Genomic DNA, 144,179 nt, shown 5'->3' with positions numbered 1-144,179 from the left:
TTGTTACTTAAAATCGTATACAAAAGTATTACAATTATAATATGTCTTTGAGAAATAATTTAGTATCTATTTCACAAATCTAGATCAGCTTACCTTTGGAGCTCTCACTGGATATCTCACTCTTCCTTCATCCTTGAGATATAGACAGAATGTTTCCTTCAACTTACCATGAATCTGTTTGCGCCCACTATTCTTCCTTAGTGGTGAGCATGGCTCCAGTTATTTCTGGCAGCATGACATCAAAAACTCTTGTAACTCCATACAGGCAATTTCTGACGGCTTCTCTATTAGTGCACAGTTAATTTAATTTTCTTTATGACTTGTCAAAAGACTACATAAGAAAGGATCTCAAATATTCAAAGTAGATTCATAATGTCACTGTGTCTCCTTCCCACTAGTTTTGCTACAATCAGAAGTTGATTTTATAGATGCATTACTACCTCATTGTAAGGTAATCTTTTACAGCAAAGAGGACTAATTTATAGATTGTATTCAATTAATTTTAAAATGTTTACTTGTTACCAATTTCTTTGAAATCCATCTAATTGTTAATTTCATTTAGGCACAGCTTCCTGCTAATCAATGGCTTCCTTTTTATGTTCCTTTTCAAGAACAAATCTTGGAGAAAAAAACTGAAAAGAACTAAGTAGGATTTAAGACCTCAAGTCTGCAGTAAGATAGTTTCTATATTTATAGGGTTGGGTAGTTGCAAGAACCTCTAAGACATTCTGACTTTGTGTCAAAGTCTGACATTGTGTGAAAGCTCCTCATATTATAAACACAAATGGAATATGCTGCATGTTACATTTTCTGAACCACACTAAAGACTAAACTAATGTTAACTACAACCTATGTTCTACAAATTGTGTTAAGTTTGTTTACATGCTTTATACTTACTTTTAATTCTTATCAACTAACAGGTAGATATTTGTTTTCTAATTTTACAGATGAAGAAACATGGACCTGATGTCATTAAATATTTGTTGAAGGATTACATAGGTAAGAAATGGGGAGAACAGATTTTGAAGCCAAATCTGCTCACTCCAACTGATTCACATGCTGCCTTGAAAGTAGAACTTTCCAACAGTTGGACCTGCTTAGTAGTATAAGATTCTGCCTCAGGATGTAATAATTCCTATGTTCCAGATTCACTAGAAACACAAAACAAAACAAAACAAAATAGAATAAACCAAAAATATATATATAATAAGGACTCTTGTGGTCTTCTGCTGGAGATATCATGACGCTATACAATGTAAGAGAATGAAATTTAAAAATTTTTGCTAATGCACTGGGATATTTACTTTTCTTTTTCATCCTATTTATTTCTATTTTATTCTGGTCTAGGCTATCTAATTTTTAAAAATTCTGGTCACAATTCATTAAATGTGTTTCAAAAATCACTAATGGGTGAAAAGTTTGAAAATCATGCAATTAAGTGATATTTCCCTCTGAGAACCTTTGATTTTTGTGACACACACATGGACACACATACACACATTTTTTGTACTTTTGGACTGGGAACACTGATGCTCACCTGGTAATTCATTAGCCAGTGTTGCATGTTTGCTATTGTGTCTCCTTATTTCTACATCTTAATTCAAAATGGTCTGGGATGATGAGGTTAGAACTGTTTCCCTGGTATGCAAGCTCCCTTTCATGGGCATGGGGGATTCCAAGGTCTAACTAGGGTCTTCAGAAGCATATGATGGGGGAACTGAATTCAGTTTCTCTCATTTCCTGTCTTATACATAGTTAATTCATTCATTCATTAAATATTCATTGAACACTTAGTACGTGCAAGGTGCTGTGTTAGGCACTGAAATTTCATCAGGAAATTAATGCAGACATGAACTCTTCTCTCACTGAGATTATAATCTAGGTTTATAATCTTTCACACATAATCACACAAAGATACAGAATTGCAACTTTTTGTGACATATTTCAAAGAGATTCTCTTGCTTAGAAAATCCCTCTTCCTATTGCTTTACCCCCCTCCCCCTCCTTCCCCAGTAAATATAGGGAATAAAACAATGTTTAGTAGGTAAATCTAGAAATGTCACCAAAAATAGCTCTCTGAAAAAAATGTGCCCTACCCCCTGCCTCGGCCCTGTCACATACAAATAGCATATTATACTGTCATTGGGGGAGGGGGGTGAAGGAGGAAAGAAAGAAGGAAAGGTAACTGCCTGTCTCAATTCCTGACAATTGATTTCCAAATGCAGATTTGGAATACAGTTCATTTGAATTTGAAGGCTTCCTGCAAAGCAGTTTTGCAAAGCGTAATAACAGCGACCAAATTTTCAGCAAATTTGATTTATTTCATACATTGATTTTGTCATAAAAAGCCAGACATCTGCAGCTTTACTTTTCCTGAGGCAGGTAGAGTGATGTAGATTCACAGGACAAAACAGATTTGCTACTTTTGTTCTTTTCTTTGAACTGATTATTCCCTATTAAAATAGATTCTCCTCTGAGTTTCAGTCAACCTTCCAGTCAGGGATGGTTTTCCTGAACAGTATTGGCAGGAAGCTCTGACTCTGATTTGGATTTTGAGAGTTAGTGTCAGGTTGAGTTAAGGAGTTGATTAAATTATTTCATTTCATTTCTAAGGTACCATTTTTAAATGTCAAATCATTGTTAGATGCTAAACCTTTCATTGTATTTTAAAAGTGTACTTCAGCTTACTTTTAAAGAAAAAAATACTCCCCAAAATATTGGATCAATAGAGCCTAAATGACAGACATTTATGCAGTTACATTCAGTTGTCTGAAAAATGAAACCTACATTATAGCTGTTGTTTGAAATCTTCCAACCTTCATATGTGGTTACTAGTATCCTTCTCAGTGAGTGCCATACATAGCCCTCTAGTGATTCTGATTTCCACTGGTAAATTCTCAGAAAGAATCCTTATAATGAACAACGCATTTAGTCTTGGAGGCATAGATATTTTTTAAGTTAAAAATTAGCCAAACAATCACATTTAATAAATTACTCTCTATATAACACCTTGCCTAAACTTACATATAATTTAATGTAAACTTTATGTTATGTTAATGTATTTCTAATTGGGCAATAGTTTGGTTACATGGTTTCTTTTTTATTGCATCAAATGTCTTCCAAATGATAGATTGCAAAATAGAAGACTGAGTAAGGGCTAAAGCAAGATGTTTGATTAAACATTTGCATAAGAATAATATAGAAGCACCAATGGCAAACAGATGAAGCATTATATTGGACTGTTATAACAAGAGTATATAATATTAAACTATGTATCAGTTCTTCTTCTCTTAGTGTTAATCTTATATGAACATAATATAGGGTAAGGTTTTAGAGCTAAAAGCTTAGGCTTTGGGGATAACCAGACTCTGTTTTCTCACATTAGTTACATGCCCTTGGGCACATTATTCAACTTCTCTAAGCCCAGCTTTCTCCGCTTACAAAATCTAGATAATATGGCAAGAATTGAAAATGGCACTAAATTAAATAATTTATTTAGGGTGCCATGTAGTAACCAACAAATAGTGGTTCTTTTCCACGCTCCTTTAGATCATTCATAATTCACTTCTCAATTTAATCCAAATATAGAGGGCCTGGAAAAGCATTTTCAGTAATACTAATTATCACTGCCCATCCTTCAAGTTCTATGAGTTGTGAAAATAGAATCCTTTTCCAATTTTTATTTTTGCTAGTGCTTGTACCCAAAGGGCTCTAAATATCTAATAGGTGTCTTATTCTTGAAGCCACCTCCATCTCCCCAGTGTCCAGTGCTACCCAGCACCCTCCAGGAATGATGTATTGCTTGAGCTTGTATTTCAGCAAGTTCTTATAACATTTTTCTGACTGCCCTGCTTCCTTTGGCTTCAGCTTGCTCTCCAAATCTTGTTAGGTATTCTTCTGTCATCAATTTTCTTCATAAATCTAGCTCAGTGGACCTATTTTATATCAAGTAATGTTTAAACACTAATAGAGTGATTGTGTTATAAGATTCATTAATCTTACCATTTGATATTAATAAATGCCTCTAGGGTATTAGTTTTTGTTTGGTAGGTTTTTTTTTTCCCTCGGAAGAGTTAGCACCATCCTGGATTTGGGTATCTATAGAGTCTAGCTTGACTATCCAGTGGTGGTGAAGAAAGAAAATTGGACACTAAAGATTTTGGTTCATTGGATGCACTGTTTATTGAAAATTCTTTAAAAATCTAAGTGACATTCCCGGTAGGTCAAACACCTAATTAGCAAAGAGAATTGATTGATGCCACTTTTGTAAAGTGTTAGTTTGGCACAGAGAATAAGAGCTCATTGACCCTCATCATATTTGCAATATCTAAGTTACTTGCTTGTCTTCCTGATTTTCTTCATCCAACAGGGCCTCATTCAGATTTCCTGCTGAGATTGCAAAATTTGTTTACTGTATTTACTCCCTTACTATTTAAAAAATGTCAAATTGTGGAGGGTTTTATTATATGTTCTTTTCAACAATTACGCTAGGGATCACAATAACCTCCATGTATGTAATTACATTTTTTAAGGCAAAGTAAACTATTCTACAATTATAGACATGAAAGACACAGTAAATGTTTTAAATTTCAGAAATATTCATGAACCAAAATCCAGTAATCTAATTTCTGAAATTTTTATTTTAGGGAATCACTAAAAATTAATAAATATTTCACTCAAAATTTATTGCAGCATTATTTTTACTGATGACAAGTTGAAACCAATCAAGATGACGCATGCATATAAAACTGGAGAAAATAATAGAAAATTTTTAAAAGTCTGATTTTTCTGTGTGGTTATATTTTCTTTTTCGTTCTCTATTATATTTGATATTATCCAATTTTTTTTAAGGTAAAGCTTGTGTGTGTGTGTTTGTGTGTGTGTTTGTGTGTGTGTGTGTGCCAGAGAGAGAGAGGCTCTTACATCAATTTTTCTGGAAATCAATACTTACTTCCAACACAAATTCAACAGTGCCATCATTTATATATATGGTAACTAAAATTTAGTTCTAAAAATAAGCCCTGGTATTTAAGTGTTTATCTTTGTTAAGTTTTATTTTAAAATACCAGACATCTCTGAAAATAGTGAAGGTTAGAACTGACCAAAATGATTAAGCAAGTTTAAATTTATCCTCATGGTAGAATTCAGCAAATATACCCTCAAAGTAATGGAATACACTTGACTCTCCTCAGGACTGATTACGTCTTCATCATGTAGCTACACAATGTAAACATTATGGAGACTGTAATGATATAAAATGTCCAAGCATTCCACAACAATAACAAAGCAACTGATATGTTACTTTTCTATAAAATCTTAAATTGCCATAACAATATTAATACCTATGAAATTTGAATAGAAAGGTAAAATTTACTGAAATTGCAGTTGTCTCCTTTTACCAGCAGATCATTACTATCTACTACTACTATTACTATAGTAAAGTAATAACTTTCGTTAAAAAATACATTTTATTTTCCTTGGCTGTTGTTTGAAATAAGTCTTACTGAAATTCTGTGCAATTATATTCCTTGCCACATTGAGGCATATACATTTTTGAGGCAGTTAGCAACATTGAGAAATTGAACCCAAGGTTTTGCATTTTCACTACTTAATGGGAAAATTTTGTCATTTTTGAACTCAGTTGGATATAAACAAATCCAACTCCTTATTTGTACCACTGATACTCTTACAAAATAAATATCATTACAGTAAAATTAAAAGAAAAAACACAATCTTGTGCTCACTGGGCATTTGCTGTTTATGAATATTACTTTAAATGAGTGGGCCATTATCTGCAACATTAATTATTTTAATGCTGAGATTTTCTTCATAAATTATATGTTTGTAATAGAATATCACTGACAGAACATCAATCTTTCTATTTTTCCTTTTGTACAAATGAAAACCATAATCTGTACAGAGACCAGATTCTACCCAAAGCGCAAAATCCCACTTTACATTCAGAACATATAATTGAGATGAAATGGTATCTGGATTAGTATTAGCAATGGATAGCGAAGTCCATAAGTTAGCAATAATTATGTTTCCTTTGGATGATTTTAAGGCATGGTTTGATAATGCAAAGTTAGAAAAGATAATCTCATTCAACTAACTATAAGCTCTTTTCTAAACTCAGAGAGCCAAAATTTTGAAAATTGCCCTAGAATGCCCTATTTTTCTTACCAATTTAATGGATAAATCAGTATATTACCTAAATCATTGAGAACTTCATATTTGCTGATTGCTTTATATATATATATATATCGCCTAACCTTCCCAATAATAATATGGGTGGTCACTATAACCTCAGCTGACATATAAGGAACTGAAGCTTTAAGGCAATACATAACATATGCAAGATCACTCTGTTAATAAATGATAGCACCAGTCAGATTGGATTCCAGTTATATCTGACTCCAGAACTGATGCTTTGTGTGATTATGTTGTTGTACAGCAGAACAATATATATCTAGGAGTCTAAACATGCAAAATAGCTCAATAGAATAATTCAGAAGCTGAGTTTTAAATGGCTAATCAATATTTTAAAAAACATACCATTGTAATGTACAAATAATAAATAGTGTATCATGAAAGCATGACACACATGATGCAGATCAAGGAGATGGTGGTGTTGAACAAGTACAAGCCACAAGATGGAGAAGACAAGGGTTGCACTGCAAATGGCAGATTAAAATACATTTACTGGTTGTTATTTTGAGTTGTGAAAAATCTCAAATATAATGGAAGGAATTAATAACATGAAGGATATTTACTACTGAGCAGAAAACACTGTGGATTTGCAGACTGAGGGGACAATTTGCAAGGGAACGACATCACAAGGCACTCAAATGACTCCAGTGGACAGTTTCAGAAGAGCTTTGACATCTTTATTTTCTCATAATAAGTCACTTTAATATACTCCTATCTGCTGGTCAAAAAGATTCTCAGACATTAAAAATGACTCACTTTTTTATGATTATAAAGCCTTTTCTGACATTTTTAAGGAGATGAGAGTGAGTTGCAAACTGCTTTTCTGTGATAGAATCCACAAGTAAAGTGTGCTGATTAAATTTAAATAATATATAAGTTTAAAAACTTATATTTTCCTATTTCCTATTTTGATTGATATAATATGCTTTCTGAAGTCATCAAGTATCTTATAAAATATTTAGAGACTTTTAAATATTTTATACATTATATATTTACATTAAATGTATATTTCATATTTAGTTTAAATCAAATGTGTTTAGTTTTTTACCATACCTAATGGCCCAGTATGCTAAAATGCCTTTTCCTTTTTGGTAGTACAATATTCAAACATAAATATTATTAATCCAGAACAGGTCAGTGCCTAGCCAATCCAGAGACGTGATCTATTGTGCATCTTTCTGCCATCAGTCAGTGATGGTTATTTGTATAAAAGTGTTCTGTTTTCTAGCCGTTTTTGCCTACCTGAGACAAAGTGTGCAGCAGAGGGCTTCACATAAACCAGGTTAAATCAGAAGCGTTTGATTCATTCAGTTTCCCTACTGATCAGCTTTACACTTACGTGACTAGGTAAGAAGACCACATCCATTCAAAGAAGGCTGTCTCTTGGTGATGGTGGTAGTCAACCTAACATTGGAAGACAATAAGCAGGAGATGAAAACAAGTTTTGTTTTTTTAGGGTGGAGATTACAGGTAACATACTTTTTTCTTGTCATAATGTTTTCTTTAATATTAGTATTACATTGTTTTTGTAATTCAGATTTAATGTACTCTGCACCCCTGCCATCACGCTGCCAGATCCCCTACAAGCTCCCAGCATCTGTTTTATTCTGAATGCATTGCTAACCCTGAAACTCAAGATCTCTGCAAGCAGGGCTCTTTTATGCCAATGACCACTCACTCTACATTGCTCATATTTGAAAAGCACCAGTAAGATTTGACTGACCAAGAATATCTCTTCCAGCTCTTTCAAATTTCTAAGGCTGATTCAAATAGTATTTCCTGGGAGAATTACACATCAATCAACACATATTTAGTATACATTCTAAGCAAGACCTATGTAAATATTGTAACTCATTAACAGTATCACAGGCCATAAATTAGGCAGCTATCGCAAGATAAGGGCAAGGCCAGGAGGTAATGGGGCATAGGACATTAATCAGAAATATGAGCCCTACATGAGAATAGGACAGGCCAAGTTGTTCATGATGGAGTGGAGTTCTGGGTAATGTGGATAACAGTTGGACAACTGTGGAGGAAAACAAAGAAAAGTTTGCCTGTGATACTATGTTGACAATAATAATAGCTGCATTACATGGAGTTTTGGCTATAAGCTGAATCTGCTTCTGCCAGACACATTATTTTATAAACATTATTTTTAATTTTCACAAGTAAGGATACATATCTTCATTTTATAGATGAGGACACCAAGATGTATAGACTGTTTTCACAAGTAAGGATACATATCTTCATTTTATAGACGAGGACACCAAGATGTATAGACTGTAAGTGTTCCTTAAAACCACACAGCTAATAAATGGTTCAGCCAGGATATGTCTGAGTGCCCCCTACTTGTTGGTACTTATTATTCATTTGTTCATTACCGTAAGTTGAAATTTTCATGGAGATTTTCTTTGTAGGTGATTTTTTATTCCTTTAGGTAATATTTAGGTCAAGCCTCTATCTACGGGCCCTAGTGCTTCCAACTCTGGAAAATCAGTTAAGCTCTGAAGTCATAATTCCTATGATAAAGAATTTCATTGCTCATCACTTACTCATTATTTTTCCATTATATCCAAGAGGGAAATTCAACTAACAAATATGATCCAAATTACTGAAACCCCATGTCCTGAATATATGCCTTTACTCTTTTATTGTGAAGTTGAGATAATTCATTTTCTAATTCCATCCTTTCCATGTTCCATTTCTCACATCCATGCATTCCTTATGATATTTTTAAAGTATAAGGAGAATAAAGAGAATGAAACATTGGAGGGAAAAAAAGTAGGCTGCTATTCCTCCTTAGTATGTATTGTCCTTTATTCTTTCCTTTCTCTTGTCTCATATGAATGGCTTTATTGGGAAAATCTCAACACATACTTTCCCTTCTTCCTTTCATTTTATCATGTTTCTTTCTCCAAAATCCCATATAATTTAAACACTACCTAACTTTCTCACTTAGCTTTCCAGAAGTTTACAAGCCCGAAGGCCCAAGAAGAAGTCCCATGTGAGATCATGAAAATATATTTACATGTGAAAACATATGTGATTTACAAATCATTAATAGATATGAGTTTAGTAGTAAGAATTCTTACTAATACAGATATCTGGGGAACACAGGACCTCTAGTTGCTGCATAGCTATTTCCCAATAGATTTTATGTAGAATAGGAATTCCTCCTTGCCCTGTCAGGTCATATCACCTACACAGACTACTTGGCAGTGAATGGTATGTGAGCTTGGCTGTGTTAATGGGAGAAGAACATTCCTGGTTCTCATTCAAGATCATAGAGTTATGCCATTAAAAAATACTATCTTCCCTCTCTGTCTCTGTAATACCAAAAAGCAGAGTATGGTCACATTTTAAGAAAAATATTCAAAAAATTAAGAAACTCCCACTTTCATAGAATTTAAGACTGAATGATTATTCAAAATACCACACTTCAGTATTTTGTAAATAAGGACACTCACCAAGTAAAATCTATTTGACAAATTTTTCTTAGGAGGTAAATATAATCCCTTCATGATTATTAAAACCATGGCGTTGTTAATGTTTTTGATAGCACAGACCTAAATGAACACATAGATGAATCCATTATTTTAAATGGCAATATTTTCAATTCTTAAGCAATTAACAGTAGTTCATTTAAAAAGAATGCCTTTAGGAACAATATTTTTAAGCATCTCCCTTTTCTTTTTTTCTTTCTTTTGAAAAAGAGATGCACTTTGATAAGCTGTTTAAACATATTATGCATTATTAAAACTTAACATTATATGCTTGACAGATAGCATATAGTTTTCTCTAGGGCTTTATTGCAGTCTGTGAAACTCATTAGTTGTGATTTCATTGCCAGTGGCAAAACACAGAATGTTCTATAAATTAAAACATTTGGCTATGGCTATGGGAAATTCTCCATGATAAACAGGGGTTGGGGATGGGAGTGGGAATCAAACCTCACTGTTTTCATCCAAAAAAGAAAAAAATTCAGTGTGTGCTGAATTTGTGCTCCAGGTCTGTTTATCTCAGAGATTGAACATTCTAAACAATGTGGGAATTGCAGTAATTTTAGAACCAGTGTAGATAAATTTACAAGTTAAATCACAATGTTTACAAAAGAATATATAGAGCAGTACACCTTACTTGTACCAGATGCTGGTAATCTGGACAGTGGGCTATCAATTAAAGTGGACAATATCTTGGCCATTCTTCATGTTGACTCCATTTAGCCAGATTATTTTTTTTTAGGTTAATGTTTTTTAATAGCATGCTATTTCCTGTCATCACCAACTTTTACTATCTCTTCAGTTTCCATTCTATATTTAATTCAATTATTTTATTGGAATTGACAAATATATATTCCACCATTGACCCATGTAGATCCAGCCAACAATGTGTCCTGAAGTAAATACTTTTCTGCCCATAATAGTATAGGTGGTTGATTTCATACTCATTTGTATGACATTAATATAAAATTCAACTTAGGTACACATTTCTATGACTTTAAACATATATAGATACCATTAATGTAACTCACAACTTTACATAGGGTAAAATGATCAAGATTATGTAAGTGCAAACAAATTACTACCAACGCATAAATAACGGGGACACTTTCAAATGAATTACTGACACTTAATTAGTTAAACATGTCAAATAATTACAGAATAATCACAGCTCTCATCAGCAACTGTGATAAACTGATAAAATTTGATTTAATAGAACATGTATAAATTTGCACTTGGTTGAAACATCTGCAAACTGGCAAACAGTTTTAGCGCATTGGGCTAGAGGCATTTCTGCAATCACTGTGACTGTATTCCTTGCTCCTCCACAACCTGCAACCTTCTTCTTTTTGTTTATCCCCTTCCTCTTTCCTGCCTTTTCTCTTCTTTTTGTTTCTTTACTATCCCCCACCTCGTCTTTATTACAGTTTTAAATAGTGTATGTATAATCCATGTTACTCTACCATTAAACTGTGTGAGTCTAGAGCACTTACATATTTGAATGTATTTTTTGTAAGCCTAGAAATGTATATGCACCTAATTTGTTTACCAAATTCTATATTAAACACACATAGTGCATAGTTTTGATAAAATAGTTGACAATGGATTGCCTTTAATTACATTATTCGTTTTTTCAGATTGTAAAAAATTCAAAGTGTTTGCTGGTTTCCTTACTTGCTATAGAGTTAGTCCTCATGCAGTTCACATCCTCTGTGATCTCTTTCCAAACTAAAGCCATAAATATGCCTTCCTTGGTCTGAATTCACTCGCCAGAAACTATTTTAAAATCATAGTGTCTTATATGTTGGAAAATATATACACCTACATATTCACTCCAGCCAATCTTAAGCTTATCTCTAGATATAGGAGGGGTGAAAACTAAAACAAAAGAAATTTGGGTAATTCAGTAATTTGGTTTTGTTCATACATTGAGTTGCATTGTTTGAAATTGTGGGGGTAGGTATGATAAAAATTTTCAGTTTATGTGATGCTTGCTGTTTATAAAGAGCTTGAAAATATATTTACCTCACTAGACTGGAAAAATGAAGGCAGAAAATATGTCTACTTATTTTTTACTCATGTATTGCTAAATAATATTCTTTGCATAAAGCTTTTCTAACACACATCAGTTGTACAAAAGGATCATCAATTGTAAAAATAATTTTATTTTATCAGAAGTATTGTGCTTTGGGAGAATCAGTAGATTCCTAATAAATCTATAAGAGTAAAAATATTGGAATAAATAAAGGAAAAATGAGGAGCAAAGTATAAGAGCATGGAAGAAACACCATGTGAAGAGACAGTAGTTTCTGTTACTCTCAATTCGTATTTTGATTGCACATTAAATTGTTTGTTTGTAGATGATATTAAAGTTCATTAGTTCTAGCTTCCTAATGTTAACAGATGAGACAACTAAACCTCAGAGAGGTTAAATATTTTCTTCCTTTTAACTAGCTGTCTATGACCTATTTAACTAGTTTTTAAGCTAGTTGTGAGGGTCATGCCCAGAGGATTTCATACAAACCACCTCAGTGGGCTTTCTACTGAAAGCTGCTATCAGTCAGAGTGTATACAGAAGGACTATAGTAAAGTGGAATCAACAATGAATTTAAATTGAAGACCTTAGACTAACACTACCTTCTTAGCCATTTACTAGCAAGTAACTCAGTTCTGCTAAGCTTCAGTTTCTACATCTATAAAATTAGAATTGTTCTATCTATTCCAGAATGTTAGAGCAGATACAGTCATCAAATTATATCCTTCTAACCTCTCTACAGTGGTCTGTGGGGTCATAGGTGATCTAGGTGCTATCCAGTTCTCCAGTTTCATATTATACTACCTGAATTCAGCTTAACTGGCTCCCTTTATATTGCTTACACATATCCAATTATTTTCTATCTAAGCACCTATAAACTTACATTTTTCTCGGCTTGAATCTTGTTTTATTCTCGGTGCATAGCTGACTTCACGTCTGGGGTTAATTTCTTAGCTCTGTGCTTAAATTTTCTCTCCTCAGAGGACCCTTCCTTTTCCACACTGCATGTGGCCATGCTTCATCTTTCAACAAATATTGAGTGCCTGCTATGGACCGAATGTTTGTATCTCCTGAAAAATTCATTTGTAGAAGTCTTTAAGAGGTAATTAGGTCATGAGGATGGCGCCCCCATGATGGGATTAGTGGTTTTATTTTAAAAAACTGAAGAAAAAGAAAGAAAGAAAAGAGAGCTAGTTCTCTCTCTCTCAGCCACCTGAGCATATAGTGAGAAGGTGGCTGTATACAAACCTAATAGCAGGTCCTCATCAGAGCCAGGATGTGCTGGCATCTTGATTTCAAAACTTTCCGGCCTCCAGGACTGTGAGAGATAAATATTTGTTGTATTTTGTTATAGCAACTCAAGCTGACTAATACAGTGCCCATGAACCTAGTCCTGGACAGTTACTCTATATCACATCACTAAGCTATTTTTCCATAGTACTTAGGATAATTTTTATTTATTTATTTATTTATCCTGTCAATCTGCAAGGTTTTAACCTTCAAGGATTTTTTTGCTCTTATTCATAGAAATGTCCACAGGGCTAAACCTCATGTCTGGCATATTATAAATGCTCAAGATATATATTGAATGAATAAATGATTTCACAAATACTTTTTGAGAAACATTTGTGTCAGTCATTGATAATTGCTAGGCACACATTTCTTGTCATCAAGATTGAAAGGAAACAAATATGTAAGAATTTATTCATTCAACAAATACTTTTTAAACATCAAACAAGTGTGTATGCTAGATGGCAGGAATACAGTTGTGAATAAACATAACTCCAGGCACACGGAACTGACATAAAGGAGGAAATAATTAAAAGTTATGCAAGTATACACTTAAAAATGGATAAGATGATAAATTACATTTGATAAGTTTGAACCACAATTAAAAATAAAATAATAAAAATGTTATAAGGTTAAATAATTCTATTTGAGATATGTTCCGTGAAGGAAAAGCACAGGGGTATATGAAAATGCATAACGGAAGGACTTGATCTGCTGTTGGGAAGAGGAAAGGTCAAGGAGAGTCTATTGAAGAGTAACTGTTGAATTGAGAACTAAAGAATACACAGTGATTGTCTAACTGAAGAGACGCATGAAAGTCCTAGGCACATGTCATAACTTAAGTTGTTGAAATGAGGGCTGAGCAAAGGCCAAAGGAGCAGTAGCAGAGATGGGAAGGTGAAGAGCAGCGTGAGTCGAGTGTGAAGGTGTCATTGGTGATGGTGTCCTATAGTGCTGCCATGGAGGAAACCCTGGGTCTCCCTGGAACTACGCAAAGGCAGTGAATTCAATTTTGGGGGCAGGACAATTTTCTGAAGGAAGACTTATCATGGTGAAACAAAGTAAGCAGAGTTCAGCAGCATGAGTATGATGGTAGATGCAGAGATGGGGGAGCAGTGTGAGGCTCTTTGAGCTTGTGCAAAGCTAGAGATACTTCTATTATTAATAATGGACCCCTTTGGAAAGTCTAATGTGTACACCCTGCTTCTCTCTTTCATCATATGTTGGCGTATCCAGTCCAAATAGTTTCCCTTCTTTCCCATTCTAATAACAGAATTATTCCAACAAGTAGAAGAGGAGTTTGTTTGGTTTCTCTTTAATTTTTTTTAAATCTTTTTTTCTCTGAGAAAGACCTCTGTACATTGGTAACATATTTTTGAATGTCAAGGCATTACTACAAAGACTTTCATAAAGGCACTAAGACGCTAGAGAATTTATCTCAAACAATCCCTGACAGGCTTTCCTCTTCCTTATTATTTGTAGAAAAACAGAAATGCCTTTCGTGAGAAAAAGCTTTGAAGGATGAATAAGAGATAAATTGGAGGAAAGAATAGGGAAAGGAATTATTTGGCAGAGGAAGTCAAATGAGCAAGTAGTGGGCTTGTTTAGAAAATTACTAGTAGATATTTTCTTTTTATACTTGAATGAAAATTGCAAGGGAAAGCATGATGGACATGAAATCATCAAACATGAGTATGTCTATTAGCTTTCTAGAGCTGCTGAACAAGGTACCACAACCTGGGTGCCTTAAACAACAGAAATTTATTGTCTCACAGTTCTGGAGGCTAGAAGTCCAATATCAAGGTATTGGCAGGGTTGGTTTCTTCTGAGGGCTATGAGAGAAAGATATGTTACAGACCTCTGTCCTTGACTTGTAGAGGGCTTTTCCTTATGTCTCTTTATATCATCTTCTCTCTGTCTGAACATCGGTGTCCAAATTTTCCATTTTTATAAAGATGCCAGTCATACTGAATTAAGGCCCACCTTAATGATCTCATTTTACCTTGATTACTTCTGTAAAGACACTAGCTCCAAATAAGATTATCCTCTGAGGTACTGTGGGTTAGTACTTAATCACACAAATTTAAGGGGAACACAATTCAACCCATAATAGTATGTCAAAGTGTTTTAGTAAACTGTAAAGTATTGAAAATAAGCATTCACATTATTACATATTTAATTGGATGGTGGCAGGGACCAAAAGGGATTATATATGAATACATGATTTCTAGAAAAAATCGTATATTTAGACACTCATATGGACAATTCTTTCAGTGGTACAGAATGGAATTGTTAAGAAGATGTTTTTATGAGCCATTGATTGATTGGGTAGAAAGGAGCCTTTGGAGTTCACACCTACATTTCAAACAAAAAGAATGAATAAACAATATAATAAAAAGAGATAGAAAAAGGAAGATTCATATGTGAGTACTATGCATAAGAGGAGTTGGGGTGAAAAATAAGGGACACTATTATCAGAGGTAAAAAATGGAAACGTGTCTATTGTGGACATTATTATGTTAGATTTTAGTATGTACTAAAATGATTTATACTTTGTTACATCATCCCATGTTTTGACTGAGCCAAATAATGCTTAAAATCACATTTTTTTTGTTATGGTTGAATTTTGGAGTGTAGGTGAAGGTACAAAATAGCTGAAAAGTATTATAAGGATGTTCAATTGTTATAAAGTAAAAAGTGATGGCCCTAACTATGGACCATGGAGTTATGGTTAAAAATCAAAATATCTTCTCATTTCTTTTGAAATCATTCTCTTACAATGGTACATCGACTAAGAATTATCATTGACACCTTTTGTGTTACCATTTTTTGGATAGATTATGCTACATTTCAGTATATTGTAAAATCATGGTCAAATAGTTTTGTAAATTAAAACTCTATGCTTTGGGTTTTTGTTTTGAAGACATTGCTGCCACGTCAATTCATTGAGTTTAGTCTTTGCCTAAAATTTCTTTCAGCCCTTCATCCCTTTTTTCTACTTTCTTAACTCCCTAATGCAGACCTCTGTCCACTTAAACTATTGCTCTTGTTTTTCAGCTTCGACTCTGCCTGTGTTCTCTTCAAAAACAATTCATCTCATTATTATTTTCTTATTATGAGAAACTATATTCATTTTGTAGCATGTTTATATAAGTAATTCACATTGCTTTTAAAATGTATGGCAGGGCTCTTAATAAAAATTGACATTTCCTAGAGAAAAAAGAAATTTTAAACATTTGTCTTTCAACAAATATGTGTCCATTCCCTAGAGACAATAGCTTTTAATTGTTAATATTTTAATTCATCTAAGTTAAGATTTTATAGAGCTATTTTTAAATGTAACAACTTTATATTTTAATCAGTTGGCACCCTGATAGGATAAATGAAGATTTAATTTATTTTTCCAAATCCCCTTTCTTTTCCTACTCCTTCCAATATAGTTTTAGCACTTTTTTCATCTCTCAGTTGGGAAATATTGTAATTTAAATAATATATATATAAATAGTCATTTCATATTTCTTCAACCACAAACTTTATCTTTCGATTCTCAACTTTGGAGCATGAAGGTAATACTATCTATATCCCTCATTGCTAAAGCAATGAAATGTAACCATATTTGCATTTACTTTTATATTTTCAATATTTGTTTTGTCACTATAATTACTTTTATGCTCAGTCTGTAGGTTCTTCAAATAGATGGAAATAAACAAATATGTTTGCATTATTATGACTATTTAATATTTCAAAGCCAAGAATTTCCATTCATTTCCTTTAACATCTTTGTTTTTTCATTTTCCTGGGATTCTAATTGCCTTCTATTTTGGGATTCTCATTTCTGGAATATTTTCGGGATCTTTCCTTTATCATTTTCTATTCTATGAGAAGTACGAATTGCAAATTTGATTTGGATAGACCTAACACTAGTAACAAGGAGAACAGTTAAGAGGCTGCTGCTTTGTAAAAGCTGAAATATAAAGGGAGCTTAAATGACAAAGGTGGCAGTAGGATCAGTTCAAATCCATCATTATTATGAGTAAAACAGCTGGAAGCACATGCTCTCCATATAGTATGTCAGTGGCATCATTTTGCATAGAAAGTATTGCACAATATTGTTATATTTTCTATCACACAAGTCCCAAGATTAGAGATCATAAAGCCACTCTAGGTCATAGAGATTTCAGAATTGATAAATGTGGTAAACACATACACACTACTTTAAGAGCTATGTGTAGAGGTATATCACACTTTTATCATATTCTTAATAGCTGCAGTAAATTTTTATTAGTTTTTTTAAAATTAAGTCATAGGGATAAAAAAATCTGTGAGTTATAATGAAATAGTTTTAATAATATGTATCCTTAATAGACAATAATTAATTGGGATATGTATGTGTTGGAGGGGGTTTAGTGGTTAGTATTAGTAAAGGATGACCTTGCTGTGGTTTGTGAGGCCTCCAAAGCAATTACTGTAGAAACCAAGATGGAAAACAATGGCATAAAGCAGATAGAACTGCTTGACTTAGTCCAAATCACAGACCTTGCTCAGCAGCATTAGATGACAGTTAACTTTTAATGAGGGATGACAAGGGGTAATTAAATCTTGACATACAATTATGAAAGAAAATATCAGGTAACAATCTTGCTATGCAATATAAAAGAAGAAAAGACATTTTCTGAAAACTTGCCTGATGCTCTGTCATCTGAAACTATTCTTTATGAGTGCAGGGTGAAGGTCAAAGAGGTATCTCAACTCCATCAATCCTTTGGACAGTTACAAATGACCTTTCGCTTTCCATAAGACATTCAATATTCTGAATTGGAGGGATACATTTTTCTGTGTTTAGAAAATGGCAAAATTGAAACCTTTCCTATTGCAGGAGGCTCACTTTTGTTGACTCTCTTGGACAGCCTGTTCATTCCCCAAAGCTTGTTCAAGCTATGATCTCATTTGCATTAACTACCTAATCTAGAGAAAAACGTCAATTTGATATTGTGTGTCTGAAAGTTTTCTACTTGCTGAATAACTTTTGCTCAAGCTTTAAAAACCCAACATTGGCCTATTAGAGAATGATAATACTTCCTTTAAAATACTTGAGCGATTTTTAACTTCAGAGAAGTAATCCAAGAGTTTTGCATTTACATTAGAAAGCTAATAAGGGGAATGGAAGCAAGATTTTAATTCTTGAACTTTTCCCCTCTCTGATAGTCTTAAAAAATAGTTACTTTTTAGTAACATTTTAAATACTCCAAAAAGTTCCAGTTCAGAAATAAGACTCTTCTTGCTCTAATGAATTCAGATTTTTATAATACTCAATTTTTCTTATTTTTCCATATAAAAGGTCACAGTAATCAAGCTGTCATCAACTTATGTAATATATAACAGTACAGCTACTGGCTAAAATTACATGTATAAGTACCTTAAGATAACACAAGACTTATACTATGCTTATGAATAAGTGCTTTGTGACATGTAGTTACAAAGTTATAAGCATTAAAAGTGCATGTGACACAAGTTCAAAGAGTAAGGTATTTTATTTTTTACTTATTTACTTCATTATTCCTTTAATATAGAAGAATTGGGTCTCTCCTACAAGTTAGAGACTCTTCTAGGCAATGAGGATACAGCCAGTGTACAAGACAAACAGTATCTCAGTCCTTGTGGAGGTTCCATTGTGAAGAGAGGAAGAAGTATATAAGCAAATACATAAAAAAAATCATTCCAAATACTGTGAAATCCACTGGAAAAAACAAACCAAAGTAATGGATAGACAAATGGAAACTGGAGCAGAGTACTTTTTACACTGTGTGGTCAGGAAAACTTTGAATAAAGTGTATATTCTTGCCTGCCAGGCTATTAAAATTGTGAAACAAATATATGTAATTTAATGAGTAACTGACTGAGGTTTTGGTCACTGATTGCATTCTTCCCAAAGCCATTTCTCCAGCTGAACCATTCATACTGATTTTAACCTATATTCATTATTTATTCTTCTAAAAGGGAAAGGTAGTTTTTGATCATTGACTAATCTTACGGAAGATTACAGAAATGCTTACTTCCTTAAATTGTTGTATTTTCTGCAATACAACTGTAACAAAATTAATATTTTTTTGTGAGATAATTTTCTAAGTTTAATTATGGAAGAAGTTAATATAACAGCTGGTTGCTTTTGTTTTCTAAATGTTGTCTTTATGTTTTTTGTAAATTATAGAATTTGGAAAATAATTATACAATTATTCAAAATTCCATCATATAGTGTACAAAAGAGTATGCATTGTTCTAAAATGGTCTTTTTTGACAGTTACATGATAATTATGTCCTCTACTCTTGGATTTCTATATAATATTAAAGGTTTACTTCTGAGAGGCAGAGAATAATTTTTTTTTGGTCAATAAACAGATACAGACAACTAAAGATAACCCAAAAAGAATTAACAAAGCAAAAATAAAAATAAAACTGGATAAATTATTTATGATGGTTGATATTCTTAATACATTTAAAAATAGTTTTGAAATTTAATTCAAGGGAAGTAACTTTACTCTCTGAGTTGTGATTCGTTCCACTCAGAATTTAGTTGGTTTCATGTTAGTTGATGCAAAGATTTTGTAGAAATATGGATGCAGTTCTGTTACTTGTCTCACCTGAGAGCAAACATTTAAGTTTCAGTGGCAAACCTATCAAGAGTTAAGAAAAATAATAAACTTCAGATTTAAAACTTAGTTGTAGCAAGATCTATTTTCAGCAGGAAAAAAAGTAACTCACCTTTTTATACTTCAGAATTCCACTTATAAAATTGACTTCTAACCTACAAATAATTGTTTTAATTTTTGCACTTTATAAAATGAGATACAAAATACTTTATTCCCAACTCAGACTCACGTGAATCAGATCTTTGCTAGTATCTGACTTTTCTAATTGGTTCAAGGATAAAAATTATAGGGTGCAAGCAAAACAGGAAGAGGTCTGGGATCTCCAGTGCCTCTCCCCATGTTCTACCTGCTGTGTTAGAACGCACTCCAACCAGGATAACCTGTGAGATCTTTAATAATATGTACAGGCACATCATTAACACAGAAGGAGTGATTTTGGTCATGAAATATCTTCATCTTATACTTAGTTACATAGATTACATAACATTCTGCATGGAACCCTAAGGATTCATGCCAGGTGAATTTGCAGATTCCAGATTTGGTTACCATCAACAATCTTAGCCATGTTGGTAGGTCCTGTATATTCATAGATAGGGATTCTCCTGTTAGCAAATACCAACTTTTCTTTCACCAAGAGGTCTATCATTCGTCTGTTTAGAAGATTTGACTGTGTCAAATTCTTTCTATCCCTGGGACATCAACCCTCTTCACTCAGAAGAAAATGTAAAACACAGCTTCTGTTTAACCATTTACTTCCCATGAGCAAACGAGTATACTTATTTCAAATTATTCATTTCAGGTTCACAAACATTGGTAGAGGAGCCACTTTTAATCTGTGTTTATAAGGAGTATTTCCACCAGCAAACATCAATGAGAAGATGAAAGACACTTTGCATACCCTACTACACTCCTCCTGCTAAACAAGAAGAAACCCTAGCTCCATCTGCAAATAACAAGGATAATAGCCAATGGATCATTGCAATGAAATCATTGATACAAATCATAGAAAGTAGTTTCATTACTGCTTCTCTATACACAATTTGAAATTAATGAAAAATAAAATAAAGAAAATAATTTCATCCAGTTACATTTCTCTGTAGTTGAATAAAACCTGAGAGAGAGTGCATATTGGTTAGGGATCCAACTCTGCAGTCACAGTGCCTGGATTAAAATCTGGAAATTTATTCAATCTCTGATTGCCTTCATTCCCTCAACTATAAGATAAGGAATATAATTGTACTTTATTTATAGTGTTATTGTAAGAATTAAATAATATATGTAAGGCCTTTAAAAGCAGGTATTCTCAGAAACAATACCAGCTAAACCATCATTTCCATCATCCAAGTTGTGATTGTGCTGTAAGACTTGCTTTATTCAGTTTTTCTATTTTAATAGACAATTATCAAGATGCAATTATACTCAGTTAACTTACTCTCACATTATTTGCATGCTACTGTTATGTTTCTTAAATTTGTTTTTTATGTTACTATTGTACTAAAATTTAGTTCTCATTAACTGTAATGGGTTAATGGCTCTAATGTCATTAATTAAAACATAATGATAAAATGTTAAGATAAACATCTAACTTAAAATAATATTGCAAGCTTAAATAAGAACAGACTTCAGTAAAACTATGGATTGTGGATTTCTGTTACGACTTTGCAATGAGCATAGGCTATAATTATCTTCCACAAGTAGCTGAAAAAGAAACAAAGCACAAATTAATAAATACAAAATTAGTATCAAAATACTAGTATCTTATCAAACTAATAAGCTGTTTACACCATGTCCAGTGTGTTTTTGCCTTAAAATCTTAATGAGTTGCATCTTCATTTTCAAAGTATAGTTTCTAGTAATATGATGGAGACACCCCAGAATACTTCCAAAATGCTTTCCTATATTAAATGAATGTTGTCCAAAAAGGTAAAGAAGAGACCAAAACTACAGCAGCATTTTTCAAAGTTGCATTTTCTGTAACAAAAGAAGAATGATACAGTATTTCTGAGAACTTCATAAAGCTAGTGCAAAGTAAATGACAAACGTGGCCAGTGAAGAAGGTCTATTGGTTATCTGCAAAATCCCTTTGCCAAGTAGCACTGTGGTACAGGGTGTAATACCAAAGGCATATATAACAGGAGAGGACAGCATGGAGTGGATGCAGATATTTCTCTTTACAGGTGGATGACTCCATCAAGAAAAAGAGTATGAACTTCTCTTAGCAATTTGCCATAATATATGGAGAAAAACAATATGTGACAGAATGATATTTTTTTCTTTTATAACTGGAAAGTCATGTTCAAAGAGAGGTTTGCTTTTTTTAAAAATTTGGTAGAAGTATGGATAATTATTAATACTTTTATTTTGGAGTCATTATGCTGACTGAGAAATGTACTTGTAATCAGTTCTAATGAAGCAGCAATCACTGAAAAAGAGTCTGCTCTAAACGAAATTTCCAAGTGGTCCTCCAAACAGAATATTTGGAAGGTGCCAACAGGGCTTTTTACTATGATTTTAATATTAAAAGAAATAGTAAAATTAGTGTATTAGAAATGGACTAAGTTCCAGTCACAGCTAACTAGAGAACATTTTTCTGCTTTCAGAGAGTTCAAGATTTTACTTTTCCATTCTGAAACATGCATCTTGTGAAAAATCTTTGTGCTGTTTTGTAAAATGGATAAAACAAACATTTCTTTGTGACATTAATACTGTTAGAAAGTTCTATTTCCATGATAGTACATCCAAGTGACATAACTCAGTGATAAATGCATCAACTTAAAATGCCTTAATTTATCAACCTAGGGTCAAAAAATTTATTATGTTTTTAATGTTGACAATTACATTTTGGCATTTTAAGGAGATAAGCAAATAACTTGATCAATGACAATGTAACTCTTCCAAAAATTCTATTTTTCTATTTCTGGAGTAAAAAAATAAAAATATACACACACACACATACACACACACATATATATGTATATATTAGTTATCAATTGCTAATAACAAATTACTACACACCTAGCCCTTTAAAATTTCACATACTTATCTCAGTTTTCACAGATCAAGAGTTCAGGCAAAGCTTAACTGGGTTCTCTGCTTAGAATCTCAGAAGGCTGCAATCAAAGGGCCAGCCAGGCTGTGTTCTTATTTGGAGGCTTGACCTGGGAAAAATCTGATTTAAACTTACTCAGGGTGTTGGGAGGATTTATTTTCTGGTGGCTGAATGATTGAAGTCCTGGTTTTCTTGCCAGCTGTCAGCCAGGGACTACTCTCGGTTCCTAGAGACCATCTTCAGGTCCTTGGCTTGTGGTCCCCTCCATAAGCCATCTCACAACATAGGAGCTCACTTCTTCAAGGCTAGCAGGACAATCTCTCTTTTGATTAACTTAAAGTCAACTATTAGGGACCTTTATTATGTATGTTAAATAACTTCACTTTGCTGTATAATATAACCCAATCAGAAGAGTTAAACTTGGTCACTTTTTCAATATTCTATTAGTTTGAAACAAGTCACAGCCCAGATTCAATGGGAAGAGATTGCACAAGATGTAGAGATGAGAGCATGGTAATCATCTTAGAATTCTACCTATCAATATATTACGGGATGTATTAAAAACTGCACCCTTTAATATTTCAAAGTCATGAATTCAGCATACATTGTTCCCAGTTGGATATTACTCCATAATTTCTGGATAAGTTTTCCTCTTCAATATCTTTAACTCTCTGAAAGACTTAACCATGGTTTATTGCTGTTAACTATTGTGACCTAAAATTGTGAATTGGGATTCTCTAACTCTAATAACAGAGTATATAGCTACCACTAAACAATTTTGAGTAAGTTAGTCCCAGAAACTGTCAAATATCTGAGCTTAGGTAGCTTTATAAACATCAAAAATTTAGAAAGGCTTGGAATAGAAAGTAATACAAATATTTGCAGGGAGAACTATGAGAATAAACAATTATGAAGACATAAGTGGCTGTTTTTCCAATTACATTTTCTCTGTAAACAAATAATGTGTGTTTATGCTCTTACCCTTTTTAAAAAATACGTTGTTAATTTTTTCTTATTTAATTGTAATGAATCTATACCTATGGAGTAGTAGTTCATCTTTTATTTTCTACTTTTCATTTTGATTTACTTTTAAATTCAATTTTTATTAGGTCAAATATAGAGATATATGTACATAATATGTATTATAGTAACAGATAATATTAACAGAAAATATTAATGAAATAAAAGTGATGATCCTGATACAGTTCTCACATATCAGCTTTAATAAATGGAAAGAGAAGGTAAGAAACCAGTAGAGATAAAATATACTTTTCAATAACAGCTGATAGGAGAATTAGCTGTTTGGAAAATAAAATAAAAATCAAGGGGCTTTTCCATTATATTCCATAAAACAAATTTATTTTAAAGGAAAAGAGTTAAATATATATAAAGCACTAAAAAAATCTAGGAAAAAATAAGATTATTTATCTGAAAGAAGTTTTTCTAAGCACATAAATGATGAAAATAAGCAAATAAATGATCAAACAATTTGGGCAAAAAAAATTTAAAACTTCTTGAGTTAAAAAATGTTATACCCAGAATTAAAATAACAGTGGAGAAAATAAAAACAAACTAATTGCCTTAACAGGTCTAGATTTCTTGTAATTCAATAAGGAAAATTCTAACAATACCAGTGAACAATAATAAAGATCACAAACAGCGTTATGTTTTTCCATGAGTTTAAATTGTCATAATATTTAAATTATTTTTTCATGCAAGTCATATGTATTACTATTTCTTCCTAATATTTATATATCATTTTGTCCATTTATTTAATTGCACCAGCTAACATAAAAATACTAAATAAATGGAGTTGGTAAGAGAAATATTAAATAGTAATTCTTCATTATACTTTTTCATTTTTTCCATGTGCTTCAGATAATTTAAGTTTTCAACTCTTTCTGGTCTATTTGAGTAATACATAAACTCTTCCACTTTCTGTTATTTTCATATTTATTAGCACTGTGTTATACAAATAATTCTCTTTTAATTCATTTAATCTCCTCTGTAACTGATGTTCTTTTTCAATTGGTGTTTTTAGGTTTTTTTTTTTTAATGTACCAACAAACAAATTTTGTTCTTATAGTAGTACTATATATTTCCTGAATTTTTCCCAAGAACCCAATATTGAAACACATTTATCAAATTTATTGTTTCTCTGATTTTTAATTATAACGTTCTGCCTTTTTCCTCTCATTTTATTTAGCTATTTTCTAATTTCTTGAGTTGAATGTTATATTTATTTTCAGTGTTTAAAGGCTAAGTATAACACAGCTCCAGATGACATTTTTTTTTTTTAAGAATTTATACTTTTCCAACAGTTTCAGATTCACAGAAAAATTGAGAGGAAGGTACAGAGATTTCCCATATACCTCCTGCCCCACATAAATAGCCTCCCCCATTATCAGCATTCCCCACCAGAGTAGTACATTTGTTGCAAATGATGAACCTACCTTGACATTTTATAATCACCCAAAGTCAACAGTTTACATTGGAGTTCAGTCTTGGTGTTATAAATTCAATGAGTTTGGACAAATGTACAATGATATGCATTCATCATTATAGTATCATACAGAGTATTTTTACTCTCCTAAAAATCCTCTGTGCTCTGCCTATTCATCACTCTTTTCCTCTTACCCAACCCCTGGCAACCTCTGATGTTCTCTTACTGTCTGTATTGTTTTTCCTTTTTAAAAATGAAACACTACATACCATGAAATGGTATGAAATGAAAGGCTACATACCATATAGCCTTTTCAGATTGACTTATTTCACTTAGTAATATGCATTTAAGGTTTCTCTATGTCTTTTCAGGGCTTGATAATACATTTCTTCTTAGCACTGGATAATATTCCATTGTCTGAATGTACCACAGTTTATTTAACCATTTATCTGCTGAAGTGTATCTTGGTTGCTTCCAAGTTTTGGCAATTATTAATAAAACTGCAATAAACATCTTTGTGCAGGATTCAGGATTGCTGGATTATATGGTAAGAGTATGTTTAGTTTTTCAAGAAAACTCTTCCAAAACGGCTGTACCATTGCATTCCCACCAGCAATGGATGAAAGTTCCTGTTGCTCTACATGCTCACCAACATTTAATGTTGTCAGTGTTCCAGATTTTGGACAGATGTGGAGCATCTTTTCACATGGTAATTTGCCATCTGTATATCTTTGGTAAGGTGTCTGAAAAGAAAGTATAAATTCTTTAAAAGAACTTTACAGACACCTCTAATAAGATTTTTTCCTTATTGTTGAGTTTTAAGAGTTCTTTATATATTTTGGGTAACAGTGTTTTGTGTGTTTTTTTAAAATCAGAGATGTCTTTTGTAAATATTTTGTCCTCATTCATGACTTCTCATTCTCTTGAGATAACTTTCACAGAAAATAAGGTTTTCATTTTAATGAAGTCCAGCTTATCTATTATTTCTTTCATGGATCATGCATTTGATGTTGTATCAAAAAAGACATCAACTTTCTCAAGGATATCTAGGTTTTGTCCTATGTTATCTTCTAGGATTTTTTTAGTTTTGCATTTTACGTTTAGATTTTTCACCTACTTTGAGTTAATTTTTTGGGAAGTGTGTAAGGTATGCGTCAAAAGTCATTATTTGCATGTGAATGTCCAGTTGTTCAAGCATCATTTGTTGAAGACTATCTTCGCTCCATTGTATTGCCTTTGCTCCTTTGTCAAAGACCAGTTTTCTGTATTTATAAGGGTTTATTTCTGGGCTCTCTCTTCTGATTCATTGATGTGTTTGCCTTTTCTTTCACCAGTACCACACTGTCTTGATTACTGTAGCTTTATTGTGAGTCTTAAAGTTGGGTCAGTCCACCATCTTTGTTCTTCTCTTTCAATAATGTATTGGCTATTCTGGTTCTTTTGCCTGTCCATATAAGCTTTAGAATCAATTTGTTGATGTCTACAAAATGATTCACTGAGATTTTGATTGAGATTGCATTTAACCTATAGATCAAGTTGGGAAGAACTGACATCTTGACAATATCAATACCTTCCAATCTAAGAACATGGACTATACTTCATTTATTTAGTTCTTCTTTGATTTTTTCACCATATTTTTAAAGTTTTCCTCATATAGATCTTGTTCATATTTTGTTAGATTCACAGCTAAGTATTCCATTTTGGGAGGTATTAATGTAAAAGATATTGTGTTTTTAATTTCACATTCCACTTTTTCTTTTCTCATTTATAGGAAAGTGTTTGACTTTTATATGTTGACCTTGTATTTTCCAATTCTTCCATAGTCACTTCTTATTTCCAGAAGAATATTTTTTGTAAATTCTTTCAGATTTTCTACATAAACTATCATGTCATATGTGACCAAAAAAAATTTTTTTTTCTTCCCAATCTAAACACTTTTTCTCTTCTTGTCTTGTCTTATTGCATTAACTAGTACTTCCAGTACAATATCAAAATTAACTGGTGAGGGAGGGGAATTCTTGCCTTGTATCTTGGCATGAATATTATAAGCACTTAATTGATTGTCTAGTCATTCAGATTACTGTGCCCTGTGTCCAAGAAGGTGCTGGAGTCTGATGACAAATTGTTGTTTTACTAGTCTATTCAGATCAGAATTTCATTATGATAATATTGTCTTGGGCACATTACAAATTGATTGCATTTTATAATTCTCTCTCCTTGATTGAAATTGTGAAGCATCCCAGTTCTTCAATTGAAGCTCAAGTTATATTTTAATAATACTTAGGAAAAACCCTAGGTCTTATTGAAAATAAGTTTGTAAATTAGCTCTTGAGATAATTACTACTACAGGGTTCAGTCAGTTATTTTACACAGACTTCTAGTATTGTGGTGGCACCCATCTTCAATAATGCCTATCACATTATTGACTCATGAGAACATTTCACATTTTCTAAAATGTGCTATAGGTAATAAAAGCTCAAGATTCTTAGAGGAGGGAGAAGTTTTATTAGTCAAATAAATTTGGAAAATGTTATTCTATATCTCCCTCTTGGAAATTTACAGTGCACATTAACCTTTTGAAGCTCAGGGAAATACTGCTAGGAGTAAACAAAATTTAACTTTTTACTCATTTTTTTTCCAAATAGAAGACACCATATCTCAGTGATATCCAACAGATTTATTTTTATCTTACCCACATAATTATTTTTATCCAGATAACTTAAAATGGCAAATGGCACAATATTTTTGCTAAAGTTATAACCTAATTTTGTTCTGAATATGGATCACTTTATTTTACAAGTCTCAATGTTTCCTCATTCTCAGTATTGCACCCCATGGATTCTTCTTCCTTACAATTAAGAAAGTGCTTATTTTAAAACTCAGACTCAAATGTGATCATGTCACTCTCATTCTGAAGAATGTCAAAAATGTCAACCATTTTGAATACGATGATGTCGAAAATTGTTAGCATGACATATGTGAACTTTAATGAACCTATGTAATTTTTATCTCTACAAACTTTATTCTTCTTCTGTTTCCCACACAGTGGGTATTAATGGTCAGCTTTCTTCTTTATTCCCCCTTTTCCCTTCCTGAGTAGTCAAATACATTTCTAGGGATATGGGATCTATCTCTCTTCCCTCTTCTTTGTGCCTTTGTACATATATTCCTGAATTCCTCTAAATGTTGATATATTACAAGCTTCTGGGCCAGAACTTCTAAAATAAGTTACCTACATTCAGAGTACGAATGAGATACTGTTCAAAGTAATTATTTTATTCAAAATATCTCAGCCACTCACTGATATAAAGTCTCTGGATGTGTTTAGTTTATATTCAGGATGATATTTAATATCCATGATAGTCTAACTTAAAATTTCATTACTTCATTCCCTATGAAATGTATGGAGTTGTTGATAGACATAAAGCTAGACTCAATAATAATAATAGAGTATACCTAGCATTTTTGCACTCATTTGCAGAGGACAATTATGTGTATGTACAGAATATTTGCAATACATAGAAAACAATGAATTTATGTATTGTCTAATATATAATTGTAAACATAAAGTTGTTTATTTTAGTAGCACCCTTTCTGCATACTCTAATTCATGTATCATTGAAAAGAATCATGTCTTACAAGGAAGTAAAAGTAAATTCTGGGGGAAATAAAAATTATTTTGCAAAGTAATCTCCAGCTAAATCTAATATTAACAAAAATTTTGTGCTCCCTTATTTTCTACATATTCTCCTTTGTATACTCAATGCCTGAGAGAATACCTATTGCATAGTAGACAGTAAATAGATATGCATTGAATTAATAAATAAATGAATAATGAGTAATTCAAGTTTTGAAAAACAGTGTCTTAAGATGACCTGTTCTTTCGAGGCTTTTTTTCTTCATATCCTCAAAGACAAAGTTTTTAGTGATACTCAACAAATTTTGCTCTAAGTCTTCACTGATTTATTGATAGTTTCTGTTGATTGTAGTACCTATATCTGAACTGTTGCATTCAAATAAACTGGACCTATTTATTATGAAGAAGATTTATATTACAAGTTGTCAACTGAGTCTTTACAAAGACAGTGGATGTCATGCTCCCTGTTTCAAATTTCTTTTAGAATGAATAATAATATCAGATTTGGTTAGACTAAGAGACATCATTAGTGAATAAGTGGGCGTTTTTTCTATGCATCGCTGTGGTTTTTGTATATGTCAGACAATGTGTTACTTATTGTGTGTTCTTTAAATTCATACAACAACCATAAGAAGAAGAAAATATCTCTTCATGACTGTGGAAACTGAAGCTTGGAGTTGTTAAATAAATAATATAAAGGTATCAACTAAGGGGTAGCAAACTTAGAATTTGAAACCAGAAAATCTCTCTCTAGAAGCTGTGTCTTAAAGTAAATACTACACTATATTTCCTGCCTCAGGGAAAGTCCTTCATATTCTTTCTCAAAGTAAATATGGTATCTGGCACAGAGTAGGTGCTCAAATAATTTGTTGGAAAAAAATGCTTAATCTAATGTAAAGTCTGCTATAACTAAGCAAATACTGGGAATACAAACTCATTTTTTATAATAGGAAGGATGTAGAAATTCTGTACTAAAATGACTTCAGATATTCTTTTTAGCTCTTTATGGATGTATAAGATTTATATAATTGGCAGAAAAATGGAATGAACTTATTATCATGAAACTTTTTTAATCCAATGCCACCTAGATGGATATGTAAGATATTCAAGTTTAAATATTTGAACAGTATTTTAAAAATATATACTGCAATTATATGGGAAAGTAATACAGAGCTTTCACCCTACAAATTGTTTTCAAAGTTCTTTTTAATATTGAAATATTTACCACTGCATATTTTACATAATCTATTCAAAATTTACAGGATTCAAATTCTACACATCCTCTCCTAAATTTGTACCAATCATTGACACCATTTAAAGAAAACAAGAGTCTTACAGGTAATCTAAACCTTTTAAGGCTCATTTCTATTTACTTTATTTAACAAATTCAATATGCATATTTATACCATAACAATCTTAAATTATACACTTTTCCATCCAAAAATTGTCCCTGCTTTCCCATACAGTCTTCATTTTTATATTCTATCGATACCGTACTAGCACTTTTTCACAAACATGTGAAGCTCTTACAGTTTTTATTTCACCCCCTTTCCACAGGTCCATTTCAAATTCAGTTAGTACAATTAAATGTTTTATTTATAATGTTCTTACTCCTTATGTAAAATATGCCTATAAAGATTTTGAACTAACAGAGGGAATTCACTCACTCTTCCCATAATTCCTTCCAGGAGCTGGAATACCAATCTTCTTTAGTCATCATAACCCCTTTAAGTATATTTCATAAACTTAATTTTTTTCAATCTATAAATATTTATATATTTATAAAATAAATCCAACCCTTTTGAGATCTGCAAAGCTGCTTCAGATCTGTACATGTTTCAAATATTTGTCCTGGTAACACTATATATTCTTTCAGATCACACAATTATTTTGTATGAGGGGCTGAAGACACTCAACTTTTAAATAAAAAGGAACAGATTAGACTTTGCTATTGAAGGTATAAATAACAACCAGTCCATAAAAGACACAATCAACAACTAAGAAATACAATTAATCTTGGAAGGCATTCATAAAAATAATTATTTAAAAAGAAATTTAAAGCAAGCAACCACTCTCCTCCACTTCCTGCTTTATAACATTCTTTTACTTGATTTAAATTTTTCTTTCTTTGTTCTGATAATATTTCCTATGCTTATTTTTTAAAGTTATGTGAAATATGTTTTATCTGTCTTAGGTCAATAGTTCTAACAGAAAATAACCCAAGAGGTAAAAAAAAAAAAAAAAAATTACACATATCTCTACACAACTATGTCTGGAAACAAAGTATTTAAATCATGTTAAAAACCATAGGCACAAATGAAAATGAATAAAATACGGATACACATTTCAACATGCATGAAACTAATAAACATTATGCTGAGTGAAAGAAGCCAGTCATGAAAGAACACATATTATATGATTCCATTCATGTGAAATATCCAGAAAAGGCAAATCTACAGAGACTAAATAGGTATTGTTTGCCCAGTACTGAGTGTAGGAATGAGATGTGGCTGCAAATGAGCACAAAGTTTCCTTTTAGGATGATGGGTATGTTCTAAAATTAGACTGTGGTATAGTTGTACAATTTTATAAGTATACTAAAATTCAATGAACGGTACATTTGAAATAGATCAATTTTATGATATGTAAGTTATATCTCAATAAAAGGCGTATCATCTTCCAACCCAGAAAGTCGTATATGAAGAAAGGCATTAGCGCTCCAGTGACTGTGGAAAAAACTGTTGATCTAGAAGTAGAATGCAAAAAAAACCTAGTATTTGAATGTAAATTTCTCTAACTTAAGGTTTCTCCTTGATTCATGCTTGATCATATTCTCAGCTGGAAATGGTGACATTGAAATTATAGATGAACACCTTGAAGCTATTGAGTAGAGATTGAATCTCAAAGGTTTTAAGGTGAAACTCAATATTTAATATGAAAAGTTAACCACCTGATGTTCTTAGAGGGTAAAAAAGCTATTTTTAAATTATCACACTTTTTCCCTTTTTTTATCAGTGAAATAAAAACTTTTAAAACTTTCATTGTTGCAAGAGGGAAGAGATATGGGAACATATGTATATGTATAACTGATTCACTTTGTTATAAAGCAGAATCTAACACACCACTGTAAAGCAATTATACTCCAATAAAGATGTTAAAAAAAAAACTTTTATTGTCCTTAGCATCAATATTATAGTTGTATTTTCTTATCTGTTGTCTGCAGAGAGCTCAGAATATAAGGAAAAATAGATGTGCTGATACTGCGTGATACTGTGTAAGGACTGCATTCCACTACTTAGTTTGTGAAAACTCATATCCTAGTTTGTTCTGGCAGGTAAGCTAGTATAAACTTAGGGAATGGATGAATAGATGATGGAGTGGACTAGGGGCTAATGTGGCAGATAGTTGTGGAGGTAGCTGAAATAATGTTTTTGAAATACCTTTAATTTCTCAAACCAGGTGTCCCATGGATATAAGGTACTGGATCTGATTGTACAGTAATTTAACTCTATAGTGAGAAAATTGCTCACCAAAATGGGGTGAATTATCTCTTCCCGAAATACGAAGGTTCCAGTGCACTAATGTACTGGAAGTGATTATTTACCAAACGTCATTCTGATCCTTTGAAGTTAATCCAATTCACATGGTTAAAATGTGTATATCTAGTGACTATTTACATTGGCTAATACCATCTTTTCATGTTTAAATTTATATTTAAAATATTTGTGTCAGTGGATTTGTGTAGCTGCTGTTTTACAACCACTGGACACATGCATAGTAAAAAAAATGAAAAATGTTAATAATCAGGTAGGTTTTTTTCTCTTTATACTTTTGAAATGAAGTTTTGCACCAGACTTTAAAAGTTAACAATTGCTACATTGGCAGAAATTAAAGAAATTAAAAAGCATAAAAAGTGAAAAAAGATCTTCCATAGAAAATATCTGGTTACTTGTTTCTCCATAAAATTTGCTAGCTGGGAGTGTCAATTGTGTTAATGGAGAGAGCAATTTGAAGCTGTAATCAGGATTAAGCCTCCATAAGACTCTTCATTTTTCTTTTCCATTTGATGACAATTTTCTGTAATTAATATCAGTCCTTTTTTACATCAACCAACTGCCTTGATATTACAAATAGAACATTGTGCTGTGGCTTTAGGTAAGGAGTAAATTAAGAACAGATGAATTCTTAATAACAGTCTTCTCTCACAAAATGGTCAAGATTATAAAACAATATGAGGAAATAATCACTGAAGATGTGAAAATATATATGGAAAAATTTACCTTAAAAATGGTGATTTTTCTGAAATTCTATTAATTTAAGTTCATCTGGACCTTTATATTTACATGGGCATGCCAAGGGATCTAGAAAATGCATTGCAATATATAAGGATCAGGTTCATGTACATTTATAGATGAATATACATCTATTTTAATACTAGAAATAAGATTAAAAATGGACATGGTAAATCAATTGAATTTTAAACTTTTAAATGAGGTTATTAGTCATGAACATGTAAAATTAACTCTAGTTTGTACAAGTACAATAAACTCATAAGAAATTTCTAGTTTTTTGTTTTTGTTTTTGTAGGAAACAAAAGAATGAAAACTTATACATTAAATTATTGCCAATGGTTATGTCCCATCAGACTATAGGGAAAAAAATCATGTTTATGCATATTTCTTTTCTTTTCACTCATTAATAGCTTATTCTTTATTTCTGTATGATACATATATTTCTCTGTTGTTTTTAAAGTAAATAAATGTATTCAAAATAAAACTGCTGTGATCATTCTTATTTGGAGAACTTAGAGGCACAAAACTATAGAAATATGAGTTTTAAATTAAACAATTCTTTTTTTTTTTTCTTTTATCGAAAATCAAATAGTTAATGATTCTAAATCAGATAGTTATGCTTTGAATGGATCTAAGTGGTTCTTCATTCTGGGAAATGTAAGTCTACCCTTTAGTGCATAAATGGAATTAAAGTTATTAACAAATCAACTATAACTAAAATAAAATAGAATGATGCAAAGTGATCAAATTGTAGTGATACAAATATGAAAAATAACATTTAATTCTTATTAACAGCCAGAATATGAATATCCTGTCTCTCAGTTTTCTTTCAGTGAAATGGGAATATTAACCCTGACCACTGACCCAGTCAATATCATACACATTAACAAAAAAGTTAAAAATTAGGGTAATAACGCTGCAATTCAAACAAGTACCTCCTGGAACCACAGAATGGAGTAACGAAATACATAATGGAGTGGTGTTCTCCCTGGAAAATTCAATTTTTCCTATTGTGGCAAAATAAAGATATCTCTTTTAAAAAAGAAAAAAAAAATCACTCAAAACTAAAAGCCTTCCTTTAAAAACAAACTCTCTCCCCTCCATACAGACAGAAACTTCCCCACTTAAAATTTAATAATCCTTAAAATATGGCCTTTTATTATGTTCATTAAATAAGAATGATCAACATAAGAAAAAAGATATGACTGGGTTATTTCATAATAGTTCCCAAATAAATTTTACCTTGCATGGTAGCAAATCTTTAGAAAATTAACATTCACATAAGCACAGTAAATCTTTTGTTATCTGAAGTTATACGACCCTTTCGGAAGTGACAATGATGATTCGTTAACTAAAACTGTTTTTTTTACATTGTTTAATGCTGTCATCTGGTCTTGAGCAAAATTTGCAGACACTATATTTTAAATTTTTGTTTTACCAACATTATGAAAGCCCTGCCAAGCTTTTTGTTTAAAGTATAAAGTGATTGTAAGTTTCGGGTTTTGAGAATTCCTGAGTGGTAACGAAAGGAAAAAAATTCTGAACTTTTCAGGCTTATAAAAAGTTGAAAGTTATGCGGTACTTATATTTAGAGTAGACTCAGTTGAACAGTTTCAGGTTACTGCATGAGCTTAGTAGAATAACAAAATATTGCTACTGCAGAAATAAGTTACTCTGTCACTAGGAACTGCCAGAAGAATCTACTTACATTTGAAAGAATATCAAAGAAACAAAACTCAGAGTTGAAGCAAAAACTGGCCAAAAAAAAAAAAAAAAAAAAAAAATACGTTGCTTCATGCAAAAGGTGAGAGGAAATAATTTAACCACCATGTTTTAATTTTTTATTATAAATACATACATAAAATAAAATATTTGTATAAAGTTTATAAATTCTTTTTTCAGTTCAAATAAAGGCTATTTTAGGTGGAAAAAACCATAGTGTGGAATGAGCTAAATATTGGAACTGAATCCCAACACACTTTTTTCAATTTAAGTGGTATTTAGTAAGCTTTTTAAAGCATCATGTATACTCTTATTATATGCAAAGCTTTGTTGAATAAATGTTAAATCTACTGTATAAATCAAGCATGAATAAAATAGTTGTACATTCAGTTATACATTACCCTTTAAAAATAATTTCAAAGACCAACATTTAAAATTTAAGCCTTTACTTTTAAAGTTTTGATACAGAGTCAAAAATCATAAAGGTCACATGTCCAACTTATTAACTTTTCAGTTTTTTTTACACTCAAAGTGCATTTCCAGTGACCACAAGCTTTATTACTGAGTAAATGCTGTTTCAGTTTTGTGTACTGATATACTCATGTTTTGTGAAAGAAATATTTACATTCTATGTTTATGTACTTATGGAGGAAGATTTCTGAGTTAGGGGGAAACATTTCAAAGGAAATTGGAGTTGATAAAGACAATTGATCTATCATTCACATGCACACATGCATATTTTGTCTTATTGTCTTTCAAGATAACATTTTGATATTTGCATTCTATTTTGTAACCTTATTCACAATCGTTTAAAGAGTATTTCCATGTTTAACTGGTTTTAGTATTCATAATTAGTCCTTTTATATGATGGATTTTCCATTCATTAGTACTTTACTTTTTTTACTATCTCAATTGAGTAAATGTATTATTAGTTTGCCAGGATTGCTCTCACAAAGTACCACAGACTAGGTGTCTTAAACAACAGTAATGTATTGTCTTACATTTCTGGAGGCTAGGAGTTTGAGATCAAGATATTGGCAGGGTTGGTTCCTTCTAAGAACTATGAAGGATCTGTTTTATGTCTCTATCCCACCTGGCAGTCTGGTGTTCCTGGGCTCCTGCTGTTATTACTCCAATCTCTGCCCTCAACTTCACATGATGCTCTTCCCGTGTGTGTGTGTGTGTGTGTGTGTGTATCCAAACGTCCCCTTTTTATAAAGACACCATTCATATTGGATTAGGAGCCTACACCACCCAGTATGACCTCATCTTAACTAACTACATGGGTAACGATCCCATTTTCCTAAACATTCTGAGGCACTGCGGTTTAGGACTTCAACATATGAATTTTGAGAGTGACACAAATCATATTCACATAACAGTAAGTATATTTATAATTAAAAAACTTGGTGGAATAATGTGAGTAATATGTTTTCTAGTCCTTTCATAAATGAGAATGTTTTCTAGTTTCCTTCATATACAAACAACAATTTCACTGGTTATAGAATGTTTGAATCACCCTTTGGACAAAACGACTTGGAGAATATACCCCATAATCATCTGGTTTTGAAGCCAGACCTATTGTGTTTTCTTTGTGGACATTTCTTCTTCTTGCCCATCTATCTGAAGGCATTTTTTTTTCTTTATCATAGATATAATTTGTAAATAATTTACCTGCCACATAGTAAACCAATTTAATTTACAAAATCTGATAGTATTATTTAGGATGTGGGTTTTGCCATTGAAACAGACGGTCATAGTTCACAAGAGATTAACTCTTATGAAAGATTACATCTCATTTAATTCTCTTTCTTGTAAAAGATCCTCTATGCTCAAGGCTTTCCCCCATAAAGTCATCAGGGGCCCAGGCTTGGTCTACCTTGATGCTAGTCACCCTCAATACCTAGCTTTCATCTTCTGGTTTGAAATGCTTATTCCAGTTGCTGCCATTTTATCCCCATTCCAGCTACAGAAGGAAGAAATATAAAGACATGGTTATTTGTGTTAAGGGTACTGACTAGAAATTGTACATGTAACTTTTGCTCCTATGCTATGGAACAGAATTAGACACATGACCACGCTCAGCTGCAGGTAATCTGGAGAAATGTAGTCTTTCCATGGGGAGCCAAGTGCTCAACTAAAAATTCTATTAATATAGAGGAAAAAATATATTAGGGGACATATAGTAGACACTGCTATAGTCTACACTTTTCTTCTCTTAAATATCCATTTGTAACCTCCTTCTCATGCATCTGAATGTACTTGCCTTTTTTCAGGGAATCAACCTCAATATCCCATCCAGTTACTGTATCCTACTCAAAGTCTAGGATCTCTGGAAAATGTGCAGTCCTACTGATTAGGTCTGAATTTGGCTTATCATGGCCCAGCATCCTCTAAACTAAAAGACAAATTATCTGTCTTTCTCTTGCCAACACTTCCATAGCCAACACACATATCCAATATGTATATATAATAAGAACATATCAACAACAAATCTTACAAGAGCTGTAGCAAAAAGATGCCAGCTACTCCAGGCCACCCAGGGAGGCTGCCCCATTGCAAGTGTAGTTTTTTCAGGGGGTAGGCAGTGGGTCAGTGACAAAAGGTGATGGTTTCCATGCTAAAGAAGGAGACGTGATGTTGGTCTTGCTGTCTACCCCATGGCCAGAGCTTCAAGGAGTCATCAAAGGTGATCTCTTCAGACATCTGCCTGCCCCATGCAGATTCTGGCTGACTCCAACATCGCCCCCTCTGCATAGGAGTGAGTGGAATCATTCTCAGTGTGAGGGTTTCTGGAGAGAAGCTCCTCAACCACATTTTGATAGTCTTCCAGCCTGATGCATCATTCCCTGTCTGAGTCATACAAGCAGAACAAAACTCTTAGCTTCTTTTCAGTGCACCTGTACCTGCTCCTCCTCCATGGGTTGGAAGTAAGACATGGTAATCAGGAAGCTCTCGAATTAATCTCCTGGGCCAGGCCACTGAGCCCCTTGCACATGTTCATATTGTCAAAGAAGGCAGATGGCTATTTGGATCATATTTGGTTGAGTTCCAGGCCTGGGACTTTGTTGATGTTCTCCTTAGGAATGGTGGGCTGATCTCCACTCAGCTTCTTAAACCTCCACTGGAGCTGCTGGATCTAGTCTGCTGAGAAGCCTGTCTTGTCCATAAGTTCCCACACATCCTCAGATTGGAAGTGGGAAGTGCCCATGGTGCTCCTGGCAGGGGCTGTGGGAAATGGCTTTCTCACAGGGCCGGGACTGGCATTGGCTCTGCAGCATGTGGTTAGGCCTTGGGTCCAACATGGGTGAGGATGCCAGGGATGGGTCTGAGCCACAGGTCAAGCAGCTTAGGCAAAGAAAACAATATTCATCTAAATAGGAAAGAAAGAAGTAAAACTGTCACTATTTGCAGATGACATAATATTATGTATTGAAAACCCTGAAGATTCTACCAAAAATCTGTTAGAACTAATAAACAAATTGAGTAAAGTTGTAGGATACAAAATCAACATAAAAAAGCTGTTGTGTTTCTACATAATAACAACAAGACAATCAGAAAGAGAAATTAATAAAACAATCTCATTTACAACTCTACCAAAAAAAAATAATAACAAACTAGGTATATAGTTATTGGAGGAAGTGATAGACCTGCACAATGAAAATTATAAGATATTGATGAAAGAAACTGGAGAATTATTATTGTTAAAATGACCATACTACTCAATGCACAAAAGACTCCAAAAGCCAAAGCAATCTTGAGAAAGAACAAAGCTAGAGGCATCACACTTCCTGATTTCAAACTATATTACAAAGCTATAGTAATCAAAACATTACGGCATTAGCATAAAAACAGACACATAGATTAACGGAAAACAAGAGGAGCCTAGAAATAAATCCACTCATATATGGTCAAATAATTTATAGCAATGGAGCCAAGAACGTGCAATGGTGAAAAAAAAAGTCTCTTCAATAAAAGGTGTTGGGAAAACTGGACAGCCACACACAAAAGAATAAAACACAACCCCTATTTTACATTATGTATACAAATTACCTGAAAATGGATTAAAGACTTGAACATAAAACCTGAAACCATAAACCTTCTAGAAGAAAACATAGGTGGTAAGTTCCTTGACATTAGTCTTGATAATGACTTTTTTTTTTTGAAATTGACACCAAAAGCAAAGGAAACAAAAGCAAAAATAAACAAGTGAATAAGCAAGTGGGACTATATTAAATGAGATAGCTTCTGCACAGCAAAGGAAACCATCAAAAAGAAAAGCAATCTACCAAATGGGAGAAAATATTTACAAATCATCTATCTGATAAGAGATTAATATTCAAAATACATGAAAAACTCATACAACTTAATATCAAAAGAAAAACAAAACACCAAAAAACAATCTGATTAAAAAATAGGCAGAGGATCTGAATAAACATTTTTCCAATAAGACATACAGATATATGGCTAATAGGTACATGAAAATGTGCTCAGTATCACTAATTATCAGGGAAATACAAATCAAAACCACATTGAGATACACCTCACACCTGTTAGGCTGACTATTATCAAAAAGACAAGAAATAACAAGTGTTGGCAAGAATGTGGAGAAAAGGAAACCGTTGTGCACTGCTGGAGAAAATGTAAATTGTTTCAGTCAGTATGGAGGTTCTTAAAAATTTAAAAATAAAAGTATCTTATGATCCAACAATTCCACTTCTGGTACTTATGTGAAGGAAACAAAAACACTAATTCAAAAAGATGCATGCACCCCAGTATTCATAGCAGGGTTATTCACAATGACCAAGACATGGAAATAACCTAGGTGTCCATCAACGGATGAATAGATAAAGAAAGTGTGGTATATATATATATATATATATATATATATATATATATATATATATATATATATATATACATATATATATATATATATGTGTGTGTGTGTGTGTGTGTGTGTGTGTGTATAATTCAGTAATAAAAGAGAGAAGGAAATCTCACCATTTGTGACAATGTGGATGGACCTTGAGAGCATTATGCTAAGTAAATTTAGTCAGAGAAAGACAAATACCATACGACCTCACTTACAAATGAAATCTGAAACAAACATACCAAAATAAAAAATAAAACTGAACTCACAGATATAGAGAACATATTGGTGGTTACCAGAGGTAGAGGGTGGGGAGTAAGCAAAATTGTTGAAAGTGGTCAAAAGGTACAAACTTCCAGTTATAAAATCAGTAAGTCCTGTGGATATAATGTACAGCATAGTGACAATAGCTAATATACTGTACTGTATATTTGAAAGTTCCTAAGAGAGTTGTTCTCATCACAAGAAACAATTCTGTACCTATGTAAAGTGATGGATTTCAACTAGACTTAATGTGACGATCATTTCACAATATGTGCAAATATCAAATTATTATTTGTACACTTGAAACTAATAAAATACATCAATTATATCTCAATACAAAATTTGGGGGATTGTGTAATGGGGCAACAAACAAACCCCCAAATTTCAGTAGCTTATCACAACACAAATTTATTTCTGTCATGGAAAGTCCAATGGAGATGATCCTTGCCTAAAGCTTTCCTTCAAGCAGAGACGGAGACTTGGAGATTTGGGCTCATTTAATTTTGGGGGGCTGCCATCTTCAACAGATGGTCCTTGAGGTCACTATAGATCAAAAACAAACAAGCAAAGAAACAAACCAAATGCCAAAAATAAACAAATAAAAACTTTCCCATGCAGAATACTGAAGAACAGAATATGAAGAACATAACAGTCTCTTTTTCAGATTATGTTTAAGTCATTATCTCTGCTAAGTATTTCAGAGATCAAAGCCATAAATTATTTGAATGCAGAGATATATGATAGCTATTCAATATAGGTAAGTTCACCATTTTCCCTTGAAATATTAACATGAAAGATGCGACACTAAACCAATCTCAATGATGTCCCATTTGTCAGGTTAACTAAATTCAGTTGACAGTTGTCAGCTAATAAACTAAATCAGGATCCCAAATTTTTTGACACAACACAGATTTTATGAAGGTTAAAAGTTAAAGAAGCAGCTTATAGCCACAAATATTGACCAGAAGGTTACTTGATAATTTCTGTAATAATATATTTTACATAAAAATAAGAAATAGAAGCAGACTACAAATGAAGTAGAAAAATAGTCCTATATTGAAACTTTGGAATAATTCACCCTTAAAAGGAAAATCTAAAAAACAGTATTTTGGAATTAGATTTTTATAAATTTTTATTTATATATACTGTTCTCCCTAAGAATTGAGACCTCCATACCTTTGTGTTAATAAATCATTTTGCATCCACTATCCTTTTAATATTTTAATATTTTATGGCAGCATGGTTAGGCCCCATCTCCTAAGAGAAGCAAAATAGTGTAGAATCTTAGAGCACTGATTCTCCAACTAGACCATCTCTTTCACATCTAGGCTCTACAGTGTCATATCTTTGCAAATTTAGACATGTTATTTAGTCTCCCCTTGGATTGGGATGGAGTAACTACACAGCCCCAAACAATCCATTAACAATTATTCTCAGACCCGATAATTGGTACTGAACGACTCTTAGATGGGCGAACTAGGCATGGGATATGTTTCTTTTCTATCTGTGCGTGAAAGGACTGATAATCTTATAACAGCTTCAAGCAAACCCACAGCCATCAGAGTCCAGAGGCTGACTTCAGGGGACATGGATTTGGGAAATCCCAGGAGGGAATTTCTGGGGATTTTCTAGTGGAGAAGGAGGGAGGTCTCAGACTCTAGTTCCTCTCTCTTGTCCTCTTCCTCCTTGGGCTCAGTAGAAGCATTGGAGACCTGCCAGCTTCCTGAGCTCTGCCTGAAGATGGCCACTCAGCACTGGTTGGGGACAAGGGCTAAACAGTGGTCACCAGCCACACCTAGGAGCCAGGGCCCAAAAGCCAGGCAAGCTCTGGTCACAGGGGCCACTTCTTACCCTCCCAGCTTGCAGGGGGGCCACTGTTTCCTCTAATCTGTCAGTGCAGTACCTGTGCTCCTGGAGGTGGAAAGGTGAGTCCTCCACACATTCCTGGCTGGGGCCCTCCAGCCTGCTTTTTCTCCACTGGTCCACCGCTCTCTGCACCTTTTCTTATTCTGGTGAATCCCCCTTCCTCGAATTAAAGTCTTTTCTTGCCCCTTTGGGGCTGCATGAAAAAAAAAAAAAAAAACTAAAAAGATAATTACTCAAATTTCACAAATTATTACCTACACTTTAAAAAACTACACTTGTTTCCCTTAGGATTGTACACACTTACATAAGAGGGGTAAATGTACTTTTTTAAACTCAAGCAATATTCAACTATCTGTTCAACTCCTAATCTTTGTGTATCAGGTGACATATTTTTTCTATCTAAGACCATCTGTTGACAAAAATTATTTTAATTAATTTAGTCATTTGTTAACTTTAGAATGCCATTTATTTTCAAGTAATCTTGATATATTCTTTATGTCCTATACATTTTTCAAAAGTTTAAGACCATAATTTGATACTGAGGTAAAATCATGCATACAAGTTGCAGGGTTTTTTTTTACATTTTCTCTTACAGAAAAAACATATGTTGACAGAAAACTTCATTCATTTACTTGTGAATTTGTATTGATCTTTTGTGTTTTATATATAATAGGTAACATTTATTGAGGGCTTGCTATTTGTTATAAATGTTTTCAGCACTTTAAAGGGCTACTTCATTTTATTTTATGACAATTTTATCTGGTAAAATATCATTCCCCTTTACTTGGGAAGTGAGGCCCAAGGTCATATAGTTATAAAACAGACCACACTCCCTCAGATGTTTCAGCCATGAATTATCTATGCTTACTGTAAGTCAGGAAGAACTAGGTAACTATTCCCTGCCCCATAGTACAGAAGAAAGTGGCAGAGGTTTAGAGTGTGGCATTGTAGTGCCTTACAGTTTAATTTTCTAACACAACTCTTTCTCCAAAGAGTTGTCCAGCTGCATAAAATTCCCACTTGAACTTTCCTCAGGGAAGCTAATATGAGTGCTATGTCTACATGGCTGTTTGTAGACATGTAGGTATGGCCCTGAGCTTTCTTGTACATCAGACATTTAGGAACAGATGAAAAAATCAGGAGACAACTGGGATCCTTTGATAGGTGCTGATGATGAGAGAACCACTGCTAGAAGAGACCATTACTCTTCACAGCAGCCCTACTGGGAACTGCAGAAGGCCTCTAGGAGTGAATACCAACAAGACTTAAGGCCAGAAATAACTGCCACATATGTAAGTGGGATGTACTATGGTTCTGATAATGTAAGGAGCAGACTTTATTTCTTCAGTCTCTTCTGTTTCCAAACTGTAGGAATGGATCTGATATTAGATGTTGAGAACTTAGCTTTAATAAATGTAGTCTTTTAATGTGTTCTCATTTAAATACTTTTTCACTCCATGATGGTGTATGCTGGGAGAGGGAACATGCTGGATGAGTAGAAAAATGGGAGTGGCAAATCAGCAAACTGGAAAATCTGTTTTTGCTTTTTTTTAAATTGTCTAACCCCAAAGTGAGGCCAGTCCTACTACTATATCTCCTCCTTTGAAATTAATATATGATATTGATACAATGTTATAATATATCAGGTGCAATTTATGAAAAGATGATAGAATGTCTTCTTTAGACTAGTCATGTCATTTTATTTATTTATTTCATATGACATTCTTCATGTTTCACCTTATTAGATAAACTTTAATCTAGTAGGTAATGAAAGACATTCCCTTCCATGGAAATTTGATCCGATATGTTGGGAAGAACATTGAATATTGATTGGGAGATTAGTCATAGTAATTTGAATCTTAAAGTAGTGTAAAATCTTTTTACATTATATTCATTTATTCATAAACTATACATTTATTGAGCACTTACTCTGTACCAGGCATTTTGGTAGATGATAACCAAAAGAAGAAATGTTTATGCCCTCAAAGAGCTTGCAGTTTATTAGAAAAAACATGTTTAAACAGTTTCAGAATAATAAAGTTAATATTAAAATAGAAATACTGTATGTACTAGACAGGTACCTAAATGAGAGAACACTCAATTCTTCCCTGGAGAAGAAAGGCTCAGAAAAATAGTGCAGGGATGATGCAATACAACATATGATTTAAAATGTCAACTTTAAAAATTAGTTTATTTATGTGGGTTTGTCCTTTAAAATATGAGAGATGTAAAGAAAATAGATCTATAAACCAAATATGATTAAAAATATCCAAATTTCTTCTTGTGAGAGTATCTAAATCATGGTACTGAATTTAATTAAATAAGAAAATATGTTCAATTTGAAGGGCTAATCTGTGCAACTTCATAAGGTTTAAAAGATTTTAGGCATGATGGAAAGCTGTTTCATAATGGAGGAAAGAGGGAAAAAACTTTATTGATATTATTCCATTGGCTTTTGATCTTCCATCGATTTTGTTAACATATAAGCATTTAGTCCTATTTTTGCTCCTTTAATTATTTTCTTTTAGTTGTTTAAAAATGTTTTTCTATTTGATTTATTTACAGAATTTTGAGTATGTTAAACTTAATACTATTTTCTGTATTTATCCTGTTTTAATTTTATCGAGATTCTTGACTATGTAGGCTAACATCACAGTTTTTGCAAGTTCTTAACAATTATTTCTTGCCATAAAATTTCTGTTCTTTTTGTTTCTCTTTTCCTTCTAGGATTCCATTTACATGTATGTTTAACATTTTCACTGGTTCCCTTATTTAATTTTTTTAATCCCATTTTCCATCTTTTTGGCTCTCTGTGCTTCAGTCAACAATTTTCTTAGTATTTTCCAGTGCATTATTTTCTAGTTAACTAATCTTTTCTCCAGCTGTGTCTAATATGTTTTGAAACCCATGTATGGAATTGAGTGTGATGCTCCTTTCAGCTTCTAAACATGTGTTGAAATCTCTTTGCCCACTGATAATATAGATCTTGTTCTCTTTATGTATGTTTTATTTAAATAAAATTTTATTAAAATTTAAGTTCTATGATGACTCTTTTCCTTATGAAAAAGTATCCATTCATCACTAAAATAAATAGTAGTATGTATCTAAGGCTTTAGAATTATATTTTCATAGGTGACTTTGGGGACTGTGTTCAATAATACAGACAGCATCTCTGCATTCATTTGCATTTCTAAACTTTCCATTGTCTTTATTTCAATAATCAGAAGTTTTATTTAACATCAAAAGTTACATTCGAAATTGCTGAATAAATTTTAAAATCCTTTGTATTCTGTTTTATATTGTTGGTACCTAATAGGGAAAATATTCTTAATAAATTTTAGTGTTAACTGGTAGTATAATGTTGGGAAGTACTACTTTATGTATGAAATTATGAAGTCTAATAATGTATATAAACAACACTCAATAGGTTTTAAATAATAACTTGAATAGATATGTCCCATTTACCTTTAGGATTTCTTTCTTTACATTTGGATATATATGTATTGCATATATGCATAGCCAATACATATATAATGGATAGATAGATAGATAAACAGATAGATAGATAGTTGGATATAGATATACAGACATAGATATATAGAGAGATATAGTGTTGATGGATAATGGGACCCCTGGAAAAACTTTTTACTTTCTATTCTCTTAGTAAGGAGAATTTGCTATCATTGACTTATGCACTATTGTTCTGATTCAACCAAACTCTTTCCCACAATTTTATCCTATGAATTTATTTCAACTGGTCTCCAATTTGAAGAGTGCATTTGAAATAACAGGGTAAAAAGAAAATAAAATGTATTAATTAAAATAAAATGTATAACTTTGCATTCCAATTCCCATTCTAATTCCATATAGTGATAGTAAAATAAAACCCAATTAAGATTGAAATCACATTCTCCCTCTCCACTTACCACATTTGGGTAAAAATTGTACTGATTAGTCTGTTGTATTTACTCTACATTGCTCCAGAACTCCAAGGAATTCTCTCTGGAAGGTGATTCAGAACTGAACATGCTTCTAATTAAAAAAAAAAATCTAAGAAGTTTTTTTTTTTTTTTTTTTTTTTTTTTTTTGTGCCTCACTAATTTTTAGGTGCTATAGAAAAATATGTCACTCCTCTTCCCACCACAAAGACCTTACAATATAATTATGGAAATAAGACTAAGAATGACAACAAAGTCAGGTAACTAATTCCAATAGAATTAGGTTCTAATCATTTTCATTGTGTTTTAATTGCCTCGATATCAGAAGAGAAAAAGAGTAATACCAAGTCATATATTACAAATATTAAATAAGTCTGTGAAGAGGTTGTGGGATTTAAACTTCGACCTTGCATTTCAAAAAACAGTGAAAATGATGCTCTTCAGCAGGGTACAGTTGGGGATATTGTACTTCTCAAAGCTTTACCTGTCCTACAAACAAAGCATGTGAGACATGAATTGGCTGAGATCATTTTCAAAGTTGGAAAAGTCATGGATCTAGTGACCGTAAAACCCAGCACAGGAACTACCTTTTCAGAGAGTCCAGTCAGTTTGGAAACCACTCACATAACCAAAAATCAGGAAGAACTAGGTATCTCTTCAACATAGTGAAGGAGGATTGGAAGACAGAGCCAAAGGAAAAGAGTTATAAGTTTGCTTTATGGAAAAATTTTTCTAAATTTCATCACAAACTGTCCAATTTATCTTCTGGTATTTATGAGATAGCTAAAAATAAATGAAGTAAAGTTCTTGCTAAAATTTTTCATAAAAAAAGACGGTGAAGAATTTTATAACCTCTGACTGTGTAGGAATGATATAAACCATAAAAGTAAGACTGGAAGAGGACAGAAACTGGAAGATACAATAATTAGTCCAGTTTTCTCATATTTTATAATAAGTAATCATTTTATGATCAAGTATCATATCAAAGTGTTAAAAGTATTAATACAAGAATGACTATATATTTAAAGATATTAAGTAGACTTAGTAAATAACACAATATAGTTGAAATCATGTAGTAGGTATTACAAGCACTTACTCATATCTTGCTCACTTCTCCTTCTTGGTACCAGCAGGAGTACTGTCTCCTTCTTAAGATTTAGTTTATGGCAAGAAGCATATCAACAGAAATGACTGCTGTCACTTCTGGGCTGACACATTGAATTCCTGCTGCAGACTCCTCCATGTTCCCCTCCCCTGCAGAGTGGACCGGAAGCATTATGTTGAGAAGTGAGTGCCACAAGATTGAAGCAGCCTGAGATTCTGAGCTGCCACATAGAGAACAGCTGCTTTGGAGAGATGCCCAGACTGTAGGGTACTTTTTGCAAGACATAAACTTTGTTGTGATAAGTCACTGAAATGTTGTGTTCTTTTTACTGCAGTATAACCTAGTCTTTTCTGATTTACACAAAATAAGCAGTGGTTGGGACATAGTAGAAGAGGAAGTAAATAGAGCTTGTCTAAAGATTTAGATAACTAAGAATATGGCTAAAAGTAATACCTATAAAGAAAACCTCTAGAAAATGTATAAACATTCCAAATTATCAGGAAAAAAAACCCACAAACATGCATAAAAGAAAACAAGCACTGTTTACATAGTGAAATATTTTAAAAAGGAGTGGGAGAAAATAATGACATAATTAACCAAACATATATATCATTTAAATAAATGTAAATAGGCTTAACTCAACCGTTTAAAGTAAATAATTTTATTAGAACCAAGAACAAAACCTAGTAATATATTGTATACAAAAATATACAAGTTGCAAAATAACCCAAAAAAGCCAAATATGGAAAAGGTCGATCTAGCCAGCCAAAGAAAATGCAAATAAACCAAAATCCAAAAGTGAGATTAGCAATATTAAATCAGAAAAAAAACAAAATTCAGGGCAAGAAATAATTAAATGAAGAAAAATTTTAAAATAATACAATTTACAACAAAGATCAAAGAAAATATTCATTCATTAAATAAAACTGTAAGAGCCAAATCATCAGGAAATCCAGAGAAAAAGACAGAAACACATTTGTAACAGGAAACTAATTTTTCTTTTCCATTTTAGGATAAATTAAATTTAAAACAAAAATAAACATGTAAACAGTATAAATAATATTATTAATATATACTTATAATTTTTAAGTTCTGTACTTTGATATAGAAAATATTCTTTTAAAAATGCTATTAACTTTGAAATTTGGTCATGTATAATGTCACGAAGCATTTCAATCAACTTTGGAAAGTCAAATTTGTATATACTATACCCTCTGATTTAGTTTAAGAGAGCACAAAGTTATATGGGAAAATATAAAAAGTATAATGTCCTAAGCTTAAAAACTATATGTATATGTGTGTATGTATGTAAACATATATTTAACAACTTTATTAAGATGTATTTTAAATAGCACAAAACTAATGTATTTCAAGTGTACAAATCAATGATTTTTTATTAACTTTATTGGCAGCTTCAATAATCACCATAAATCAGCCTTAGAGCATTTCACATCTCCCAAAAGGATTCCTCATGCTCATTTACAGTTCAGCCCTGTTTCCACCCAGATTCCCACTTCTAGTCCCCAGCACCCACTAATCTACTTTCTGTCTCTATAAAATTGTCTTCAGGACTGGACCTTCAATATGGCGGAGGAGTAAGACATGGAGATCACCTTCCTCCCCACAAATACATCAGAAATACATCTATGTGTGGAGCAACTCCTACAGAACACCTACTGAACTCTGGCAGAAGACCTCAGACTTCCCAAAAGGCAAGAAATTCCCCACGTACCTGGGTAGGGCAAAAGAAAAAAAAAAACACAGAGACAAAAGAATAGGGACGGGACCTGCACCTCAGGGAGGGAGCTGTGAAGGAGGAAAATTTCCACACACTGGGAAGCCCCTTCCCTGGCAGAGACGGGGGTCGGGGTTGCAGGGGGGAAGCATCGGAGCCACGGAGGAGAGCACAGCAATAGGGGTACAGAGGGCAAAGTGAAGAGATTCCTGCACAGAGGATCAGTGCCAACCAGCAGTCACCAGCCAGAGGGGCTTGTCTTCTAACCCGCCGGGTCGGGTGGGGGCTGGGAGCTGGGGCTCAGGCTTCGGAGGAGGTCAGATCCCAGGGAGAGGACTGGGGTTGGCTGTATGAACACAGCCTGAAAGTGGCTAGTACGCCACAGATAGCTGGGAGGGAGTCCAGGAAAAACTCTGGAACTGCCGAAGAGGCAAGAGACCATTGTTTCGGGGTGCGCGAGGAGAGGGGATTGATTCAGAGCACCGCCTAAATGAGCTCCAGAGACGGGCGTCCGTGGACACCAGAGACAGAGACGGGCATGAAATTCTAAGACTCCTGCTGCAGCCACCAAGAAGCCTGTGTGCAAGCACAGGTCACTATCCACACCTCCACTCCCAGGAGACTGTGCAGCCCACCACTGCCTGGGTCCCGTGATCTAGGGACAACTTCCCAGGAGAACACACAGCACACCATAGGTTGTTGTAATGCCATGCTGGCCTCTGCCGCCTCAGGCTTGGCCCACATTCCATATCCCTCCCTCCCCCTGCCCCCTGACCTGAGTGAGCCAGAGCCCCCCCTACACGCAGAGGTGGGGCAAAATCTAAAGTTGAACCCCAGGAGCTGTGCGAACAAAGAAGAGAAAGGGAAATCTCCTCCAGCAGCCTCAGGAGCAGCGGATTAAATCCCTACAATCAACTTGATGTAGCCTGCATCTGTGGAATACCTGAATAGACAAGGAATCATACCAAAATTGAGACGGTGGACTTTGGGAGCAACTGTAGACCTGGGGTTTGCTTTCTGCATCTAATTGGTTTCTGGTTTTATGTATATCTTAGAGTAATATGTAGAGTTTATTATCATTGGTAGATTTGTTTATTGATTTGGTTGCTCTCTTCCTTTTTAAAAAATAATTATATATATATAAATACATACTTTATTCCTTTCTCTCTTTTTGCGAGTGCGTATGTGTATACTTCTTTATGTGATTTTGTCTGTATAGCTTTGCTTTTACCATTTGTCCTAGCATTCTGTCTGTCCATATTTTTTTCTTTTTTAAATTACATTTATTTTTTAATTTTTAATAATTTATGTTTTATTTTAATATCTTTAATTTAATTTTATTTATTTTTTTCTTTCTTTCTTTCTTTTACTCTCCCTTTTCTTCTGAGCCGTGTACTGAGAGGGTCTTGGTGCTCTGGCCTGGTGTCAGGCCTGTGTCTCTGAGGTGGGAGAACCGAGTTCAGGCCATTGGTCCACTGGAGACCTCATGGCTCCACGTAATATCAAATGGCAAAAGTTCTCCCAGAGATCTCCATCTCAGCACTAAGACCCAGCTCCACTCAATGACCAGCAAGCTCCAGTGGTGGACACCCTATGCCAAACAATTAACAAGACAGGAACAAAACCCCACCTATCAGCAGAGAGGCTGCCTAAAATCATAATAAGGTCATAGACACCCCAAAACACACCATCGGATGCAGTCCAGCCCATCAGAAAGACAAGATCCAGGCTCATCCACCAGAACACAGGCACAATTCCCCTCCACCAGGAAGCCTACATAACCCACTGAAACAACCTTACCCACTGTGAGCAGACAACAAAAACAATGGGAACTACGAACCTGCAGCCTGCAAAAAGGAGACCCCAAACACAGTAAGTTAAGCAAAATTAGAAGACAGAGAAACACACAGCAGATGAAGGAGCAAGGTAAAAACCCACCAGACCAAACAAATGAAGAGGAAATAGACAGTCTACCTGAAAAAGAATTCAGAGTAATGATAGTAAAGATATCCAAAATACTGGAAATAGATTGGAGAAAATACAAGAAACGTTTAACAAGGACATAGAAGAACTAAAGAGCAAACAAACAATGATGAACAACACAAGAAATGGAATTAAAAATTCTCTAGAAGGGATCAATAGCAGAATAACTGAGGCAGAAGAATGGATAAGTGACCTGGAAGATAAAATAGTGGAAATAACTACTGCAGAGCAGAATAAAGAAAAAGCAATGAAAAGAATTGAAGAGAGTCTCAGAGACCTCTGGGACAGCATTAAATGCACCAGCATTCGAATTATAGCAGTCCCAGAAGAAGAAGAGAAAAAGAAAGAGACTGAGAAAATATTTGAAGAGATTTTAGGTGAAAACTTCCCTAATATGGGAAAGGAAATTGTAAAGTCCAGGAAGCACAGAGAGTCCCACTAAAGATAAATCCAAGGAAAAACACTCCAAGACACATATTAATCAAACTATCAACAGTTAAATACAAAGAAAAAATATTAAAAACAGCTAAGAAACAAAACAAATAACATACAAGGGAATCCCCATGAGGTTAAGAGCTGATCTTTCAGCACAAACTCTGCAAGCCAGAAGGGAGTAGCAGGACATATTTAAAGTGATGAAAGGGAAGAACCTACAACCAAGATTGGTCTACGCAGCAAGGATCTCATTCAGATTTGACAGAGAAATTAAAAGCTTTACAGACAAACAAAAGCTAAGAGAACTCAGCACCACCAAACCAGCATTACAACAAATGCTAAAGGAACTTCTCTAGGAAGGAAGCACAAAAGAAGGAAAAGGCCTACAATAACAAATCCAAAACAATTAAGAAAATGGTAATAAGAACCTACATATCGATAACTACCTTAAATGTAAATGGATTAAATGCTCCAACCAAAAGACATAGACTGGCTGAATGGATACAAAAAGAAGACCTGTACATATGCTGTCTGCAAGTGACCCACTTCAGACCTAGGGACACATACAGACTGAAAGTGAGGGGATGGAAAAAGACATTCCTTGCAAAAGGAAATCAAAACAAAGCTGGAGTAGCAATTCTCATATCAGACAAAATAGACTTTAAAATAAAGAGTATTACAAGAGACACTACATAATGATCAAGGGGCCAATCCTAGAAAAAGATATAGCAATTGTAAATATATATGCACCCAACATAGCAACACCTCAATATATAAGGAAAAGGGTAACAGCCATAAAAGGGGAAAACAACAGTAACACAATCATAGTAAGGGACTTTAACACCCCACTTTCACCAAAGGACAGATCATTCAAAATGAAAATAAATTAGGAAACACAAGCTTTAAATGACACATTAAACAAGATGGACTTAATTGATATTTATAGGACATTCCATCCAAAATCAACAGAATACACTTTCTTCTGAAGTGCTCATGGAAAATTCTCCAGGATAGATCATATCTTGGGTCACAAATCAAGCCTTGGTAAATTTAAGAAAACTGAAGTTTTATCAAGCATCTTTTCTGACCACAACGCTATGAGACTAGATATCAATTACAGGAAAAAATCTATAAAAAATACAAACACATAGAGACTAAAAAATACACTACTAAATAACCAAGAGATCACTGAAGAAATCAAAGAGGAAATCAGAAAATACCTAGAAACCAATGGCAATGAAAACACGATGACACAAAACCTATGGGATGGAGCAAAAGCAGTTTTAAGAGGGAAGTTTATAGCAATACAATCCTACCTCAAGAAACAAGAAACATCTCAAATAAATAACCTAACCTTACACCTAAAGCAGTTAGAAAAAGAAGAACAAAAAATCCCCAAATTTAGCTGAAGGAAAGAAATCATAAAGATCAGATCAGAAATAAATGAAAAAGAAATGAAGGAAAGGATAGCAAAGATCAATAAAACTAAAAGCTGGTTCTTTGAGAAGATAAACAAAATTGATAAACCGTTAGTCAGACTCATCAGGAAAAAAAGGGATAAGACTCAAATCAATAGAATTAGAAATGAAAAAGGAGATGTAACAAGTGACAATGCAGAAATGCAAAGGATCATGAGAGATTACTACAAGCAACTATATGCCAATAAAATGGACAACCTGGAAGAAATGGACAAACTCTTAGAAAACACAACTTTCTGAGACTGAACCAGGAAGAAATAGAAAATATAAACAGACCAATCACAAGAACTGAAATTCAGACTGTGTTTAAAAATCTTCCAACAAACAAAAGCCCAGGACCAGACGGCTTCACAGGCGAATTCTATCAAACATTTAGAGAAGAAGTAACACCCATCCTTCTCAAACTCTTCCAAAATATAGCAGAGGGAGGAACAGTCCCAAACTCATTCTACGAGGCCACCATCACCCTGATACCACAACCAGAAAAAGATGTCACAAAGAAAGAAAACTACAGACCAACATCACTGATGAACATAGATGCAAAAATCCTCAACAAAATACTGGCTAACAGAATCCAGTAGCACATTAAAAGGATCATACACCATGATCAAGTGAGGTTTAGCACAGGAATGCAAGGATTCTTCAATATACGCAAATCAGTCAATGTGATACACTATATTAACAAATTGAAGGGGAAAAACCATACGATCATCTCAATAGATGCAGAAAAACGTTTGACAAAATTCAACACTGATTTATGATAAAAAAGCCTCCAGAAAGTAAGAATGGAGGGAACTTACCTGAACTTAATAAAGGTCGTATATGACAAACCCACAGCCAACATTGTTCTCAATGGTGAAAAACTGAAACCATTTCCTCTAAGATCAGGAACAAGACAATGTTGTCCACTCCCACCACTATTATTCAACATAGTTTTGGAAGTTTTAGCCACAGCAATCAGAGAAGAAAAGAGAAACTAAAGGAATCCAAATTGGAAAAGAAGTAAAGCTGTCACTGTTTTCAGATGACATGATACTATATATAGAGAATCCTAAAGAAGCTACCAGAAAACTAGTAGAGCTAATCAATGAATTTGGTAAAGTAGCAGGATACAAAATTAATGCACAGAAATCTCTTGCCTTCTTATACACTAATGATGCAAAATCTGAAAGAGAAATTAAGGAAACACTCCCATTTACCATTGCAACAAAAAAAAACAAAATACCTAGGTATAAACCTACTTAAGGAGACAAAAGACCTGTATGCAGAAAACTATAAGACTGATGAAAGAAATTAAAGATGATACAAACAGATGGAGAGACAGATATACCATGTTCTTGGATTGGAAGAATCAACATTGTGAAGATGACTATACTACCCAAAGCAATCTACAGATTCAATGCAATCTCTATCAAACTACCAATGGCATTTTTCACAGAATTAGAACAAAAACTTTCACAATTTGAATGGAAACACAAAAGACCCTAAAGAGCCAAAGCAATCTTGAGAAAGAAAAACCGAGCAGGAGGAATCAGGCTCCCGGAATTTAGACTATACTACAAAGCTACAGTATGGTACTGGCACAGAAACAGAAATATAGATCAATGAAATAGGAGAGAAAGCCCAGAGATATACCCACGCACATATGGTCACCTTGTTTTTGATAAGGCGGCAAGAATATACAATGGAGAAAAGACAGCTGCTTCAATAAGTGGTGCTGGGAAAACTGGACAGCTACATGTGAAAGAATGAAATTAGAGCATTCCTTAACACCATACACCAAAATAAACTCAAAATGGATTAAAGGCCTACATGTAAGCCAGATACTATAAAACTCTTAGAGGAAAGCATAGGCAGAACACTCTATGACACAAATCACAGCAAGGTCCTTTTTGACCCACCTCCTAGAGAAATGGAAATAAAAACAAAAATAAACAAATGGGACCTAAAGAAACTTAAAATCTTTTGGACAGCAAAGGAAACCATAAACAAGACAAAAAGACAACCCTCAGAATGGGAGAAAATATTTGCAAATGAAGCAAGTGACAAAGGACTAATCTCCAAAATTTACAAGCAGCTTATGCAGCTCAACATCAAAAAAACAAACAACCCAAACCAAAAATGGGCAGAAGACCTAAACAGACATTTCTCCAAAGAAGATATACAGATTGCCAACAAACACATGAAAGGATGCTCAATATCACTAATCATTAGAGAAATACAAATCAAAACTACAATGAGATATCACCTCTCACTGGTCAGAATGGCCAACATTAAAATCTACCAACAATAAATGCTGGAGAGGGTATGGAGAAAAGGGAATCCTCTTGCACTGTTGGTGGGAATGTAAATTGATACAGCCACTATGGAGAACTGTATGGAGGTTCCTTAGAAAACTAAAAATAAAACTACCATACGACCCAGCAATCCCACTACTGGGCATATACCCTGAGAAAACCATAATTCAAAGAGTCATGTACCACAATGTTCATAGCAGCACTATTTACAATAGCCAGAACATGGAAGCAACCTAAGTGACCACCAACAGACAAATGGATAAAGAAGATGTGGCATATATATACAATGGAATATTACTCAGCCATAAAAAGAAACGAAATTGAGTTATTTGTAGTGAGGTAGATGGACCTAGATTCTGTCATACAGAGTGAAGTAAGACAGAAAGAGAAAAACAAATACCATATGCTAACCTATATATATGGAATCTGAAAAAAAAAAAAAAAAAAAAAAACAATAGCTCTGAAGAACCTAGGGGCAGGACAGGAATAAAGACCCAGATGTAGAGAATGGACTTGAGGGCATAGGGAGTGGGAATGGTAAGCTGGGACAAAGTGAGAGAGTGGCCTAGACATATATACACTACCAAATGTAAAATAGATAGCTAGTGGGAAGCAGCCACATAGCACAGGGAGATTAGCTGGATGCTTTGTGACCACCCAGAAGGGTGGGATAGGGAGGGTGAGATGGAGGATATATGGGGATATATGTATATGTATAGCTGATTCCCTTTGTTATACAGCAGAAACTAACATACCATTGTAAGGCCATTATACTCCAATAAAGATGTTAAATAAAAAATTGCCTTAGTTGGAAATTTTATGTATCTGTAACCATATGACATGTTGTCTCTTGTGTCTAGCTTCTTAAACTTAGAATAATGTTTTCTGAAGTTAATCCAGGACATAGCCTGGCCAGGAATTCCTTCCTTTTTATTACTGAGTAGTATTCTATTGTATGGATATACAACACTTTTTCTATTCACTTATCAATTGATGGACATTTAGGTTGTTTCCACTTTTTGGCTATTGTGAATAATGCTGCTATGGACATTCACGTGCAAGTCTTTGTGTGGACATGCATTTTCATATAACCTGGGTATAGATCTACAAGTGTTGGGTTCTATGGTATTTTATGTTTAACTTTTTGAGAAACTTCTAAACTGTTTTCCAAAGTAGCTGTACCATCTCACATTCTCCCAGAAATGTATGATATTTTTCCACATTGTACACATTGTCACCACTGTTTGTTTTTGTTAGTCTTATTTTGGATAGCTGATCTAGTGGATATGAAATTGTATCTTGTAGTTTTAATTTATATTTCTCTAATTATGAACTTGTTATGTACTTATTAGCTCTGATGTTTATTTTTATTTTTTTCAAGGCCACCAAGGTATTAGCTCAATCCTGATACTATCTACCAGAAGATAGCATCAGGTGGCACAGGTTAAGGGTTCAGTACTACAAGATTGCCCCCTCCCCCCCCCCACACACACTTCGGAGGCCAAACACAAGTCCAGGTTGCCACCTGTGCTTCTGACCAAACACCTATAAGTAGGCGGGTCGCACAACCACTTGCTTGGGTTCTATTAATCTGCTAGAGTGGCTCACAGAATTTAGAGAAACATTTTATATACTTTTATTTTATAAAAGGATATAACTTAGGAACCGGTAGATGAAAGAGATGCATAAGGCAAGGTATGGTGAAAGGATGCCGTGCTTCTGTGCTTTCTGGGTGCACTGCTTTCCCCATATCTCCATGTATTCACTGGAAGCTCTCAAAACCCCATCCTTTTTGGTTTTTATGATGACTTCATTACCCAGGTATGGTTGATTAAATCGTCGGCCACTGGTGATTGAACTCAATTTCCAGACGTTTTCCCCTCCCTAGAGGTGAGGGTGTGGTGGGATGGGATTGAAAGTCCATCCCACTAATTACAAAGTGGGTTCCCCTGGCAACCAGACCCCATCCTCAAGTTACCTAGGGGCTTTCCAAAAGCCACCTCATTAACATTAATAGACCTAATAAATAAATAAATGAACCATTTGGGGGGAAAATTAAGATAATATAAAAGATAAATAATTTTCTAAACCAAACAGGGAAAATTGATATCACACAAATACATGACAAACACACTGATAATAGAAATAATCACAGATATAGGGGATGTTACCTAAATCATGAGAGACTAATTTTCTCCATTCTATGTAAGCACATTTACAAACTTGAATGATATATACATATATATACATATTTTTTTAGGAAAATGTAAACTGCCACTACCAATCACAGAACAGATAGATAATTTGAAGAGATAATACCACCTAAGAAACAGATTTGTCAAAGAGCTATGCTCAATAAATAGACGGTTTCCTAGAGCAGTTTGTTAAGAAACAGTTAATTCCAAAGCTATATAAAATCCTTTGAAACACAGAAAAAAGAAGAGAGCTTCCAAATTTCTTTTTATGAAATTGGCAAAATATTGACACCAAACAGTGATAAAAGATATAGTCCAAAAGATATAGTCCATTAGCTACATAGGACCTTGCCCCTCCAAAAAAATGAAGAAAAATAAGGAGAACTCCAAACTAATCTCACCCATGACACCAGTTTACAAAACATTAAATAAAAGCTACCCAACATTACCCAGAAGCATACTAATCAAGACTAAGTGAGTCTTATTCCATGTATGCACCTATTCTGCTATTTCCCTGAACCTGACTGCTCTAGTACCAACATATATAACATTATAGCATTTGAATAACATTTGGTGAAAATTGACATTTTTTCACTAGCGGTCATATTGCCTAATGCCCAGGTGGTAACTTCTAGGTGACTTGAATCATTGTTAGTCTTTAGTAAATGACTTCATGGTGAATGGCTTATTCTCTGATTTTTCTTTCAAGTCTCAGGAATATCCAGTGCTGTATTTTCCTTTGCATTCTATCCTACATTTCATCTCAGCTTTGTTTTGTGTTTGTGTGAAGGGGCAGAGGTTTCCCTGGACCAGAATTAATTGTTAGGTCTTTCAGTTCTACACTATTTACTTTTGTATGCAATTTGTTTAACTAATTAGATTTATAGTGGTAGTTTGGCATTAAATGCAATGTATACATTGGTGGTTTTGCATTCAAGATAAACTCAAACAAACCACCAATATAATATTTAAATGTAATATTTTTCAAATTTTAAGAATGAACAAACCAAAAAAAACTGATTCAGTTAGTGGTCAAATTGAGAAGAAGATATATTAAAACTAATACATCTAGAGTAGAGATCTAACAACTTTCTCTCATCTCTCTCTTTTTCCCTCTCTTATCTTAATCTGTCTATTACGTTTATCCATCTCTCTTTCTATAGGGCTATTATCTAACCATTTCCTTGAAATTCCTTAAAATTCTACTCTCACCTAAGACTTAAAAAGACTTTTAGTATAAGCTGTACATTCGGATTCCTTTCTGAGGGCAATAGACAGCATCTGATTATCTCACTAATGGAGGTAAATGTCTGTCCTGATTAGGAGAAAAATACCACCGCCTTGTATCAATGCATATCATGGTATAATAAGAAAAGAGTATAATGCATGGCTTTTATCTGCATTTTCTGTTCTTATTGAAAGAAGGAATGAGACTAGAATAGGTGCTGTAGAAGAACACTAAAAATAAGGTGGTTCGCTCTGGGCTTTGCTTGGACTAGCATAAAAAATGCCTGGATAAGGTGGGAGCCAAGGTGTTAGGAAAGCACCTCATTAAAGGTAGGCTGCCTAGAGAGAGAAGAAGGAGCACTGCGGCTTGAGAGCAGTGCAGTAGCAAGTCCAGACTTACAGGAATTCATATACCTGAAGTCTGGAACAGTCAAACCAGCTTGAGGCCATCTATCACCATAGCAGTTAGTGGCTGCAGGGGCTGTTTGAACCCTAGATTCCTGGAGAGAGTACAATACCAGAGTGACTACATCACAGAGCTTCTGACCCTGAGATCCAGTAAGTAAATGTTCATAAAGCAAGGATCAAGAGGTTTGGTTCTCCCTGGGCACTTAGCTCTGAGGGTGAACAGGCATTCATTAGAGAGATAAGGCTCAAGTTTGAGAGATAGGTCTTAAGTATTAGCAAGAGCATATCTGAGACTTCCTAAAGCAAAACAGCAGGCCGCCCACCAGAGTGGAGAGGGCTCAGAGAAGGCACAGCTGTGGCTGTCATAGAATGATTGGACGAAGGAAAAAATTTATTACAAATGCTAGTGTCTCCAAGAAAAGCAAAATTTACTTGGTGAGATAGTGTTAAATACTTCTTCTTCCTATTCCTAAATATACAATGTAGTTTGTTTTTGACTGATTTGAGTACTATTTTGTTTCTAGTATCTCTAAAGAATAAGCATGCAAATTTTAAAGTTTATGTTTTAAAAACTTAAAAAGAAAGCTTGAGAGCTAGAAAGGATTGTAGAGATAATATATTCTATCACATACCCACAAAATCCATTTCCAAATGAGAAATGTGACACTCAGGGAAATTCTCTAACTTGCCTAGAGTCATGAGTGGTAATGAAAGAATTAATACTCACACTGCTGATTCCTAACACAAACTTAGTTTAATATAGAATGTCGCTAATAAGGAGTAAATTTGTTAAATAAAATTTCTATTTTATCCATTTTTCAGAACATCAACAACAAGAACTAATGGTTGGCTACTGGCAGGAACATAAGTTTTTTAAATAATAAAAGAAAAAATGCTTATGGATATAACTCATAAGTACTGACACATTCTATATGAGTGCATAAAAACATATACAATACCACTATATATACATTGCATATATAGGGATGTATCTATCTATTTATCTATCCATCCAGATATATATGGATAGCTAGATATATATGGGTATATATAGTTTTATATATAAACAAATATATGTAGGGATATATGCATACATACACATATTCCTTGAAGATGTAATTTCAAGTTGTAATTCCTATCAACTGAAGAACAGAATAAGCTGCCTCAAAATGTACCGTGTTGGCATGAGGATTGTTTTGAGCTAAAGGCAGTCAAGACACAGCAGATTCAAGAAAAAAAGCTTTTAGACCTTTGCCTTAACTGCCTAAAATAATTTAAATAAAGGGCCTGGTCCAGCAAGAAACTATCACCAGAGATAGCTATAAAGAGTATGGACTATGTGTAATAAGCTGGCGGAGCTTGGCAGGGCCTGTTCAGAGTCCTCTCTGTGTCCCATTGTCTCTGTTAGGCATGGAAAACACTTGTTTACCAAACATTTGCTCTTCCTATCTTGCTGTGAATTGTCTTCCTTCCCTTTGAGGACCTAGACCCCTACCCCGTTCTCCTTAGCTCAGGATGACATATAAGCCTCAATTGCCTGAATGTCTGAGAGCCTCTCATGTCTATGGGTGGTTCCTGTATACATGAACTTAAGTTTGTTTTTCTCCTGTTAATCTGTCTTACATCAATTTAATTATTAAATGAGTCAAAAAAACCTACAAGGGTAGAGAAAAATTTTTCCTTCCTGACACAACTTAAAAACGTGAGCATAATACAACAAGCAAACATAGGAAGACTCTGAATTATGGAAAGAAAAAGATGGACTAACTAAGGACAATGGGACTTGAGGAATGAAAAGACAGTGAACTCCGTGGGTGTTAGTTTTGCCTTCTATATAGCCAGGTTGAGGCATGGGGGACTGCAATCTGAAACTATCAAAAGATGTAGACCAAAAGACCCAAGAGAAGCCTGTTCTACCTAGCCAAAGAAGAAGGAAAAGGATAAGGATAGCCTAATAGAGTAGTAAACTTATTGACAATGCCCACTGTACTCCACCTAAATACCAGTGGAAAAACTACCCCCACCCCATTCTTGGTGTCAGGGGAGCTGAGCACAGAGCCAAAGTTCCACATATCTCTCCCCTACTGCCAATAGACAGCAGCAGATAGTGCTGATTATCCCACCAAATTGTTCTTGTTTGGGCTAAGCAAATAGCTGAACTTTCACCCTACCAGGGAGCAACAAGGCGGAATAAAGCAGTGTAAGTTGGTGTTATTCAGGATGCTGCACCCACATCTCCCCCAGTATCAATGAAGCTCAGTGGAGTGATGAACTTCCATCCTCACTGTTCTCCACCCTGTTGTCAGCAGTGAGACAGTACAAGACAGTGTGAGGCAGTACTAACTGTCATTCTGCTTTTGCTGATAGGGTAGTATTTCTGTGGATCAACAGGGAGCTGAGTCTCTATCCCTATCCACCAGCAACAAGGTAGTACAATGCCATGATATGCTTTTTCAGGGGTAGTGTCAGTAGAGCCTAGTGGGTATCTGAACCTCTACCTCCACACAGACCTATGTGCTACAACTAAACAGGGTGACTCTCCACTAAAACAGATTAAATTGAATCCAGAATCTCACAACATATCCTAGAAGTCTAAAATACAATCCAAAATTACACATCATTCCAAGAACCAGAAGAATCACTACTTGAATGACAAATAGCAATCAGTAGATGCCAACACTGATATAATTCAGCTATTGGAATTATTTGGCAAGGATTTGAAAGCAGTAATCATAAACTTGCTTCATGAGCAATTATGAACTCTTTTAATAAGTGAAAAAATAGAAAATATCAGCAAAAATGGAATATATTTTAAGATACAAAGAGGAAATATAGAACTTGTAAAAATGTAAATATGAAAAGTGAAATAAAATCTCACTGCACCAGCTCAATAGTAGATTGGAAACAACAGAGGAAAGAATCATGAACTTGATGATAGACAATAGAAATTACCTAATCTGAATAGTAAAGAAAAAATAGTTAACAGAGCTTTGATGGCCTGTAGATCAATATCAAAAAAATCTAATATTCTTATTATCAGAATCCCAAAATGAGAGGAAAAAAAAAGCATGGGGTTGAAAAACTATTCAAAGAAATTATGGCTGAAAATTTCCCAAATTTGGTTAAATGCATAAGCCAGCAGATTCAAGATGCTGAGTAAAACCCAAACAAAATAAACCCAAAGATGTCCGTGTTAAGATGTATCATGATCAAACTACTGAAAACTAAAGACAAAGAAAAAATCTTAAATACAGCTAAAGAGAAATGATACATTGCCTATAGAGGAACATTGGTTTGAATTATAGTAGATTTCTGATCTGAAAGTATGGATTCAGAAGGAAGTGTAATTCATTTTTCGAGTACTGAAAGAGAAGAACCGTCAACCCTGAATTCTATAACCAGCAAATATTCTTCAGGAATAAATACACTCTCAGATGAAGGAAAATTAAGAGAATTTGTCATCAGCCTACCTATCTTTAAAGAATGTTTAAACTACCTTTAAAGGAAGTTCTCCAAAGAGAAAGGAAAATAATAATTGTAAACTTTCATCTGTATGTCATAGTTGAATCACATAGGTTTATCAATCTAACACTATCCCAGTGGTAGTTCTTTCGGTGGGAGTTAGTGTGTTTGTTTGTGTAAGTATTTATGTATTTAGTTTGTTCACATATTAGACATCAGGCACATGATTACAAGCCTTTGCCAAGCACTAGCTAGGTACAGAGAACACGGTCCATGTTAGAATTGCCCATGCATGCAGAGAACATAAAATTTCGTGGGAGAAAATGACATTGCACACATAATGAGACAATTTTTTAAACTTACAATTATTTAAAATCCTGTGAAAATGTGTAACATCGAGGAGGGTGTATGTCAAAGGAGCCTTACCTCCTCTAGTGGATTGGGTAGGGAGGGCTTTCTGAGAAGGTGCGATTTAAGATGATACTCAAAAATGAGGGCGATAACAGGGTTAAAGGTGGTGGGGGCCAAGGAAGTGTGCAGGAAGAACATTCAGAATAAAAGGACAACATGGACCGGGGCCTGATGTGGAAAGGAAGGAGTTTGGGGCATTCTAAGAACTAAAAGAAAACCGGTACAACTGAAATTTTACTGTGTAATAGGGAAATGACACTTTTGAGATACATGGGTCCTGAAAGCCATGTAGACCATTTTGAACTTTATGTATGACCAAAATGAAGTTGCAGCAGTGTTTTAAATGCAAGAGCACTATGATCAAAACATTGGTTCCTGTTGGTGTTTCCCAAAGGCCCTTCTTTCTTTCAGAAAACACAATTGGATGACAGGGTGATTCTTTGCTCTTAGTGATTCCCACTGATAGCAGTTATCATTAGTTTCCTCTGTTTGTGACAGGGGCAGCTACTGGCAAAAAATATTCCTATTGACTTCTACTTTCTTTATCAATTTATTGCCCATTTTCTGGAGAAAATTTCAATTGATCATTACTTTTTCAGCACCTTATCTACAGAACATCTTCCAGCAGGATTCTAATTTTCTTAAGTTAAATGAAATTAATAAAATTACACTTAGAATAGTGCCTGACACATAACTTCAAGAAAATGCATTAATTTAAGGTAGTACTTACAGTTTACACAAAGCTTTTTCAAAGTCCACCTAAGATGTCCTGGGAAGCAAGCCTGAGTAACATCACTTACTGGTTATATTCTAGTGTTTCTATGAGCTCTGTGCCCACAGATACCACCTCTCTTGAGAGAAAGAGCAGGCATTTATTTGCTTTCCTAGCTCAAACTGATTGTTAAGTATGCTAGTCTTCTCAAGTGTTGCAATGGAAATTCCTCTAGTAGTATGTGAATTTATTTGATATGCCTAAAATTTATTTTTATGTACATCCCCTGACCCTACTTCTCCTCCCTTATCAGTAAGACACTCACGAATACCTATGTAAACTGGGCCTTGTGAAGACCTCTGAGTACATCACATAGTTCTACATGCCAGAGGGGCAAACTTAACTTAATAGAAACAATCAATAAAGTCCATGAACCAATCTGTGAGACAATAAAATTTTTATTTTGCTTGTTTATGGATAATGTTTATTTATCCCACAGCTCTTCATAGGGAAAGTAATGCAGGCAGATCACTCAAAGTTTATCTACTGGCCACAGTTATGAAGGAGCAGCTAGTTGCTGGCACATACTTCTTTCATGGATATTCTGCACTTTTGGTGTCTTAATCCCATTCTCACTGAACCAGATTCTTTTCCTTCCAGGACCCCATCACTGCTGTACTCACAAACTCACATAGAATCTCTTTCTCTCTCTTCTAGACACTATAGTGGCCTCTATGTTGTTACATCTGACTTGACAACCAAATTCTGACCTGATGGTTTTATTAGCCTATATCTATTCCTTAACTTCTGACCTCTAGATTAGATCATGTGGCGTTAACATTAGATCATGTGGGGTTAAACCTCCAACTCTCAGAAAGAGAACATCAGAGTCTTCCATTTGAAAATAAGTAAAAAATAATGATGGCACATTACTCTGTCAAAAGTAATTTTTTATTGAATTATGATTGATTCCTTAATAATCTAACAGCAGATTGTTTTTAAAAAATTCCATAGACTTCCCTTAATAGACTTATTTTATATTATAAAAAATATATTAAGGAGACAAACACATGATTGCTGAGGAAATCTTTCAAAACGTATTGGTATAAGAACATAAGGAGAAAGTCACTTTTCAGAAACAATGAGATTAAAAAATAGAGTAATTTTTATACATGGTGGCTCTATACTACTTTTTAAAAAATATTTATTTATTTATTTATTTATTTATTTATTTTTGGCTGCGTTGGGTCTTAGTTGTGGCACACAGGATCTTTTGTTGCGATATGTGGGCTCTTCATTGCATTGTGCAGGTTCCTCTCTAGTTGTGGTGTGCGCGGGCTCAGTAGTTGCGGCTCGTGGGTTCTGTAGTTGTAGCACGCAGGCTTAGTTGCCCTGCAGTATGTGGGATCTTAATTCCCCAACTGGGGATCGAACCCATGCCCCCTGCATTGGAAGGCGGATCCTTAACCACTGGACCACCAAGGATGTCCCTCTATAATAATTTTTAAACTTTCTTAAATTTAAATACACTTTTAATGTAAAAAATAATCACTCAGTATAATAATATTAATAGATTTTTTACTAAGTGCCTACGATGTCTGAAATGTACAGATGTATTATTATTATATTTTTATCTTAACAGCATCTCTAAGAGATAGGTATTACATCCTCATTTTAAGGTGAACAAATTGGGACTCAAGGAGGCTTAATGGTTTAATTAAGTTTACATGCTAATAAGTCGTGAAGTTTTGATGGAAATTGAAATGTGCTTGGAAACCCTGTTCTGGATTCCAGTTCAACATGATGATACATTAACTGTTGGCATATATAATATTTTGACTACTTTATATTATAATAAAAAAAAACACTGACACAGAAATTCCAGGGAGAATTAGTCCTGCTCTAGCTGACAGTCACATACCTGCATATAAATAACAAATATTGGGTTTTTTTTTTTTTTTTGAAAGCACACAAAGAATACCACTTTTGAATCTTTAAACAAGCCTGGCTATGAGATTTTTTATTTTGCTTTTAAAAGACTTGTATGTTCTTTGTGATAAATATGATCAACTATCTTGATTCTTCCTCAGAACTAGACATTTATTTTCACAAAATTCACTGTATGCTTATGAGAGAATATTATAGATTACAACTGTAACTGCCATTACTCTCCTAACCTACTCATTTTCCAAATTTTGGAAACTATTAGTCATTTATTGCCACATTTTTATTACAAAAAATTCCAAATTAGTGAATTTATCAGTTTTTATAATACAGTCTCTTTAGGGATATTGTCCTCCCAATGTAAGAACTGGGTGTGTATTTAACATGTCACACTATCATATTTACTGTTGCTGCTGAAGACTTCAGTTCAATCCAGCAGGTCTTCGTGAGCAACTCCTATGTGCCAGTGCAGAGCAAGAGCTGCTGAATGAAAAACTAATAACATAATCCCTGCCCTCAATAAAATAATGGCCTAATTCTAGTACATTGTATAGAGTAGCAATTACAGAATTTCATTTTTGAATCTCAATCTAAAATGATCAGTTAAGCTCCTAATAATGACACTGGCCAAAATTCTAATTTTCTGATTTTATTACACATTAAACAGCAGTAGGTTCCAGTTAGGGCCCTTTGTAAAATGAGATTTAGAGGAAACACTAACTTTGCTCTATACATACGACAACACTGGGTACTCACTGCCTAGAGTCTAATATCTCTTGATTCTAACTTATAATCTTTGGTGTCTTCTCGTATTCCACCTTACAATCTTTTTGCTAACTGCCTATAGGCTAGTTTCCCTGATTCTACTTTATGAAACACAGGGCTGACTGAATTCAGGGTAGTATCCCCAGTTCTTCAGGACTCTTCGAATTATTCTCTGTTATTAGGCACGTTTCCATCTTTACTTATCTTCTGACCAACATCCCAATCACAATATGGTCAAACTAAATTTTAATAGCTAACAGTGTTATCTGGCTTTTGAAAATAATTGCATTTCTGGTTTCAAGGAAATCCTCCACTATGTAAAATTGTCATCTCTTGATGCAAGTGGGAAAAATTCAGCCCCATTAAGAAACAAGGAAGAGAGAGATGATTTATTTTCTATTGCTAAGTGGGGATTGTAATTATCCCACAAAATAAGTGGATGGTAAAGAGTTCAAATTATGTCAAAATTTTAGAGATGACTTCGTTTAGATACGTGGTTTGTACTGATTTGTGATTTATGTTGAGTACAATGTTATCATTCTCAATGTTATATTATGATTATTGCAATAGAAACACATTTTTATTTAAAAATCAGTTTATTAACCCATTAATTGGTATCATGAAACCCAATCTCTCGGGAAAAATAATAGCATAGTATAGTAGAAAGACGAAAGAATTTGAAGTTCATTTCTTTCTAAAATGGAGTGATAATACTTTACAAACTTACAATAAGGACAAAACAAGAAAACTCATATAAAATGCTTTTATAAAATGCAATAAAAGTTTGAACTTAGATAAGTATCTGGTAATTAATTGTAAAAATGAGACATCGTATTGACTAAGCATATTAGAATAATTCTTATGAGAGAACCACCTCAATTATATAAAACAAATGTATAGAAGTCCTGCTTTTAGACTTGTTGTAAAAATATGATAGCTCCTTCACTCCCTAAAATGTCGAAACAGTATAGGCGAAACTACCCCAGGGCTGAGATAATTGGTTTCATTTTTATATGCCTCAGTTTCTACATTTACATTAGCTGTACTAACACAAAGACATGTTTGTTTATTTTCTTCTAAGTAGGTCTATAATAATGTTTAGAGAATATGATGAACAGAATATATCTGGTATCATGCACATTAATTTCTCATTTTAACCATGATTTTTAAATGCAATGCAAACATCTATGAAAGTTTAAGAATGTGAGTAGATCACAGAGGAAGAAAAAGCTGAAACAGCTAATATACTTGCCCAATATGGGGGGAGAAAGCTGCTTGTCATTGAAAGCTAGAAAAGACCTTGCAGTCACTGCACTTGGATGTAATAGCTACCCAATAGAAACACAAAATGGAACTTGCTCAGCTAGAACAGCAGATAACACAGCTTGAAAGCGACTTTACAGCTGCCAGGAAACTTTGTAGTTAGAAAGATCAGCTACACCCTTGAGATTCTGAGACATGGGGAAACAGATATCTGTTTAAAAATCACATTGCTATTGATAAGGAGAGGGAACTGGAAACACCGCTTTGTACATTTTTTCTGAATTATTGAGAAATATCTATTTTACCATAAATTTTGTGAATCCATCTTTCTCTCATTTGTCTCTAAATTCAATATATATCTCAAGTGTTGGTAATAGAAATACCATCTAGCTTCATTTAGATAGATATTAAAACTAAATAAAAAAGCAGTATTTATTAACTTACGCCTGTAGATGGCTTGAAGATAAATCTGCCAAAACTGTAACTGTAAATCCTTCCCTATTCACTTTGTATTTCAGAGGCAAAGCAAACGACACATTTTTCCTAGTGGGGAAAATGACATATGTCTGACAGGTGAAATTAACACCATCTATCCAATTCAATTGACTAAGCGCTTATTGTATAGAGAGCTAAATATAGGACTCTGGGCTAGAAGCTGGCAACACACAGATAGATAATAGGACAAAGTCCTGATCTACCTGGAGCTCATTTCTTGATGGGAGTTCATTAAGTGTACCACTGTAATACACAGTCTCCTACTATGTTCACTAAAAAATATATTCACTTTACAAAGTATGCAATTTTTATTATTCTTAAGAATAGGTTGCCTTTTTTAAAATTTAGGGTGAAAATCAATTATCTGAAATCTAATGAACAAATATGTAGTCTCTACATCCCAGAATTTTCCAATTTCTAAATCTTTAAACATATATACATAAAACATGAATAATGAATTCTATTTCCTAGTACTTTTAAAGCTAATATTATTTTATAACTTTTATAACGTAGGTTTTTTGTTGTTGTTGTTTTGTTTTTTTTGACTCTGGATATTTGTACAGCCTGCTCAGAATAAGGGCATGGAAAAATTGGTCATTGAGAGTTCTAAGACTTTTAAATTTTCCATAGAAAACAAACAGAACAATATAACTCTTAGGTTTGTAAGAACTTTTGAAGTGCTTCATTATGTTGAATTGTTTAAAGACTATTAGCAATAGTAATACCAAATCATTCTTGGGTTGGGCTTACAATTTAACAATTGGTTAGGGAAAAGCCATTTAGAATCAAATGGACCTAAATCCATACCTTTTATTAATAATGACAGAAGTAATGGAACTTTAAAATACATATTCATAAGAAGATATCACGTGCCATTTACTAAGTTTTGTACACCTGAGAAAATATGTTAATATAGATAATTGTTGTGCTAAAATTATAGCCAAACATGTCTGCAGGTTTTAGCTGTCTAATGTAATTCTACATTCTCAATGAATAATGTTTAACATTTGAACCAAAAACAGTTTGGCACGAATAATTAAAGGCTTAAGTTAAATACATAGACAGTCATTTAAATTTAGATCTGCAATAACATTTACTATTATTCTCCAAGGCTTTGACTGCTTGACAGAAACAAAGTACTCTGGGATTAATTTCAAGAAATGGTGCCAACTCTGCCGCAATTTGCTGTAATTAAGACATGAAAGAACACTAAATATTCAGATTAAAGAAGCATGATGGAGCATGATAGAGTGTCAAGATGTGGCAGGGAGCCAATAAAAAAAAAAACAGCCAGGAATACCATATTGATGGATATGAAAACAGCACCGGTAAAGTTTGGTGAATTTTCTTTTAAGGAAGCACATTAGTTTATCATTTTAGCCTTCGATTATTTTTTATGTCTTTCCTCACTCAAATTTAAAGCTGAGACCTGGTGTGTTAGAAAGATAATAAAATTGAAAAAGAAAGTGACAAACATTGTGTTCTTCTAAAGCTAATTAGTTTAAGTGATGTGGAGAAGTCATTAGGAAGGTATCATAATTATCTTTATGGTGAGGGGATTTCCCTGTGTGTCACATTAGTGTAGTTTGCTTTAGAGCTAGATGAAAGAGCCATATAGGTGTTAACTCTAAGAGATTAAATACACTTTTTGTATTCATTAAATTCTTCTTTACAGTTTAAAGAGAAAGTATTCATTTTGATCTAACAAGTCTCCTTTTTAATTCCCTAAGAATCATGGGATATAGTATTCTTTAGTCTTGGAACCTTTATGTATTGATTAACACTTCATTTAGGCTAATGGTGGGTGAATCTTCCAACTGACTTTTTTTTTTTTTTTTTAATGAAAGTCCCTTTAAGGTTTTGATCCTAGAAAAGGTGTGGATACTTGACCCAGTTGCTAATGAGGGGTTGTATAATCTCCAGTATCCTATAGCTCAAAATAGCAGGATGCAATATAAAAAGTCCATCATAAAAGGCGCTATTGGAATGCTTTTTGTCTTCACAGGCAATACGCAAAAAAATAGGACTTTCTAAGAAAGTCAGAAGCTGGTCTCCTGCAGGCACAGGAAGCCATCAAAGTCAAAGTGGGTAAGGGGGAGGCGCCTAGACAGTGGGGTCAGGAGACTGAAAGAAAATCCCAGGATCTACAGGGAGGGAAGCGTTGGGAAGAGCAATCTTCCTAGTCGTCAGAGCAGGTCTCCAGCAGCCACGTGGGGACCTGCCGAATCTGCATAGAGCAGGGCTTTGTGAGAGAAACAAGTGTACCCCAAATTGTGAGCTTCACCAGTATGGAAATCTGTTCAGCCTGACAAAAGAGAATTTCATGTTCCAGGCATATGATTAGAGGCTCAAAATAGAAAATATGGATCTTTTCAGGCTTTGAGGAAGACGCTGCTAAGAGTCACCATCTTCCAGAGAGCCATAAAAACAAAACTGAGTTGTCTACACACACAGAGATCTTTGCAGAAACTGTGTAATGTCTTTTCGATACAGACTTTCTTCTTAGCTTTTTCCCTGATATTGCAAATCTTCATTTGGGAAAAAAGAAGCTTGAAATAAAGGGCATATTTTATAGTGCTCTTAAACAGTTCAAACTGATATTCTGCCTAGAATCTTAACATTCTAGTAAAAGAAAAATGTAGTTGGAGAGATATCAAAGTATTTCACAGACGCTAGTATTTACATAACTTAGATAAGATAGAAATAAGATAATTTATTATCTCATAGCTTAAATAAGTAATCAATTGTGCTTATAATCTGTGGTACATAATATTCACACAGCATTGAATCTCTATAGTTAAAAGTCTATATGTTTGCTAAGTTTTTTTTTCACATAAATAAATAGTATGAAGCTATGAGCATCATTATCTTTATTACATGTGAGCTATCGTTTGACTAAAGTTTGTGGTGTAATACTTTTATGAAATAATATCTGAATGAAGTCACTGGGTACATAATAGACAGCCATCGTCAACCCCTTAATTTTTCCTTCCACTATTCACAACGTTGCCAGATACGTGTTTCTGGATAAAACCCCCTAGAGGTCTCCTGCAAATTCTTTTTCAATACAACCAGATCATTGCAGATAATTGTATTACACAGTGTATCGATCCAAAATCGTTGTGCACCGGAAACATCTGAAAAAACATGATTATAGCTTTCTGTTTATTGTTTGTACATCATATAAGCAGGCTTTTGTGTGAATCACCTGTAAAAAAGGCAAGGTGGAAACATCAGAGAAATTACCTCTTTACAAGAATCTATTGATCACTTTAAATCAAAGAAGTATGTTTGACATAAGATTACCTGCCAGTTTGAACATTAGGTACACTATGTTATAGCCTGGGGCAGTTGTAAGTCTGACAAAGGGATTGTAAATAAAGCATGCAGCTGCGAGCGCCTCTGGCTTGGGATCAACTCCGGCTCAAGTCCAAGGCATAGGTAAACTTAAAATAATTTACCCCTTTTTAACCAGCATATAATGAATTAGAGTAGACTCTTAGGAGAACTGTGGGGCATAAATCTCTTAGTCATTTTGAAACGGCAAACTTCGTAGAACATTCACATCATACATAGTTGATAAAAGGTCTTTTTTGTATATGTGCCACAAGTTTACTCAAGTAGTCTTGAAGTCAGTCTATTGGTACAGGTAGGTTCTTCAAACAAGAAACTTCCTGAAACATTCCTATACCCATAATCGTTTGTATATAGCCTGATTGCTCAAAGTCCTTTTAACTTAATGACCGTTAACCTCTCAATTTCACTGTCTGAAAATTCTCCTTATTTAAAAAGTTTTGGTGTAGGGTTTTTTTTTTTTTTTCCATAAGAAATATGTATACTGTGGAAGGTGAAAAGGCATATAAAATGAAACATTGCACTTTACTTATGCAACTACATTAACAATGCTAAAAACATATCACTATAAAAATATTGATTGTTTTTACTTGATTACATTTTCTTATTGGTCAAGAGCAGGGAAAGCTAAAGTGCCTTTATATATTTTTAACCTTGAAGGGTTTTTAAAATAATTTTGAAATTGGACTTGTAATCTTTATTGGATTTTTTCCCCATACTTGAACATGTGTTGAAATTATTAAACATTTAACTCATTTGTTCAGAGAGATTTCGATGTATTTGAAATTTAATAAAGATGAGCTCTAGATGATGCATTCTTCCTTGTTAAATATTTAGCTGTTTGCGTTAGCTCTGTGGTTTCCTGAGGCACAAATTTAAACTGTTAATATATAGCAGGTTTAAGCTGTAAAAATAGTAGATGCTGTAATTTCTTCTGGGGCAAAACTGGTCATTTTGAATACTTGCAAGTAAACAAAGCAAACATGTATGCATATATTTATTAAAATATAAGCACTCAGTTGCTCAAAATCTATAAATAAGAAACTGAGAATCAGGTATTCTTAGACCTAATTTATAAGGGAGACATCATTCAACTTCAAAGTTGAGTGATAAATGCAGAATATTTATATAGAGTTTCTTCTTTATGAGGTTGGCTGTAAAAGATACCTCTGATGTAAGACTGTAATACCTTGGTTTCCAACTTTATTGAAGCTTAATATAAACACCATTTTTTGGACATAAAATGAGAATCAGTAAAAGGGAAGATGCTTTTCTTGAAAAAATATGACCTTCTCCATTTCTATTTATATTGATTTGGAGATACTAAAAGTATTTCTTTTTTTTTTTTTCTTAATTTGAACTGCAAGATTGAAATGACTAATTTTCATAAAATATCATGATCTTTAATGCAATGAATTATATATCCAGTTATATTTAAGAATACCTCTAAAAAGATACTATTTAGCAATGTATATAAATATATACCTAAACATGTGATTAAAAATAAAATTAAAAAACCTGAAAACATTTAAAATTGATATGTTTTTGAGGAAATTTGAAAAGAAAAAAACAGATAAATACTTTATAAACTGGAAAATACTCGAATAAAATATACAGATATATATCTCTAGGAATACGGTCAACAAAGAACAAAGGAAAAATGTCTTTGTCTTAAATCACTTATTTTTTGAGAGCTTGAAGCATACTGCCTAAGTCTGCTTTGGTCTAATGAAAGACTGCCATCTATTGGATGACCTTGAAAAAGTGTTTAAATTTCATAAGTATTATACATGAAAATAAATCAGTGGAGAGCCATCATTTTGGCATAATGTATAACGTATCAGTCTTTGTCTATATGAACATACATACATATACCCGAGGCCTATGCTAAAGAAAGAACAAGAATAGTATACATTAATGTTCTTCTTTTATAATACACTTATGTAGCAGCAGAAGTCTCACAAATAAGCTCAGGGAATTGTTGTCTGATTAAGACATCTAATTTTTGAATTCAAATGTTTTATAAACTGGAGATTACTGACACGCATCTTGTATCTCTTCATACCTACGTTTGTTTACTTGTGTTTTAAATAAAGGAATCTGAAAATTTGAATGCATGAGCTTGTATTTGGACAAGAATGATCTGTTTAAATCTTCCTCAAAGTTGCATTGCATAAAATTTAAACCAAAAACAAAAGAAAAAAAAAACACATTAGCTTGGTTTTTTAAAAGGCAATGTTCTTGTTTTATCTTTCAGCCCAAGAACTTGCCAGTCAAGATGAAAAACTTCTTCTAATGGAATCCAGCTTGAAAGCTACTCAAGAGCAGCTAACTGAGCAAATAGCAGAAACAGTTCGCCAAGAACAGAACAGTAGAAAACCCCAGGCAGAGCTGAAGACAGTGACAGAAGGGATTATTGCTTCTGAAGAAGAAAAAAATGATTACAAGTGAGTTGTTTTTTAGTATTTCAGAAAGTTTTACTTTACAAACTGAAATCAAGTCAGTCCTTTTGACTTTAGCTGCTAAATATTTAATTCTCTCTGTCTTGCAAAAGGTTATGTGTAAATATACTAGCTTGTTCAATACATTGTTCGTTCCAAAATAGATAAACTTTAAATTTCCAACATCTCTTAACTGAAACAGCACATATTGAAAACGGTAACTGTCCTATTCCAGATTCTAAGTAATGACGTGGCAGTCAACTTTCTTGTTAACTATCAAGAAATGTTCAAGGTAGGATTCAAGGCAAAGAATACGCTGTGTTTCTGTAGCACCTATCTGCCAATGGCATTCTCATCTTTCTCCTTTTGGAGTCCAAAGGTTACATATGGCTCTTGTTGCCTTTCTTTTTGTTAAAGTAGCAGCTCTAAGCAAGACAGTATTAAATTGAGAGACGTTTAGAGTAGAAAATTTTTGGTCAGACCATTGAGGCATGTAAGGAACTATGACGAAAAGTAATAAAGATCTATGCTGTTTTGAAACATTCATGAAAATTGTTCTTAGTGAAACACCTAGTATTTAATTTCTGTTTTTATCATCTAAATCTTTATGTAATTATTATATCTCTGCAATGTTCTCAGATTTTGTCATTTACTATTCAAATAAACGTTAGTTTCTTTTTTTGAGTGTTCTGATAATTAAGTATTCTATCTTCTCTGCCTTTTGCTTCATTTTGTTAGTCTGTTTTTAAAAATAATTGTGAAAGTAGCATAGCCCAGATGAATCTCTCTCTGTCCCTCTCTCTGTCTCTATTTGTCAAGAATTACACTTTACTCACTGAACTTTGGTTAAATTGAGTAATTGCAGTTAGATAAAGCATACACATCTAATGTTTTCTTTCCCTCGTCACTCATACCTTTGAACACAGTCCTGAGGCCAAAACTAAAATGTGTATTTGATATTAACTGATCTTTGGAAGTCAAATTCTAAACTTACACTACTTACTGCTTATCTTGATATATCTATCAAGAGGATTTCAAAATATTACATATGATAAACATTAAAATTCTTTTTTGATTTATAGTTTATAAAGCATATTAAAATATAAAGGTAAAATTTTTGAAATTTATTCATGAGCAATTTATTTCTGTTTTAATCCAATGATTTAATATGACAAAACACTAAAAATAATTATAAAATCTCGGATGACATTTTATGTGTTTCTAAATAAAATTAAACACTATGATAAATGCTGTTTGCCATTAATGTAACTTTAGTCAGATGCCAGAACACAGACAACAAAAAAGCCACATTTAACAAATATTAAAGGGTAGAAATTGGTACCAAGGATTAAAAGCATATTGGGCAAGGTTTCTTTGGGAATGGCTACAGTAATGTACTATTGTTATAAATATTATGGTCTTTTAAAAAGCAAAATTATATTAGGGTAATACTATGCTTAAGATATAGTTAGAGAATATGAAATATATAAAAATGGTTGTGAACACATATAAAACTAATGACAGTTTTTGATGTTCTTATTGTTATTAAAATAATGCCAACATTTTTTCTACAGTTAAACATTACTATAAAGGCACGTTATTCTGTACACCCACAAAAAAATGTCATTTTTGATCTGAAAACTGGCATGAAAAGATCTGTTTTCAATCTTGAATTTTATAAGTAAATACACCAGACACTGATTCATCCAGTTAAATTACAATAAAAATCAAACTTAAGTTCTATATGCTTGATCTATATTTATCTATTTTATTTTCCAACACAGCTTGATCATGAAATTCAGTATGATATTCTCTCTTAATGTGAAACTGCTGGCAAGGTATACAAATATCATCTCAGAGAGTATTTAAAATTGTAACAGTATTTTTTTGAAGTCTAACTATTTGCAATGGTTTTTAGCAATTAAATATTTTAAAAGTCGTAAATTAGAAATATTATTAAGACATAAGAAAATGTTGTTAAATTTTAAAGATACTGATAAATATCATAATCAAAACAGTAATGGTTTCTTAGGAGAAACAGGTTTATCTTTCTTTTCAAATATAGCCTCAACATACATTGTCACAGGATGTGCGTACATGCTAGATATACGTGTCTATATATTCTCTATGATATGTGAAAAAATATACTATTGTTTAAATGTCAAATAAAAATCAAAGCCTTTTTGGCCTAGCAAACAAAAAATTCTGTTTATTTATTTTGATTTTTTTCCCACTCAATCGACAGGTGGCATGAATTGATCAAATTTACCAATTGATCTGGTTTGGGGCAGTGCCAGACACCATAGTTCTCACCAGTCAGAAGAAAGAAAGGCCCTGTTAGGTGTCATAAGGCATGCAAGCATTATACTTAGTTCCCTTAACCAGTTATCCCTTTATTTGGAAAAGTCTTTGGATTTTGACTAGAAGATTCAGGAACAAAATGTATGGAGCATAAATTTAAGGTCTTGAGTAGTTTCTAGAATTTGCAGTCACAGTAGAATATTGCTGCAGAGAGCAGAGAATCTCACTAGAAAAAAAAATTTGAAACTTTTATTAAAATGAAGAGAAACTCATTTCTGAAATTATGATTTTTTTTATTTTACAAAAATAGAAAAAATGGAACACCTCAAACATGATTTTTTAAATGCATTGGAATAAGTCATGAAAACAATAACTTGAATGTATATTCTAAGGGATCTGCTACAATTTGAGATATTTGTCAATCAGGGTCCCACACATTTCTCTCTCTAATAGTGATAATGTATCCAAGTGACTTTTTGATAAGTATTTAACTCAAGATTATTTCTTTCATTCATTTATTTTGGGATAGTCATTCAGAATTAACCAGGTTCCTATATCACCAAAATCTATTACTAGGTTAAGTCATTTCTTAACTAAATATGAAACAGTTAAAAAAGAAGCATACAAAAAATTTGGCAATCAAAAGGAAGATTTTTTAACATTAAAAGGTGACCTGTAAGTTACTGGTTCCATAAAGCTGAAGTATTAAAAAACAACTAGGGTTTAGATTTTATTTTTCCCCTCCTCTTTTTGAACTAAATGTAGAGAACACACACCTTATACTCAGTATAAGCCTGTTACACTTGAAAGATTTGTTCTGAATGTCCAGTGGGAACCTGGAAATCGTAATAATTTGTAGTATCGATTGAGTGAAGCTATGCAGCTGGGGCCTCCGGTGAATAGACAGGAATAGACATTTTATTGATTAACTTTTACAGTCATATTTTCAAGACTCCACTGTAACATAATTTTCACTTCCCAGCTTTGTGTTGCTGCATCATGAAACTTGGATTCTTCTCTCTTAACATTTACCCACTTGAGGAAAAAAGTATGAAAGTATGGATATGTCTTGCCAAGGTTGTGATCTACAGAGATGCAAAACTTTCTGGAAAATGATTTCTCTCAAGTGCTATTCTACCACAAACAGTAGAAAGGAACAAAACTCTTTGTAACAGTTTTTGGAAATATCATTATGGCAACTATTTGGTAATTAAACTTCTTATCTTCCTCATTCTCTTTGTGCTTAGGAATCTTAATTTTCCTACCCTAACTTCATACATGTACTTATTAAGATGAATTATCTTGTGAGGGCTTTGTTTTTATTCACTTATAATTTACATCTTATTTAATGTGAGCAGCAGAAGAAAAATTATTGTAATAATAGGCTATAATTTAGTCTGAAATGAAAGCTGTTAAATACTAAATCATTTTGGCCAATAATTTCAAAGTCTGAAAATGTGAATATATACCTATTGGATATATTTGATATTTCTCTAGTCCTGTGAAAGTTTTTAAAATTATTTAAGCAAAACATGTATTTGCACAGGTGAAAATATTGCACATTTTCTGTATATAATCATATGTTTATTTACCTCGAGTTCTTTACTGCTTACATTTTTGGCCACTGGAACAAATTGCAGATTTTATACTCTCATTTACATATGTAGAAAGTATTTCACTGTAATTTTATGTAAGAGTTGATGACAGATATTTAGACATTAGATTGGCTTTGGAAATGGGATTAAAAAAAGATGACATCAATTCCTTTTTTTAAACTCCCATCTGCATTTCTTTTATTTATGACTTTGAAAAATCTAATGTTAGAGTAAATTGATCCAAAGATAAAATTCAGGAGCTTCATGTGACTACATCCAGAGGCATGAAATATAATTAAATTAGACCAAAAATTTAGCACAAGTTTTAATAGTTATGCAATATAATTCATATTCCTTAATGTTTATGTCTTACATAATTAATTTTAGGAATTTTATCTATATTCAAAATCATTAATAATTAACTTGGAATTTTGGTTACAAAATTCATAGATTTGAGTTAAGAAGTATTCAAAGCATTTTAAGGTTTTAATTTACTTCTCTTTTAATCCAAAAAAATGAGTAAAGCATCCCTTCTTAGTAGTGAGAATGTGAAACTGAAAAATTTTTCTTTAATATTCAACAAGCTTATAGCTTGTTTCCCATTGATTTTCAAAGATACAAATATTGAGAATTTCCTTTGATTTTTCTTCCAGGGAGCATTAAAATTTTCTGTGAAAAGTCTTATAAACACTTTTATGTGCAAAATATGTATACAGACAGTGCTTGTTGAAGTTCCACAGTTATCACAATTAATATAGCACATTAATGTATTTCAAGATTTTTCAGGTATTCACATATGTATGTAACTATATTTTTTCTTCTAATGGAATAGATCTTTTATTTATAATGCAAAGGTATTTGAATAAAATATCTAGGAATTAATTCTTTCCTGCTTCATATTAAAAGAATGAATAAAATAATGTATAAAGAATACAGGTTATTTTTATAATGTGTGTGGGTCTTGGAAGGCACTTAACCTCTGTAATCAAGTACAGGTTTTAAAATTATTTACCAAAATGAGTGCAATTAAGACGGATCTAGTAATAAACATAAGATACAAAAAGTCTGAATTGAGATTGATTTCAGCATAATCCTGTAGAGGAATCCCCACTTATTGATCAATTTTAAAGTCCACACATAGCACTTAGAAAGATAAAGTAAGCAAGGTCAGATAATCAAAGCATTTAAATAGTAAAAACAACAACTGCCACTGTAGACTGCTAAAATAAATCCATAATACAAATTGCTTTAGCAAAAAGTGGATGAGCAGCTGGTCTTCCTATTGAACTCTGATACTGTTCAGTGACCACACTGGGAAAAGGATTGGGAGAAATGCCTTAAAGATCAATATTGAGTGAGATGTAGCAGGGATTCATTTTGAACATGAAAGCATTACAGGTGTGAGAGTATAGACATCCTCAGATGTCATCAAGTGGAGATAGTTTAATACAGTTAAAAAATGCCATCTATGCCCGATATTGCCAAACCACACTCACAGAAAAGCTCTCTTAACAGTTTCAAGAAATTGAATGGGGTTTAAAACAGCTCTCGACTTAAAAGTTTAGTAAGTTGGCTTTATATGAAAATAGTGGTACAACTACTTACCAAAGACAATTAATATCTCTTTATAAATATAGTCTACATAAACTAATACATATTTGGGATATCAAATAATTATGTGATAGTGGTCTTCATTCCTGTACAGAGATATATAAATTAATCATAGAATAGGGGATGGAAGAAGTATTTTTGGAATTTTGTGGAAATGGAGTAGTCTTGTGAGTTCCTTTTTGAAACTTGTTGCAAATTGGGGAGTCTTATTTTTCATGAATATTTGAATTCTATTGGCAAATCGTATTCTTGACTCTCGTGAACAACAGGAGTTTCCAGTATATAGATCGATGATCAGCAGAATTAGGTTTAACACACTTAACTACTTTTCTTATAAAATCTGAGTTTAACTTCTACTTAATGAGACATCTTCATGGCTATAATGAAGTTTCATGGGAAAGTGAATATGCATTAGCATAAGTACATGCAATTTTATTGCATTTTGAAATAAAGTGGTTCTTCAGCCAAAATGGACAAAAATGCAATTGAATTACTCCTTACCTTTTCTCAGGTTCCCATAGGTGTCATCCTTACGTCATTATCTGTTTTCATAGCTTCTAAATTCATCTCATGCTCATTACATGAATAGTATTGTGTCTTGATAGTGTAAGGACACCAATAGGATTTTCCACAGAGGTATTTCTGGTGGAATATAATCACAGTCTCCTAATAATCTGAATATAGTAATTAGAGCTTTATAATATTATTTATTGAGAGATTTTACTTCATTTGCAAAAATATTTCAATATTGAATTTCTCAGTTAAATGATATAAAACATTGAATTAATTTATTTTCTTCTGGAATAGAGAAGAAAGAATTTAAGTGATGACTGGTTATATGTAAGACAGAATTTCCATATCAAAATGATTAACATATACACATTACTGTATATAAAATAGATAATCAACAAGGACCTACTGTATAACACAGGGAACTCTACTCAATATTCTGTCATAACCTATATGGGAAAGGAATCTGAAAAAGAAAGGACATATATATATGTGTCACTGAATCACTTTGTTGTACACCTGAAACTAATACAGTATTGTAAATCAACTATATTCCGATATAGAATAAAAATTAAATTCAAAAAAATTTTAAAAACTAAAAAATTCTACAATGAGTCAGAAGTATAAATAAATGCTATGATCATATGTGGAAAACAAACAAACAAAAAAATGAAATATAAAAATCAGGCTGAGGCTTAAAAGTTGCATAACTTAGGCTTAGTGTTTTCCATTCCTTTCTTACCATAATGAATAGTTATTTACAACTATTGTAGTCTCCATGTTTGCTGTATGAATTGCTGATAGCAGCAATTTTAATGGTAAAATTGTGGAACAATATTCATAGTTGTCAGAAAAAGGTCATTCTATTTGCATTCATTAGAAAACCAGAGGACTGCAGTGTGTGTTTCCTTTGGGATGTTGCAGCTATTGATTTATATACAGCTGTAGGAAAAATTAATTAGGATTATATTTCACTTATTACTGCAGGCTGTGTAATAAGAAAGAAAACCATTTTTGGTTAGAAAGTTGAACAGAAAAACCTAACTGGAATCATTGTTTCTTAAATCACAACTACTTTATCATATAATTTTTCTTTTATAACCTGGTTAAAGGCTTAGTGCATTTATGGAAATTTAATTAGCACTTTGAAAAATGAGTGTTTTAGTACATATCCTATAATAATAATAATAATTCAAATTAAGCCAAAGAGACATTTTTCCCTTGTTAATTGAACTTTTGCTTTCTCTAAGCAAAATCCATGTGTATTTGTCTACTGTGAGTTTGCGGGTATTGGGAAGCTGTTGTCAAAAGAGTTAAATAAAAAACCAAACAGGGACCAAGATCAGGTGAATTCTCAAGGTGAAAAAACAGATTCCAGGAATGAGAGTTTTAGAAGCATAACAACATGAGAGAGAAGTCCTCTTCAGTTTTACATTTGCAATCTAAAATATACTTATAATTAGGTTCTTCTGTGAACTTAATACTTCAAATAAACTAGAATATGTTACATTGATAATATCCTGTTAGTGTGATAATATCAGATTGCCAATAGGTTTAAAAAATATATTTGTCTCCTTTCTATGAATACTATGCCTACTCCAAGGGGAAAAATATTGAATTCAGCTCTCCACATCGTTTATATGTGACACATGTTTGAGATTAATCAAAGTGTAGTCACTTCTAATTAACAGCAGAGAATAATTTCGAAATGGGGCAGAACCAGATGACAAAAGATAGTTTGTGTGTGTTCAAGACATACTTTATGAATGGAAACACATGCTTATTATGACATTTCTAACTTGAAATTGTTATTAACTCAGCTATCATCTTTTAGACATGTCACATTTTAAGAGAAACCCACTGCCTGGCCTCTGGTGGACACTTAGGCATAGACTCAGCATTTAGGGGAAAGCCGAATCAAAGAGAGGTAATTTGATGCCCCTATAAAATCTAAAACTAAAGTACAGTATCAAAATCCATTCGTATTATTGGAAGTTCTAGGTTTTACTAAAGGGGCAGAGGTCTACAGCAAAACTGAGTACAAATACAGGCTTCTTCTCTACATTTTATAGATTAGATATTGTCTAAAATTAATGGCTAGGATTGAAAATATATTACCTCCCTGTCCAAAACTTTTAACATAATTTTTCTTAGCTATGACCATAAGGATCTATTCCTTAATGTACCTAGTAAAATGCAAACTGAGTAAACATTTTGTGCTTTGCTTCTTCCCTTTAAATATTTGGGGCCTCTTTAAGAAAAAGCAGTTTTTATCTTGAGTAATATGGAACTTTGCCTTTCCAGGGTGATAAGCAATATTTTCCACCATGGCACATTCTGTATCCTGTTGCAAAAATTATATGAGGTAATTATACTGAGATTCATTGCAAGTCCTTGGCTTTTGTAGTGAATCTAACATTTCCAGTTTGTTTTCAGGGTAATGCTGTGTTAGATTAATAATGAAGTAGCGAACCAAGAATTTTATAAAATCACGGAGGTCTAGGGAAAAAATTTTGAACTACTTTCTTAACTAAAACAAAATGACCAGAACTGTATTTCTTAGGAAAATTTATCGATCAAGCTATATGTTGGTCCACAATTTATTGAAAAGCTAATGTTTTAAAGGCATTGTTTCTTTAGGTTGTGAGGGACACAAAAAATAGCTAAGGTAGGGTTCTTTACCATGAAATGATCATAAGCTAATTGGGAGAAAATTCATGAAAACAGACATTCACAAAACTAGGTAATGTGTGATTTGTCTATTAAATTGAAAGGAAAAATATCATAGTATTGAAATAATTACCTCAGAAGGGGTAATTAAAGAGGCACTAATTGGTAACTATCTTTTCAAAGTGTGTAAGTATTTGACGGGGTGCTTTACATGGCCAAAACTACTGAGAAGCAAAAACACAATGAGAAAGTATATTTTTGGTCTAGAAAATGGCAAATGATTTATTTTCTAGAGAACATTTGGATGTGCAGAAAGGCAGGTGGAAAGCACATTGTGGGTACTCCCCATGCCAGTTTTGGGAATTTACAATTTGCTTAGAAGTAATGGGGAGTTTATGAAGAGTTGTGAATTGTCAAGGGCATATGATCACACTAATGTCTGAGAAGCAATGATCTGAATCTCTCACCCACTTCTCTTAACATTTCACCTGGCTAATTCCTACTCACCCTTAAACACTGGTGTGTTAGGCCACCTCCTGCCTGTGGCTGTCTCCTCACTCGTTCCAGGCTGAATTATGTTACATATTCCATACCTCCATGGCACCCAATGCCTATGCTACTATAGTGAGCATCTCACCTTATTTTACCTATTGTTGTAATAGTAAAGACCCATTTACCCCACTGGATAGCTCTGTGTTCATTACTATCATCCTGGACTACTGTAGGCACTGCCACATTTTAACTAATTTTGGTTAAATTAGTAGTGGATGGAGGAATGCACTTAGCTATGTGCCTGGTGTAATGTATCTTCCATCACCTAATGAAACATGCCGAATAGCTGGCCTGACTTCTACATATATTGAAAATATCAAAGGAAAACTTGATTTTTATCAAAGTGTTGTACCAATCTTTAACCCCTGGGTTATGTATGGTCAGACAAACTATTCAAGGCTGAGAGAGACGAGTTTGGAAAATGGAAGCTTTATTGGCGTAGATGGGGGTTGAGGGAGATGCTAGTTTGCAAAAAAATTAATAAGTAAGTGTGTAGTAAGCAAGAGGTACCCACATTATTGCTTTAAATATTTGGTGATACTATGGTCTGTATATATGTGTCCCCCCCAAATTCATATGTTGAAATACTATTCCCCGAAGTGATGGTATTAATAAATGGGGGATTTGGTTGATTATGTCATGGGGGTAGAGCCTACATAAATAGAATTTGTGCCCTTATAAAAGAGGCCTGAGAAAGCCCCCTTGCCCCTTCTATCCTGTGAGGACACAGCAAAAAGTCAGTCGTGTATGAAACAAGAATCAGGCTTTCACTAGACATGAAATCTGCCAGTGCCTTCATCTTTGATTTCCTAGCTTCTAGAACTCTGAGAAATAAATTTCTGCCCTTTATAAACCACCAAGTGTTTGGTGTTTTGTTATAGTAGCCTGAACACACTAAGACAGGTGGGGAGAAAGAAAGGAAAAGAGAAAGTAAAGTAGCTGATTAAAAGGAGTGAGGAAGGACTAAGTCCTCATGAAATATAGACTTGAATTTGACAATAGACAAAAGATAAGGAGAAAGTGGGCAAGGAGGATATAAGATTGAAAGTGGGTCATTGATAAGGCAAGGAATCAGAAGATATAGCAGACGTTTATAAAGTGTAAAGATAGACACTTACAGGGGTGTCCTTTACATCTGAGAAAAGATACGGGTGGAGGATGGGTACAAATGTCAGGAAAATTCAAGAACATGTCAGGAAAATTAGAATAGTTTTTGAAATAAAATCATCTGACAGAATGAATATAGCAGGGGTTTAGAGGACTGTAAACAGGACTGTCAAGAAGGAGTAAAATCATTGACCACTGAGTGGAAAATGTGAAGACAGCGTATACTAATGTGTGCATAAGGAAAATTAGACTCACAAGATACTGAGACTGTAAGGGGCAAGGATTACTGGGTTAAAGTGAATTTGAAAGTACCAAGTTAGTTCATTCACCAACTGTTTCCCTTAGGTCCTGCTTTGCACCTAACACTGATCCTAAGTATAAACAGTGAACAAAACAACTAAATTCCTGCCCTCAAAGAGGTTATATTCTAGTGGGGAGTCAGTTAACAAAAAAGAAAAAAAAATGTTTGACAAAATTATACAGTATAAGTTGTATCTTTCATAGATTTTGTAACTTTCTCTTTTTTTGGTCTTTCTTTTTTTAAAAACTTTTATTGAAATATAGTTGTGTTATGTTAGTTTCAGGTATACAGCAAAGTGATTCAGTTATACATATATATACACATTATATACATATATATACTTTTTTAGATTATTTTCCATTATAGGTTATTACACAGTATTCAGTATAGTTCCCTGTGCTATACAGTAAGTCCTTGTTGTATAATTTTCTTATATTAAAAAAAGATTTTGTTATTAGGGATGCAAAAGTACTTGAATGACATAGCTTCCTCCAGTTCTGGGAATATTTTTTTCCTCAGGAATCCAGTCCTTCGGGTTTTATGATTTACCTTCCTTTTGAAGACTAGAAAAGGGAACATTTTAATGCTTATTTATAATAAAAGTCATGAAAACTTTATGACAATGACTGACAAAGTATTACAGTACATACCCAAATCACATTTTCACATTTATTTAGAGACATCTTGTATTTTTTTTCTCTTCTTTTAATTTTGATGCAATTCTAAAATCTGTCTCTGGTTTTTCTTCTTTTGGCTCTTCTCTTTACTGTTGATCTCATGGCTTCACCTACAGAGATGAATCCAAAGTGTTAGAGCTTCTGGGCTATCACACAGAAGTATCAAGGATCCCCTCATTCCCATGCTTTTTCTGATCCTGGTAAAGTTAATTTAATTTTCATGTTAAAATTATTCTATTCTTTATCATTGTTGGCACTGAATCTCTCTATTTTCCTTGAGGCCTGAGCCATCTTCCTCATAGTCCGTTCATAAAACACTTAACCAAAGATAGATTCAAACTAGTGGTGACTGCTCTGTATCTGGATTATTCTTGATTTGAATTAAAGCAACAGATAAGCCAAGGCTAACTAGACATCTCAAGAGAGCTCAGAAGAATCCACTCAGAAACCAATTAATTTAATATTTTAAATAAAAATTGTCAACAAATAAAACAATGATAAATACAGACCTTAGAAAGGGTTTGGCTTTTCCTATCAGTCATCGTGCCTAACCTACCCATCTAATTGAAGCCATACTTTAAGTTGCTAATATACCTATTGCTGACAGGAAGAAATGTGTTTTTGTTTGTTTGTTCTGTGTTTGCTTTTTCCCCCCTCTCTCTAGAGACTGATATATCCTTTTTTATGACTCTAGAAACTTTCACAATTTCATTTGATAACTCTCTTAATTGAAGACTATCTGATTCCCTCCCAAGCCAAGTGGGAAGCCTCATAACCCTGTAACTCTTAAAACATATTTTTTAAAATTTTTATTGGAGTATAGTAACATTACAATATTGTGTTAGTGTCTACTGTACAGCAAAGTGAATCAGCTATACATATACATATATCTCTTCTTTTTTAGATTTCATTCCCATTTAGGTCACCAAAAAGCACTGAGTAGAGTTCCCTGAGCTATACAGTAGGTTCTCATTAGTTATCTATTTTATACATAGTATCAGTAGTGTATATATGTCAGTCCCAATCTCCCAGTTCATCCCACCCCGCCATTGCCCCTTGGTATCCATATGTTTGTTCTCTATGCCTGTGTCTCCATTTCTGCTTTGTAAATAAGATCATCTATACCATTTTTTTTTCAGATTCCACATATATGCGTTAATATACAATACATTTTTTCTCTTTCTGACTCACTTCACTCTGTATGACAGTCTCTAGGTCCATCCAGGTCTCTACCAATGACCCAATTTCGTTCCTCTTTATGGCGGAGTAATATTCCACTGTATATATGTACCATATCTTCTTTATCCATTCCTCTGTTGATGGACATTTAGGTTGCTTCCATGTCCTGGCTACTGTAAATAGTACTGCAATGAACACTGGGGTGCACGTGTTTTTTGAGTTATGGTTTGTAGTGGGATTGCTGGATCATATGGTAGTTCTATTTTTAGTTTTTTAAAAAACCTCCATACTTTTCTCCATAATGGCTGTATCAAGTTACATTCCCGCCAACAACATTTCAAATGTAAGCAAAGGTCAAATTTATATGTAACTGAAGACCTTCATCCAGAGCATCAGAAATGACTTCCTTCTACAAAATCGAGGATGGAATCTACAAGAATGAGTGAGCAAAATGTCCACTGTTACTGCCATGTAAACTTGAAAAGGTGAAATGTAATGAGGAGAAATTCTTGTGGTGTCCAACAGCAAATCTAAGTGTGGAAAGAAGAAATACAACAACTCTTGGATAATCAAGTACCCACAATTATTAGGTGAAGCTATATTTAATCTAAGCCTGAACTAAGGTAAAATTATTCAAAACGTCGAGAGAGAATTGAAAACAGCATGATAATTACAGAGAATACTTGACACTTATTTCATTGAGTATGTGCTAGGCTCTGTACTGATTGTTTGACTTTCATTGTTTCATTTAGTACTAACATCAACTGATTAAAATTAATATTATTGCTATCACTTTCAGATAAGGAAACTGAGGACTGTAGAGATTAAAGAATTTGCTGGTATATCCACACCTGTTGTTTAACTTCCTGTGAAATTAAACCTTGCATTCACATTTTTGACCATAAAATAAGCTATATAAGTTTAAGAATACAAGTATGACTGACACTGTAGAAATACAAAGGATCATAAAAGACTACTACAAGCAACTCTATGCCAATAAAATGGACAACCTGGAAGAAATGGACAAATTCTTAGAATGCACAACCTTCCGAGACTGAACCAGGAGGAAAATATGAACAGACCAATCACAAGTACTGAAATTGAAACTGATTAAAAATCTTCCAACAAACAAAAGGCCAGGACCAGATGGCTTCACACGTGAATTCTATCAACCATTTAGAGAAGAGCTAACACCTATCCTTCTCAAACTCTTCCAAGATATAGCAGAGGAAGGAATACTCCCCAACTCATTCTATGAGGCCACCATCACCCTGATACCAAAACCAGACAAAAATGTCACAAAAAAGGAAAACTACAGACCAATATCACTGATAAACATAGATGCAAAAATCCTCAACAAAATAGTAGCAAACAGAATCCAAGAGCACAATAAAAGGATCAAACACCATGAACAAGTGGGGTTTATCACAGGAATGCAAGGATTCTTCTACATATGCAAATCAATCAATGTGATACACCATATTAACAAATTGAAGGAGAAAAACCATATGATCATCTCAATAGATGCAGAGAAAGCTTTTGACAAAATTCAACACCTATTTATGATAAAAACCCTCCAGAAAGTAGGCATAGAGGGAACTTTTCTCAACATAATAAAGACCATATATGACAAACCCACAGCCAACATTGTCCTCAATGGTGAAAAACTGAAACCATTTCCACTAAGATCAGGAACAAGACAAGACTGCCCACTCTCACCACTATTATTCAACATAGTTTTGGAAGTGTTAGCCACAGCAATCAGAGAAGAAAAAGAAATAAAAGGAATACAAATTGGAAAAGAAGAAGTAAAACTGTCACTCTTTGCAGATGACATGATACTATACATAGAGAATCCTAAAGATGCTACCAGAAAACTACTAGAGCTAATCAATGAATTTGGTAAAGTAACAGGATACAAAATGAATGAACAGAAATCTCTTGAATTCCTATACAGTAATGATGAAAAATCTGAAAGTGAAATTAAGAAAACACTGCCATTTACCATTGCAACAAAAAAGAATAAAATACCTAGGAATAAACCTACCTAAGGAGACAAAAGACCTGTATGCAGAAAATTGTAAGACACTGATGAACGAAATTAAAGATAATACAAATAAATTTAGAGATATACCATGTTCTTGGATTGGAAGAATCAACATTGTGAAGATGACTCTACTACCCAAAGCAATCTACAGATTCAGTGCAATCCCTATCAAACTACCACTGGCATTTTTCACAGAACTAGAACAAAAAATTTCACAATTTACATGGAAACACAAAAATTCCCGAATAGCCAAAGCAATCTTGAAAAAGAAAAACGGAGCTGGAGGAATCAGGCTCCCGGACTCCAGACTATACTACAAAGCTACAGTAATGAAGACAGTATGGTACTGGCACAAAAACAGAAATATAGATCAATGGAACAGGATAGAAAGCCCAGAGATAAACCCATGCACATATGGTCACTTTATCTTTGATAAAGCAGGCAAGAGTACACGATGCAGAAAAGACAGCCTCTTCAATAAGTGGTGCTGGGGAAACTGGACAGCTACATGAAAAAGAATGAAATTAGAACACTCCCTAACACCATACAAAAAAATAAACTCAAACTGAATCAAAGACCTAAATGTAAGGCCAGACACTATCAAACTCTTAGAGGAAAACATAAGCAGAACACTCTATGACATAAATCACAGCAAGATCCTTTTTGACCCACCTCCTAGAGAAATGGAAATAAAAACAAAAATAAACAAATGGGGCCTAATGAAACTTACAAGCTTTTCCACAGCAAAGGAAATCATAAACAAGATGAAAAAACAACCCTCAGAATGGGAGAAAGTATTTGCAAATGAAGCAACTGACAAAGGATTAATCTCCAAAATTTACAAGCAGCTCAGGCAGCTCAATGTGAAAGAAACAAACAACCCAATCCAAAAATGGGCAGAAGACCTAAATAGACATTCCTCCAAAGGAAATATACAGATTGCCAACAAACACATGAAAGAATGCTCAATCATTAATCATTAGAGAAATTCAAATCAAAACTATAATGTGATATCATCTTACACCGATCAGAATGGCTATCATCAAAAAATGTACAAACAATAAATGCTGGAGAGGGTGTGGAGAAAAGGGAACCCTCATACACACTTGGTGGGAATGTAAATTGATACAGCCACTATGGATAACAGTATGGGGGTTCCTTAAAAAACTAAAAATAGAACTACCATATGACCCCAGTAATCCCACTACTGGGCATATACCCTGAGAAAACCATAATTCAAAAAGAGTCATGTGCCACAATGTTCAGTGCAGCTCTATTTACAATAGCCAGGCCATGGAAGCAACCTAAGTGTCCATTGACAGATGAATGGATAAAGAAGATGTGGCACATATATACAATGGAATATTACTCAGCCATAAAAATAAACGATATTGAGTTATTTGTAGTGAGGTGGATGGACCTAGAGTCTGTCATACAGAGTGAAGTAAGTCAGAAAGAGAAAAACAAATACCGTATGCTAACACATATATATGGAATCTAAGAAAAAAAAGGTCATGAAGAACCTAGGGGTAAGATGGGAATAAAGACACAGACCTACTAGAGAATGGACTTGAGGATACGGGGAGGGGGAAGGGTAAGCTGTGACAAAGTGAGAGAGTGGCATGGACATATATACACTACTAAACGTAAAATAGATATCTAGTGGGAAGCAGCCACATAGCACAGTGCTTAGTGCTTTGTGACCACCTAGAGTGGTGGGATAGGGAGGGTGCGAGGGAGGGAGATGCAAGAGGGAAGAGATATGGGAACATATGTATATGTATAACTGATTCACTTTGTTATAAAGCAGAAACTAACACACCATTGTAAAGCAATTATACTCCAATAAAGATGTTAAAAAAAAAAAGAAGAAGATGTGGTACATATATACAATGGAATATTACTCAGCCATAAAAAGGAACGAAACTGAATTATTTGTAGTGAGGTGGATGGACCTAGAGTCTGTCATACAGAGTGAAGTAAGTCAGAAAGAGAAAAACAAATACCGTATGCTAACACATGTATGTGGAATCTAAAAAAAAAAAAAAAAAGTGGTCCTGAAGAACCTAGGGGCAAGACGGGAATAAAGATGCAGACCTACTAGAAAATGGTCTTGAGGACATGGGGAGGGGGAAGGGTAAGGTGGGACAAAGTGAGAGAGTGATAGTATATATATGGACATATATACACTACCAAATGTAAAATAGATAGCTAGTGGGAAGCAGTCGCATAGCACAGGGAAATCAGCTCCACACTTTGTGACCAGCTAGACTGGTGGGAGGGAGGGAGATGCAAGAGGGAAGAGATATGGGGATATATGTATATGTATAACTGATTTACTTCGTTATAAAGCAGAAACTAACACACCATTGTAAAGCAGTTATACTCCAATAAAAAAGTTAAAAAAAGAAAAAGAATACAAATATGCAATGAAGAAAAATGTAGTTGATAGTTGGAGAAGATGTAGAGTACCTATTTACATAGCAGTTTCTGGAGTCAGAGACTTCATTTTGGCCTCCGTGGATTATACCAATAAGCAGACAATATTGCTACAATTATAAATGTGGTGAGAAATAAACAGTGAAATAACTATAAAAATAAACTTTAAACATAAATAGAAAATTCTCTTATGTATATTAAAATATTCTAGAAATATAATATTCTAGACAAAAGCCTTAACAACAGATTAACCAATCCTGGTCAATGACTCAGAATATGATACATTTTGAGATGCTTTGAAACATAGTGATGGAGTAGTTCAACTTGCTTGAGATATTTCAAACAATAACTATTATTACAGGCACACACCACATACAACCACAATAATGTAATTTTAGTCATGATATTAATGCAATTGTAGAAACTCAGGAATATGAATTTTACCTTGACAGTGGAAATGGAGTTCTATATATACTTAGTAGACACTTAACAGAGCTAAGACTCTATGATACTTCGAGAAAAATTCTGAGTATTCACCCTCCAAAGGATCTCTAATTTTCTTAAGGGGTGAAATTATGTTCACAAATATATTTTCAAAATGTAAAATATATATTAATGCATTTGTTTGCTAAGTCCAAAAAGAATTTGGGAAGACTTGAAATTAAAACACTTTTTTTTTTCAATAGCAATAAATGACAACACAACAAAAAGAACAAGGCAACAGTACAATGATTATAGGCGGTGTCTAGCTGTGAAAATCAGTGCATTTGTGCATCTGACATCAACAAAGTAATACTTGGCCTAAAATCTAGAGTATCTGATGCTGGAATTTTACCTGAGAGAAGATATTCAGAGCAAACATGCAATACTGAGATGGGAAAGACTCTAAGAAAAAAAGGGAGACTCACCGTGTCCCACCATGCTGGCCATAGCTGCCACTTTTGAGGTTGCAGTGGGAATGCAACCTGTTTGGGGAAAGTTTAGTAATTCCACTGGCAAAAAGAGACTAGAGACAAATTTTTAAAGTCCAGAATAATGGTGTCAAATCATCAACCTTCATTATTTTAGAGAAAAAAGTAGGCAGGGCTTTATTTTCTTGAAGTCCAGATAGAGCTCTGCTACCTTTATGACCTGACAAGGCTGGGTTTGCTTGCTTGTGTAAAAACCTTTTCAGGAAAATTCAAGTTATGCACTTGAATAAATATACACTGCTTTGCTTAGATTTATTTTCCTCCTAACAAATTAGTCAAGCTTTCTGGTCTAATGTTTTACTATAAACAACATTTTTTTTTTTTTTTTTTGAGAAACAAAAAGGAATTTGTGAAATGCCCCTGTTGGAATGAATGGATTAGTCACTATTTAGGACCCCTCCCCTGCTCTCTGACCTTCAGGGTGCTTCGTGTTGAATGAGCACGTAAACTAGCTTCTATGACAAAGAGAAGACACTTTGGGAGAGCACTATTTTCTATGGACCAGCTTTTATTTTTTTCCCTGATGAATCTGTAAGTCTAAATCTACTTTTTTAAAAAACATTTTTATTGGTATATAGCATTTAGAATGCTGTGTTAGTTTCAGGTGTACGGCAAAGTGAATCACTTATACATATACATATAGTCACTTTTTTTAGATTCCTTTCCTATATGGATCATTACAGAGTATTGAGAGGAGTTCCTTTTACCTCTGCTTTTAAATTCAATTGTGTGCCTAGACAAGCAAAGGTGCCACAGTGCCATGCCCATAGTTAAAGAGAACTTATACTAGCATTTAAGAAATATACAGTCGCAAAAAGAAGAAAGAACAGGGTTAAAAAAATGAAAGATGCCAACTTGAATTTGTAGTGCATTTTAGCCTTATCTAAACACTGGAATTTTCATTTATATTATCTTAGTAGACAATTAATACATATATCAAGTATTCAGATTTGTAGGATATTCCATCTGCTTTTTTAATTATGAAGAAATAAAAATAGAGGAAGTCTGTGAACTACCCCCAGTCTAGTGGTGGATCTGAGACTAGAACACTGATTTTCCGAGAAACCTCAGTTATCTTCTAATTAGGAGTTCCATTAAATGAAATCTGAGCTTTATAACAATGTCTTTACCAAAGGACTGTATTGTCTGTATTTCCACTTCATGTGGCTTAGTTTGAGTCTGAGAGTTGAGGTTCAGTAGATAAGCAGTAAAAATGTGAAGTGCAAAACAATTCTTACCCTTCGGTGAATATTTCAAATATGATATTCTGTGCTTGAGGTTAAAGTAAATTTTTGCTCATGCAAGACATAAGTTCCACTAGGTAAAATGTAGTGTATTATTTTCCTTCTTATAATTAATAAGTGGCCTTGAGGTATCAAAATCACTGAGTAGTATGATAAAGCACTTGTTAATGGAGATACATTTATCCAAAGAAATATTTGTGTTTTCTTAAATGAAACCTCTTCAGCTAAACTGTATCACATACTCCTTATCCACTCTCACCCCCCAACCTACCCCACCCCACCAGCTTTAAAATAATAGATCATATAAATTACACAGTAATGCTCAAAGCTGAGCTTGACTGGGCTCAAGAGAAATGTTGCTTTACACTAGAGAAGCTTTTAGATGTCTAGGCTCAAATGTTCTTAGGTAGATTTGGCTGCTGCAGATAAAGGAACAGAGCCCTTGACTGCTCATAGAGAAAGTAGACAAAAGATGAACACATACGGTCTTTTCAGTAGTAATACAGGGGTGATTCTTCAAGGATTTATACTGGATATAATTGTAAACAACATGTATGGTTAACTCCACACAAAATTCAGTTTGGTTTATAAAAAATATTTCAAATTAATATATTGAATGAATTACTTGTTTTTCTTGTATTGTTTTTACAATAGAGTGAGACCTCCAATAATAGAGCAGCCTCTCATAAAGGACAATGGAGTCAGATACACCTGAGCTTCAATCCTTTTAAGATATCACCACTTTGAACCAATTACTTTACTTCTAAGACTCAGTATTTGCATCTGTAATTTGGAGATAATAATATCTTCTTCATAGGGAGGTTATGAGAAAACAGACAATTTTGTAGAGGGCATGCACTCTGTCTGACACAGTCGTGATTCTCAATTATTGATAGACATTATCAAACTAGAAATAAAGGTTCTTATTCATCAGGTATAAGATGTCACAAGTTTTCTAATAACAAAACTCCACCATTAACCTCTGCATTGGGCCATGAGGGACACAAGATTAAACAGATTAATGTATTTGGAGGATATTACCCTTATTTATGGGTTAATAATGGATATAAAGTAGTCTCTGGCAACCCCCAAGTGAAGATTTTTTTGGATGATTTTTCAACCGCACGTGGGTTATTGACTGGTGTCAATTCTCAAGAAAACAAAGGCTTTTCCCCAAAGCCTGGCAGCAGCATCATACTTGCAATACTATTAATCTCTTTAGAGAAAGGAAAAATCTGGTTCTCGTAGAATTGTCTAGAAGTATTCCCTTTAAACTTGCAATCTATTCAAATTTAGTATTTTACTAACTATGCTAGATATAGTTTTAACATAACCCTTTTAAGAAGAAAGAGATTGATTAATTTGCTGCTGACAAGAGTTCACATTCTTTTTGTTTTTCTCAGAGGATGTATCTGCTTCCTATTCTGAACATGGTTCTACTTTTACAATCTAATTGCGCTACCCTACACTGCTCTATTATTTTCTGAGTTTGAGCCTACATTTTAGGCCAATCATAGAAGACTCCAGGAAGAGAAGACTCGGACATTGAAGGCTGCACAGATACATAGTACTCTATGTGTGTGTGTGTGTGTGTGTGTATGTAATAAGTATATCTGCTTCATATTTTGTAAGCATGCAGTTCTGTGCTTTAGGCTTGTCCTCACAATTTCTTGAGATAGGTCAGAATTATTGTCTCCATATGATGTGCGATATTTGTCATCTAATAATAAGTGGCTGAATGATTTAAGCACTTTCTTTGGCTTCAAACTTACTTTGCTCCTTTCATTGGGTATTGGATATATAGTTAGAATATTTTCCAGATGTATAGACAGATATTTCGAAGAATTCAGGCTTCAAATTCAGGCTCTATTAAGTTTAACTACTAAAATATCACTGTGAGTAGTAATTAAATGTGTCCATGAAACACTATAATTAATGAGATGCAAGCTGAAGCAAATATTACATATGTAGAAGCTAAATACAAAGTAAGATTCCCTTTTCTTCAGGTTAACTTCATGGATTAAAGTTTTGTTGCAATGTCATCTCATTCCCTAGAAAATCATCATAGTGGTACCAAATTTGATAATATTCCATCATATTTTGGAGTTAGAAAGTTTTGAGAGATTGAACTTTCTGAAGCATCTGTATATTTGAGCTTGTTATACAGGGCTGAAGTCTTGATCTTCTGTATTTTCTCTCTAGACATCAAAACTTTAATTAGGAACTTACCTGATTACTTCCTCTGCTTAGCATAGAAAAACCTTACTGCAAAGTTTAGTATGAGAGACAAATCCTACCTCACAACAGAACCATCAACCTAAATATTACAGAAGGCAAAATTGTTCAAACTCATGTTAAGTTCTCTCTTCTGAATATTGATCTAATCTATTATGCTTCCAGAATCATTGGTAATATACTAAACATGCAAACACTGAACATTTATTCAAATAAGTACCTAACATGTCCTACAAGAATGTTATTGGAAACTTTCATACATCAGAAATATAATCTCAATGTCATCATTTTACAAGTGAACAGAAGTGTTCAGAGAGGTGGTTTTAACTTTGTTGAGGTCACATAGCGGATAAGCTGAAGGTTAGAATTTCAAATCTAGGACTTCTAACTTCAAGGCCAAATTTATCCAGTTATACTATATTTGACTCTTAAAATACTATAAGATTTAATAGAATTTTGTAAAAATTGTGTTTTATTCATTAGTCTTGGTCTTCCCTCTGCCCTGTGGTTAAAACCGATGATCGATTTATTTAGTAAGCTCCTCCAAGGGCAGGGATCAGGTCTTCTCTCCCTCTGTATATTCTCAGCAGCTAGTACAGTGTTCTTCTGCATAAGTAGGCATCCAATAAGTGTTGATTCAGACGGAGACCATTCTTTAAGCCAAATATATGCCAAACTCAGGTTGTTGTCCCCACAGAACGTGTCTAATTTTCCCAGAAATAGAAATTCACATTCAATCTATTACAAGGTTTTCTGTTTCTGTTTTATTTTAATGTGTTAGGTTTCTTTTTTTCTTTTTAACTATCACACCAGGAAATTCTTTGACAGAATATATTGGATTTCCCCTAAGAAAAACTGACACTAGCCATGAAAATTTTCCTATGATCACATTACAATATTGTTCTTTCTTTCTTTACATTTAGAGATTAAATTCAGAAAGTATTAATAAAGCTACAGTAAAGCTTGTAGCAGCATGATGAATAATCAAGAATGTTTATTCTTTGCACTATACTATTCTATATAATGTGGTATCCTTTGTACTGAAGTCTACAAAATTAGAAAGTTAAAACTCACAGTAACTTTTACAAAGAAAAATCGAAGCACTACAATTGACAAGGTAATCTTTACTTTTACAAAATATACTCATGATATAAATTCTCTACAATATGACTTTAGATTAATAGTAATAAATCCCTAAGAAGCTGTTAACACAGGTTAGTCTAACATTTACTTGAAAATATCATAGCTTCCGATAATTAGAAAAGAATTCAGTTCATGCATGAACTGCTAGGTGCAAATGAATTCCATTTTGTTTGAGCAACAGTGGAAAATCTTACTGGTGGTGTGTGGAGATTGTATTTTTTCTATAAATTCAGAGGAATGATATATATTCTTAAAAGTAGCTCATTCACAATATTTTCTTCTCATAGGTGTTACCCATATACTGTTGTATCTGTTTATCTGAAAATATATATGTACACACACATATATATGCATATGCAGCGTTGATGACATCCATCAAAGAAACCATAACACCTTATTCAAATAAAGACCAGAAATATATACACCGGCAACAGGTAGGCTCTTTAAAATAGTATCTCCATGGTTATGTAGTGTCTTTTGTTTATATTATGTTTCCTTATATGAACTGTGCACGTTATTTTTAAGAAACCAGGCAGAGTAGTTACCATTCACTTAGAACCACAAATATTTCTGAATCTGTTACTTTCCTCATAGGTCGTTTTTCATTCGTACTATGATTTTGTTCCATAATTTTCAAATATATATATTCATATTTATGTGATATATCCAAATAAAATTATGTACATGTAATAGTCATTTATTCGTTCATTCATTTTGCTTACCCAACAAATATGTATTGTCACTTGCAATGTGCCAGGTACCTCTTAAAACCCTAGAGAGTTATGACAGGAAACCAAACAGACAAAACAATTCCTTTCCTGATGGATCTTAGATCAAATTGAAGAGACAGCACAAAATAAAATGATCAATTTCCACTTGTGATGAGTTTTGCAAGGGAAAAATACATTTGCAATAAGAGTATATATAAATATAGTTTAAACCTGAAGCATAGAGTCTCTTTAAATTAAAACAAAAATTCAATAATGATTTGGTTTGCAAGCCGAGAAATGTTGTGTAACTTCCGGTGGTATTTTCTGCACTGCTAGAGCACACATTTCGTTTTTGTGTGGGGATTGTTTGGGGTTTACTGTCTCACATCCCTGACAAATTTTTAGATATTAAAAAAAAACCACATAATATCACAGCTTAGAAATTATAAATATGTCTTTTCAATCCTTCCTTTTTTTTCTGTAGAAAAAGAAATGTGAGCCTTTTGATTCATACCTATTTTCTTATAGGCTGATCAAATTCATACAAAAAAATAAAAATAATCATGTAAATATTTAAATTTATCAATTCTACCATAACTCAAATTAGAAAAACTTCAGAGTTCTGAATTTTAAATTATTGTCAAAGTCATTCATTAAATGTAAACATACTCTGTGGAAGTTCCACTGGAGAATATTTCTGTGCTCCCATATTTTATACACGTGGAATTTAATGGGAGATTTGTGGTGTATTTATGATCAGTATGTAAACAAGAACAAGCAAATTGTGAAAAATAATGCTGCTTATTGAATGTTAAAACGTGTTAATAACTTTTAAATTTCACAATAATTATCATTGACCAACTGCAACACACCAGACCTTACGATGAGACTTCACATAATAGGGTTAACAGATATTTGCCATTATTTTCTCTTATAATATTTGTCTATAAATCATACATCACAAGATAATTCTATATGAATTTAACTGTGTTTTTTAATATCCATCTCCTGCTCTGACAGTAAATTCTGTGAATGCAAAATGCAGATCTGTTTGTCCACTCGGTGCACAGTACTTGGAAGATAGTATACATTCAATTGCTATCTTGTGAATAAATAAATAAGTGAATAGATGAATAAAATGAAATGTGTATGAGTAATAATGGCTATTTCCCTTTTATCAATGAATTTCAAAATCAGGTGCCATTTATTGCATAATTCTTGTATGCCAGGTTTTGAACTTAGCTTGGAGTGATTGCGTACATGCTATTGGATGTGCACAAATTAAAAATTTTGATCTCTTCATGGTGGTTTATAAGTCATTATGAAATGTCCCTTTTTATCTCTATGTTGCCTTCCTTTAAGTTTTCTTTTTCTGAAATTACTCTAAATGCTCTGCTACCAGTGTTTGCTATTTTTTTCCATCTCATCACTCACTCAATCTCTATCTTTATAATTAACATGTCTTTTATAAGCATTAAATCCTTGGGTTTTTATTTATCTATTATGACAATGTTTGTCTTTTATTTGGAGTATTCAATCCATTTACCAATAATCATTAATGTATTTGCATTTATATCAGTCATCCCACTATTTGTTTTCCGTTTTTCGCGTCTATTTTACCCACTTTCTTGTCTGGTTCCTTGCTTTCCTTTGTATAACACAAGGTATTATAACATTTTTGTTTTTCCTCTACTAACATGTTAATTACATTCTTTTTATTATTATTTTAATGTTTATCCCAAATATTAAACCATGCATTTGTAACTCATTAACGTTTTGAAATATTATTATTTTTACTACTTTGCCAGTAATGCTAGTACCTCAGAATACTTTAACTCTGCTTACTTCCTTTCTATGTTTTGCATTACTGAGATCAGGGTTTTGGGTTTTTTTTGTTTGTTTTGTTTTGGTTTGGTTTTTTGTTTTCTCATATGTTTTAAACTCCAGGATATAGTATGATTATTGTTTTGTACAGTCAATATTTATTATGTCTCACACTGCACTGTTTCCCTCGGGGATCATTGTTCTTTGGCCTAAGGGAGTTCTTTTAATATTTCTTGTAAAGAAGAGCTACTAGTGATTTCTCTTAGCTGTGATTTGTCTGAATGTGTCTTTATTTTGCCCTAATTTTTAAACTATTTTCGCCAACTGTATAATGTTATGTTGGTGGTTGTTGGATTCAGTATTTTAAATATATCATTTTTTCCCCAACTTCCATTGTTTTTGGTGAGAGGTCAACTCTCAGTCTTATTATTTCTCATTTTTCTTTGGCTTTATCTCTTTCTTGTCTTTATGCTTCAGTAATTTGACTATGGTAGGCATGATGTTTTTGTATTTATCCTGCTTATCATCTATAGGTATATATCTTTCCTCGTTTTGAAAAATCTTTGATCAACTTTTCAAATGTTGATTTTGTCTCATTCTGTCTTTCTGAGACATCATCAATATTCAAGCTAGAATAATTGACTGAGTCATTTATAGGTATTATGCTCTCACCTCTTTCATTTTTTTCTCTCTGTTTTCAGGTTACAAATTTTTTATTGACCCATCTTCAAATCTAACAATCCTGACTTCTATTTTACATTAGTTGCTAAACCCATATATAACCACTATCTGTATGGTTTTTCAACAGGTTACATACTTCTCTAAATCATATTCCTCATTTATGGACTAAAGTGACATAACTAGATAATTTCTAAACATTTTATCTCTGAGATATTATTGAGCTCTATGTCATTAAGGTAAGGTTTTTCATATGTTAATTGCATATACTCACACTCCCTTGTTATTGTTTATTCACTACAAAATTGTTAAAACCATATATTGAGGCTTCAAGTTCATTCATTTGGTTTTCAGTCCTAGAATCAAGTTCATTAATCTGATTTTCAGTCCTAGAATTCCCTTTGATTATTTTTATAGATTCTGCATATTTGGTGAAATTATCCATTAAAAAATTTTTTTTGTCTCATTACCTCTATTTTTGAATATACGAATCATTATTTTAAAATCCTTTTGGATAACACCAATATTTTCATCTCTTGTTATTTCTCTTGGTCTTTGGTCATTTGGTCTAATTTCCTGTCAATGATAAGAACTTGTAAATGACTTGTAATTTTCACTGAATGGCATATATTTTATTTACAAAAAAAAAAAAAAATGTATAACTCCAAATAATGTTAACTTCCTCCACAGAAGAGCTATCCTTTCCTCTAGTGGCAGATAGATGTGGGCGCTATAAGCTTAATCAAATCAGGGATTATGCTGATTCAAAACTGGACCACAGTTTTGGTATGACTCCGTTTACCTTTGGTTTGCCTCATTTTTGAGGCATAGATCTCCAGAGATTTCAGATGAGAGCCTATTGTTTTCACTATAGTCCCTCTACCAGTGTAACTTGAACTTTAATGATCGTTTCTCAGCATTTTGAGAATGTCTGATAACCTGCTTTGCTTTTCACAGGCTTTGGCTTAGATGTTTAATCTTCCATTTTTAATCTTCCATTCCACGCAGTTTCAGAATTTGGGCAACTGTTTTGATGGAGAATCAAGCTATTAACTTGGAATTCTTCAAGTATTGCAGGTTTTGTTTTGTTTTGTTTTGTTCCATTCTGAAACAGACAAAAGCTTTTGCTATTTTCTCTATCTCCACCAGCAGAAGCCTTCAACTTGGATTCTTGCTTCCTTGCCTACAGGGAAAGTCACTGATGTTTGAACCACTAGTCAACAAACCTTTCCACAATTCAGTCCAAAAAAGGAAGGATAAAGATGATATTAATTTGTGAGTTTATGAGTTGATTCCCATGTCTTTGCAATTTCAAAATTTGGAATAGTAAATACCAACATGTTTCAGAATATTGTAAATCAGATCAGTGTCTCCTCAAAACACTCATTAATAAAAGATGAAACATTGATGGAAAGATGTAGCTCTTGTTAAATTGTGTAATATAATTGTATAAATATCAGAAACTTTATTAATTAAAGTTATTTCTTGGATTTTATTGTCATTGAAGAGATGAGATGGTGAGACAAACTTTCAAATATTCATGAAAACTTAAGTGCCAAAAATTGAAATTGTTTTGAATAAGGCATGTTATCAGGCTTACGATGGCATATCTTAGATGATTTGCAACAACATTGGTTTATCACTGTTGATATTTAGGAAGGAAGTACCAAAAACTTTATGGAGAAATTATCATTTACACACTTTTATTTATTAAAAATTTTAATAAATTTTTTATTATAAAAATAAAATTTTAATTTATTTTAATGTAGAATTAAAAACAATCTCTAAGTATCAACAGAATAATTTCTTTGTAGTGTCTTTTCTATAAATCTTTAAAATTACTGAAAATTTTTTAAAATACCTGTAAGCTACATTATGGGCATAATTTAGAAAGTCATACATTCTTTGCTGTGATTGAAGAGTGTCTGAAGACGATGGAAACACAAAGTTATGTCAATACCTTTCTCTAACACAGGCGGATATTAAATTAGAGAATTATTTTGCATTATTTTCTATTTATTTCCTTTTGTTTATAATTCCTATATAAGTGTAAAGTATACCAGAAATGCTCTTAAAGTACTTTGAGGTAAAACTAGTGACTTTTTCTTAATTTAAAAATATAGGTGCAATGATTAGTATACAAAGATTATTTGGGAGAAAGCTTGAGTATTATACTAAATATCTCATGCTTTTGAATGGAAAATATGAATGTCAATTAAACCAAGAAATATTCTGAGAAAAAAAATTATTCCTTCTTTTGTTAGTGTAGATTTTTGACCACATTAGAAGAATAAAATATGATATATATTATCAACCATCACAAAATAAATAGTTCAGCAAATTCCTTTTCTAGAACACAGCTATCACTCACTACTTGTCCTTATGTTAGGATGGAACTCTGCTTAAATATGTCACACAGGGACCCAGGCTTAAAAATTAACCACTATCTGTATGATTTTTCAACAGGTTACGTACTTCTCTAAATCTTATGCCTCACTTATGGAATAAAATGACATAACTAGGTAATTTCTAAACATTTTATCTCTGAGATATTATGGAGCTCTATGTCATTAAGGTAAGGTTTTCATATGTTAATTGCATATACTCACACTCCCTTGTTATTGTTTATCCACTAGAAAATTTGGCTCAGTGTTATGAATCCAAACACCAAATCTCATTTGGCAATGACAAAGTGTGTTTGCATGCATACGAGTGCGTGTGTATGCCAAAGCACAAAATCATATAAATGTACATGCTGAAAGACCAAGTGAGATAGAAGTGAATTTCATTCTTTGAAAACTTCCAATACATAATCCATATTTCCTCACTTTCACTTCAACTTTGAACAGCAACATCTAGGAAGGTTAAATAGATCTAAGTTATTAATTATTAATCTCTAACTCTGCTTTACCCTCATGGTAGTGACAACAATAATAAAGTTCATTCCATCCCTACGAGGGCTTATTCATCCCTTCATTAAAATAAGACTTATTGCTGGGCATAGTGAGAGTCACTGGGGTGCTCTCCATACAACTGGAGGCATTTGAGTGCCCTAGAAATAACCAGGAAGAGTGTGAATCTCATTTTGGGAGACAACAGGGAAGATTTCTCAGAGAAGATTATATAAGGTAGAGACAGTTCCTAGACTTCCAATAAAGACAGTTTTTGTGAAAATACACTCATAAAAAGCAAGGCCTTCTCCTTCTCAAAGTACCCATACTTTCATCTATCATTTCCCTTCCTTTCTTATGGGAAGATGGATCTATTCTGTTCTAAACCCAGCTGGTCCCTTGTTGCAGCTTTTACTTCCCCCAAGGCCTCATACCATTAATTATCAATTCCTTGTTAAATAGTTAATTCATCTTCCACTAACTTTTTATCCTTCCAACTACAACTATTTTCAATGATGTCCATGCACTAAAAAAACAGAAACAAAAACAAACAAACAACCTGTCTTCCAACCTCCCCTTTACTTTAGCCACTACCTCTTTTGTACTCATAGGAAAATTTCTTGAAGATGTAATCTACTCCCACTAGCTTGATCAAGCTTCTACTGAAAGACCCTCTCTAAGATCATTAGAGATCCCTTAGTGCTAAATCCAACAGCTCCTTCTTTACCTAGAACCTGCTTGAATACTTAATATCTTTACAACGTTTGACTTTGAGGACCACCCCTTTTTGGAAAAGAACTTTTCCTTTAGCTTTATTTATGATATTCTCTTTTAGCTATTTATTTAAATTTATCATATAGGCTCTTCTTTCTAAATTTTTTTCTTGAAAGTTTGTGTAACCTTTTGCCTCTTTCACATTTTTAACATGTAATGATATGTGTGTTGACTTCAGAAAGTTTCAGTAAGGATAAATAACATAATGGGTCCAAAATTATTGACACATGCCAAGAACTTTAATTAATAAATGGGAGATATTATTATAATCATTGTGTTCATAGTAATATATTCTAGTCTAACATAGAGATGACTGCTGGATCCAAGCTCTAGGAGCACTTTAGATCACAGCACTATCCAATACACTTTTCTATGAAAATGTTGAACAACTCTGGTGTCCAGTATGGCAGCCATTATCCACATGTGACTTTCAAAGTGTTTGCAATGTGGCTATTGTGAAGGAGGAGCTGAAATTTTTAATATTACTTGGTTTTAATTAATGTAAATTTAAATATCCACCTGTGACCAGAGACCACTCTATTGGATAGCACAGCTCTAGACCTTTACTTTTAACTTAGAGGACATTCAGTTTGCAGAATTAAAACATGTCTAACAATCAGCTTCCCCTTCTATATATTATAGAACAAGCTAATTTTCTGAGTTCCCTATTTCAATTAATGGCATCAGCATTCACCAAGGCAGCAATGTTCAAATGCTATGAGATGTATTAGGATTCATTTTGAAATGAAAAGATCATGACTTTTGAATCAAACACACCTGGCTTTGAATAGGACATCTCCATTTCCTTGTCATTTGACCTTGGACAAATTAAATAACCTGCAAGAGAATCTTTTTTTTTTTTCATTTGTAAAATAAAAATAAATATGTGTATCACACAAGGCTATTATCAGGATTAAATGGCATAGCATATGTAAAACACCTGGCATAGAGGCTGGGCATATAAAGTGTATATAGTTCATAAATATACATTACCTCTTTTCTTGCTTCCAATTTCAAATGGATTAACAGATTCTATTGATCTCCTGCTGAAATATTTTATGAGTCTTTCCTCTTTTTCCATTCCTATTGAATATATCCTTATTAATTTTCTTCTCATCAACTTTTTCCAGTAGAATACCCTCTTAATCAATGCCTCTTCCTCCATTCTCTTTTAGTAATATCTCTTATCCAATCCATAATCTAAATTTCTACAAAATAGCTTTCCAAAATATTGGTCTGATCTTGTCACTCACTATTTATTGCTTTATAGTTTTACTACATGAGTATGTAATTCTGTATTACATGGTTCTAATTTGTAAAAAGTAAGTGGTACCACAAGTGTATCATAGTACAAGTAAGTATCCTTCTGCAACCCTCAAACCTGAAACTTTGGAGTCCACAATTTATAATTTTAGTTATGCATAACTCTCATTTCTTTATTTTTATATTTATGGCTCATATAAAAAATAAGTGACAATTTAGTTATTTTCTTGATAAACATTTAAGGCTGCTTTGAACATTCTAGTATATTTTCCCTAATGAACACATACAAATTTTTTCTAGGATATATACCTATTATATGGAATAAAGTGAGCGAATAAGGGTACAGCTCATTGATTTTAACATATGTATACACCTCTGTAACCACCACCAAAATCAAGTTACAGAAAGGTTCCAATATCTCAGAAAGCCATTATCCCCTCCCGTCCCAGAAACACAGTTCTGAGTTCTATTACTCTATATTCATGCTCTGTAACTTCATGTATATCAATGCACTTTTTCATGTCTAACCTCTTTTCCTAAATATTAGGTTTATAAGATTCATCTATGTCCTGCATGTAGCTTCAGTTCTTCCTCCCCACCCATTGCTCTTGAGTATCTACTGTATGAATACTCCATGACTTATTTATCCATTGTACACCTGACGTGTATTTGAATTAGTTCCAGTTTCTTATTATTAAGAATAAAACTTTCATGGAATGAACACATGCGCTCATTTCTGTTCAGGTTTTTCCTAAGACTGAAATTGCTAGATCACAGGGTAATACATTTTTAGCTATAGTAGATACTCTCCACATCGTTTATCAATGTGGATTACCAACATACATTCTAACCAAAAATGGCTGAGAGTTTCAGTTGCTACACGTCCTCCACAATACTTGAAATTCTGGTTGCGATTCTCATAGGATTCTTGTGATATCACATTATGGTTGTGCTTCTATTTCACTGATAACTAATATTATAAAGTACCTTTTCATGTGATTATTATCATTTGAATATCTTTCATAAAGTGTATTTTCATGACTCTTATCCATCATTTTGTTCTTTTCTTTGTCTTTTTGTTTTTGATATGTAAGACCTATTACACAGTCTGGAATGAATCATTTGTTGAATGATGCATTGCAAATATCTCTATTAACTCTGTGGCTTGACTTTCCCCTCTTATTGTGCATTTGATGAAAATAAGTTCTAAATGTTCATGAATTACATTTTTACAAATATTTATTTTATTGTTATTGATGTTATATTATACCATTTAATATTAACTTTAAGTTCATGAAAATGTTCTCCTATGTTTTCTTCTTTAAGCTTTACTATTTTAAATTTTACATTTATTTCTATGATCCACCTGAAATTAATTTTTATGTATGGTTTGTGTAGGGTCAGGGTCCATTTTATTTCCATATGGATATTCAATTGACCCACCACCATTTATTGAAAAGAAAATCATTTACCCCACTGAATTGTGGAGGTGGCTTTGTCATAAATCAGGTTACCATGTATGTGTGGGTCTGTTTCTGGAAACTGTATTCCCTGCCATTGAAATATTTATCTTTGTACAAACAGCATACTGTATAAATTGCTGTAGTTTGAAAATAAGTTTTATGGCTAGTTAAGTCTTCTAGTTTTGTTCTTTTAAAGATTTCCTTTCCTATTCTAGATTCTAGGTCCTTTGCATTTCCATGTACATTTTGGAATTTGTTTGCCAATATCTAGAAAAATCTGCAGGATTTTCTAGTATACATTACACATTTCTTTCTAAGAATTGTCTTTGATATCTTTGGTATGACCTATCTTCACTACTGTTCATTTCAAGTAATGTCTAATCTTGATAAGTTAGTCGCATGTTTTAAATTTACAAATATTTGGAAAATTTTTGTTTTTCTGTTATTGATTTCTAATTTGATTTTGTTATGGTCAGATAGTCTGTACATTTTCAGCCTATTGAAATGTGAAGAGATATGTTTAATAAGACAGATTTTGTTCAGTTTTGGTAAATACAGTGCATGCACTATTATGTGGTGGTGCCTCTCTCCTCAGGACACAAATGATGTCTGCGTGCTTCTGTGACAGGTTGTATTTTCCAAAGATTGGCCACACAATAACCCCCATCCTACGTGTTCCTTTACAATGTGACCATCACATTTTTATCAATAAGAAGTGGGGTCTATGTCTTTTTCCCTTGAACATGGTGGACTTGAGATTTCCTTATAACCAAAAGTATGCTGTGGAAATGATAACTGTATGACTTACAAAGTTAAGGCAGAAAGTGCATGCATTTTTGCCCTGCTCACTGGAACACTTAGTTTTGGAGCATTAAGCCACCACCCACTAAGAAGTCTAACTACCTTGAAGTCACTATGCTGTCAGAAGTGAGACCACATAGAGAGGCCATTGCAGGTGCTCTGGTCAGCAATTCTAATCTGTCTTTCCCACCAAGGCACCAGACATATGAGTAAATGAACCCTCACATGATTCCAGTCCCAAGATGTCAAGTCACCTATAGTCTTCAAGTCTTTTAAAACTGAAACTCTGATCATCAAGAAACAGAGCAAAGCCTCTCCCTTCCATGCCTTTCCCAAGATTCTGTCCCACCAAAGTTGTATAATAAAATAGTTATTATTTTATGTCTGTAAATTGAGAGAAAAACAGTTATTTAATACCTAGAAATGAAGGGCTGCCATAACAAAAGCCTGAAACATATGGTATTGGCTTTGAGATTGGGCAATGAGCTGAAACTGAAAAAACAAAAAAGACATCAAGATGACTGGAAGAAGGGCAGATAAAAAAGACTTTTGTTATTTGACTGTGGACAATCTAACAACTGTTACGTGTAGCAATATGACACATACAAAATGTACCTAATGAACTAGTGATCTATCTAAGAGCATTTACCAGCTATACAATTTACTTTCAAACTATACCAATTTATACAGTATGATGTTTGTCATGTAAGAAATCGGACTAGTCTGTGGCCACGATGCTGTGTGGAGGTCAAGAACTTGAAGATACCACATGTGCTGTTATAGGCAATCTTAGTCTTTGATCCTTCCCAGCTCAGAAAAAAAGACATAGGGTTAAAGAAGCCTTCAGGTGAGTTTACCCACCAGTCTTTGTGTCATAATATTATGAATTTGTGGATTTAAGTTATTTGATGGCTTTCAATCTACGCAATTATTATCTTTTTTGAAGCTCATTGGCTTCTCTCTCTTCATAGCTGGATTCATTGTGAAATGATTCTGGTAGTAATTTCTTTCTTACTCTTTGGTGTAACAAGATGTTATACTCTCATTTTGATATATCCTAGAATCAGACATTTCCCCAAGGAACTCTGTTTTTGCGTGTGTGTGTATGTGAACAATGATATTTTAAGAGAACACTCTAGGTACTGAGAATGATCATTGCTACTCAGTTGCGTACTGTTTCTAGATGGAGCGAATATATGTATATAAATAACAGAAATAAATTATATGTAGATATAAATAATATTTAGATATAAAGAGATATTTATATTATATATATACATAAATATGTGTGTGTGTATATAATCATCATGGATTCATGCAGATACCTCCAATTCAAGACTAAAAAGATTACATAACATCCTCTATTATCAATATCTTTTTCCTTCCACACTGTGAATCTTTGCTTTAATAGGTAGAGAGAACAATAGCATCAGAATATTCTATTATTAGTTATTTGTTTTACACAGGCAACAGTCTAAGACTAACAATAAGATTACTGAATTTATTATTTTCATGTGCTGTCCACTTTCTCTTCCTATTTTTTTATAGGTGCACTGTATCTATGTTGTCAGAGCATATAACTATTATATAAAATATTCTCATCTTTAACCTTAATTTAATCTTAATTATACAATTAATTATATATTTAACACTCACAATTTGTATTCAATTTCATGTCTCTTTAACAATTTTGAATGCTTGAAGTTTACTCTCTAGTAGATGAATCTTCAGGAAAGACATACCAAGAATATATCTTACATTCTTGTTTGTTGATAAGCCTATTCTCTTCATATTTGAAAATCTGTTTACTTAGAAATAGTCTTTAGTTCACATTTTAATTCCTTGTATGCCTTAAATATGTTCTTCCATTTTCTTCTGACTTAAGAAGTTGACAAAACTACTGATGTTAACCTATGTTTTTGTCTTATAAAACATATGCTATTTTTCATAAATGTCGAAAGGATATTTTCTTTTTCTCTAAATTATAGTAATTTTGCTAGAAGGTTTTGGTGTTGATCTTTGCAGATCACTTTTTCTTAGTTATATAATGTATTAAATCCATATGTGTTAATTTCTCTCAGAACACTTTTCATGAAATACAATTTTATTTGCTCTCTTCCCTTGCTTTGATTTTCCTTTTTAGAAAATCCTATTTTCTGTCGTTCGATCTTCTTTGTCCATCTTCAGTATTTGTCAATTTCCCTCAAATACTTTATCTTTTTCTCCATTTTTTATAAACTTTAATTTTTTCTTCTTTTTCATTGTTAATTGGTTTTAAAGTGTTATCAGTTGTGCTTATTTGTTCTTGGTTTCTTTTTAGTTTAGTCTTCATTGCAGATACTATTTTTTGCCTTTAATATATAATTATTTTCTAAGTTCTGGTATCTTACTTCTTTTTTTTTTTTTTAAGAAGTTGAATATTTTATTATTAAACTGTTTCTTATTTTCCTGCAAGACTGTTGCTTCACTGTATAAAAATAGCACCAGCAAACACAGTATATTGAAAAATTAAGATAGTAATGTTCTTCACTGGACACTATACAACTAAAAAACTTTTCTCCACTGTCATTTATTTCCAGTGGCAAGTTCATTGAGTATTTTGACTCAAATCCAGGGATGGCTGTAAGCAAGTTACAATATTATATAAGGTTAAGATAACAATGTTATCCTTGAATTACATAATTTTTATAACTAGTTTTACTACAGATAATTTCAGGAATTCTGAGTATTATAACTGGAGACTAGCCTAAAAAATCACAGGGTGTTGTGAAAAAGATGCATAGTGTTTATGTGAAATCATTAGGAAGTTAAGGGGTATTTTCTTCAGGCAACATTGTTGTAAGTAGTTTCTTTTGCTAAAAGTTGCTTTTTAAAAATCTATCCACCACTAATTTAAGACAACTATGCTAGATTAAGTTGTTTCAAACTAGTTTATTTAGGGGTCCCATTTTCACTCCTCAATAGATTTTATGTATTTCTCATATGCTTCTTCACTCATTAGTTCATCCAGTTCTGAAGGGTTGCTGAGTGTCATCTTGATCAGCCAACCATCTTCATAACAAGATTTGTTGACAAGCCCTGGATTTTCTGCTAGACCTTCATTAATTTCAGTTACTTCTCCTGATAGAGGAGAATAGAGTTCACTAGCAGCTTTCACACTTTCCAAAGCACCAAATTCCTCTTGTTTGTTCAATTTTGTCCCAACTTCAGGCAGACTACAGTAAACAACATCTCCCAAAGCTTCCTGTGCAAAATTGCTGCTTCCCACTGTTCCAACACCATTTTCTGTTGTTACCCGTTCATGTTCGTCTGTGAATTTACGACCCGACAGCAGAGCGAAGCCGGTGCGCAGCGCCCAGACGGCGCCCGCCCTCAGTCCCCAGGGCTGCGGCGGGTAGGGCGCGTTGGGCGCAGAGATGGCGCGCAGGCTGCAGACTGCGGCCCGCACGCTGTGCGCCACTCGCAGCGCCATGTTCGTAGCTGGTATCTTATTTCTGAGTTTTTCTAATTCTGAGTTATGTTATTATTTGATTCATATAGCACTCTCTTACGCCTTTTACCTTTTTTTCTAAGTCATGTTCTTCTGGTGTGCTTTTGTTGTCTGCTAAAAGGGACATACTTTTAGTCCTTGTTACCTTTTATTTTTTCTTCTCTTCAAAGCCATACAAAACAAATATATACTATAGTCTTTTGAAAAGAAGAAATCCATAATTCTAATGAAGTCCAGTGTATTATTTTTTTCTTTTTTGCATTATACATTTGGTGTTATACCTAAAAAATCTTTGCCAAAACTATGGACATAACAGTGTTTCTCCTATGTTTTCATTTAGAAATTTTATAGTTTTAGGTTTTACTTTTCAGTCCATTTTATCTTTTAATCAATTTTTGACATGGGAGTTTGTTTTTATTTTTGTTTCCTAATGAAGAACCACTTGTTCTAGCAACTTGTTTTGAAAAAGATGACCCTTTCTTCACTGAATTGCCTTTGTAGGCTTGTCAAACACTTGATGATGTGTGTGTGTGTGTTTTCATCCATCTTAATATGTCTTTATGCCAATATCACAAAGTCTTAATTACTGAGGCTTTATAATAATTCTTGACATAGGATATTTCTAGCTCTCTAACTTCATTCTTCTTTTTCAAAATTGTTTTAACTATCTTAACGTCTTTGGAGTCCCTTATATATTTTAGAAACAACTTGTTAATATCAACCAAGAAATTCTTTATAAATTTTTCTTGAATTGTGTTACTCTTCATCAGATTTATTTCTAAGTATCTATTTAATATTTTTGTAGCACTGTAAATAGTATTTTTAAAAATATCAATTTTGATTGTTTGTTGCTAATATATAAAAGTACACTTGCTTTTATAAATATTGGTCTTATATACTTGATCAATTTTCTTATACATTCTGGAAGGGTTTTTTTTTTTTTTTTTTTTTTTTTTTTTACTCATTTCATCTACATAGATGACCATATTGTCTTTAAACAGAGAGTTTTGTTTCTTCTCTTTCAAACTTTGTTGACCTTAAAAATAAAACAGTCAGTTATTTTACCAGCAAAAATGAATTTACTCAGGAATAACAGAGGAATGGAAATTCAGAACAAGCAAGCTATAGCAAAAGTCATAGGCAAGTCCAACAAAGAATGGAGAAAAACATTAATTTATAGAGAAAAAGAGGAAGTTGAGAGGGGTTGTTTGGAACAAAAGTCCATCAGAGAAAAGTGAGTGTTCAGGGTGATGACAGTTTCTCATTGACTGAGTTACTGGGGTATTGGATTTCCTGTAGGAGATTCAATGTACATATTCTCCTGTTGGGGCCTATAATTGATGATTCTTTCCTATTGATGGTTCTTCTGTTAGGGTCTATAATTGACAATTCTTCCTATAATTAGACACTGGGTTGTACTTCATGAGAGCTCCCAATTCTGGCTCCCATCTCCATTTTAGTGAGGTTTCTCTTTATTAATTTTCACAACTTTGAATATAATTTTTTCCCTGCTTACTGTGCTATCAAAGACCTCTAGTGCAATGTTGAAGAGAAATTGTGAGAATAGATATCTTAGCCTTCTTCCTAATCTTGGAAAAGCATTCTATCTTTTACTATTAAACATGAAGTTAGCTGTATGTTTTTAGATGATTTTAATTATTTTGAGGAAGCTTATTTCAATTCCTACTTCACTGTTTCTAAAAGAAATGGATGTTAGCTTTTGTCAAGTGGTTTTTCTATATCTATTGAGATGTTCATTAGCTTTTTATTCTTAATCTGGTTAATACGGTGAATTATATCAATTTATTTTTGAATGTTAAAAAACTTGTATTCCTATAATAAACCCCCCTTTGTGTTGAAGTATTGATACAATAATTTTAAACATTTACTTTGCCAAAACTTAAGAATTTTTGCATCACTGTTCATGGAGGATAGCTGTCTGTAGTTTTCTTTATTTGTGATGTCTTTGGCTTTGGTATAAGGGTGATACTGGCCTCATAAAATAAATTAGGAAGCATTTCCTTCTCTTCAATTTTTCTGGAAGAGTTTTTGTAGAATTGGGATTATTTCATCCTTGATTTTTAGGTGTGTTTCATTACGAAAATTTCCTGGACCTGAAGTTGCTTTTGTTGGATTGATTGTTTGACAAATGTTTTAACAAATAATTGAATTTAATAGACATAATAAGACACAAGTATCTTTCAGCAAATTTTCCCTTTCATCTATGTTTTTCATTTTTTGACATAATTAAGTTTTTAAATGATAGTTATTTATTTTCCTTTTAATAACCACATAACCTGTATAGATGCCACTTTTGTCATTCATGATATTGGTAATTTATGTCTTTTTGTTCTTATTGGTCTAGCCAGAGGTTTATCAATGTTATAAACCTCAAAAGGCTATATTTTGGTTTTATTGATTTTTCTCTCTTATTAGGCTTTTTATTTCAGTGATATATTTTATGATTTTATTATCGCCCCACTTCTGATTACCACAGTTACATTTGCTATTCTTTTTTTTTACTTTCTTAAAGTGGAAGCTGAAGTAAATGATTTAATACAGGTTTTTAGGGTATTTATTAAAATAGTGATTTAATACAGGTATTTAGTGTATTTTTCATCTCAGACACTCCAGTTTTCATTTCTAGAGGCTTGATTTAATTTTTAATTTTTTAACACTCTACATGCCTCTACTTAACTTTTGGATCATGGGGGACATGGTAGTAACTTTTAACATCCTTGTCTGCAAAGGCTAATATCTGTGTCAGTTCTGATTTAGTTTCAATGCATTGATTTTTCTCCTCATCATAAGTTTTATTCTTCTGCTTCTTTGAATTCTTTGGTACCAAATGTTGAGCTCACCTTTCTGTGATATTCTTCTGTCTTGAATCTTAGTTCCTCAAGTCTTTGCTGTCTATGTAGTTCTCAAATAACTTCACACATACCTTTTTTTTTTTTTTAATCTAAGTTTTCTAATTGTTTTTACTAGATGGTTGGTACAAAAGAAAGTATCCTATCATTGCTGGTAGTGGGATTCACTAATTATTTCATTTTGATTAGAAAATAAAATAACAGTTTAGAGAAGAAAGTTATTACTAGCTGCAAACAAGTTGCTTGATAGTTAATGCTCCTTAATAGGATCAGAATTTACAAAAGTTTCCCTTTTGATTTTTGGAATGCTGGAACTCTCTCCTAGCTCTTGATTCCATAGAGGCTACATAATAGATTGATTCCACAGCAAAACTTCAGTTGCAAAATCTCAACCAAAAAATTGTCAACTCCTGGATGGCAGAGACTTGGTCATCTTTGATTCCCACTGTACCTAGTCCAGCTTCTTGAACTTTATTTTTGAAATAAAGTCATATTTTGAGTTTAAATGATTATTTTGGAGGTCAATATTTAAAATATTTTAAAAGCGTTTCGTATGTGTTGATCACTGTGTTAAGTGATTTAATTATATAATCTTGTTTACTCTGCACAGCAATATTATACTGTAGGTTTAAGGCAGGGTAAATTCAAATCTTTCACTCAAACACTGTTATTCTCTCCCCAAAAGGCAACATATCTAGTTTTTGCTTTGTTCACTTGAAATCAAATCACAAATTTCATATTTAATTTTTTTATATCCTAGGAGTTACATTAGAAAATTAGATGATTGGATTTCTGACAATTTTATTTTCATTTGCCATTGTGCAGAGAATGTATTTTAACTTTTATTTTTATTTTAATTTAATTTTATTTTTTGAGAATGTATTTTAGAGTTAGAGGTTGCTTTTGGCCCCTACAAGGGTTCTGGCTATACTATTACACTTCCTATTCTCTTCCCAGTAGCAGTAAACTAATTGTGGCTTAGATCCTGCTATTATTCACCCATCCCTTATGCCAGGTGAAAGTTTTCTTGGCTTAGAGTGTACACCCCCTCCCTTCTACTCTCTTCTACTGTGAACTCCTTCTCTGTGCTTCATTTCCTTCCTCTGACAGCCTAGCCTTCAGCTCTCATTGCCCACTGCTTACCTTGACCAGGAGCTCCTTTATTACCTGACAGAGTGCTTTGCCTGCCATGACTCCCTCAAAAAATTACATTGATTTCTTTCCCAAAGGAGCAAATCTAGCCTTAAATTCTGTCACCGCCACTCTTTCCCTGATCTGAAGATAAGGCTAGAATTTTATAGCTCCTTCAGTGCAGACTACACACTGTAACTCAGAAGAGGCAAGAGATCTACCAGGTGAGGTCATTCACTCAGACGGAATCAGAGCTCATATCTCTTGGTTATACTTGAGTATAATAATAATAAATCATAAAATACACTGTGCACACCAGAAAAGAAGGAGAGTCTACTTACTTATGCAAATCTACAGCATTATATACAGGGAGCTTCTAAAAAGCAGAGGCCCAAGTAAACATATAAAGATATACAGTATTTCCACAATTCAAAAATGAATATTTTTCAACATATTAATATTTTTGAACCTTATTATCGTTAATATATATACAATTATAGCACTTTTTACTTATTTGTTTTTCCTGAACAAATTTTTAATTAAAGTGTCTTAGAATCCAGGAAATTAGTGTTTATCAATTTGTCTGTAGATATTTCTCTCAGTGTTTACTTCATAGACTTCAGACTCATTATCCAATTTTGCTCTTAGTATGTGATTAAATCATTTTATATTGACAGGCTTTCGTCTTAGCAATGCACAAATAAGTTCAGGAAAATAAAAAAATCATTTTTCCCCCTCCAGCTGTAAATATCTTTGTTTATAAAAGAACTTATTTATGGTAGCACCACATAATATTAATTGTGTTAATATTTTTTCTACTTTAATCATAATAATAGCATTGTGATTAAAATAAACGATATATTTGATTGAAATCATTCAAATAATTTTGTATGGATATATATTTTCTTGGGAAAAGTGCTTATGATCTTTTTATTCGTTTAGACTATTGAAAGAAAGGCAAAACAGATTTAAAATGGGTATAAATTATTCATAGTATTTTTATTCAATTTGCCTTTAAAGAAAAAAAATCAAATATATTTTTCTTCAGCCTTTAAAATGGAGATTTGGACTCTTATGCTCACTGGATCAGTAACATGATGTCATGAGGAATTTGAGTTATATCACGTCAGTTTTCATACAGAGGCCCTTGTCTCAGAGCTTTGCCACTTTCACAGAAAGAATTCCTACGTTGACTATGAAAATTATACTTACGCTTAATTTTGCAACTATATAAACCTATCCTGTAGTGGTAGGCACTAAATTATGGGTTCTTAAGTTTGGTTTCACGTGATTTTACTTGCTTTGTTTTCACTATTTGGTAGGATATTGGCAATAGAGAATGAATTATTATGCACTTATGGTCTCTCTTCTATGTGCTAGTATTCTGCCAATGTTAAAAGAAATTTAGTTTGATAAATTGAAAATAAAAACCATATCTGTAGTTAAAGTGTTCAAGAGTTACAGTTTATATTCCTTTAAAAGTAAAAATAGAAACTTCACATGCTGAAAAATTGCCATGCACCAAGAATTGTAAACTTGTAATTTCTCCATCAAGAGAGCCAGAAATTCAACATATGTAAACACTATAGTCTGAACATCTATTTCAAAATCATCCTGAAAGATGTGTTAGTAAATGCACTATATGTCTTGTATAATCTGACTTTAAATTCAAGATGTCCAGGAATTTGAGATGTTTTAAAATTAAAGTTGTAACATTTCCACATTGTTAATTTTAAAAGATCTAGTATGCCAAACCTAAACAGCATTGTTGCATGTACTGATGTAATGTTACATACTAAAACACTTCTGCATAATTTTAGTTATTCTGCTAATGACTTTTTATGCACTTAAGTTAATATCCTGAACAATGATTGCTCTTTAACTTTCTCATTGTAGATCATGGGAACAAAATTTGTATTTTGTTGCATAGGAAAATTTATTCAGGTGACTTTTAACTAAGAATATTAGGTACCATGACAAATACAAACAGTGGGAAAAAAAAAAAAAACATTGTGCATATGACATGTTCTTATTTTTACATATTACTACTGGTAATGATACTATAACATGGTCAAAATGCTATAGATAGAGTTCTGAGGCCTTTAAATTGTAGACTGTGATAAGATTATGCTCTCTTAGTGTCCATAATACTGCCTAATAAAGTGCCTAATAAAGATTCAGCATGTATTAGATGTGCTTTGGCAAAACCAATTTGTTTGCCTAGCCCAGAGGTATAGATTTTGTGATCATGCCTTCAACATGTTTAGTCATTTATTTAAAACCTATTGAATACTATTGAACTATTATATGCATTATGAAACAGATACAAAAGAGGAAAGGAAAAAGTGAATTAAAACTGAACATCAGTAGAACTAGGTTTCTCTTAAAACTTTGCTCTGTAGACCACTATGCTAGTTTACCGAAGCCGGCCGGTTTTATCTGTAGAAATGTTACCCAAACCTACACTTAGTCCAATGAAATGATTTTTAAAAAACTGTAAATAAGTGTAATTCCCTTTACTCTTCAAGAGTTACTCCTTCTAGTCTACTCCAGTCTAGTTTAATCTATTCTTAATTCTATATTTCTGAGCATTTTATGACTGCTCCTATTTTCTTGAAACTCACAACATGTGACTTTCTTACAACTGAACAGAGTTCTCTAAATATGGACACCAATATCCCATAAAAGGACTCCTATAATTAAGAATTTATATAATTTTATGTCCAAACCAAGACACAGTTAGTAATTATTCAGTTCACTAAAATAACAGGTATAAACAGCGCTGTCCTGGGAAAATAACAGCTTATATTTATATTACCAATAATGGTTACTATGAGGTATAGGTAAAATAACTATTCTCCCACTATATCTCACCTGAAGCTCTTTGTTTATATGAAAATTGCTTGTATATAGTTGTTCCAGTTTCTAACTCATTAGCCTACCATTGTCTTTTAGCTCCCTCTGAGTTTCTCATAAAAAGACTTGGTCTTCGACATTTTATCACTAGTTTCTTCCTTCTGAACTTTTAAAATCTTTCATATAATAACAATTTTTTTAAAGAATTGAATAAAATATGTTGTTGTGGTTTTTTTTTCCTCTTCTTTTAAACAGTGGTCAGACTAAAACGTATAGAGTGGGAAAAGTACCAGACAAAAAAGTGAGTGTGTGGAGAGGAAGTGTGTAACATAAAGGAAAAAGCACAACCCCAAAATGTTCTTTGTTGAATACACACAGTAAAATTGCTCTTAGGGGTCAGTCTAGTGAAGACTTGAAGCAAAAACAATTGTCAGTTTGAGAAAGTAGAAACATTTTTCTCTATGCCCATTTAATGACACTACTTTAGAAAGAAAAAACTACTCTGTTTTTTCACTTTTATTTATGCTTGAGTTATAACAACACTACATATAACTTTATTAGGCCAAGTTAATGGTATCTGACACATTTTAGTGGATAATCCTTGTTCTCTGTAATGCTAACTTCATAACTGCTTGGGGTGAGAGGTACATCAGGTCAGAAGACAAGACTTGGCTGGACTGAACCAGCTAAACTGAAATTAATGGGTTTTGATCTATCAGATTTTAGAGTATATTTTAATTTAATTAATTTTAGTTTAAATTGAGTTCATTTCTCAGAAAAATTCTTAAGAGCACAGTTAATTAGCTATGGTCCAAATTTGCCAGCTGATTTTAATTTGATGAGGGATTTCTACTGGGCTCTTAATTGCTATATTTGCCTTTTTAAAATCACAAATTCAAAGTCCAAGAAAAAACTGCTAGCAAATTACATTAATGCATTACAAAGAAAGCATATATTAACAAGAAAAATTTTTAGAACTGTGAGCATTATTTTAAAAAAATTAGAATTTAATATGTGTGATAACAGAACTGTAATTATGTTTTTCAGATATCACTGGAAGTTCAGTAGGAAAAAGTTTTTGCTTATCAAAAAAAGAATGCATTCTACTGAATGAAAATGTTATAAAACAGTGAGCATAATGCTTTTGAGACTGGTAAATTTAAAGGATTTTTTTTCATTTCAATTAAAAAATGCAACTACTATCAAAAATATTTTGCCTATGTAAATGTTCCTTTCGAAAGATACATGGCAGAAAGTCATCTTAAGCAGTCCATTTTCATCTTTGCTGTTTCTTAGATGGTACTCTATAAAACAAAATAGTACATATGTTTGTCTTAATTATCATTTTAAGACTAGAAACTTCCATAATTTTTTTTAAATAGAAAGCAATATGGACCATTATACTTACACTGAGTCAGAAATGCAATTCATATTTCTATGGGGAGATTATGGAAGAAGAACAATGTTTTTATTTAGAAGTTTGAGGTGAACTATGGTGAGCCAATCATTATAAGCAATATATCAAGAAAATAAATCTTAAAATTAGGTAATGATTAGATATATTTTCATAATGAGCCTATAGTAATGGAAACTGTTGCCTAAGGCATCTAAGTTATTAACAATTTGAAAATTTGTAATTATCGTTCAAATGTTTTGAGATTTCATGAATTGTTAGGTTTGGAGTTAAAGGATTTTGAGTTTAAATAGTATTATTTTACTTGCAGATACTTTCAGGACCCTTAAAATATATATTATAGTCGTCACTGTCCTGAAGATGTAATCTGGAGTCAGTCAAGTCCGTGAGTCTCCACTAAGAAGAATGGCCCTCAGAAGAAATGTCTATCCCGGGACATGTACATTGGATTTTTATTAGAGAAAAATAGACTTTATCATGTTAAACACAGAGATTTTGAAGTTGTTTGTTATGGCATTCAGCCTGTTGTGACTAATACACTTTCCAAATAACATTTATTCTGTGTCCTAGAGAATGAAGTGAAGTCAGTTATCGAAAAGTGATAAAAATGACTTCTATGGAAGCAGAATATCTAGTTTAAAATAGAGGAAATAGAAAGTGCAAAGGACAAGAGGAGGGAGACAGAAAGGAAGGGAGGGACAGAGAGAGAGAGAGACAGAGTGCTACTGTACATTGTTTAGTAACTGTAAAGTGTAGTATCTGTAGGTCCCATATTTACTCCCTTCCTACTCTCCCCTTGTTCACTGGGCTCTAACCACATTACCTTTCTCTCTGTTCCCTAAAGACACCAATCTCTTCTCTGCTCTGGCTATTTCCCCTGCTTGAAATGTTTTCCCTGGAATCTTTGGCTAATTCCTATTCACCCTGAGTGTCTCAAATTAAATGATTCTTCCAAGAAGAAGTACCTCCTGAAAATCCAGTTTAAATTAGACCCTTATTGTTAATCTCTTAGAGAACCTTGTTATTTTCCTTTAAAATAGTTATCACCATATGTAAACATGTAATAATTTGGATATTACATTTTAAAATATTGGTTTTACACATATTAAACTGAATGAAAGTTTAAACTGAACTTTTAATTAAAATTTAATTAGAAATTAAACTGAATGAAAACTGAAAAATACTTGCAACACAATAAGTATACAATATTTAACAAATGGAGTGACTTATATGAGATGAAAATGGAAAAAAATTAAAGGAGAGTTTTTGTAAGTTACATGTTTATATTTTATCTTGGTGACAGTCGGGAGCCACTGAGGGATTTTAAAACATTGAGTTATATAATCACATTGGCCTTTCAGAATGATTACTTATTTTGGAAAGTGAATTGAGAATGAGGTAGGGTGAGATGGTGTTAGGTAAGTCTAGAGGAAATTTTTTCCATAATCTATGAGATAGCTGAAGATAGTATTAATTTAAAAAGCATGAGTGGGGATCCAAAGAAAAGCATAGAACTGAAAGATGCTTTGAATATAAACTGAATGGAGAAAACAGTATAAGAAGACAGTATAATGGAGAAACACCCAAGTTTAGTCTTGGCCACTTAGAAGCTGTGTGACTTAGTTTTTCTTAAGACTCAATTTTCTCAGCCAAATAAATATGTGTTTTCTTTAGCAGTTTTCAAACTTTTATGTCAGCAATAAATAAGTAAATAAAATGTTCTGCCATGCTGGAGCTTAATTGATTGAATTAGAGAATGGGGCTCTAGAGCTCCAAAGCCCCAAAGTCCCCAAGCCCTTCTCATGTTGCCTTTCTTGTGCCTCACACTCTTCCCTGAGGAACTCTTGGGATCTGAGGAGCCAATGAAAAAACAATTGATCTCTCCTGGACCTCTCTATTTGGGTGTTATAGATACATCTCAAATTGAACTCATAATCATATTTCAAATCTGTTTTTCCACATATTGTCTTTCTTCCTCAGACTATGTGTTCTCTGGGAGTTAGCCTATCCATTCCCAATGCTTCCTTGTCCTTTACCAACTATTTACTAATTACTCTCAGATCTATTATCTCCCTCCCATATACTTCCTATGAGGTCTAGTTACCAGCATTAAGATGACCTACTAGCCCATCATACTTAGTAAATTAAACTCAATATATAAACCCCATCTGCACACCTTTTCTAATCCTGTATTCTCTCGTTAGAATGAATTCCCTTAACTTCTATTGAGCTGTTCATGTGAACAACTTAGGGAAGTGTTAGAATCCTCTCTCTGTCTGTCTCCTTCTTTTTTTCTCTCTTTCTCTTTTGTTTAAATTTAAATGGTTAAGACCTCAACTTCAATCGCAGGAGAAATATCTAGAGAGAAATTATAGTGATTCAGTACATCAATTAAATAATTATTGAAACAATGGAAAGAGAGTAAATCAACCATACAATGGATGTATAATGAATGATGAGAAGATACTGGCTGGGGGAAGCCTCTTGTAAAGTTCATTTTAAAGACTAGAAAAAACAACAACAACAACAAAAAATCAATCAATAAATAAACAAACAAACAAATACATAAGTGTGGGAAAATGAAACTGGAGGTAAGAGGAAACCCAATAGAGTGTTAAACTACAAAAGCCTAGAGAAGAGAGAGCAATCAACATTGTGATATCTGTAGACAATAAGACAGACAGGGAAATTTAGTAACAAAGAGAGGGTAGAAGTTCTTAGTGAAAGAAGTTGGTGGAATTCTGAGCAGAGCATTCATGTTTTAGTGTGCTGAAAGGTAAACAAGGGGTGAAGGAGGATTGGTACAGACACCTATCAGGAGTCTTGGCCAAGAAAGCGAGGATAGCAAGTCGTAGCATTTCTGAGCCTCGCTTTTCTCATCTATTCAATTATCGTGTGTCAAAAATGATTAAAGAAGCCAATTCAGATCATATAAACAAACTTTAACACTTCATGAAGCAGGCCGTCTCCTTTCTGCTAAATGCAAGAAGGGGCAGAAGGCAGGAAACTTTTATAAGATAGAGAATAAAGAACAAGAAGGAGAAAAAATAGAAAATACCTGATTGGCTGGGGCCATATAGTTAACTTTGTTTGGGGTCTGAAGGCACTTGGCATTTGGGGATTGGCCATCTGGATAAACTGTGTTTCTGGTTATAAGGCACATTTACAGGAACACAAAAGTTATCTGAATTTAGGATTGCTAATGGGGGATCCTGGCAGGAGCAACTCCCTCTTGGGTCTAGAAAGCTATTTCAACATGTGATGCGTACTTTGTCTTCCTTACAGATTTTGTGGGTAAGACGTGATCTGTGGGGTGGCTTTAGAAACTTTCCAAATCATTTATAAATTCCTGAAGTAAGCACCTCCTCTATGTGCAGAAACATGCCTTATGAATGTCAGCACATTTTATTAAAATTATCTAATTTTGGAGATTGAGATCTCTTTGAAGATAGGTGATATCTTATTCATTTTGTAGCTTCAGACTCTAGCACAGTATCTCTCACATAGTAAGAATAAAGTCAACGTTAATTGTGTTTCCCAAACTGAAGTTTGGTATGCCACTTAAATTCTGTGAAACTAAGGGTTAATGTCTTTGTTCCCAGCCAAGATACAAGAAACAGATAAAATTAAAAGGTAGAAAAGTGGATGCCATTCAAAAATTTTATCCAGCACATCCTTCCTTTTCTCTTCCTCTCAGGGATAGGACAAGGCTGAGTTGTTCACTAAACCCACCACTGGCCTGTCATACTTCTAGCTTTCAGTTGTTAGCATTTATTTTGGATAAAGATATCTATAAGAAGACACACATGAGGCAGTTTCTCTCCTCAATCTACAAACCTGGTTTCCACATCTAATGAATAAAAAGCAGGCATAGTGGTTTTTAGTAATATTCTAAAATCCCAGAAATATGCTGTACTTGCTATATGCAGAAAGAAATTAAGGACCTCAAATCAACCTCCTTCTATATAGCAGCTCTAATATAATATGATATAGAAAGTTACCTAGATTAGAACATTTGCAAAACTCTTAGAGTTCCCTGGTTTCAGATGTTATAGTACTTTCCAACTTAATTAGAAATTAATTTGGGGTATGTGGAATCTTTAAATTTTCCTTTGCCTAGCATAATGTTTGAGACTTGCTCAGAAAGTTTCCTTTGTTCTATATGGCACAGAATGGCATGGCCTAGGGAGGTATTATTTTATCCATCAGAAATATCCCATTGAACCAACTGAAGCCCATGACATCCCTAGGAGAGGGAATCAAGGTTAAAGAACCTTTATGGATCTCTCAAATTAAAAGAAATATGGAACATAGGGGCCATGGTACATCAGAGTTCTTCTAAGCTCTAAATGATGATTGAAATCAAATATAATTTAGTATTACTTTGAGTCTGCACTGTCAGGGCCTGGCATTGCTCTGAGCTCACCTCCTCAAGAGGCACCACTACCAATATTGCCCATGCTACAGTTGTCCTCCAAACCAGATGTGTGTTAACTGTGTGTTATATAACTTCTGGTTCCTTTAGCCAATATGCCTAGTCCAACTTTCTTTTCTCCAAACAATCACATCCTAGGATCCAATGTATAAATCCAATATTGCATGTCTTGTGCATAACTGTTTTAAAGAATCTTATTTTATGTACCAAATGTGTCAGAATGGTGTACATTGTTATGTAAGTAAAAAGAAAAGTCTACATATAAATAATGCAGTCAACTGTCTAAGTGTCATATCTACTAAAACACCAAATAAACTTTGAAGAGTAAAGAAAAACAAAAACAAAACCAAAAACTCTTGTACAAAGCTGATCCAATTCTTCACTCTAAGGATGTCTGGGCTGTGGGTGGAAAATGGGATTTTGGGGACACCAAATTTTCTCCAAAATTTTCCCTTCTTCTTAGGGTACCTCAGACCTGTCACCAGATTTTTCTTTTTTTCTTTCCTCTCTTTTAAACCATGCATTATAACTTTGAAACCAAAAAAAAAAAAAAAAGGCTAAGTTGTGGATAACAGTGTTTGGGAATATTGTATTAAAAATACTGCCTAAATGTTTATAAAGAAGAATAGAAAATCAGAATGATTTTCTCCAAAAGAGAAGAAAGACATTTTAAGGGATAAGATGATGGGGTATGTTTTTAAGAAAGTTTATCAGAGCTTATATGATTTATTTTTCACCAAAGTAATGACATCTCAGCTCATATCTTTTAAAAAATGAGTCCAAACATATTATAAATATTTATATACAATGACAGTTATTGGTGATGCTATGACTCAAAGCCTTTTGCCATTTCTCTGCCCCCTTTCCGTGGCCTTGGGTGTCTTTGCTACCAACAGCCCACACTCACTACTCTTCTTTGGAGAATTTCCCTCCTTCTACTGGAGTCACTTTTTGGACGGTTGCAGAGACCCGGAAGTCAGTGCCTGAGTTTATACCACTCTACACAAGCTCACTTGCCTCAAGATGGAACAACACTGAGGTATAATTTGAATTTCATAGATCTTTTGCAAGATCAGACTGAAGCTAGCCTCTGAGGGAAAGACTTGACCTGAAATCACTTCCTTGCTTGTTTCCCCTCACCCCCCTTCTTTTTTCTGTTCCTCCCAATTCCTTACTGGCTTCTCCTGGGATCAATTCTTAATTAATCACTTGCATACAAATCCTTTTCTTAGGTCCATTTCTGGGGAATCCAATCCAAGGGAAGTATTATGTAAAAATACTCCTGTACAATAATTGATATATTTTAGAATTGTCCAATGAATGATCTCTTTGTGAGAGAAAATGCATATATTCAATGAATTCATTAAAGATATATTTATTGAGAAGCTACTGGGTACCAAGCACTGTAGTAAGAACTTTGGACATAGGAGAGAGGAAGATCTCTCCCTGCTCTTATTCTACTGACAGACACAAGCATTAAATGTGCAATATGCTTAATTAGAGATGTAATTATTTCTATGAAGGAAAAGTGCAAGGATCTATGAAAGCAGACATGGGGGAGGGGTAAACTAGACTGGACTGTCAGAGAAAGTATCCCCAAAGAAGTAATATTGAAACTGAAACCTGAAGATGACTAGGAGAAAACCATATGAATAGGATGGGGGTGTTTCTCCAAAGGGGGGAACAGCCAATGAGAAAGTCTTGGGAGAAGGATAGAAGACCAACATGGCCCTGGTAGAGTGAGCACTGGTGAGTGATGTAGCGTAAGCCTGGGGAGGTGGGCAGGTGCCAAATCATACTTTTCCTCATAGTCATATTATGGATTTCTGTTTTATCTTAAAAGCAATTGGGGGACTTCCCTCGCAGTCCAGTGATTAAGACCTCATCTTGCAATGCAGGGGCCTGGGTTTGATGCTTGGTTGCGGAGCTAAGATCCCACATGCCTCGAGGCCAAAAACCACAAAATAGAAGCAATATTGTATAAATTCAATAAAGACTTTAAAGATGGTCCACATCAAAAAAAAAAAGCTTTAAAAAAATAAATTAAATAAAAGCAATTGGAAACCCTGAAGAGTTTTAGGAAGAGAAGGGACATGATCAAAATGTTACTTTGTTTGGAGTGTCTAGTTTAGCCTTGAAGGAAGCAGAAGCAAGAGGTCTATGAGTTGACTGATGTTGGCAAAGGAGGTGGAGAGAGGAGGAGGTTGGATTCCAAAGACATTTAAACAGTAGCACTGAGTGAAGAATTAGAAATGGGACAAGAGAAGGGGGAGGTGTCAAAAATCACGGTCCCATTTCTATCATGAACACTTGGGTACAAGTTCATGTTATCTAGGAGCTGTCAACCACAGGAAGAAATGCTGCTTTGGGGGTCCTAACAGACACTCAAGGTATTGATTACATATTCCAAATATGTCCAATATATAAAACACATATTATCAGTGAGAAACACCTTTAATCTGTGTGTATAAATGAGATATAAACATATATGGGTAATTTTTGAGTTTTTGATGAAATATTTAATTTGTTTATGACTTTATTATATCTGTGCTCGTTCAGAATATAGAAATATTCTATAGTTACTGTTAGCCACGTAGAAAATGTAAAATATCTGAAGCCTTTCTGGAAAATTTTGTAGGAAGGAAGAGGAAGAAATGGAAAGGGGGAAGACGTGCAAGGAAAAGAAGGGAAAAATGAGAGAAATTAATGGAGAGACAGAAGAAAGAAAAGAAAAAGGAAGAGAAGGAAAGAGGGAAGAAAGGAAGAAAGGAAACATGGCTTAATTTTTTTCCCCATTAATTGTCACAGTCATATTCAACCCTGTATCTAGGTCATTCACCTGTTTGTAATGAAGACAAATGTGATGTACTGGATCCTGCCTAAATAATTTTTAAAAATTCATTTTTTTCAATTGACTGTTCAGACTTTTAATTTGGCTTTTTATCTTCAAAAGATAGATTGAATTGGGTTAGGTGTGATTGTAAATTTGGATTAAGGTTAGACTGACCTATTCTATTAGCAAAATGTCTTAATACTCTTGCAAACTTTAAGATGAGATCAAAGCAATACATTCCATTAGCTAGACATTTTCCACTAAAGGTAAGTCATTTCTTGTTCCCAAGAGAATATCTAAGATCATTTAGAAAGAAAATTCTCCATGTTGCTCTGTATGATGAGAATAATCATACACATAGTGTAAGTACTATAGGAAATCTCTTCCGTGTTTCTTGGTCCTGCAGTGTGGATTTTGTATGGTGATATGTAGACCTCTCCACATGGCGTCGTAATTGAAACATCGTTGTATGTTACAAGATTCCGTTTTTGATCTCCCTTCCATAATAGTCACTCTTTAATCTTTTTTTTTTTTTTTTCCTCTGTTGCCTCATTTTGCCTTCTCAAAGTCTTATGCATGCTGAATACCATTATTACTTTTGGTTATTAACTAGGGATGGATTTGGAAAAAGTAATTCTGTGCCAGCTTGATGTAGCAGAATAAGCTGTCAAACATCATAGCAGGTGACAGTGTGCTGCCTTTCTGTGGAGCTACAGCAGAGTGTGTGTTATAGCTGGAAGGTTATAGGTAATCAGAGAGGATTACTGACGGCAGCTTTATTAAATATCTGCGGAGGTCTGCTGCGGCTGTGACCAGATAATATGAGCTTCCAATATGAAAACAGGAAATTATTAATAAACTGGATTGGCTGTTCTGAATGCCCTTGCAAAAGTTTATCTAATTTTATTTTCCAGGGAGATGAATGTCAAGTATTAGATTTATTATTACTTAAGGTGTAGGTCTTTTATTCTTTGAAGTGATTCTCTTTTAATTTGTTATATTTCCCTGGATGTTTGATGATATTAACATTGTTTAAACCAGGATGTTTCCATTCTCATTTTCTAGTAAGTAAATTTTGACAGTTCAGAATAGAGCAGGTTTTATGTATTCTTTCTGATGGTATATGATAAAATACAGTTTACCAGGAGACTTAGATATATAGTTTTGCATGATGCTTTTCTACATGTGAATAAATCATTTTTATAAGCTTGCATCAAATACAGTTCTTTAAACTTTTCTTGGAGAATTTTGTAAAAGCACAAAATTCATTTTGTTCATCTTTTTAAAGTATGCTTGCATTTATGGAAGAAGAAAATGTTGATTTATTTTTGTTTAATTGCAGCACAAAATAATAAGGTATAGCATTTGAAGAACTCCTACAACTGCTTTGATGCACCTTTATCTATTCAGAGATGTGAGAAAGGCAGCACCTTACGTTTAACACTGTGAAGTTTGACAAGCATTGAAACAAAAAAGGAAGTGTAAATTTTACTAATCAAAACATCTGTAAGGTGCAGCCATTTACATTTTCCTATCAAGACATGAGAGAAATGTTAATTTTAGACGACTCTTTTTATGACCTATAATTACTGTCATTAAGAAAGCTCTGGAGACTTACAAGGAGCTTTGACTGAAATACAGTTTGACATGTACTATAATTAATGCTGAATTAACATGCTACATGAAGTGCCTTTGAACAAAAAAAAAAAAAAAAAAAGGTTTCTTTTTCGCAAAGAGAAGTCAAAGAAATTGTATTACAGGAATGCCTGCCAGTGCAACAGTATTTCAACATATATTTTTGAGCCTGTGAAAAGCTGACTTCTCAGGTACTTTAAAATTAGTGTTAAAAGTTTCTTTCATTTCAGTGTGAGTAGGATATGTACACAAAGGCACATATATTTGTTTCCAGGTCCTTTCTTTCACATTCTTGTTGAAAAGTTAATACTTAAAAGTAGTTTAGTTGCTTTTGATATTTTAAGAACATTCTGAGAACAATGAAAACAGAAAATTTGATCATAAAATGCACAATGAATGCTTCTAGCGTAATAATTCTAATGCTTTCTTTTTAAGGGCATTGCTGTAATCTTTCCCTGGAATATAAGATCCATGAGGGCAGGTGACATTGTCTTAAAATCCTTTACAACTAGAATTTGCATGATGTCTACTGGGTGCTTAATAAATATTTGGTGAATGAACTAAGAGAATAAGGAATATAATAATACTATTTCAATATTTCCAAAGATCTTTATGCTACTGTACTATTCAAAAAGTTTTTGAATTCCCTGACAAGCAATGTGATATAACATCTTTTTAACATTGGACTCTTAGTATGTAGGGTTTTGTGTGTGTGTGATATGAAAAAAGACCAATAGTTTTGCAGAAAAATCTTTTAAACAAAAACTGCTTAAATGAATTAAAAAAGGAAAATCTTATTTTGGGGCAAAACACATTTTTTGTTAGTTCTAATAATTTTATATTAGCCATACTCAAAAAAAGTGAAACTGTAAAACGTCTTTGAAGACATTTCCAGAAAGTATCTTAAGCAATTTCAGTCCTAATAATATTTTAAATAAAAACATTTATGAAATTCCTTGCCATCAAAACAATACTAAACATTTTTTTCCTTATAATTTTAATTATACTGCTACTAATTTTTTTTTTTTAAAGACATTCACGTTCTTTTATTTATTTATGTATTTATTTATGACTGTGTTGAGTCTTCGTTTCTGTGCGAGGGCTTTCTCCAGTTGCGGCAAGTGGGGACCACTCTCCATCGCGGTGCGCGGGCCTCTCACCATCGCGGCCTCTCTTGTTGCGGAGCACAGGCTCCAGACGCGCAGGCTCAGTAATTGTGGCTCACGGGCCCAGTTGCTCCGCGGCATGTGGGATCTTCCCAGACCAGGGCTCGAACCCGTGTCCCCTGCATTGGCAGGCAGATTCTCAACCACTGTGCCACCAGGGAAGCCCTAAATTTTTTAATTTAATGTTTATTACAAACTAGAAAGCAGATGCTCTGAGGAAGATTTAAAATAACGTGTCCTCTACCAGATTCCACCTCTAAGTTTATGACCCAGAGTCAGTCTCAGAATGGAGTTAATAAACACAACAGTAAAATACTTCTGGGTCAAATTTGTTATTTTTGGTTTGAAAAATTAGGCATCTCAGATTATTTTGTTGTTCAGCATTTTCCAGACTATCTCAGCACCTGAACTGATTCCTCCTTTAACAGGAGCAAGACTGGACTAATCTGCTGTGAATTAAAACAAAACAAAACAAACAAACAAAACTGAAAACCAAATAAAAAAACCCCAAACGGTAGGACACATCAATAGACCCAGGAAAGGCAAGAGAGACTCTGCTATATTTCAAGCTGAAAAATTTTTGATAAACTGACACAGAAATCTCTTCTTTAATTTCATGATATTCCTGTTTCTGTGTGAACAAATTTTTGTTTTTATTAAAATGGGCTTAGAAAAATGTCATAATAAATATGTGTAATCATATTGGACAGAGAACTATTATTCTCAATCTGGAAAGCACACCATCATGTGAGTTTCTAAAATAATCTGGACTCAAATGAGACCCATACGTGAAAATACAAGGAAATAATTTGCAAGTATGCAAAATCAGAAAAGAAAACAAAGATTTTAAAAGTATAGGCAATCATAATTAAGGATCATGTCACTTTGCTTTTAGATTTAAATTTTGCTTATCGCGTCATACCAAAGTGGTTTAACCCTTTGAAGAAAGGTTTCCGTAAAAGTTAAATTGTTCTTCTTCTTATGATTGCTATTGTAATCAGACTGTATATTGTTTGGAGCTAAAGAATATCTGATTTTTCATAAAGTGGAACATTAATTGAGACTTACAAGCTATATTTAAAATGCTCTATTTTGTTCTTTCCTCCCTCATCTTTTGTTGGAAATTAAACTCAGCATTTTTTTTTTTTCTTTTTGACCCATCCAGGTAAGAGAGGAGGAAAAATGTTATTCCAATCAGAATAACTGCAATGAACTGAAGTTAAGTACATTACACATTTTATTTTTGTAGGCAGATTTGCTACCCCCATTTTAGGAAATAAGGAAATGATAAAAATTAAATGGTGGATCCTCCCATCTCCTGAGCCTCTTCTTTGCATTCACAAACATCTCCCGTTTGGTTGTGAGCTTCTGGAGGAGAGGGACCATGCACTATTCCTTTCAGAATTCTAACTGCAGCATTGGTGTTGATACTGCTCCATCCCAGGTTCTAGGTGAATGCTGTTGTCACAGACGCTATGTCTGGGAACTAGGGGTCCTTCATATAGGAAGTGAGGATACAGCTGGGTTTTGCAGTACTTTGATGTCTTTTCTGAAGCAAGTAAATAGTATGTAGAAAGTGCAGTGGTGGAAAGAATAGAAATGCATAATGTATTCTTCAAAAGGTGAATGACATAGTGTATAGTGTGTGTGTGTGTGTGTGTGTGTGTGAGTGAGAGAGAGAGAGAGAGAGAGATTGAGGCAACAATTGGATAAATGTTATATTAAATACATGGCTTGTGGGCTGTAAACAAAATAAAAAGTTTCTCTGAAATTGTTGCTACCTCGTCAACAAAAGTCCTAAGATGATTTTACATTCCAAATTAGTCTCAGTTCAGTGATTAGAATGTATCCTGTCCAATATGTTAATCCACATTTTGTTTTTAGTCAAACTTGAAGCTTATTCCTCCTCTAAACCATGATCAGGTCTGTAACGGGAGGTGTCTTTCTAGAAGAAGGAGAGTATTCAGTGTTGACTCTCTACATTCATTTCCTCTGTTTCCCATGGCAGGGCTGAAGTGGGAGGAGGCAGGAGAGGTTGGGGATAGAAATGAAGTTTTTATTTTCTAGGTGGCCTCACACTTCCTGAACCCCTGAGCCTGAAGTTGGTTAAGGTGACTTTTGCTATTGTGAGGGCATTTGTGGGAAATTCAGAGTCTATCACCAGAGAACACATTCTGCAAACCTCTTGACTCCAACCCAGTGTCACTCCTGGCTGACTGCAGTCCCTGTGTGGCCCAGTCTCTCTTCTAAGGTAGGACACAATGATGGCGTGCAGGTCTATTAATGCTGCCATTTCTACCCTACTGCTTTCCCAAGGGTGAGTCAGGCACTGTCCTCTCTCCCTGGCACCACTAAAGTTTAGAAGGCACATAGCAGATACTTTCCAGGGGCCTGTGGATGTCCTTTTATAAGGCATAAGGTAAAGGGTGTGGTACCCCTCAGCCCTCTTTACTTTGGAGAGGGAAATAGCAACATTGTTCATTTCTCTCCAAAGATGTGGCTTTACAACTCTCTCTCAACTATAACTCTTCCTTATTTCCCTGATCTGACCCATGCTCCTACAGTTGCAAAACTCATAACTGTCCCCATAGTAAATTGTGCATTTCAACTTGTTTACCTTTTTTGTTTTCTCTACAAGATCTTCTATTTTCTCATGTTACAATTTCATTGCAAGAAGTGTGAGAGAGGAAGAAAATTAAGTTGGTAAGTATTTGGAAGCCAGAATGAAATATTTGGCCGTGTTTCTAAACAGGAAAACTATTTCATCAAATAAAATCTTACTTACACGTTCAAAAAAGAAAATAAGAATTGCCCTCATTGAAGTAGAGTCGGAAAGCTTGGTAGGTGGATCTCCTTCCCTCTCTCTCCAATTCCCTGCCTGTGAAACCACAGCCCTCCACAGAAACCACTGGATATGAAGGGTACATATTGAAATACCTCTCTCTCCTAGAGACCATATATGATTCAGGACAAGTAGGTATACACTAAGGAAGACTGAAAATCATATCTGTGTTGGGGAGAGAATAAAGATTATGAAAACAATTAGGAAACAATAAAGTGGCTGTAGAAAAGGCAGAAAGAAAGGATTTGAGAGAGATTTAAATGGGCATTAATTGTGATTTAGTTAGTTTTTAGTTAGAAGAGCAAAATAATGCAAGCTTTTTCTTCTTTTTTTTGTTTTTTCTTCTTGAGAAGAAGAGAAATGCTTTATTTCTGTATCCTTCTAGGCCTCAAATTCATGTCTTCTTATTCTTCTTCCCCCTTTCTCTCCATGGAGATGTTGAGTTACATTGTAATTCTGTTAACATATTACATGTTGGCCAAAAATTTAATGTAGGTTTTGGGAAGTGACACATTCATGGTAGGCTGAAGTTATTAAAGTTTGACCATGTCATCTCCTCTAACTTCAAACATGCAGCCAATATTTTTTTCCCTCTTTAATTTTTAATGAAAAATAATTGCTAAAGAATATCATTATTTCTTCTGTAAGAATGAGACTTAGAAGATTGCAGGGACTTTTCAAATAGCAACATCTCCTGAGCTCTGACTTTACTGTATTTCTATGTCTCATAAATCTAAATGTACCATTTTTATTAGCTATTTTTTCTTTTTTAATAAACATATGTACATATGTAAAGTCAATATTTTGAATATGATTCAAAATTTCTGTCTGTTTCATATCAACTGCATTTTTTTTCTTTTTTTTTTTTCTTTTTTTTTTTGACCGACTTCACCCATTTCCTCCACCTCCCAGCTTCTGCCTGAGGCAACCACCAATCTGTTCTGTATATTAGCTTTTTATTTTCCTTTCTGTCTTTCTTTTAATTTTCTTTTTTTATGGATTCCACATACAAGAGAGCTCATATGGTGTTTGTCTTTCTCGGTCTGACTAATTTCACTGAGCATAATGCCCTCAAGATCCATCCATGTTGTCACAAATGGCAAGATTTCATTCTTTTTTCAATGGCTGAATACTATTCCATTATATACATACCACAATTTCTTTATCTATTCATCCACTGATGAATGCAGGCTTCCTTTCATTGATGTGCCAGATGGACCTGATTGTGTCATTAACTAATAAAATGTAAAGAAATAACATTATTATAGATGGAGAAGAAAAGTCTTGTGTTGGCCTATTAGTCTTGAAGAGCTTGCAGGATATGTCAGATGGAGATGTTCCATTGGCATTTGAAATCATTAGCTCTCTGACTTGCTTATCATAATGAAAAATGTACACACATAACTTTACAGTTTTTGATCACTCTTCCAATAATAAATTCTGTCCTTGGGGCCATCTAATCACCAAAGATTTATGTCATCCACACAATGGTACAATCACTGGAAAATATAATGGCTAATTAGGATTCCTGAAATTAAATGTAGTGGTGGCATTGCTTGTGGAAGGATAGTGAATAGTTCATGATTTTAATTTTAAGCACAAAGAATGACTTTCTAATAGTCATAAGTGCCTTTATATCAAGGAGGTGAAAAATTCCCTGTTACTGGAAATGCTCAGCCTTAATAAGGATGCATATTTGGCATTCATATTAGTCAAGACACTCAGATATCTGGTAAGTGATTGGCTCCCAACCTGTAAGTTATTTTGCAGTTTTCAATATCTGTGAGTCTATGACTTAGTCCTGTTTGTGTTCAAAGCCAAAATGTCCACATGCCAGAAAAACTACTACCATTCAGCTGCTATGTTTCCATGTGTCTGACCTTGAACGTTTTTTCACTGTCTCAACACCCCTGAACACCAATCTCCACAAGGCAAGTAAGTGGATAAATAAACCTACAAACACACCACAGAAAACATCATTTTCTAGTGCTGTATTTTGTCATCAGATGACAGTGCTGTTCACCCAATGACACAAGCTAGTAGCATGAGACTTATCTCTGTCTACTTCCTCCCTCTAATTATCTAAATTATTACATTTTCTGAATATTTTACAGTGCCCACCCCTGTCTAACACTTGTCAGTGACTTCATTTTTCAAATGAAGTTTAAGGTCACCAGCACGCCAGACAGAACCCTTCATGATCCGATCTTGGTTAACACGTATAGCATCATCATTTGCTGTTTTTGTTCTATTATAATTTATTTTCCAGCAATAATGAACAACTTTGAATGCCCCAGACATATACTCATAATGCCAATATCTGTGTCTCGAATACCTCGGTTCCATTTCTGTCTGGAAAATATTCATCTTACTTTCAAAACATGATCAAGTTTTTAAAATCTTTCCCTAATGACTCTTTATCCTATTTCAATAGCTGACAAATCCTTAAGCTGGTACAAACATAGGTAGGTATCTGTTTATGTATAAATATTATTATCTCTAAAGTAACATTTTAGAAATACATAGAAATATAATGTGATCCACGTGTAATTTTAAATTTTCTAGGACTTAACGTTAAGTAAAGGGGGAAAAATAAAACAGGTGAACCTAGTTTTAATAACACATTTAATCATATCAATAGCGTATTATTTCAAAATAAAAATCAACATAAAAATGATTAAAAAGTGTAATCAATGATTAAAAAGTATAAAGTACACACCGGATTATAAAGACTTAGTATAAAAATTAAGTCTTTAGAATCTGGTGTGTATTTTACACTTACAGCACATCTCAATTTGGACTACATAAATTAAGTGCTTAGTAGCCATATATGGCTAGTAGCCATATATTAGCCATATATGGCTAATGGCTAGTAGCTTGGTTCACTGGCCAAATCCAGCCAATGAGCTAAGTTGTATTTTTATGTTTAAATTGTTGAAAAAAATAAAAAGAAGAAGAATATTTATTGACACCTGAAAATGATATGGAATTCAAATTTCAGTATTCCTAACAAAGATTTATTGGATCATAACCACGCTTATGCAGTTACAGATCTTCTGCACCAAATTCTGTGCTAAAAAATGACAGAGTGAATTAGTTTTGAGAAACTGTATGACACCAAAATCTTAAAATATTTACCATCTGGTCCTTTCCAGAAAAAGTGTGCTGACCTCTATTTTAGTGGTTTGCTCTGCTAGGATCATGTATTAGTTATCTTAGTTTGCACTCAACACATAGCTGACACACAAAAGAGACTCTATCTTTTCAAAATAGTATATATTTTGTACATTCAATTTAACAAGCATTTATTCAACAACTATAATCCTAAAACCCAACCTGTCTACCTAGAAATCGTACCTTAGAATTTTTCCAGCCCTGAACACTGTGTCACCAGAATAATGATAAAGCATAGTCAAAAATAAAATTCTCAATTCAGACCGATCTGGGTCCAAGCTCCAGCTCTGCCCCATCTGCAATCTTGAGTAATTTACTTACCTTCTGTAACCTGTTGTTTCAATATCTGCAAAATGGGTCAAAATAATACTAACTCACAGGGCTGTGCAATGATTAAATGAGATGATGCGTATAATAAGAGTAACATGACTGAAACCTGGTAAGTTTTCAATACATATTAGCTATTTTTAGTACATATATCTAAAGTTTCCTAACCTAAAAATTTACTCCTTTCAATAGCTTTTGTCTCTGCTTTTGAATGAAGTGATGTTTTAATTAATATGGTTTATAAAACTATTTGTTCATTCTATTCACTTTGTCAAATATTAGCGTAACTATGTAGATAAGTTATAAATATTTTGGACACCAAAACACTTTACTAGAATATTATAATAAGTCTTTTAAATTTATATAAATGGAAATGAAGAATATATTTGAAGGAGGAAAGGGGATTTATCTATAAGGAACATGAAAGAACTATTACTTAGAAAGCTTTAACAACTTTAGAATGAGAAACACACATTTTAGTAGTATATTATATAGCTCTACACTAGGCCCATAAAATACTTTTTAAAACACAATTTAAAAATTAATAAGTGTTGTGTAAATGTTATAAATTATTATCATGCTTAATATTATAAAATTATTCAAATTACATAGTTCCATTTATTTCCCTTGTTGACATGTTAACATAGCTGAAAATAATTCTTTGGACAGTTATGTTTAATTTAGGTTTTATGACTCTTTGGAGTGAAGAGAGGAAGAGTGTTGTAATTTTCTGGATGTAGAGAATCATTTGCTATGGTAAACTGGATAAATGCTTGTGCTGCCTCATGGGAGTGGAATAGAAAAGAGTAGCTGGTTCTATTCTGCTGAGATGCCAAGGTCTCCGTATTCTTTCAAAATCAGTGGCCTTAGAGGGATCGTGAATTGCTGAGGTGGAGCAATCCTTACTCTTCTTTCTCTCTCGTCTACTGCCTTTGAAATCAACTAGAGCTGCATACTTGGAAGCAGCACAAAGGGTAAGTCTGGAAATAAAAATATGGCCTAGGATTTGTGATGCTCAAGTGATTCAGACTCATTTCTCCAATAGCTGCAGTACTGAAATATGCTAGACTTATCATTGATATATTGCAGTTCATAGTGTTCTAATTCATTTTACAGAAGGAATCCTGCCCAGCCCAACTATTACTCTTTTCAATAGAACTTATGCTTTCGTTCCATTTGAAATAATTCATCATTAAGTTCAGAATACCTGATTCTATCAAATTATGCAGATACAGAAGGTGTCCAGGCCATCTTTGTGGACAAAATCACAGTGGTTAAAATCTCTTCTGTTATGTAATGTTCATTTGTGATATAAAATGCACTCCCAATATGACAAACCTTTTTCTTCCTTCCTTTCAGCAGTTTCTGAAATTCTAAATATTTCTTTCCTGAATAAATAAAAATGGAGATAAACAAGTCCCTTAGCTTCTGTACTCAGCATACAACAAAATGCACTTATTTTTTCTTCTGTGTAAGATTGATATTTTAACAACAGTCTTCTTAACACCTTCTATTTTATGGATGCACTGCACATATTTGTATTGTGTACCTTAGAGAGAGCCTGGCCTGTGTTTATTAATTTGTTTTATATTAATATATATATTAATTTTGTTGGTATTGATAGGCTCTTCATCATCAATTATGAGGATTTTACTTTACCATTTCACCAAAAAAACAGAAATTAGAATGCATTCCATGCACTAGAAAAAATACATATATAAGTAATCTAGAAAATAATTATCACTATGTAGTATTTCACAGAGCAATGTTACAGATTACTACTGAAATTAATATGTTGATGTCAGTTTTTTTCCTCTTAATTTGTAACCCTATTGCCCACTTTGTTAGGTTTATTTTATGGCTCACAAATAGATCTAATTCCTTGAAATATTTACCACCATGAAATGGTCACTTAACAACAATAACAAAATAATTATATTGCTCTTAGAGTCTTAAGATTTAGTGATTTTTCGTCTAAAATAACAATCAGATGGATTTAAATAAAGGAAGCCAACCATTTAAGAGAAAGAAGATAAAAGTTCCAAAATTTAACTTTATGTTACTTATAAACACATAATGTGTTATATTTTTGTAAATAAGTCCAGATAAAAAATACTCTAGTTTTTTCAAAAGCTATCATCATGTAACTAATATTTTATTTAAATGTGTAATTATTAATCGGTTTCAGTTCAAAACAGGGCAATCATTTGGTTTCTTCAGACTCTAGTTACACGTTGAGTAGTCTCTTATTTTAAGTCAAACTCCTATCACTAATCACAGAGGAACAAAGATGTGTCCAAATTTTGAAGGAACATGGGTGTCCCAAAGCTCAGATAATGAATTTTAGCTCTCTCAGGAGAAAAGCCTTTCCTGTATGTAGTCTGGCAATATTCCAAGATTTCTTTTTAAAAGTAACTCCATATGTGTACTGAAAATAAGCTAGTGATGTTTTAAATCAACTGGAAAGAGAGGCTGTTCTTTTCAATATTTTTTTCCTGAGCATAACTTTGAAGTGCAGCATTTGGGGATTATGAAGGTTTGGGTTACCTGCTGAATGAAGGCATGGAAAATTATTTGAAAGTACCCTTTTTTTTGAAACTGTACTTTAAACTTATGAAATATCACCTGTGGTTAAGAAAAGGTATGCAATTCAAAGCATTTTTTTTCCAACCTAAAGACAAAGAGTTAATTTTAAATTGTGATTTTATTTTCCAAGTTTACTATGGCTGCAAGATCATAATCAAAAGTTTGTGGTTCACTTATCTTAGAGGTAGGAGATGATGAGGACAAGTGAATACTATTAAATTAGAGAAAATATGGGTAAATTTATAATGAGTTAGGTACTGTGAGCAAAACTGAAGCAAAGACCACAGCTTACTATGCTCTAATGATTGTCTCACAGCAGGTATTTTAAGAGATTTCATTCTCAAATAAATTCAACTCGCATCTATTTCTCAGTAATGTGTTCTGAATTTACATAAGGCATTCAAAGACTTGAAAAATGTATATTTATAGTCCATTCTTGTAATATTCTTAGCTAGAAAAAAGTTTCTGCATTGCCAAATTTGTATAATGTAACTATATATAAAGGAAAATGTATTTAACTAATGATTCTTTTTCAGAAAGAAAGAAACTGTAATAATACATGTGTTATTTACATCATGAAAGTTATCCTTTGCCTAATATATCACAGACATACTTAATATAGTTGGGTACTGTCTAACAGCATTTTGCAAATATATGGATGGTTCTATAGTTAAATATTTACTTTAGTATGCAAAAATTTTTTTCACTATATCCAAAAAAGAAGATGGCTGCAATAGAAAATTATAAAAGGGTAACAAAAAGAACCAATCAGATACTTATTAAATAAATGTCAACTGTATTAAAAATCATGTTTCAGAGATGTTGTAAAGATATCACTTCAGAAACTCATTTCCAAAGTATTTCAACATTTATAATTGGTAAATTATGTTTAATTTATATATTTTAAAGGTAATGTGGTATGGTGTATAACTTATGGTAAAACTAACACTTACTAGATATATTTTTCATGAAATTAAGAAATATTTACTGAATGTGCCTGGTGCTTTGCTAAGGGCTAAGGAACCAATAAAATATATTGCATATTAGCTATTGATAAGTGTTAAAGAGAAAAAAAAAATATTGCAGGGAAGGGAAATATAATATTTTGGGTGTGTTGCATGGAAAAGTTGTTGAAAATTTTGATAGAGAGGCTGAAAATCACCTCTGAAGTGGCTTTTGAATAAAGACCTAAGTTTCACATGGGAGTAGACATTGTATGTGTGTGGAAGAAGAGTGTCCTAGCCCAAGGTACACACACGGGACTGTTGTTGTATTTTACAAACAGTGAACATGGCAATGTGGCTGAAGAAAGGTAGGGGAATATGTAGCAGTAGAAAGGGAGTGGAATATGTAGCAGAAGAGGTCTGAAAGGTAATAGAATCAAGACAAGTAGGCTCTTGAAGGCCATGCAAAGACTGGATTTTAATTAGAGTAGTTGGAGGGCTTTGAGAGCGTGAATGAAATAATGTGAATTAGGTCTTAGCAGACCACAACAATTTTGAGAATAGACTGTAAGTAGGCAAAGAGAGAGGCAGCAAGACAATTTAGAAAAAGTCCATCACAACAATCAGGAAAGAGATGCTTTTTTAATAGTGGATTGTGACAGTGGTGATGGTGAAGATAATAAAAAGTGGTTGAATATTAAATGTACGGTATTTTGAAAGTAGAGCCAACAGGGATTGTTAATCAATTTCATGTGGAATATAAGAGAAAAAGAACAGTTAATAATGGCAAGAGACAAAGTCGGAAGGTTAGGGTTCTCACTGACTGTGATGAAGAAGACTTACAGGAGTGGGTCTGGGGAACATTCAGGTTGAGAGTATTGTTTACATAAGTCTGGAGTTAATGTGGAAGCCTAGAGTTGAGATATAAATTTAGGAGTCATTAGCACATTGATTGTATTAAAACAGTTACAGTGAGTCTAGACAAAGATAAATATATAATTCCTTGTTACAAAGTTAAACATAGTCTTTATTACTTTCTTATTTTTATATTTTTTAGATTCATCTATATAAAGAAAGCTTCACAGACAAAACCGGACAATGCAATATCAAGAAAAAATTAGCAAGATGTTGACAAATAAAGAAGAAGAGGGCTGGTAGAACTGCCACAACTACCCTGCAGAATGATTTATTATTATGTATTGTTTTTGAAAATATGTATGCCTTATGACTTAAAATTCACATTTATGGGTACATCATAAGGAAATATTATAAAGAATATTTATTATATATCCCCCAAAAGACATAAACAAGGATTTTTTTGGAACATTTCAAGTCAACATCTATCAGAAGAGAAATGGGAGAATATCTGAGCAATGAAATATTATACAGCTATCAAAATGAATAAACCAGAACTATATATATATATATATATATATATATATATATATATATATCTATATCTCAACTTTGGTTGGACTCACAGACCTAATACTGAGTGAACAAGCAACATGCAGAATATTTTATACAGTTATGAAATAATTGTATGTCAATTAAAGTCATAAATATACATACATAGATCTATGTTGTGATAAATATATGTTCTAAAATATAAAAGCATGATTAACCTCAAATTTAATCATAATTACTGTTTCTGGGGCAGGAGAGGGGGAACATGGAGGATTACAATATTATTTGTATTGATATATCATCAAAATATAAAATAATCAGATGCAACTATGACAGAATGTTTTCATTTCTTAGTTGTGTGTGTGTTATCCTATTTTTTTCTACATATTTTTACATCTTTTTAAAGAGAAGATCCGAAGGTTTTGTGGGTGTGTGAAAATTGAATTAGGAACACTTCCAGAAATTGAATCACTATGCTATAGAGTTCAATTGCTGCTAGAACTATTAAATCACTTGGAAAATACTTGGCTCTTAGAAAAGGATTTTCCTAAACTCTTATTAACTTCTCTCAATGTAGCTGTTAGCATTTTCCTTCCACTAGTTTCTAGTAATCAAATATAAATTCATAAAATCACACAGCCCAAAATAAAAAGGGAGGAAAGAATCTACATCTTAAAATAAAAAGTCCAGCCCCTACACAACTCAGTTTGAAAACTGAAATAGACATCATGGGGAGAAAATTCACAAACAACAGATGTTGTGGTTCACTTTTCCATTGTTGATATTAAACAAGAACACCTCTGAGATTCCACATCCTGTGTTTATGGATTGTAGTTAAAATGGTAAAATGGTATATTCTGGTACTCCTAAATATTTTATGATATGAGGCATTTATGATGAAGAATCATTTTACTCACAAAAATGTTAGATTTCCTCTAGCATTCTATTTTCACTTGGAAGGAAACTGCACCTTTAACCTGTACTGAATGAGATTGGAAACAATGGACAAGATAGTGATATAAAGTGATTTTGTGCAAAGTAAATGTTTTCATTTTCAGAGAGGTAAATATTCAACACAACATGGAATATGATTATTTCTTAATATTGTATCTAGTAGGAGTCTCAAAACATAACAAATTAGTGAAATTGATAAATAAATATGCAAAATCCTTAAATTTAGTAATTTGAATTAAATATGAGACAATATTCTATATTACAAACATAGATCATTACTAATATTGATATAAAATTGTCTTTTTAAATTGATAAGGCAGCAGAAAGTAAAGCTTGCCAAATTACAAGTTAATCCTCTATTAGATCTAATTAGGTTTATTTTCTAGATATTTTAAAGGTTACCTGAAGAAAAACTGTTTTCTACAGCTTCTGTTTTTAATTCTTTAAAACCGTCTTGCACATGCCTGCTATTGACTACAAGAGTGTGAGGAAGTAAAGGTATTTTTTTGGAATGAGTTTTCTTTGACCTGAAAAAAAACAGTGCCCTTGCAGAGCATATGAGGTTTGGCTGCAGAATGCCTGGGTTTGAATTCTTTAATCTCACTCACTTTTCTCACCTTTAAAATGAGGCTCATTGCTTTGTGAAGATTCAGTGGGATAATATATAAAGATACCTAGTGTTTGGCACCTGGGAAGCACTGAGCTCTCATCTACCCACAGCATAATTATTATTGTTGCTGTTGGAAAGGAACTAATTTTATAAATAGTCTCTGGCCTCTCAGCATCTTCCTTGGACCCATTTAACTCATTCTCATTTGAGGATCATTTAGAAAATCACATCTGATTAGGTTCCTTCCCCAATTAAAACCATTAACAATTTTCAATGACTTTTAGGGCAAAGACCAAATGTGCCTGTTTGGTCATAACATGCCTATTAGGGTCCTGCACAATATCGCCCTTGCCTTCCTCAACAGCCTCATCTCTAACAACTTTTCTCACTGCTTTTTGCCCTCCAGAAACACTTTGTCTCTCAACGTCACCAACTTCCTCCCTACTCTAGGACGGTCTTATAAACGTGTAACCCTTCTACCCAGTCAATCCCTACTTACCCTTTAGATCGCTGTTCTAAATTCCATTTCTCTGAATCTTCTTGGACACTCTCTTAAGCCTCCTGCCCTGGTCAGTCTGTTCTACAATACAATTAAAGTTTTGCGACTAGTTTTATTGTGCTGTGGTATTTTAATATATTGGCAAAGAGAGTTTTCCACCTAGAAAGTATATATTAAGTTAAAGCAAGTGTCCCTACATCCCATTCAATTGTCCATGACTATAGAAAGCTCTTCCCAACTGAAGAAAGGAAGAGGAACCAGAGAGGGAGCAAGAGCACTTATACCTTGTTGGGCCCAGAGTCAGTGTAGGTAAGGAGAGTAGGCAATAGCAAGAGCACAAAAGTTTGAGAAATTTAAGAGCTGTGGAAATTTAGAAGCTCAGAAAACTTGGACTATGTCTCTAGGTAAGGTCAAGAAATTGGCCAGATTCTAAAGTTCCTCACCCTACATCATGTTGAGAAAGCAGGAAAAAAAGTCTTAATGCTGTTTCCAGGCATTCCACCCTGAAACAACGTCAGATCTCTCTTACAGCCCTAGAATTGTACAGATAGGTTTCTATACCTAAAAGCAGCATAGATGTTCCTTAGAGAGCTATTGTAACTGAAACAGGTAGAAACAAAATACAGTAGAAATACACAAAGAATGGAGCTGGGAGGAAAACTACTGAGGATGTTGCAATAAATGGCAGGCATGGATGGATGGATTATGAAAACGCTGTTATCACCACCTCCACCATCACATTGATGACATTGACCACCATGTCTAGGCTGGTGCACCAAGCGTTCTCCAGAATTTGGACAAATCCTCAGAGAAAATGTTTCCACCAATAGATTAGGAGCTAGGTATAATTTAAGTTTAATTAAAAGAAGATAATACAGTGACTTGGTTGCAATACATGTTTATTGAATATATTATTTGACTCTCTAAAATTATCTAACTTCATGCTGGACTGTAAGTTCTATAAAGACAGGGACCTTCTCTATCTTACTCATTCCCCTATCGCCACAACCCAGTACAGCCTCTGGCACAAGTAAGTGAATACCTATTTTGTGCTTGGATGGATAGTGGTGATGAATGAATGATGAGTATATGGCCTACTGGTTATGAACCGGGAGCATTATCTTATGGAAACATATATTAGAATTAAAATTTAGATATTATAAAAAGACTCCTTAACTTAAAGGCAAAGACGTTGCCACCCAAGCCTAGAACACGAGGCCAGTCTGGTCCCTAGTTCTCACATCTGTAAAGTTGAGATGATATAATACATCTGTCACTGAGTATTGAGAAGAATTAAAAAGAAATACTATATGTACACCATATACAAGGTTATTTAAACTCTCCATTATTTTTCTTTTGAAGAGTATTTTTTCTAAGCTAGTATGAAATCAGAGAACAATACTTTTTTTAAACTCTAGTTTTAGGAAATAATACCTATACTTTGATACAGTGACATGTATATAATCATTTGATGCCCAATAAAAGTTCTTTATAATTGAAAGCAGTTCCTCTTTATAGATGAATATGTCTGAAGAAATTCTAATTTGTTTATTGGTACATAGAATGTGAGTTCAATACTTCATCAAATACCCACAGTATTTGAATTATTCTCTGAAAATATTTAGAGAAGTATCACATGTATTTAGTTCTAAGTATTAATATTCAATACTTCATCAAATACCCACAGTATTTGAATACTGTGGGTATTTGATGAATACTTCATCAAATACCCACAGTATTTGAATTATTCTCTGAAAATATTTAGAGAAGTATCACATGTATTTAGTTCTAAGTATTAATATTCATGGACTAATTCTTTCAGGAGACAAGAGATTTTTTAGAGGTTAAAAAAAATATCTGGCAATCAGAATGTCTGACTATGCTACTGTTATGAACTGAATTGTGTCTCCTCCTCAGGTATCTTAGCATGTGTCTGTATTTGTAAGCAGGACCTTTAAAAAGGTAATTAAGTTACAATGAGGCCATTAAGGTGGGTTCCAGTTCAATATGACTGGTCTCCTTATAATAAGAGGAGATTAGGACACACAGAGAGACACCACGAGAATGCAGATAAGGAAAAGTGAAGACACAGAGAGAAGGCAGCCATCAGCAATCCATGAAGAGAGACCTGAGAAGAAACCCAACCTACCAACACCTTGATCTTGGACTTCCAGCCTCCAAAACTGTGAGAAAATCAATTTATGTTGTCTAAGTCACCCCAGTCAGGTATTTTGTTATGGCAGCCCTAGCATACTAATAACAGCACCATTAGCATTAGTTTTTCTATAATACCCTACAGTGTGAAAATATAAATGCAAATTTTAAGTTCAAAAATAATGCTATCTAACACCTACTGGAGCTAAACATGACCCAGGATTTCATTTGGGGTATATGCCCAACAGAAATGTATGCTGACATCCATTTTAAAGATATTCATAGCAGTTTTATACCTAATAGCCTCAAACTGGAAGCAACCTAAATGTGCACCAGGATGAAATAGAATAAATACATTGTGGTATATTCCCAAAATGAAATATAACACAA

General features: G+C 33.4%; 1 long non-coding RNA gene and 1 pseudogene across 2 annotated transcripts; one reads left to right on the top strand and one right to left on the bottom strand.

The window, feature by feature from the left end:
• Nucleotides 1-39,687: 39,687 nt before the first annotated feature.
• LOC309614831 lies at nucleotides 39,688-103,544 on the top strand. Its single transcript, XR_014236406.1, has 3 exons — nucleotides 39,688-73,482; nucleotides 96,346-100,545; nucleotides 101,737-103,544. It is a non-coding gene; the product is annotated as an uncharacterized lncRNA (long non-coding RNA).
• A 5,825-nt stretch (nucleotides 103,545-109,369) lies between these two features.
• LOC309614794 (glycine cleavage system H protein, mitochondrial pseudogene) lies at nucleotides 109,370-133,970 on the bottom strand (annotated as a pseudogene). Its single transcript has one exon. The product of its transcript is annotated as a glycine cleavage system H protein, mitochondrial pseudogene (transcript).
• Between the last annotated feature and the right edge of the window lie 10,209 nt (nucleotides 133,971-144,179).

The sequence above is a fragment of the Balaenoptera borealis genome, assembly GCF_965194805.1.
Source record: "Balaenoptera borealis genome assembly, chromosome: 17".
Classification (NCBI taxonomy): Eukaryota; Metazoa; Chordata; class Mammalia; order Artiodactyla; family Balaenopteridae; genus Balaenoptera; species Balaenoptera borealis.
The sequence above is the reverse complement of the archived record's forward strand: the minus strand, read 5'-3'. Positions and strand labels throughout refer to the sequence as shown.